The sequence below is a fragment of the Polyodon spathula genome, chromosome 3 (genome assembly GCF_017654505.1).
Source record: "Polyodon spathula isolate WHYD16114869_AA chromosome 3, ASM1765450v1, whole genome shotgun sequence".
In the NCBI taxonomy this organism is placed as follows: Eukaryota; Metazoa; Chordata; class Actinopteri; order Acipenseriformes; family Polyodontidae; genus Polyodon; species Polyodon spathula.
Window position 1 is genome coordinate 78314964 of NC_054536.1, and position 132340 is coordinate 78447303.

Below are 132340 nucleotides of genomic sequence, written 5' to 3' on the forward strand. Positions count from 1 at the left end.
CTCATTGATGAAGGAAAAAGCCCTTTTTGGATAATGCATACTTTGTGTTTATCTGTATGTGTGTTGTCATGCACAAAGTGTGGTTTATGTAGCACAGGTGATTTTAAATGTATATTTGTATTTAGTCATGGGGGATTGCGTGCCGGGATTCAAGTGAATGATTAATTATCAATTGAGTCCTGGCACAGCTGTATATATATAGAGAGGCATGAATCATTCTGGGTTGAGAGAGAGAGAGAGAGAGAGAGAGAGAGAGAGAGAGAGAGAGAGAGAGAGAGAGAGTGCAGAGAGAGGTGCAGTTTCGTAAAGCAAGCTCTGATTAGCAGACGAGTGAAGGCAGGGTAATTGCCACTGTGAGTGTCCAGGCAGGGGTTATGGCTCCTCCAGGATCCAGTGAAGATTGAGAAGTTCCTTAGGGGAGAGAGAGACCTAGAAAATAACAACTGCTACTTGTGTTCTAGTTAGACTACATTTAGTTACATGTCTGGTTGTTTTGGCCATCGTGCCATTTGTTTTGTGTACGAGTGTCTTTTGAGGAAAGATTTCATTTATAATTAAACTGCACCAAAGCTTTCACTTACCCCAGTGCTATCTGTGTGTGCTACTCACTCCTGGCATCAAGCCAGCATGTTCACAGTCCTTTATAAATCTCAATGTAACTTTTTGTTTTATTTAAAGACAAAATGTTCTCACTTTAGGAAGTCCTGGTGCATTCCACCTTCCCAGCAGCTGTTCTGGCCTGTATATTCACCCCCCTAGACTACAAGACTTTGAGGATAGGTGGTGTGAGAGTGAAATTAGTAAATTCCAGACACACTTGAATATTAATGTACATAATATGCTTTTTAACAATTAGCTTGAAATTAAAAATAGGCTTATCCATTTGTCATTCTTAATGCTGTATTAATAAACAGAAGATGGTTTGCAGTTTTCTTCATTGATGCCTGCTTGTTTCCTTTATATTATATAATGTTTGTACAGCAATACAGACTTAATCAAAGCAGAACTTTATTTTTTAATATGTATTTACTTATTTTCAGGAATTTACTTTTGAAGTAGGTGCTGTGCAGCTGGGGGAGCTAAACAGTATTGTGCTATCCATTAGCAGTAAAAAGAGTAAGCATCTGAATTTTATTTTCAGCATTCTTAAAAGACCTAGAAACAGCAAGGAATATTGGTTATATCCTATGGGGCCCACATAATTGACCATTGCTCATAATATTGCTGTGTATATATATATATATATATATATATATATATATATATATATATATATATATATATATATTTCAAAACTGATCTAAATAGCACATAGCTTTCAAATAAACAAATCACCCTATATAATGTTCAGTATTTTTATATCAGTGTATATTCTGTGCTGGTTAACTAGTGATTGTTTTTGTTTGTTAAGGTCTTTCAGTAAATATAAAAGAAGTACAGCTGAGGGAAGCAACAAAAACAAAGCATGTCTATGTTTTTAAAGTGAATGAGTAAGTATCTATTGTAATGTTTATGGTGAGTGCATGGTTTTACTTCAACATGAAAGGTTTGCTTACTGTGGAATACAAAAGTGGGCGATATTTTAAGAAATATATCTCATTAAGTTTTTTAATCTTTTTTTTTTTTTACTGTTTCTAGCACTACTGAAAGCAATCTTATTACTGACAAATATTACTGGAAGTATATGGAGTTCATGCAAGTATAGGATTTGAAGGATAGTACATTTCAAGTATTGCTTATTTCCCTTACATAAGCTATGAAGTTATAAAGTTCTAGTAGCAATTTTGTTAAAAATAGTGAGTTCATTTTGACAGCTTCCTGTTGTGGTGTAACTTATCATTCCTTGTTCAGTAATATATTAGATCTTAGGCTGGATTTCAGTGCAGAGATCATTCAATTGCTGAATGAATATTGGGGTACCATAATCTGTAAATTAGTGATTTTGTTTAAAAAGTGGTCTCATTTTTATTGAGGTGTCCAAAAATGAGGCTTCAAGCAATATAACTGGCTTTAATTTGTTGTTAGAGCATATGTATAATGACAGTAGCTCTGTTGGTGGTAGATTATGCTTGTATTTCCAATAATTAACATCCAATCACATTTCCAATTGGAAACTCACCAGTAAGAGTGACACATCAGATAATCCTAGCCCAAGTCTTTATTGGAGAAGAGAACATTGAAAACTTTTTAAAACAATGTATAGAAACAGTACAAAATGGAAATGTCATAAACAGGTCATATTTAAAGCCTGACATTGTAATCATAAAATATTAATATGCTATAATGATATGTGGTGAAGAAAATTCAGCAATGCAAATGACTTCCTTAACTCATCGACTATGCATCCAAAGGGATGCTCCATTTGTGTACCCGTCGGCAGTGTATCACAGTATTAAAAAGTATTAAAAAATGTGCTGAACCCAATGCAGCTGTCCAATAAGTGTCCAGTTTCTAAACGAACACTTAGCATCACAGCAGGAAAAGGAGCAAAACCAATCTAATAACCAACGCAAAGGGTTTTGATGAGAAGCAATCCTATCTGGTTGATGTTTCATATATTGCTGTCCCTGTATCTCAGGGACTATATTTTTGTATTGACTTGAAACTATAACAACGCTACAAAATGTGTTGAGTAACCTTGACTTTAACCTCATCAATTGCACCGAAACCACTCAGTGAATTTGTTTAATTTGTATTGAGTTGGCTGGTTAGATTCTGATCTGATCAAATATGACTGGTGGCCATATTTGGCTTCAAATTTTGCAGTTGGGATTTTGAAATGTCCAGTTTCTATGAACATCACTTACAGCCTTTTAATTTTTGATATTTCTGCAAAGCAGCACATTCTTAAGACTTTTTATGTAGGAAAGGGAAAGGGTGGTGTTTTCAAGCAGTTTGAAATGGAAGGCTAGAAATTCAAAGAAGGCTAGAATTCTAGACCAAATTCAAAGAAGGCTAGAATTCTAGACCAACAAAAGCTTCTGTGTATATAAAAATAAAGATGTTTTCAGAAATAAATCAGATGTTACTTGACTGACAACTGTGCCCACAGCATACTGTATCTATTAGTCACTACCAAGAGAGCCTAGACAGCTTCAAAGATGTGTAATGACTAACCCTTAGTAAGTAATCACACTAACTATTGTAGGGCAAACCTTCAATGTTCCATCCTCCTTCCTTTTCTTTTCAAATTAGTTCTTGTTTGTTTTAAAAACCCAAGCACATTCACATTTAAAAAGAAACTAACCTACTGTAATATTAACTTATAGTAGCTTATATACGAGATACAGAAAGAGAAAATAGTAAGAAAACTGCTTCTCTGAAACTTTTTCTTTTTCTTTTAAGGGAGTTTTATATTGATGCTAACAAACTACCATTAACAAAAGAAGTTCCATTATCCACTGTTGTTAACATGAGTGAGAAGGAGCAACCCAAAGGAACCCTGGTGGAGAACCGTTCAGACAACTACACACATGACAGGGAAGATTGGACTAAACTGTTAGTCAGGGTTTACACAGGAAATGTGCAGAGAGCTGGGACAGATGCCAATGTTCATATCATATTGTTTGGTGACAAAGGTGTCTCAGAATCAGTTGCACTGACTAAACCACTAGAGAGGCAGAATCCTTTTGAAAAAGGCCAGGTAATGTCAATGTCTTTATACACTTTTGTGTTCCACATACATCTTTTATATTTTATTTTAATCAAGGATACATTGTTCATTTTACACAACAATTAGGAACATGTGTGCTGAAGACTACATTAAATGCACAAAGAGAGAAAATGACTAGTCCTGTGTTTATGTACATTTTAAGACATTAGCTCTTCAGTTTGTACAGTATGTGACTTTACTCTAAAGGGCATTTCTTTACAAAGATGCACTTACATATTATGGTAAAAATGTGTTTCATTTTCTTTTTTTCAAGCTATTAATGAATTTGTCAATCACTTCTTTAAAATATTTCTAATATTTCTAATCATGTTTATTATAGATGAGTTTTGATGCTGTTATATGTACAAGACAGTTGATAATCATGTTTATTCATAATTGTCCTGTATTTGTTTTTAATTTCATATTTTTGACCTACAGACTGATACTTTTAAAATTAAAACAAGATCAGTCGGACGGCTGTACAAAATTGAGATTGGCCATGATGGAAAAAGACTTGGTCAGTATGTTAAAATTCTTAATATTATGAAGTACTGTAAATCCCTGGCATACACACCTTCAAGAAACAGCTAAGAAAGAGTTCAGATAATGATTACAGATATCCCAGTGTACAATTCAATTGAGCTGATGGTGTTTCCCCATGCAAGTCATGGTGTTGTGTTATGCATTTACAATATTTGGCCACAGATTTGACCATTCTTTACTATAATATACCTCTTTTATTTCACTGTGCTTCCTACCCTTAGATATGCGTTTATCATGGTAAACCATGGTAAACATTTGTATGGATAGGGCAGGGGACAATGTGTGCGTTCGGATAAAGAATGATGTCTCGGCTGCTAATTCCCTGCTTTAACCACTAGGCTGCACTGCCGCCACACACTGTACATATATTTGCAGTCACATGCTACTGGACTATAGAGTGTTTATCTTTTGCTTTTTTATGCTAATCACCCTCAGGAGTAGGAACTGCAGGCTAATGAAATCACTGTACTGTATATACAAGCATATTGCTGAACGTCTTCAGAACAAAAAGGATAAGGTGACCATGTGTGAAAGCAAAAATAAATAAATAAATAAAAATGAATACTGTAAACTAGCTGCTTAAATGCAAGCCACATACAGTATTTGCCTAATGTACCATCGCAGGGTTGTCTTTCTTATTGCAAATTGACTATGTGATATATTATTCTGCACAGGAAGTGGATGGTTTCTGGAAAAGGTTGAAATCACACCAACATCCTCAGAGACAACCTATGTTTTCCCATGCAGCAGGTATGCAAAGCTCATTTTACACGCTGGGTTAAAAAAAAGTAGTTAAAAAATGGATATGGGCATGTTTATGTTTAATATGTTTATTCTGTTATCCTGTGGGATACCCTTCATACAATAATAGTGTACCAGTGGCATTAGAAAGACAGTAAAGCAATGGAACAAGTTTTGTCTCAGTATGACAACTGAATAGTGACACATACAATACTGTAAATCCTGCACTCATCCTTAAAGAATAACATCAAATAGGTTTTTGATGTACTTCACCAGGAGCCCTCTTATGCATTGAAGGCTCCCATGGCGAACAAACAACTTTATCTTGACAATCCCGGAGGGGTTCAGATAATATAACAGCGCGGCTCCCGGCAAATTGTTTGAGTAGTAATAAGTGTGTCTTATTGTGAGGTTTCTGTGATTGGAACTACTGCAAAAAAGCTGCAGGCTTTATTTTCTTCTGAGTTGTGCTTTCTGGTGTTGTTTTTCAACAAATGTTGGCATTCCTAGAACACCTTGTCCTGGTGGACATGCTGTTCAATGCAGCCACTGCTTTGAGGGACGATCCCATGGCACATAGTGCCTGATATCCTCCTGTTTTCACTATTGTTGCTAAAAAAAAAAAAAAAAAAAAGTTGTACACAGCTCAGTTTATATTGGTGCTGTGGATCACATGATTACTACATAAATAACTGGACACATATATACATTTCAAACTAGGATATTTCACATTTTTGCCTACATTTTGCCACATTGTTGGCCAGTCATTGTACTGTATATGTCATTATTTCCAAAATAAGCAAGTTATTTTTTTCTGCTGCTTTGATCAACATAAATGAAAGAACAATTATTTTCAAAATAACAAACAAGTTATAAGGATAAGGAAAGCTGTCATGCACGCTTGCACACATCTGTCTCATCTTTTATGTAAATGCAGTATTTCAAATCCCCAATCATTTTATTTTACAAAATAATATTTTAAATATACACTCCCACAATATAATTTAAATGATATGTAAAGAAAGAGTTATTTTATAATCCTAATGTGGTCTATAATTCTTGCTACAATTGGTACGTTGGATTTCAGACTAATCAACAACCTTATATAATAAAGAACAACAAGAGAAATGGAAGACAAATGTTTTACCTTTGAGTTCCACTGTTGTTGAAAAGCTGCAGTATATAATAAACCTTTAAGCTATAAACATAGATGAGTCCTATCATCCCCCTGTATTTTTTTCACTAGACATGAGTATTTTGTCTCCTTTTGAAAATAGGTTTTCAGTGCATCAGATAGAATTGAGGGCTTCATTAATTTAAATATTTTTAATCAATGCATAGTTTCCAAAGTAGTAAAACAATATAATGCTACTTGAAAACCAGCTTGTAAGACTTTTGGGGAAATGCATTTCAGCTGATTTTCTTATCTATGTTTTTGCAAACACTCTCACTCTCTCTATCTCTCTCTCATATATATATATATATATATATATATATATATATATATATATATATATATATATATATATATATATATATATATATATATTATTTAGTATTCACCGAAAGACACCTACCCCTGTTCCTTTAGTCACATGTCTAAGTCTTTACCTCCAGAAATTTTTTTGTAAAACAGTACATGAAAAATGATTATAAGAGTAACAGTAGACGGACCTGTTGTAATTCCGGTTTTTTTTTTTTTTCCTTTTTTTTTTTTACAGAAACCCTTATGGGAAACTCAACAGACAGCGGGTAAAAAGCAGAGTTGGAAAAGTGTGCATCACCCAAATCTCAGGATAAAAGCTGCTGTTAGTAATAATAATCGTGTTCTGCTTATTGTAATGGTATAACAGTTGTGATGAAAGGTTAAAGTGTTTTTTTTTTCTTTCTATTTTGTACTTTGATAAGAATTTTAATTTGTATTTTTAAATAACTAACATTGTTTTGCTCATGGGATAGAGGATATTGATTCAACAAAGGGCTTATAAACTTTTTTTTTTCTCTGAGAATGTACTGCAGGTCCAATCTAGTGGTTGTGTGAATCTAATTTAAATGATGATGTTCCTGTGTTTTGATAATGTGATTACAGTTTGAGTCAGAATCATGAACCATTGTATAGTATGATCTGGTAAGTCTTTTTGTAAGAAAGAAATACAATTCCTTTTCGTGAAAACTTTTAAAACTATGATTTAATAAACTGATAAAGTATTTTTTTACATTTTATTTGAATTAAAAATGTTGCTGATATGTGAATTGCATATTGCATTTGAGAATGATATACAGTCGAAGAGGGACTGTATGGTACTCTGTACAAAATCACATAAGTGCACCTCATCACAGGGGAGAGGTCACATCCTTACAGGGAGATCGCAGCGTTGAAGACAATACACTGCATTGACTTATATAGCTGTCAATAACCATATGGGGTGAACAAAGAGGTACAGTGGCTTGCGAAAGTATTGACCCCCTTGGCATTTTTCCTATTTGCCTTACAACATGGAATTAAAATGGATTTTTTGGGGGTTTGTATCATTTGATTTACACAACATGCCTACCACTTTAAAGATGCAAAATATTTTATATTGTGAAACAAACAAGAAACAAGACAAAAAAACAGAAAACTTCAGCATGCATAACTATTCACCCCCCCCCCCCCCCCCCCCAAAGTCAACACTTTGTAGAGCCACCTTTTGCAGCAATTACAGCTTCAAGTCTCTTGGGGTATGTATCTATAAGCTTGGCACATCTAGCCACTGGGATTTTTACCCATTCTTCAAGGCAAAACTGCTCCAGCTCCTTCAAGTTGGATGGGTTCCGCTGGTGTACAGCAATCTTTAAGTCATACCACAGATTCTCAATTGGATTGAGGTCTGGGCTTTGACTAGGCGATTCCAAGACATTTAAATGTTTCCCCTTAAACCACTCGAGTGTTGCTTTAGCAGTATGCTTAGGGTCATTGTCCTGCTGGAAGGTGAACCTCCGTCCCAGTCTCAAATCTCTGGAAGACTGAAACAGGTTTCCCTCAAGAATTTCCCTGTATTTAGCACCATCCATCATTTCTTCAATTCTGACCAGTTTCCCAGTCCCTGCCAATTAAAAACATCCCCACAACATGATGCTGCCACCACCATGCTTCACTGTGGGGATGGTGTTCTCGGGGCGATGAGAGGTGTTGGGTTTGCACCAGACATAGCGTTTTCTTTGATGGCCAAAAAGCTCAATTTTAGTCTCATCTGACCAGAGTACCTTCTTCCATATGTTTGGGGAGTCTCCAACATGCCTTTTGGCAAACACCAAACGAGTTTGCTTATTTTTTTCTTTAAGCAATGGCTTTTTTCTGGCCACTCTTCCATAAAGCCCAGCTCAGTGGAGTGTACGGCTTAAAGTGGTCCTATGGACAGATACTCCAATCTCTGCTGTGGAGCTTTGCAGCTCCTTTAGGGTTATCTTTGGTCTCTTTGTTGCCTCTCTGATTAATGCCCTCCTTGCCTGGTACATGAGTTTTAGTGGGTGTCCCTCTCTTGCCAGGTTTGTTGTGGTGCCATATTCTTTCCATTTTGTAATAATGGCTTTAATGGTGCTCTGTAGGATGGTCAAAGTTTTGGATATTTTTTTTATAACCCAACTCTGATCTATACTTCTCCACAACTTTGTCCCTGACCTGTTTGGAGAGCACCTTGGTCTTCATGGTGAAGCTTGCTTGGTGGTGCCCCTTGCTTAGTGGTGTTGCAGACTCTGGGGCCTTTCAGAACAGGTGTATATATACTAAGATCATGTGACAGATCATGTGACACTTAGATTGCACACAGGTGGACTTTATTTAATTATGTGACTTCTGAAGGTATCTTATTTAGATCTTATTTAGCGGCTTAATAGCAAAGGGGGTGAATACATATGCACGCACCACTTTTCTGTTATTTATTTTTTAGAATTTTTTGTAACAAGTTATTTTTTTCATTTCACTTCACCAATTTGGACTATTTTGTGTATGTCCATTACATGAAATCCAAATAAAAATCCATTTTAATTCCAGGTTGTAAGGCAACAAAATAGGAAAAATGCCAAGGGGGGTCAATACGTTCGCAAGCCGCTGTACCTATGATCATAATGGAACCCACACAGAATGCCTTGTTACATTCACTTCAACCCCTCCCCAAACTGTTGCAACAAAAATAGGATACCACATAGAAATAATAGCTGTTCATTGCAAACACCAGTTTAAAATAATACCCCATTGCTTTATATAGTTGTCAATAACCATAAGTAAAACATTTGGTTATAAAGTTAGTGATACCAAAAAGTAAACATTTTTTTAGCCACCTATATGTTACTATTATATATATATATATATATATATATATAATATATATATATATAATATCGCGAAAAAATTTTTATACAAAAGTTCAGCAAAGCACTGTACAGTCCATAGCAAAGAAAAAACAACAAACCGCAATACATTTGTATAGCATGTCACAAGTACAACTGCCACAGTCGGACCATTTAAATAACAGTATACACATAACAATACAAAAGCAGCAATTTTAAACTTACATTAAAATCCACTAAGATAAGAAAGCCATTTTATAAAAGTGTGTTTTTAGGCTTGACTTGAAAACTGTAATGGTCCCAGCTTCCCTGACAAATGAAGGCAGAGCATTCCATAATTTGCTGACCCTAGGAATAACCAGCAGCTCTGCATCCTCTGATCTCAGAGTTCGGTTTGGAAGGTACAGAGTCATTAGCTTGTGCAAATAACTATGTGCTAATCCATTCAGGGCCTTGTAGGTTAAAAGAAAAGTTTTAAAATCAATTCTATACTGCACAGGGAGCCTGTGTAAAGAGGTCAAGACTGGAAATATGTTCACTTTTCCTGGTTTTAGTCAGAATTCTAGCAGTGGTATTCTGAACAAGCTACAAGCGGGACACCACATATTTTGTGGCACCAGAAAAAAGTGCATTACAATAATCTATCCTAGATAAAACAAAGGCATGCATTAGTCTCTCGGTATCAGATACAGAAATAATTGGTCTAAGTTTTTGGCTGTATTTCAGAAATGGTAAAAAGATATGTCAGTAACTTCCCTAATATGAGTATCAAATGATAGATCAGGATCAAAGATGACCCCCAAACTCTTTATTTCTAGACTGCAGGGGTTGAGCTCATGTAATCCCACACTTGCTTTTAGTTGGTTCTGTGATCCCACTAGCATAACCTCTGCTTTATCTGAATTCAACATTACAACATTCTGTGACATCCGATGCTTGATGTCTGTAAGTCAAGTAGCTAATAACACCCGGCAGAAGAAATTCTTGGCTTTAGGGACAAATATAGCTGGGTATCATCAGCATAGAAATGGAAGTTCACTCCATATCTGCGGAAAATGTCACCTAACGGTAACATACATAACGAAAACAGTAAGGGACCTAGAATGGAGCTCTGTTGAACACCACAGACATCTTCCGACAATCCGATTTTACCTCCCCAATAGAGATGATCAGAAAGATAAGATTTGAACCAGGATAGGACCAGGCCAGACAGTCCTACTGTGCTTTCAAGATGACTCAGTAGGATGGAATGGTCTACAATATCAAAGGCAGCACTTGGATCAAGAAGAATTAATACTGATGGAAAGCCTGAGTTAGAGCTTATCAGCAAATCATTCACAACTCTGACAAGGGTTGTTTCGTGCTATGTGCAGCATGAAAAACAGACTGAAACTTCTCGAATGTGCCAGTAAGAGTTCGAATTTTTTGTAATTGAATTGCAACAACTCTGTCTAGAACCTTATCTAAGAATGGTAGGTTGGAGATTGGCCTATAGTTATTGAGGGTCCAAATTGTGTTTCTTAAGCATAGGCTTTACCACAGCTACCTTAACTGCTGAGGAAACTATACTGGAGGAAAGTGAACCACTTATAATGTTTTTAATGTGGGTATTAATAACACCAAGAACATATTTTAATTGTTATGTAGGAATAGGATCAAGAGAGCATGTAGTAGCTCTCATGTCGAATTAGCTCTGTCAGTGCCTGTAAGGTAATCAAAGAAAGCGCTCCCCTAGTAGCCTTAATACATGTATTTGGTAAAATTCTGCTGGCGTCCTCCTTAATAGAAGGTGTCTCTGGATTTTCATTTCTGATGTCTAGTATTTAATTTTTTTTAAGAAATGTAAGAAGTGATTGCAGCTGTGAGAGGAGCCAGTGTCATGGGTAGGACTATTAGGGGAAGGATTAGTTCATTTATCTAGGGAAGCAAAAAGAAATCTAGGATTATTTTTATTTGTTTCAATTAAATTAGAATAATATGATGATCTAGACAATGCCAGAGCCTACCTATATTTAACCAGGCGGCCCTTCCATGCGATGTAATGAACGTGCAGTTTAGATTCGCACCATCTCTGTTCTATTTTACGACCCTCATATTTCATCTTACAAGTTGTATTATTGAACCACGGTGAGCTTTTTTTAAAAGACACTCAGGCCAAAAATAAGTTAAATTGTTCTTCTGAGAGATGGAAAAATTGCAAACATGTCTTAATTTGTATTTTGTTTCTGACGGATCAAAAGAAAAAATGCAATTGTAAGTATTTTAGAAAGAAGCACACAGTGGTGGACAACTGGTGTAGATCGAATTATCAATGTTAAACTGAGACATGTTGTCCCTGTTAGAAAAGAAGTTCAAGGCAGAAAAATAACAATTTCTCCTCATGAAAAAAATTATTGTAGTTGTTGTGATTAAAACCTGTCCGGTACTGTCCGATACACATTTTTAATCCCGTCCAATGCACTTTTAGTCCTGTCCGGTACACATACGAAACATATTAATAATAATAGCAGATATATATATATATATATATATATATATATATATATATATATATATATATATATATATATATATATATATATATATATATATATATATATATATATAATAGATTATTTATTTTATTTTGCATAGCCTAGTTTTTGCAGTGGCAGAACTCGATGTAGGAACGTTGTGAACAGGAGCTGTTCAAGATTCTGAATGAGAGTAGATGAACCTACTTATCTGTAACCCTAACCCTAACCCTAACCTAGGCTAAAACCTAATAGTATTAGTAATAGTCAGTAGTCTCCCGCTATAAACACAGTTATGCTGGTGTCACAATGTATGTCCGCAATAACCTCCAATTAATTGTGACGCTAGGTCACAAAGAAACACACACACACACACACACACACACACACACACACGCACACACACACACACAAATGTAGTTATACTGACAGCAAAGACAGGAATAGAATAAATGGAAGAACAGGTACAATGAAATACGGGATTAAAAGAGGCATAGAAACTTATACCCTAGTCTCTACAGAGTTTAAACGAGATCAATCAGTCAAAAAGGGATGAGAAGCTTTCAGACATATTAATGGACTCCAGTGGGTCGAAACGCAAGATGTGGACATAATTCTGAATCTGAAGTTTTTAATTGCATTTGCAAAGAAAGTCTTACTTATATCTCTTACTCATACCAACAGAAAATAAAAATAGCAGTAGGTTACAAACACTGTCACATTTATCGGGACTTAAGGTGTACGGTACCGGGAAGGACAATAGGTGTATTGGACAATATCAGACAGGACTAAAAGTGCATCAGACAGTATCGGGCAGGACTAAAAGTGTATCGAACAGGACTAAAAGTGCATCAGACAGGACTAAAAGTGTATCGAACAGGACTAAAAGTGCATCAGACAGGACTAAAAGTGTATCGAACAGGACTAAAAGTGTATCAGACAGTATCGGGCGGGACTAAAAGTTATCAGACGGTATCGGACGGGAATAAAAGTGTATCGAACAGGACTAAAAGTGTACCAGATGGTTTCGGACGGGATTGAAAGTGTATCGGACAGTACCAGACAGTATCAGACGCTACCGGACAGGTTTTAGTCACACCAATTGGGGTAAATGTGCATTCACATAGATGTAGCTATAAATATATCACAACATATTTTGCCTTATGTATTTTTTCCAATATATTCAATGCGGGGTATTTAACACGCCAGAGTGCTGTATATTTTTGTGTTTTGTTGTGTTTTGCAAAGGAGGATTAAGAAACGGGATCTGCCACCACAGAGCCAGCACTAAAGCCATCAGAGCACTACCCTCACTTCACTGCCTAGACGCACAACACAGCCCCGGGTTTTGAGATCAGTTTTGTGCACCGGGACTGTTAATTGCTAATTGTGGAATTGTTACCTGTCCCCCCCCCCCCCCCCCCCCCCCCCCCCCCGATATCATCGCTGGTACAGGGGAGGCTTTCAAAATTGTTCAAATCCTGATATCTGTACAGTAGGAAAGAAAAATGTAATTATATTAAAACATTAAAACAACAAACATTTGGCCAGTGCTTTCTTTGTGTTGTGGCACTGTGTATTTAGATTTCCCTTGAATTGTTTGATTCAATTTGAATTGTGGTGAACTTAAATCACCACACTGTTCTGCATACTGACTAGGTTTTATGCCAATGAAACTAACAGGTACTGCATGTTTTAAGTCACCTGTCCCATTTTGTTTTGTTTTATTATGCAATTCTATTCCATAAGATAAATGTAGATCATAATTACTTTTTTTCTTCATGGGTACTGGAATCTATTTAATAATATTTAATGTTTAACAACATTAATATTACAATACAAACATTAATACCATTAAAATCACTATAGATCAGATCTTATTTCTCTCCGTGTTTTTTTTTTTTTTTTTTTTTTTTTTTGGTATTATTATATTTACTTTGACATTCATAATTTCAATTATAAATATTATTCCCAAATAAAACATTTTTAATTTGTGTTTTTAAACTAATTCATGTAAAATCCAGTGTCTACATGTATTATTTTTTTCCACTTCTATATGGAATTAACATGCTTTCCTATTTATTTATTTTAGTTTGTTTTGGGTGTTTGGGAGAGGGGGGTATAAGGTGTCTACTGCTCCACGGTCCACAACTCCAAAGAGCACGCATAACTCCAATAAATCATTGAACAGTAACGCAATTATATAATGATTTCAATGTGCGCCCTGGTAGAACATATGTTTGTACCCGCTGCTGAGAGGAAGTGTTGCTTTGTTGTGAGCAGGCGGCGCTGCAGCTGGCGGAAGAGGAGGTCGCCTAGTCCAGTTTCTATGCACTGGTACAGAGACAGAAAGATAAATGAGCTGGAGGAGAGAAAAGAAGAAGGAAAAAGACGGTGTCAGTCAGATAACGGGAGGGTTACTATAATGGCCGCTAAGTCGGATGGAGTGTTAAAGATGAAGAAAAGCGACGTGGCTTTTACTCCCTTGCAAAACTCTGACCATTCAGGCTCGGTGCAGGGATTAGCCCAAGGATCTCAGCCGGATTCGGGAACCGGGGAGGTGGACTACGTGGATGTGGAGTCCCACTGTTGTGGCTCCTCTTCCCTGTGCCTTCGTCTGGGCAGGGAGCAACAGAACTACTCGGTGTGGGACTGTCTCTGGATTCTCGCCGCGGTGACCGTTTATTTTGCCGACGTGGGCACAGATGTTTGGCTCTCCGTAGACTATTACCTCCGCGGCCAGTACTGGTGGTTCGGACTCACTCTGTTTTTCGTGGTGCTCGGTTCGTTTTCTGTGCAGGTCTTCAGCTTTAGGTGGTTCGTACATGATTTCAGCACCGAGGAGAGCGCAGAAACTGCTGGTGCTGCCAATGACTCTCATGTGGATGGGAAGCTGGTCAGCGGCTCTGCCGCACATGGAGACATGGATGCCCGTCTTTCAACACCACAAAGACAGGCTTCTACAGCCAGCAAGAGCAACGCCACAACTAACAGCAGCAACAGCAGCACCACAACTAGCAAGACTAGAACTGCATCTTGTTCCCTTTGCATCTGGCTCTTGCAGTCAGTCATCCACATCCTGCAACTGGGGCAAATCTGGAGGTAAGGGGGCTAAAGAACTAAGCCTATATCCAAGGTGGATGCAAGATGTATTTACTGGGGGTTCAGTTTCAGGAGGTGCTGGTATGGCACAGTTCCTTTGCAGTCACTGTTAGATTGAATTGTTGTGTTGTAGGGACGTTTTTTTTTTTTTTTAATAATGATGGTTGATCCGCAGTGTCAGTTACATAGAATTGCTCGCAGATATCAAGCCACTGATTCATAAAATCGAAATTGAAATATATTACAGCGTATTCATGCAATACGTATCGTTTTATTTATTAATAATGTTATTTTTTTTTTATTTTTCACACATTCCACATGTATTCCTGTGCGTTAGTAATATACAAACTATACACTAGTGTATGCTGTATCCAAGTTGGTCATCACAGACAAAATACAAGAGCCAATAATGTAAGTTTATTGCATCACCTGAAAGGGGATTTGGAACAGGTATCTCGACATCTTACCGTTCACAGTATTTCAGCCTCTAAACTATTTCCCATTTTTAAAATTGTTATTAAATGATCGTTTCCGTCAACAGATTTGCTTAATAAGTTACATTACTTATCTTTTAAATATAATGTTGTTTTGAAAACAACAATATGTATTATTTAAGGTTCTCGTTTAGTAGTATATGGTATCATTCCTGCCGGATAAAACAAAGAAACACGCACAAGAGCAGAATACATTGAATAACATATAGGACCACTGACGGTTTGTTCAGTTTGCTGTGAAACTGGGACTTTTCTTACACAACCGAACCTTGTATTAGGGTTGGTGCTCAGGTGGTGATGCAATGCTTTCTGTGTTTGTTTGGTTGTTGTTGTTGTTTTTTAGACCAGCTAGATCAGACCTATTAAGGTTCACAGTAAACCCAAAGTTTACAAATAAAACATACACATTGTGCAACATATTTTAAACATATTTTAGAAATTATATAATACATTGTATAATACAAGTGTTTTTGTGCATATTGACTATATCCTCAAATACTAAAATGTATTTAAAATCTCAAATTCTCTCTCTCTCTCTCTCTCTCTCTCTCTCTCTCTCTCTCTCTCTCTCTCTCTCTCTCTCTCTCCTCTCTCTCTCTCTCTCTCTCTCTCTCTCTCTCTCTCTCTCTGTGTGTAACTAAAATAATTTATACAATTTGTGAAAAATAACCAATTCAAGAAAAATGCCCTATGGCTTAAGACCTGTTCACAACTTACACTTTAAATGTATGTAAATTATTTTTAAAAACCCATAATATGAATAATCAACATTGTAAATGCACAATTTTTTATTTTATTTTCAAGTGGTATGTATTTTTTACCATGTTATTGAATTGCCTTGCCCTCATATTTCCCTAATAAGCTCTTTGTGGAATTACACTTGACACTGAGTTTGCAATTCAATTAGTTATTTTTGTATTAATGCTCCATTTGTGTCAAAGAGTTTTTCTTTTCTGGCTGCTGATTGTACAAGGCATCACAGTACGACATAGGGCATGGAGGATCATTTAGAATGAAACATGTTTTATTTTAACAGCATTACACATTTTGCAAGAGTTGCAACTTTGTTTTTATCTGGTTTAAAAAAAAAAAAAAAAAAAAAAAAAAACAATGAATTATCCATGAAGTTGAATGGCTTAGTTTTGTTTAACTTTGGCTAAATCTACATCAGTCTGCTTTATATACAGTACAACATAGCATGATACTGTGATAGTTATTTATCATAGTCACTCAAGGGAACCTTTACTGCAGTGTGAAGATACTGTCTCAATGGGTGAGCTATAAAACCACCTCACTCTTTCTCCACACACACACACACACACACACACACACACACACACACACTTACTTAGGTAAACCATTATAACCTGGTCTACTTTTGCTGTAGATTACATCCTGGATAACTTGTGCAAATCTTAATACAGAGAGATTCACTAAACCAAAACTTAATTTCTTGAGTGATTTAATTGTTTTATGATACTGTTTATTTGAGAGACACAATGGGCCCTATATTCAAAGAGGCCCATTTACCTGTCTAAGTACCTGAAATAAGCGCACAGTTTTCCAATTACTATATTCAACCAAGTCCAATTCACAACATAATTAGACATGTTTCTTCCTTTCCTAAGTACCAAAACGCCCAAATTGTTATCTTTTAAAAGTGCACATATGGGTCCTGTTGATATGTAGTATTGAAATGAGGATTATGCATTTCCATTACATGACATATGGTATATACATTTTTTTATTGTAGTGGTAGTACTGTTCTTTGACTGACATAAGTCACAGAGACTCCTCAAAAATATTTAGTCACACTGTAGTTTAAGAATGTATTTGTAAAACAGTACTTGGATGAACATCAACTTTTCTTGTATGAATATTCTAATAATGTATATTTAAAATGAGTTGTTCAATTTGGAAAGAAATATTGGGTTTCACCAAATCAGCTACAGATATTCAATTCTATAAGAGTTTTACACACACTCACCATCGCAACCTGTTTAAAGGCACCTGCAGGGAACTCAGATGTAGGTAGTTAAAAGCTATATTGATTATAATATGGAGACCTCATTATAATGTGTTTCTGAATAACAATAGAATGACCAATCTGTACATTTTAAGTTTCTGAATAGACTCACGATAGCCTTAGTTAGCATTGAATTGAATAGTTTTAAAACTCATTTTCAATGGATGGCTTTTAACTACCTTTGATCACAATGGGACAGTGTTAGTACAGTCTTCACGATGAAGAGCTTTTTAAAAGTTGATTTTAATGTACAAGACTAATGTCACAATTGTGTGTGATGGGACTGACACGGATATGAACCTGAGGAGAGCAGGACAAGTTATTACACTGTGTGCTTTGTCTGGGGGTTTAAAAGAACATTTTTAGAGGGTGATCTTTCACTTTGCTTTCAACTACCAGAAATTTGTATAACACATTTTAAAGTACACTTTTCATGTTGTAAAGATATATACCAGTATTAACAATTGTATAATGAAGAAAGAGAACAACCATCACATCTTCATATCGAATACTTACATTCAAATTAGAATTCAAATCAGAAAAACCTAAAAGGTTATTCTAAAGTTTAGAGCATTCAGTGGGGTAGATGTTAGGATATATGCAGAGTTTGTTTGGGATGCCGGAGGATATGATGCTAAAGCGCTGTCGTCTTACTCCACTGGTCATCCTAGACCTAATAGCTGAACTGAGGGATGAGCTAGACCCCAGCATCAATCTAAGGACAGCCATGCCTGCACATGTGAAAGTGCGGTGTTCTCTGCACTACTTAGCCTCTAGTTCCTTTCAGACCACAGTTGGAATGTCTGGAGGGATGGCCCAATCCACCTTTTCTATAGTGTTAGGCACATTTCTGGATGTTATGCTGAAAAGGGCAGGTCAGTAAATATAAGGATACTAACATAACAGATGTTGGCTGAGGCTTTTCCAAACAACGTTTCATGCTGAGTGACCTCAGCAGTAAGTACTCTCAGTTCCTTGTCAGAAAACTTTTCTTTTCTCTGTGCCAAGAGGGCTTTGCTGCCCTTTTTGTGACACTTATTTGTTTGGTTTGTATTTTCTCCTATTGATCGCTCTACTCCTAACTCTGTCACCTCTGGGCTGCAAGTGCAAATACATCTGTATCGAATTGGCAACTAAATAAAATAAGTTGATATAATGTAATGTCTTGTTTTAACTTTGTCAGAACCCAAATCACAAATGTGTTCATGGTGTGCTCTCTACCTTGGCTGATGTCCACGTTACAAAGGATCAAATGTCCTTCAAGAGTGTTTCATGGTATCCAGTAGTTTTATAACATTGTTTTCAAGGCATTCCATTGAGCTCTGGTTCAGACCGTAAATATCACATAAAACCTTTGGCGCAGCAGACAGCACAGATGAGACTTGTGGGTTTATAGGTTCTGGGTAAAATATCTCTCAAAACCCTGATTTTAATAAAAGTACTAGCACAGTTATAGCTTGCTTCAATGTGCCTATTGAAAGCATTATAAATATTAACAGTGTGCAAACAACCTAATTATCTTGTCTAAAGCAATTTCCCCTTTAAGGTTACTGTTAACCTTTAATTCCATTTAGGAATTATACAGAGTGCTTAGGCAAATACTGGAAATGTGCCAATTACTTTAAAAAAGAACTGTAATGCATCATTAAATGATCAAAATCCAAATGTTTGCACACAATTACTGGTGATTTTAAAATACTGTATGTTCTCCCCCCTCCTTATCAGCAAATTTCAAACTTTTTCAACTCTGATTATCTGTTGGAGATGCATTCATGGCACACTTCGCAATTATACATCTAGAATGCTAATCCATTTGAAATAAAAATGTGCATGTTTCCTAGGAATATATTTAAATGTTGCTGCTATCCTTATAGTAGATTTAAAAATAATAATAATAATTGAGGGATGTAATGTGGTTGGTTAATGTTCTAGACCAGGGCTAGTTGTATGAGGAATTGATGTTCAGGTTATCAAGAAGTATATTGCTTGAGGGGGGTCTCAGGAAGAACATTTGGGTCGGTACTTATCATCTTCTTTTGAGAATCTTTATTGTCCACAGCCCAGATGGTACCTTAAATTAATATCACATCAGAAGCTTGGAAGCAGCATGAAGCAGCCTGCACACTTTGGGCCTCATTTACGAAAGGGCTCTAAACGTTATAGTCCACCATAATTGCAATTAGTGTGCACGTTCATGATTTCCATATTTACTATTGCAATTGTATTCATTATCACACAAACATAATGGGCATACTATGGCAAAATAAATATGTGACTTGTATGGAAATGCATGATAATGTATTTAAATGAGGCATCTGCTCTGAATAATGAGATGAGCTTTATACACACTGTGTTTGCTAAGGGTGATACTACTGTTACTATTTTTATTTTAATATAGCGCCTTTCATAGTGGACCACCAACAGAGGTAGGCTGTGAACTGTGCGTTATATGCAGAGTCACTTCAATAGGACATTGATTTAACATCTCATCCTCAGGATGGAGCACAAGGAGATTAAGTGACTTTCTAGAGGTGGGATTTGATTTCTGCCCTGGAGTTTAACCACTGGCCCACACTGCCTCCTGACTGGATAATCATAGCGTGAATCTTAAAGTGAGCGATAATTAGTTAGTTTGGAAACCAGCCTTTAAGTACTGATAGCCGCACTATTTAAACATATTTTTGTGGGCTGAAATCTATCTGGCATCATGGAGACATTACGTGGATTAAAGTTTTCATATAGAGCAGTGAAAATTACCTATAAATAACAGGTTATATTAAACGTGAATTAATGTTATAATTTCTTTGATTTTATTTTATAGTTCATTACATTGGTACAAATAATAGAGTAGTTAAACAAAACACTGGACCAAGCAAGATATTATAATTTAAAACAGCCTCCTGCACTAGAATTTCTAACTCCTCTGCGTGCAGTTGTAGTTTGCATCGGAGGACTGCATCTGTTGATTGATCTTTTTGGTCAATGTAAACCACCTCCACCTTTCACAATAAGCTACTGACCAAAAGATATGCCTGGACTGTTGGGGCTGTTTATATCACGGTGGTCACGGGTAAGGGTTGGACATTATCGTGCTCATTACATTATCACTTACAATGCATGTAGTGTGCACACTATGGTATGTAAATTAGCCAAATAGTGTGAACGTAAATTTATACGCTCTCTGTTAGTAAATGGGGCAGTAAATTTAGATTTATGATACACGTTATTACTTAATGTGCACATTACAGCTACATTTAGTGCCCTTTCGTAAATGAGGCCCTTTGCATGTTCATAAATTAATCTTGGATGTGCGATCAAGTGTAAAAAAATCTAAATGGCAAAAAAATATCCCCTTTAGGTCTTATCCCAGATATAAAGGGTTACTACTGTTTAAAAATAGAGTTTCTTATGAAGATATGTCATCTGTTTGTCTTAACAAAAGCTTTTTCTGTTGGCATTATAATGGGTGCCCGACATGTAACTGTTTATTACTGTATGTAGCTGGTTCTTTGGTCATGTCTGATAGTTACATGGCTTCCAGAGCTTTGTTAATGTCTGCTGCTCCTCATCCCAACTTAAAAACCATTTTCTCGAAAAAAAAATTATAATTTATGAATTGGTAAATATATATGGCATGTAAAGTCTCAACAAAACCTGTTCTAAAGACGTTCATTATTGAGGTTACCCACGGGCAGAGCCTGATTAAAAGGACTTGGGGCAATACACTAAGCCATATTTTGGGGTCCCCATACATAGTGTGGCGAATGGTGTTATTGGTTAATCTGACCCTGTGTTGGGGACCTATGTCAAGCCATATTTTGGGGGCCACCTACAAACTCATTCTTCTACAACCAGGGTACTCAAGGTATGAGGCCTGCTAAATTAGTCATGTCTTTATTGCCTTGTGCTATATGACAGAAATCGCATGCAAATCATAATAATTAAATCTCATGGTTGCTAATTCTAATTCTAATTTACATTCAAACATCTGTGGGAACGCAGAACACAACATGATGCAATATGGATCACAGACAAAAAAAAAAAAAAAGCTTCAGCCCCAGGCAGTAACATACAAAAACATTAGCAAGTGCATAATATAACATCCACTGAGGTTAACAGGTCAGTGGTTTTGTTCCTTTAACAGAAAGTCCAGCAGCTATTATATATACATTAGCAGCTGATTATTATACAGAAAATTATACAGTCGCAGATAAAAGTATTTGCACAGTTTAAAAAAATGAGAAAAACCACAAAGAAAGTGATTTCTATAATTTGTAATTGTTCGAGTGAAAGATATAAGTTACAGATTCAGCTTTAGAATAAAACAACAAATTATTACATAATATGCATAAAATGAAAAATCACACACAAAACTAATTTCTGTGAATAAGAACGTATGAATTGATACAATATTACATGTAACCCACTTGGCTATGTATAATGGTTGCACCAGAGGATGAGGCATTTGTTTTAGAAAGCAAGTGAGACTGTCCGGCAGCTTCAAGCACAGAGATGAGGGAGACAATGAGTTACAAATTAACTTGAATGCAAGAAAAGGTAGACAACTGGATTATATTTATCTTACTATAATGTGGGTCATGTGTTAGGGACTAGATTTTAAAACTCAATTTCAAAATTATATTTATATACCCTGTAGACAATAAATGGGGCAGTAAACATTTTGTAACAAAAGCAAGCATATGCATCCAGACAAGTTCTCTGACTGGGGATGTTTAAATATTTCAGTTTTTTTTTTTTTAACTAGCATAATCAGTTGTTAGAAGGAACATAAAAAAAGATTTTATGCAAAGCACACTTAGGACTTAATTTATGAAAGGGCACTAAATTCAGAGTTAGCGCACACATAAAGTATTGAGCCTAATGCAGGCGTTAAATCTAAATTTAGTGCCCCATTTACTAACAGAGAACGCTTTAATTACGTGTACAGTATTTGGCTAATTTAAATACCATACCATGCACACTACATGTATTGTGAGTATACATGCTTAGTGAGTACAATAAATAGCACAGGTCGTGTAACCCTGTCCTCTGTGTGGGGGATGTTATGTAATTCCCTGTAAGCTTTAGCAGGGCTTTTTAAAATGTATTTATTTTTTTGGTGTAAATTTCAGTTTATTAAATAGGTTGCAGTTAAAGCTGAATGGCATAGTTTAAAATAAATAGTTAATGCTCTAAAGCAAGGGTGTGAAACATACGGCCCGTGGGGCAATTTTTGGCGGCCTGCCCATTAGTTTCTAAAATTGCATTGATGTACTATATGGTTTTGGAATTCTTCTTTAAATCAACCCGCCTCTGTAATATAACATGAGTATTCAACATGTGCAGTCTGTATTGTATGAGTGACATTCCCATTAAGCCAGTCACAGCTTATATATATGACTGGATAAAAGAGTGGACAAAATTAAAGAAAGAAGTACAGAAGTACCAATTTTCTTACACTGAACTCTGCATCAAAGGCATTATGTGGAAAATCTGCAGAATTAGAACGTGTAATGAGCATTGTTATCAAGTGTCCAGACAGAAGTCATATAAAGGTCAAAAAGGCATGTGGGAGACTCTGAAAAGATGTGGCAAAATATTCTGTGGTCCGATGAAACAAAAATGGAACTATTTGGCCTAAATGCAAAGTGTTATGTTTGTCACAAACCCAACACAGCACATCACCCAGGTAACACCATCAATACTGTGAAGCATGGTGGTGGCAGCATCATGATATGGGGGTGCTTTTCATCGGCAGGGACTGGGAAGCTTGTCAGGGTAGAGGGCAAAATAGATGGAGCTAATTTAGGCAAATCCTTGAGGAAAACCTGCTTCAGTCTGCAAAAGACCTAAGACTGGGATGGAGATTCACCTTTCAGAAGGACAGTGACCCCAAGCACACAGCCAAAGCCACACTGGAGTGGCTTAAAAACAAGAGAGTGAATGTCCAAGACTTGAAGATTGCTGTCCACCAACGATCCTCAGAGCTTGAACAATTTTGCCAAGAAGAATGGGCGAATATTGCACGATCCATATGTGCAAACCTGGTGGAGACTTACCCCAAAAGACTCATAGCTGTAATTGCTGCCAAAGTCCAAGGGGGAGGGGAGGGGTTGGTGTGAAGACTTGCTATAGGCACTGTATATATACCGGTAGTGTGTGTGTGTGTGTGTGTGTGTGTGTGTGTGTATATATATATATATATATATATATATATATATATATATATATATATATATATATATATATATATATATATATCTCCTGTGGTGAACTTGGTCACTGTGACCTATTTTTGCAGGAGTTCTGGGCTTTGACCTACTTTTGCTGGTTTGCTGAGCTACTGAAGCAAATGTCTTGGGACCAGCTCACCAGGACTTGATGATATTCTGTTTGGAACATTTTATTATATTTACATTTTAATAGGGATTACTGATGATTACCGTATACACTAATTAATGATGTACCAGTGCCTCGTTACCTTCAGAATTGCAACATAAGTTGTGACATCAGTTTTATTAAAAGTTCTGTAGAAATGCCTTTATAGGCTTGCCAGACAAAAAAAGATATTTCATAGATTTATGCTTCAACAGCACATCTATGGCCAAAAGTTTTGCTTCATAAAGGTGAATAAAATCTGATTAATAATGTTACGTTAACATATTGAATTACATACCAATTTGTAGTTTTCCATATATTTAAAGAAAAACTGAAAACATACAAAAAAATGACATGTTGAAATCTAACATGAAATACAGTATTACTATCATGACTTGCAGTAAACGTTTGCAGTATCATTTTGTCATTTCTTTGATTACATGATGTTAAATAAAAGATCAAATTATGGTCATGTAGTTTTTTTTTTTTTAATGATGTCTTAATCCTAAAATTATAGGTAATGTTAAACTTTTGGCCATAGCTGTATACTTAAGCTATTGTGTACTTTAGCTAGTGCCTAGAGCTGTACCACTTATTAAGAACATAAGAACATAAGAACATAAGAAAGTTTACAAACGAGAGGAGGCCATTCGGCCCATCTTGCTCGTTTGGTTGTTAGTAGCTTATTGATCCCAAAATCTCATCAAGCAGCTTCTTGAAGGATCCCAGGGTGTCAGCTTCAACAACATTACTGGGGAGTTGATTCCAGACCCTCACAATTCTCTGTGTAAAAAAGTGTCTCCTATTTTCTGTTCTGAATGCCCCTTTTTCTAAACTCCATTTGTGACCCCTGGTTCTTGTTTCTTTTTTCAGGTCAAAAAAGTCCCTTGGGTCGACACTGTCAATACCTTTTAGAATTTTGAATGCTTGAATTAGGTCGCCACATAGTCTTCTTTATTCAAGACTGAACAGATTCAATTCTTTTAGCCTGTCTGCATATGACATGCCTTTTAAGCCTGGAATAATTCTGGTCGCTCTTCTTTGCACTCTTTCTAGAGCAGCAATATCTTTTTTATAGCGAGGTGACCAGAACTGCACACAATATTCAAGATGAGGTCTTACAAGTGCATTGTACAGTTTTAACATTACTTCCCTTGATTTAAATTCAACACTTTTCACAATGTATCCGAGTATCTTGTTAGCCTTTTTTATAGCTTCCCCACATTGTCTAGTTGAAGACATTTCTGAGTCAACAAAAACTCCTAGGTCTTTTTCATAGCTTCCTTCTCCAATTTCAATATCTCCCATATGATATTTATAATGTACATTTTTATTTCCTGCGTGCAGTACCTTACACTTTTCTCTATTAAATGTCATTTGCCATGTGTCTGCCCAGTTCTGAATCTTGTCTAGATCATTTTGAATGACCTTTGCTGCTGCAACAGTGTTTGCCACTCCTCCTACTTTTGTGTCGTCTGCAAATTTAACAAGTTTGCTTACTATACCAGAATCTAAATCATTAATGTAGATTAGGAATAGCAGAGGACCTAATACTGATCCCTGTGGTACACCGCTGGTTACCACACTCCATTCTGAGGTTTTTCCTCTAATCAGTACTTTCTGTTTTCTACATGTTAACCACTCCCTAATCCATGTACATGTGTTTCCTTGAATCCCAACTGCGTTCAGTTTGAGAATTAATCTTTTGTGCGGGACTTTGTCAAAAGCTTTCTGGAAATCTAAATAAACCATGTCATATGCTTTGCAATTATCCATTATCGATGTTGCATCCTCAAAAAAATCAAGCAAGTTAGTTAGACACGATCTCCCTTTCCTAAAACCATGTTGACTGTCTCCCAGTACCCTGTTACCATATAGGTAATTTTCCATTTTGGATCTTATTATAGTTTCCATAAGTTTGCATATAATAGAAGTCAGGCTTACTGGTCTGTAGTTACCTGGTTCAGTTTTGTTTCCCTTTTTGTGGATCGGTATTACGTTTGCAATTTTCCAGTCTGTCGGTACCACCCCTGTGTCAAGAGACTGCTGCATGATCTTGGTTAGCGGTTTGTAAATTACTTCTTTCATTTCTTTGAGTACTACTGGGAGGATCTCGTCCGGCCCAGGGGATTTGTTTATTTTAAGAGCTCCTAGTCCCTTTAACACTTCTGCCTCAGTTATGCTAAAGTTATTTAAAACTGGATAGGAACTGGATGACATGTGGGGCATGTTGTCAGTATCTTCCTTTGTAAAAACTTGTGAAAAGTAATCATTTAACATATTTGCTATTTTTTTTTCTTCCTCTACGATTTTGCCATTTGTATCTCTTAAACATTTAATCTCCTCTTTGAATGTTCTCTTGCTGTTGTAATTTTGGAATTGGTTTTAGCTCCCTTAGCAATGTTTATTTCTATTTCTCTCTTGGCCTTTCTAACTTCCTTTTTGACTTGCGTTTGCAGTTCCATGTACTCTTTCTGCGTACTTTCTTTTTGGTCCTTTTTTAATGCTCTGTAAAGTGCCTTTTTTCGCTGAATATTTTTTTTAATTGATCTATTAAACCATTTTGGCAATTTAGTTTTACATTTAGATTTGTCTACTTTAGGGATGTAATTGTTTTGCGCCTCTAGTACTACATTTTTGAAGAACAACCATCCTTCTTCTGTGGGTGTTTTCTCTATTTTACTCCAATCTACTTCTGTTAGTCCCTGTTTCATACCTTCATAGTTTGCTTTTCTAAAATTGTAAACCTTAACTTTAGTCTTTACTTTTGGGGATTTAAAAAACACTTCAAATGAGACCATGTTATGGTCTGAGTTTGCCAGTGGTTCTCTGACCTCTGTTTTAGTTATTCTATCTTCATTATTTGAAAAGACTAAATCAAGGCATGCCTCCCCTCTAGTGGGTGCCTTCACAAATTGTGTTAGGAAGCAGTCATTTGTCATTTCCACCATTTCTATTTCATCCTTCGTGCTACCCACCGGGTTTTCCCATTTTATTTGGGGGAAGTTGAAATCCCCCATTAGTATGGCGTCTCCTTTGCTACACACATTTCTAATGTCATTGTATAACAGATTATTGTGCTCACCGTCTGAATCTGGCGGTCTATAGCATGCTCCTATTATTATGCCTTTTGAATTTTTGTCTGTTATTCTGACCCATATTGATTCGGTTTTATTTTCTTTGTCCAGGTTTAACACCTGGGCTTCAAGACTGTTTCTTATGTATAGCGCTACCCCTCCTCCTCTTCTGTCCTGCCTGTCTTTCCTATACAGTGTATACCCACAAATATTATATTCGTCCCCATCACTCTCAGACAACCAAGTTTCTGTAACACCTATCACATCATAGTTACCTGTTAGTGCAGTAGCTTCAAGTTCTAGAATTTTGTTTCTGATACTTCTAGCATTTAGATAAATACATTTAATGGTTGTCTTACCTGAGTTGTTGTTCTTGTTTTGATGCGGTCTCCCTTCTGTTTTTTTGTTGATTTCTCCCCCCTTCCTTTCTAGTTTAAATGCTTCCGAACCTGCTCGAGGATCTTTTCTCCGAGTAGACTGGTTCCCTTGTTATTTAAATGCAGTCCATCCCGTCTATACAGATAGTCCTCGTTGTAGAATGTGGTCCAATGATCAAGATAGGTGAAGCCTTCCCGTGTGCACCACGTCTTCAGCCATGCGTTTTGATTAATTATTTCCAGCTGTCCATATGGTCCTTTGCAAGGTGCGGGTAGTATACCAGAAAATACCACAGTTTTGGTTTTCTCTTTTAATTTCCTTCCTAGCTCTCTGAATTTATTTTGCAGGGATTTTGGTCTGTCTCTTCCAATGTTGTTTGTACCGATGTGGACGACTACTACCGGGTCGTCTCCTGTTCGTTCTAGGAGCCTGTCCACGTTTTCAGTGATGTGCTTGACCGAGGCTCCCGGAAGGCAGCACACTGTTGTAGTAAGGGGGTCCAAACTGCGAACTGAACTTGCTGTGTTTCTCAATATGGAGTCCCCAACAATCATGACCTCCCTTCTTTTTGCTGTCTGGTCACCACTGTCAATGGGGTCCTGGATGTTGTTCCTTTCATTCTCTTGTTGTTGGTTCTGCTCATCAAAATTCTGAAGTGACTCAAATCTGTTGGTTGTTTTGATTTCTGGTGGTGGTGTTTGACGAAGTTTCTTTTTTTCCCTGCTTCTGCCTACCTGAACCCAGCTGTTCTGACCTTCTATCTCCCTGGTGGCTTTCAGTCTGTTAGGGGTGATGCAGACTTCCATGAATTGTGGGTGTGCCAGTTCCTCAAGATCCTGTTGCTGTCTCACTTCCTCCAGCTCCATTTCTAGCATACTTACTAGTTTATGCAAATCCTGGATCGCGCGGCACTTTACGCACACTTGGTTTAGCTCCGCTGGGTTTTCTCGGATTTCCCACATCAAGCAGGTGTCACAGATTACAGGCTTGAAGACCATGTTGAGGTTTTTTTTTTTTGAAGTTTAGTTTCTTCTGCAACTGTCAACCTGCTTTCAAACTGCTTCGAAACTGCTCTGTACTTTTCCACGCCTGTACTTCTCCCACTCGCTGTCGCTTCCACTCGCTGTCGCTGGGAAGACTGCCTCGTTTAACTGCGTTGTTCTGCTGTGCTGTCGGCTCCTCCCCTCGCCCGTGTCTCAAAACGACGCTGAATTTGAATCAGCTGCTCCGAGTTTCAGCTTGTTTGTTATCAGAAAAACACACGCGGCTGTTTGACTTTGAGCTGCTGCTGTGTTTCCCCAATGTCCTCTGTTTTCTGATTAAAGCAATTCAAGATGCAATTTCTCCTTTCTGCTTCGAAACTGCTCTGTACTTTTCCACGCCTGTACTTCTCCCACTCGCTGTCGCTTCCACTCGCTGTCGCAGCTTAGAATAAGCTGGAACAGTATTGCCTGGAATGTAATTATATACTCTATCTAACATACAAAGACAGCTGAAGCACACTAGCAGCATCTCTTTGGAAAGCACTGAGCTTGTGTGCAGTACCTGCATTGTGGATAATTATACCTCACAAAGTCCAAATAGCTGTGCTGTTATCTTGAGGCAAATATTCTATTTGATTTCAACCAAGGTGCCAGAAGAAAAATGCATTATTTTTGTTTGTTTTTTAAATAATATTAGCAAATGAAACCTTGCATTTTGACCTTTTAATGCATGACAAGTGAAATCTCTCTTCCATTTACTTTAACTGGGATTTAAAATCCTGTTATCCTGTGATTGCATAAGAACATAAGAACATAAGAAAGTTTACAAACGAGAGGAGGCCATTCGGCCCATCTTGCTCGTTTGGTTGTTAGTAGCTTATTGATCCCAGAATCTCATCCAGCAACTTTTTGAAGGATCCCAGGGTGTCAGCTTCAACAACATTACTGGGGAGTTGATTCCAGAACCTCACTATTCTCTGTGTAAAAAAGTACCTACTATTTTCTGTTCTGAATGCCCCTTTGTCTAATCTCCATTTGTGACCCCTGGTCCTTGTTTCTTTTTTCAGGTCAAAAAAGTCCCTTGGGTCGACATTGTCAGTACCTTTTGGAATTCTGAATGCTTGAATTAGGTCGCCGCGTAGTCTTCTTTGTTCAAGACTGAACAGATTCAATTCTTTAGCCTGTCTGCATATGACATGCCTTTTAAGCCCGGAATAATTCTGGTCGCTCTTCATAACACAGTATGGTAAAAGCAAGCATAACAAACTGCAGCCAGCAGTCTTAATATATTTCCATATTCTGATACCTTGTGCTAAAGTATGTCCCAAACAAGCAAAATCATAGTGTGACATAGGGACATTGAGGCAAACATATAAACACAGAGCCTTCATAAGCCTGCAGATTATTTTACTCTTAGTAACTGCTAGTAATGGCTAAAGAATGTTCTTCTCAAGTTTCATCCACATTTAACAAGGAATCCTTTAGATATATGCAAAAACTTAAACTGAAAGATAGTCAACAGACAAACAGCCTCCTACACCTCCCAGATTTACATTATATTCTATAACTTGTGCTTAAGAAGGTTCTTCACAAGTACAGTCACAAGATGTCAAAATATCTATATAAAACCCCTGCCTCATTCAACAGGGGATAACAGTACGGTAGTAGTAGTAATAATAATAATAATTTTACAATTTACTTTCAACCACATTCATATTTTGCCTCATGACACGTTATTTCAAACACAGACGTTGGCGTCACCTTGGCATGTCTCTGTATTCCTTTTTTCTTCTGCTAAATTGACACCCCGGTCCGTGTAACCTGAAAGACCTCACTTCAGCTTTACTGTTCTTCTCCACACCGACATTCTTTTTGAATCACTGCTCTTTGGGGTCAGCCTTCAGCTTTACACACAGAAGAAAACCCTGATAAGTGCTTTGATCAGGCACATTCTTGTTTGCCTTTTGATATTTTGGCTCTTCCAGATATTTTACATTTCTAATTTAGTGTTTTTTTTTTTTTTTTTTTTTTTTAGTTTTTTTAATATCAGATTGTGACAGGGTAGCTGGAGCGGTGAAGTCAGGCCAGCAATAGATACCATACACACACACACACACACAGGTACAAAATATTTAAACAAAAAACACTGCTCACACAGCAAAATAAAAAGGCTGTACCAAAACAAATCTCAAACACATAAACCACACCATGCTTTAAGGTTGCTTTTATGTGCTTTCCATTATTTTTCCATGTTTTTCAATGTATGTCTAAGCACAGATGCTCCCTATACTTTACTACACTTTACTGTGCCTTTACCAACCATGCTCTAATCTTAGCATTTCTCAGGGCATTAGAAAATATTTTGTTGGGGGCTGGAGATCAGAAAGAAGTAGCTATAATAAATACAAGGGATATCAGAATATTCTTTGTGATTCTGAATTTTTTTTTTTTTTTAATTCACAGAAAAATTACAAGTTAGTAAAGGGGAAGATATAGTATGAGGATATGAAGGTATCTTTGATGGAGAAAAAAAAAACTAAAACAAAACCGATTTGAAATATGTCTGATACTCTTCTGTTTGTGGGTTATTACTGGCTGTAGGACTGTGCCCAGCAGCAGCATTGGAAGTGACCTAGGCTCCAGCTTGTCAGAGTGTCTCAGGATCCAGAGTAGCAAGAAATGGGAGAGTTTACAGCCCCTTTCACGCTGGCATGATCTACTCGGGTCAGAACCTACCCGAGCAGGACCCAGTGTCATGTGGATCGGGTATGTCATTTCACACTGCTTTTGATAAAGCAGGGTTGACCTGGGGTAACAGATGCAAGTAAACAATACGCCTAATGCAGGAGTGTGACCTGGTTAGCCAGGACCGGGGTTCTGACCCGCAAAGGAGTGCAGTGTGAAAGGGGCTTAAGTGACCTGGTGCAAATCCTTCAGTGATTTCCTCAGAATAGAAAGGTTTGCAATAACTGTTTAGCTCACCAGAGAGACAGTATCAGCCTTTTTTTCCAAAGCATATGCAATTTTTGTAATCCTTGTGAAAAAGAAATACAGAGTCTGAGATATTTATGTATTTTTAACATAAATGTTGTGTTCATAACAAACTTGCTTCATCAGTCACAGAAAATAGATGTGTTTGTTGTATATTAGCCATTTCTAGGAGACGTAAATAAAGATACTGTTCTGTGTCTAACCACACTGTTTAAAAAGTAGCATGAGTGTTGCAATAACAATTGATATGCCACAATAATATCTCAAAAGGAAGATGTATTAAGGGACTTCTAATTGAAAACTGTCTGCTAATGATTATGTAAATGTGTTCCTGTTTTTAAATTATTATCTTTTATCGTTTAAAAGATTTTTCTTTTGACTTTAAGATTACATTATTGTCTTAGTAGGACCTACGACTATTAAACATATTTTAGTAAATAATGTTTCCTCATAAGCATTCCAGTGGATGCTGTACTGTAGACCAGAAAGTCAGATGAACTGTGTGACTCCAGACTGTTTGCTTTAAAGAGAGCATGGAATCAGCAGTCAGTCAAGGCTTGATCTCTTCTGTTTGGGCAGTTTTCCAGGAAGTTGGTATTGAAAAAAAGCATTACCTTGTCTAAGATAATTAGACCATGTAGTTTGTGATAACTGTGCACAGGAATGTCAGAAGAAGAAAATCTCTCACTAGTGAGATGGGAAAGTTCAATTTTATGTCATAAGGGAAGCAATTTCAGAAAACAGTCAGCTGTGTTTTTGCTTAACTTTTCTAAAAGCTTCTCTAAACACTATGTTAAAATATAATTAGACAAGGAAAGCCGTGGTTCAAAAGTGTAAAATTGCAGCATTGCCTTCATAAACAGTTTGTAGGCACGTTTAAGCAAATAACGCAAATATGCCTGCAGTACTCATTTCACAGTTGTAAAAGCAACTTTGTATCATATGTTTAACAGCCAAACTCCATGACTCCGATGTTTCCCACATTTGGCTGCCCTTCTCTTTCTTGTAGTATGGCATCTAAGCTGTTCAAACAGAAATGTGTCATTAAAACTTCACAGAACACTGTATAGTGTTAAGGGCAAACCCATAACGAGCCCTGCTGTCTGGTGCACAATGTTTTTTTTTTCATGTTCGAGATCATCGAGTGCAGTGGAATACAATACCACACTCATTCTAAAAATATTGGCAGGAGCTTTCAAAAATGACATGACTGGGAATAACCCAGGGCTGGTGTCAGGGGGGATGCAAGGGACTCAACTGCACCCAGGCCTAGGCTTTGTAGAGGGCCCAGCCCTGACCCTATTCCTTTATTGTTCTGAGCCCACTTTAATGACTAAATCCAAATTTATAAATATATAGGCACCATCTAATATAAGGGATTAGAAAAATAAAACTTAGCAAGGTAGTATTGGCAGACTTTGTAACGTTATCCGACTGGATAACGTTACAAAGAACAGAAATAAAAACTGCATTCAAATCAACCAGCTAAACAAAGCAGATGACAAGTTATAAAAAATATTTCACATAAAAAATGGTTCATACTAACTTAGTCAATGTAAACCCATTTACCAACTTCTGAAAATAGCATCCTATTACTAGCATACTATTACAATTAGCAACCAATTCATGTAAATGGCCTGTTTCACAAATACTGTTATCAATCAATCAATGTTATTTTTATATAGTGTCTTTCCTATTAAACATCTCAAGGTGCTGTACATAGCTTTACATTAAAATTACATAAAATAAAATAAAATAACAAAAAAACACATTGCAGAACATTCAACTCTAAGATTTTATGTGTCCTGGACAGGTGTCAACCATCCTTACAGTAGCCCACATCCATGCTGCTGCAGGATTTCTTAGAAGATATGCTCAGCATTGTTGTCATGGGGATATGAAGTTTAGCTGAAAATCTGTTTTTCCCAGCTTCTGAAAATAATATGTACATGTTCAGCTACGTTCCCTAGTAACAAAATATAATACAGAATATAATGTTTCAGCTTTTTTTCTGTAATATTAGTACCATTTTTTGTAGATTACAATTGACTTTTTTCGAATGGGGGATATATTATTTTGTTTGTTTATGTTTTATCTGTGAATCGGTTGTCAACCACAATGTTCACCCTAAGCCTAGAAGGATGTTGATTGTACTTTCAGTTGTAGTTCTAGTTGTTACAGTATGTGGTTTATTGGTATGGTATGGAAAAGCTGAATGAGAAAATGCAAAAAAGTATTAATACAGGTTTTAAACATTAAAGAATAAGATTTTAATATTGTGATTTCTAGGCCTTTTTAGTCTAGTACAAATGTTTGCCTGTGCTGTTGAAACACAAATATATATTTCCCTTTAAATGCTGCAGTGGGATTTATGTAGACTGGAATGGAACTTACAGCAATTTAGAAAACGATTCAGTAACGTCAGCCAATCAGCTTTCAGCTATAGTAAGCTTCTCCCACATAGGATCTCAAAGTTGTAGGTCTGCATAAGAATTTGTTTCTTTTTGTTGTGATATTTTCAGAATACTGGCTATACCATCAAATGAGAGGAAGTCTGTTAAACTGTAAATATGTATTTCAGTTATTATTTAGAGGCACTTTTCTAAATTGTACAAACATGTTTTATTAAAAAAATAATAATAAATCAGTTATTTAATGCTGTTGTTTTAGTTAAAATACAGAAAATGAACAGATGAACACATTTGGTATTAAACTGCATTTAACTACTAACTACTTGAGGTAAAAAATGCATTTAGTAGTCAAGGCACACCTTACTTGTAATGGTGCTGAATTGGTATCGCTAGATCAGGGCTGACCAACAGTATTTCTGTCCTGAGACAAATACATTAAATGCTCTGGTTTCCATTACTCCAAACTGTTGTCAAACATGTTATTTTAAAACAAGTTTGAGTCTGCCATTTGTGAATACTGTGCACTTGTTAGGATGGGAGAGGTGCGGATAATGTAATGTAAAACCCTGTTTTTTTAATTAAACAAAGCACTCCCCTCTACCAGCAATGTTACTGGGGAATTAACAGTGGGCTTGAGGTCCCAAAAACAATAAACAATAAACAATAAGTAGAGATCAGGATGCAGTGCCCATGCGAAGTGGGGCTGTATCATGTTGAGGTGGGGTGGTAGGGCAGGTGCTCCAGATGGTAATGTTGGCTCTATAGCTTCAGCTCCCATGGTGTCCGTCTGCACAAAAAATACAAAAAACAACAACAACGCTTTTACTGTTTCAGCATAAGGGCCATACTCATGCAGCTAGGTCCCCTTTGTACTGTTAAACTCCTCCGTCAGTTCGGTACCACGCTCTGTCCAATTGGTGCACGCAACACCGTTAAGCACAATAGAGTCGTTCAGCAGTTTTACAGCTACGCCCTTTTACCAAGACGGCCAACTTCCGGTTCGGTCCTACCATCGCGTCAGCCCATGCCTGTGAAGGCGTACCACCAAACTTACTTAGCGCCCTTCCAGGCCGGTAGGTAGATTTACAGTTCAGATTCATTCTCTCCTGTTCACAAACATATACATTTGATTTTGTGCTTTTATATACAAGCCAACAGTCCCTATATGGATGGGACAGTCTCAATTTCCAAGCAAATGTCCTGTTTCCTGATGCATAAGAAATAGGTAGATATAGATATAGGTAGGTAATAGATGCAGCTCTAGGACGTTCACTTTTGTGCCCGCAGTGTGCTCTTTTTTTTCTCTCTCTGCCTTTAACGGCTGCTGACCCTTGTGCATTGCATTGTCTTGCAGGGATTGTGTTCATATCCAGTCATATTGGAGAATTATATTGTTTCCTGTCTGCTGCTGCAATATGATTTGATGTGTATGATTTAGAGTAAAATGTGGGAGCCAATGGAACGTGAGGAAATTGAGTTAACTACAAAATCTTTTTGTTAATGTTTGTCACAGCACAGCATACATATTAATCCCTAACTCTATAGGCTGCTGACTTTAACCTGGAGGACCTGTCGACTCTGACTCTGTCACTCTTTAACCACCCCTCCTTCAAACTCCTTTTTCACTGTGGTACTGATTCCATAAATGAATAATCAATTTTAGTTGCCCAAAATAAAATCCAAACCAAAAAAGTATAAGACATGTATCTCGGATATTGAAGTGCTATTCCTGATTAATCATCGCTTACAAACTGTACACTAATTCTTAAAGAAAAAAAGATTCAGGGGATGTGGCTAGATTGCAACATGGGTTCCATTTGTAGGTAGAAAATCTTTTAAATTATTTGAACACGTTTATATTACTGTTGTCTGCATTGAAATCGAACCTATTTTATCATATGTTTTAACAAAGCATTCTGGGAAAGCATGACCTCTTATAGTGTGAGAATCTAGATCCTCCTTTTTTATTGACCACAGAGCATTAGGAGGTTTACTTAGAGATGTGTGAACCGGTTCCTGCTTTGGAACCAACGAAGGATCCAATTCCATTGAGTACTATTATGTTTTAAATGATCAAATACTTTCATTTTCTCTCAAAAATACATTGATAACAATAATTGACACGTTCACACCTAGAAAGAAAATTTTTAGAAAAAGACTAGACTATATATTTGCATTTTGTTGTCTTTGTTTTGGACTACTGGCTGATCACGGCTGTGATGAGTTTAGTTTGACTTTGCTCTGTGATTGTTGTGGTCTTTCTTATGGTTTTTACGCTGACGTAGCACTGCAGGACTAGTGCTTGTTTATATGTATATATAAGATGCCCCACCCCCTTTTTGCTCACACATTGACATACAGACATGTTTATCTAAATAGTTTGGGAACTGACAGATACCCAGTTCGATCCTGATTCCAAACATCTCCTCAAAATGCACATCTTCAGGTTTACGCTGCACAGTCAGTAATACTTTATACTTTCTTGGCTAGCCTCCTGTAAAAAGAGCAGTGTTCAGAAAATTAATTCATGCTGGGCAGAACATCTTTGTTTATTCTCCTGGCACAACTTCAATCATGAGGCTAAAACCATGCTCCTTTCTTTGTTGGCTAACATGTATTTTGCATTTTTCTTCATAAATCAATTACTAGGTGTTTAAACTATTTAACAGACATGGGTTTTAGCTATTTGAATCCTTAAAGTTGTTCATCAACAGTCCCTCACAATGTCTTGTGCCGTTTATTAAAGTATTCTGATAGTTGGCATTAAGTCAAATTTCTAATTAAGCTAATTTATCTCTTGTAGTATTTGCATACATACTATATATAGTCCACAGATTATAAGTTGATCTGTAAAAATAAAATCTTATGTAACTGCATGTTATAATTGTTTTGTTTTCTTTAATTGTATTATGTCATTCTGTTTAAGAATCCACTGTTATGTTGTCTTTGACTTATTTTATCATTCCCAGGAGTATTATGGTATACAATTGTATTTACTATTTCAAAATTGTATGTACTGACACCAACTGGGGCCAATGCTAAACCACAGTATACCATTAATATAAACCTTTGCATTTTAGAAATGTAATTGACATCACTGTGTCTGAGCCACATACTATACTGTAACTACAGTGAAATGTATACTGTTTATTAGCACCCTATTTTTTTTTACATGTTGGTCTGGTAAAGTTATTTTAAAAAATATAAAGAAAACAGAGGATTCTATTAAACTGGTCTCAACAACACAGATAAAAATGCCACTGTACATAACCACTGCTTTGTTATATACACAACTTAGAACGCTTTATTGTGCATTTATTTTGCAATAGAGATCATACCATTATAGCAAATCCTACTATGCTTGCGTGCAGCAAAGTCTCAACAGGCAGACAGCCAGTGCGTCAGTGTTTGTATGTTTCCATAGATACTACTGCACTGAAATGGGCGTTGGTGCCTATTGCCTAAATGTGAAATATCAAACGGTAGGCTAACAATATGAGTCGCAAAAGAGGTTTAGGTAGATATTACATCAAATAAAGATACAAGTTATGTTAAGTTATTCTGGACATCACCACACTAGGAAAACAACCTCAGTTTTTAAACTGTACACTTTTCACAAATCAAAGCATTTTGACCTTGTTATATTTGGCAAGGTTAAAGACAGGGATACTGAGTTCTCACCACTTCTGTTTATGTCTTCATTTAGCAGTGTTGATGATTCTCACAGCCTTAATGTGGGAATATAGTTTAAATATAGTCTAATAAATTAAATGCCATGGGGTTAGAGTCTCTCCTATTTAACCAGTTTAAATTTATGCTGTCCTGGATGTCAGTTATTGGTGCTGCCTATCAGCCTATCTCTGTTTATATCTAGACAGATATCTTGTTTATCAATCAGTATCGAATGTGTGAAGCTTTTAGCTTAGCAATATCCATTACCTATTGTTTTATATGTTGTTCCAATGCTACCCTGGCAATACAGGCTAATTCTGGATAATTGTCATTAAAGTAGAGTCTGATTAAGCTGCACAGGCAATTTACAGGCTGGGATGTTGTTTCCAATTATTTTTCACAATTACATCTAGTGTTATTTATTGTTTTCCTAATATTTCACATTAAAGCATACTTTTTTAATGAAATGGGAATTTGAAGCATTGTATAAGAACACTTCTAACTTGTTTCTATTGGGGCATTTCAATAATTTCAATGTTCAACGGTCCTATTAGTTTACGTAATGCATTTTTAATATGCAGAATCAGTTGCAGAAATATTATATTTGTCTCTGAGAGTCCTTAATGAAGAGAAAGAACCATCACTAAATAAGTCTCCTACTGTATTAATTCCAGCAATTTTCCAATTGTATTTATTTATAATTTGTTTTTATGGTGTAAAATGTTTAGGTTATTCCAATTTTCTGAAGATTTGTATATGATTTTCCAGTTATTAGTTAAATTAAATGAGTATTGTAAAGTAATAAATGTTCTTTGCTTGCAATGAGTGGACCATGTAGAGAGATTTTCAGGATCAGAAATGACCTGTTCAAATAGTTTCCAACAAGGTGTTTGATCTTTATAGTCTACTAACCAATTTTTAAAGAATTTACTTTGATATGCTAGGAAATATATTCAGCCGTCCATGTTTATTTGAATCAAATAATGTATTTATTTGAATTCTTGGCATTTTGAAACACCAAAGGAATTCTGTAAACATTTTATATGCACTTTTAAAATATAAAGGGAGTTTTAAAGATAAAGGGAGTTTTTTTCCATATTTCTAGTTTCATTTTAAGTTTCTGTGTTAATGGGTGGAGGTTAATATGAATCATATGTTTAAACTCACTGTGGACTAAAATACCTAGATATCTATGACCATTTGTATCCATTTAAAATTATAATGTTTTAATTCTGATTTAAAGCAATTTTTTTATTGCTTCTGATTAATGCCAATTTCTTTTTAAACCTGAAATTGTACTACATTTGTCAATTATATTCATTAGATAGGGAATGGATGTGGTTGGGTTTTTAAGAGTTAGTAAAATATCATCCACGTATAAATTAATTTTTTGATTAAACAACTTTCTTTTAATCTCTTGAATGTCTCTTAATTCTTCCTGTCGAATGGCTGTGGCGAGAGGTTCTAGAGCTATAATAAAAAGAAGAGGAGATAAAGGACATGCTTGTCTAATTTCTCTAGTAACCGAGAAGGACTGAGAAACTTTAAAACCAGTATACAGAAGAGATAGGTCTTTTTTTATTGAATTTGAATCCAAGACTGGAATGAACTGCCAAACCCCATCTCTTCCAATGTACTAAGTAAATAGGACCTGTGGCAATGTTGCCCCGCCCCTGTGTGTATTTCAGTGTTGTATGTTGCGTGTGGTGTGTTAATGTTGGTGTATAGTCATTGGTACACGGGATGTAATATGGTTTACGAACACGAGTGGTTTAAAATGTATATTTGTATTTAGGCACGAGGATTGCACAGCACTTCAAGTGCAGGTAAAATGTAATAATATGTGAGCATGGGGAAATGCACTTTATTAATTCATGTGCAGTTGTACCGAGACTCCAAGTGAATGATTGATTAGCAATCGAGTCTCGGTACAGCTGCATAAAAGCAGTATGTTTTCACTCACTCGGGGTTGTGGGTTCGGTGAGTGGAGAACGGGATTGGAGACGGAAGTAACAGTAAAATAATAGTTATAATAATACCAGCTCACGTGTTTGTCTGTGTAGTCTGTTTTGTTTGCCTCTTTGTTTTGGCTACGAGTGCCGTGTCCTGTGTTTTGTTTGTCTTTCAACCTTTTATTTTCTGTTTGTTTAATCATTAATTGCCTAGCGCAAGCAAGCGCTCAGCTTCACCAAAACTCCATGTCTCTCTGGCTGTTCTGTGTTAGTTTCTGTTTCTGGTCTGACATCACCCACTACAGCCGTCTTTGTAAAAGGCCATTCTAATGTATCAAATGCTTTTTCTGCATCCAGGGATAATGCAACAGATGGATCTTGTTTTGCCAATAGCATTACATTGATAAGTTTTCTAATGTAGTCTGAGGAGTGTTTACCTTTAAGAAAGCCAGTCTGATCTGGGTGGATAATTTTATGAATAACTTAAGCCAATATATTTGTTAAAATTTTGCACTATTTAGTAAAGAAACTGGACGAAAATTTGAACATTCTAATGAATCTTTGTTAGGTTTTGGGAATAGTATATGTGCATTATATAGTGATCTTGGTAACTGTTTAGATTTAAATGTGTAGTTATACATGTCCAGTAAAACAGGAGCTAAGGTATCTCTATTTATTTAGTATAAAATGTTCACTGGGAAACCCATCTTCTCCTGGTGATTTATCGTTGGGTAAATTCTATGTTAATTCAAAATTAAATTTAATCCTATATATATATATATATATATATATATATATATATATATATATATATATATATATATATATATATATATATATATATATATATATATATATAGGATTATATATATATATTAGATACCCTAAATTAAACAAATCAAATTAAAAAGGAAAATGTTGAAAAAAACCCTTAGAAGGTAATTAAAACTATCTTTATGATGTCTCATTTATGACTGAGGGGTTTAATGATACTGTCCCATCTTTTGATTTAATTGCTGAAATAATTGACTTTTCTTGTAATTTTTTTTATATATAAGCCAATATTTTTCCTGGTCTCTCACCCAATTCAAGGTGTTTTCTTCTTGTTTGTATCAATTTAAACTGTTCTATAGCAGTTAAAAGATTATTTAGTTTAAATTTAAATTTAATCAGAGAGGTATAATGTTTTTGAGACGTATCATTTTGAAAATCCCTTTCAGCCCTTTTAAGTTCAATCTCTGAATCCTGTATATCTTTAAGTTGCTTTCTCTTCCTTGATGTGCTATAAGAAATAATACATCCCCTAATAAAGGCTTTCAGAGCATCCCTTAACACATTTGGGGAGATAACTGGATTTCTGTTAGTAACCAATAATTATTTAATTTCTTTATCTATAAATTCCTTAATCTCTCTCAGGAACTTCTCAAACTCATGTCCTCCCGCCACTGTGTATCACATGACCCCTACAGCATGGCATCAAGATCAGTACAGGTAGAACAGCTTAGCTTGATTCAACTTTAATTGTAGGAGCTGTCTAAATGACCATTTTCAGTGGTAGGACCCGCTCTCTGTTTGTAAAGCTTTGCTGTTGCCACGGAGCCAGAGAACCAAGACCCGCAGTGGAATTCAATGATTGACTGCTTGTGAATACGCATAGAGTTCCATGCTGCACTGTTACCCTCAGGGACTTGCCTGGGGTGTCTTCTTCTAATTTCCAACATGCTGTCTTCAGAAGTGATTTAAAAACAGCAGTTGCTTCTTTTTTTATGGATATGGACACAGACATTCAGGAAATGTGGAAATCTATTTAGTGAGACATTGATCTAATTTGAAAATGCAAGAATGTATAGCATACCTGAATGTAGGCTATCCAAGATTGTCCTCCTTGGTTTATACTTTGAAAAGCCTGATGTGTTTTACCTTTTGTAAGGAAATGAGCCACCACACATTTTGCTGACAGAATGCTGCATTACCAAGATACTACCTAAATACCTTGTGTTGAGTGAAAAAAAAGAAAAGCTGAATTACAAAAACAAAACAGGCCGCTGCATATCCAGGCTAAATATGCATTATACATTTATTTTGCATTGTCCAAATCTTATATAAAACTTAAATCCTATATGACCACTCAAACCCGTTTTCAAATGTGCACTCATGATTCAGTCTAAATTGCTTACACTTTTTGCTGAATTATAAAATTGAATATTTTTTTGAACTGCTGAAGGAAGAGTACTGTGTAGAACACAGGATAATTATCAGATTTACAACTCATTTCATCTTTAGAGCTCATCACTAGATAATTCTGAGTACACTAAGATGGCCATCATTATTTCAGTAAGGGGAATGAAATGCACTGAAAATGAAGTTTTAAAAACAATTAATGGGTTGGCATGATTATTTAGTCTTTGCTGTGCAGTAATATGTTTCACTACAGGATATATATCAGACGCCCTTATGCTTGTATTAAAAATGAAATCTAACTGTGGTAAAACTGATATTGCCTTCTCAGCATGTAAGCCATAGAAAGTACTGCAAATTTAAAGCCTGGAGTGTAAACCTTGTTGTGCTTTTAATTATTATTTGCTGTATAAACTGTTATGTTTTCTCATTTGTTTATATCCCCACCCCATATGACCCTGATGTTGTATCTCAAATATCTAGCTTGTATACATATTTAAAATAAATACCTTCCAATCCAGTTCACAAGTAAGTAACATTATTCAGCAATAATTAATACTCAACCTTACATGTATGCCTTTTATAGTGAAAGTCAAACAGCTTATTCCTTAGTCTTTCCCAGATCGCTTGAGCAGGCAGGGAGAAAGCTCCTGTTAAACCCACTGGAAATGACTTTCCAACATTCAGTTGGGCATACCCTTCTTGAAACTAATTGAGCAGGGTGTTCTTTTTTTTGAAGAACTAGTGCAGCATACAATCATATATATTATTCACACCCTCAGTTCTTCAGTTCTCATGAATTCCGGTGTGCTCACTCGCTGTCATGTTTGCAAGCATGTCGGTCTGCCAATAATAGCAAAGTAAGTCAGGAGGAAACTATTTAGCCCCATTTCCCTAAAGGTCTGTAGTGAACTTGACAAGATGGCGGTTCCTAGCACAAAGCTGTTTGTTGAAACGATGCCTAGAGGGGAGACTGTGAGATGTGTGAACCAATCATATTGTGAAAGGAACAGATGATGCTCAGCAGGTTGATGCTTTTTTAAATCTTCGTGTCAGATGGACCCATCACTGTTGATTTTTACTTGTAGCGTAAATGAACTGGAAAGAGCAAAAACGTGTATTGTGTAGCCTTTTACTGAGGTAGCGGAAGCACTGCTGCAGTTTCATTGGGAGTGTGGGGATCCCAAGACTGGGTTGTATCACTCAGGCGTATTTGGCAGTGTAAGTGGTACAGGTATTGAAAAAAACAGCAACAAAGTTTACAAAAATGTTATTGGAACTTATATCAAATGGTTAATGTATAATGTTTTAATGTTAAATAAAAGGTTGGTTCGTAAGCCTCTACAGCAAACAGATACTGTTCCAGAACATTAATTAGTTTAGATCGAGAGGAGGCCATTCAAACCATCAGTGCTTGTCCAGTTCTTAATGGCTGGTTGATCCCAGAACTTCATTTAGACAAGTTTAGCCTGGCTAATAACAACATATTAGAAGGTAAATGTACCAGTATTTCCTGCACTAAAGCAGGAGGTGATTAGGAATGAGTCAGCTGACCAAGCAGTGTTGTTCTCGCTTGTTTGATACGTCGCAAGATATTTTTGTTATGTCTGCTTGGTGATATTAAAATGTTTATGAACGAGGTGAAACAAATTTTTTTATATCATGTAAGGGTTTATATCATGTAAGTGGATAATAGTTTGAGAGGTAAATCAGAAGTGTGGAATTCTTTTGGAATCATAGCGAATGAAAATAATGAACATGTGACTAGATTCGTTGCTGTAAAACCTGTCATTTTGTTTTTGTGAACGACAGCCACAAAACTGGTCATCTCTGCAAAAGCACGGGTGTAGCTGCCTTACAACCAGTGGTATGAAAGGAAGAGACTGGTATTTTAGTGTAAAATAAGTAGAGATACTTAATACAATGTTAAAATATATGCAGACCACTAGAGAAAGCTACCACGCTCTATAGCCTATTGTGTAAACTCAATCCGTGGAGAATGTGAGAGCGTGAGAGAGTCAGTTGATGCAGGCAGTAGGTAAACGACAAACACTTGTGGGTTCTGGTCAGGTCCTGTAGTAGTGGGTCCAGGTCGAAAGCGGGTCATATAAGTTGGACCCGCGCAGGATTCCAGCTCCCGGCACCTGCTGACAACAGCTGTCCCTTTGTAAACAGGAAAATTGTTTTATGGTACTCTTGATTGAGTAACTAGAACATCTGTATTAAACTTCACTTATTATGCTAATATATTAGGAAATTAGTTTATTCTCATTCTCGGAGTACTGTTTAACCTTATAAAATATTTACACTCCTTAAAACAACAATTTTTTTAACCAGACTTAAAATGTTGCAGGCAAAATGTGACCGTAACTAGACCTCTGAAACAATATTTCTGAAATATTTGCTGCTCCATCTATTCTGCATCGATTAGTAGCCTAAATCAGACCCAAGATACTATAAACACTACTCAGAGGAGTTTGATACTTTGACACACATAACATATCAAACAGCTTAATGCTTACCATTTAAGCCACCTACAACACATAACACTAAAGAAAACATTGAACTGCTTGCTTTCAGTTAATTACTGTACTTAGTAGACAAATGATGTTATGTCTGTTGCCTGATTGTATGGTCTAAAAAAAAAAGTGGGGGGGTGAGGTCATACACAAAAAACACTCTATCATATAATAATAGATGTGTGCCCTCAACTCAACACTGCACAACCAGCATGACAGTAAACATAGACACAATGAAGCGTTCTTATCTTTGTATACCGCACAAAGAGCACAGTGTGTGGTTTTCACTAACTCTACCGTGCAGAATAAAGGATTTTTTTTCTATGTGTAAATTTCGGGACTTTTTTTCTATGTATCCCAGCACAGGACATTTGCTAGGAAATCAGGACTGTCCCGACCATATAGGGACTGTTGATATGTATGCTGTAATGCAGAAGAAACTATGCAGGTCTATTTTATGTGCTATACAGTAATCTCACATGGCGTCAGAGGCACTGGAATCAATTCCTTTAATTTTCCGACTTCAGAACGGGGGGGGGGGGGGGGGGGGTTGTGTAAAGGGGGCTGACCTATGATACCTATAGCCTATGATATTACATTTTTTGAAACATTTTGCTGTTTTCTTGCATAATTGAGAATTTGTTTGGAATTATATACTGTATTGCTTGCACAGTATACTTTGTCCACTAGGTTGCTGTGAAAACATGTATCAACTTGTCTGACTAGCAAAAAAAAAAACAAAGGCATGGTTTACAGCTAATTGATATTTTGAGACAAATACAGTCGTGCTTTATGTACACACCAGGCAACTCAAACATAATTCATATTTCACCATTGTCCAGTGTAATTATATGTGCTTACTTTGTATTAAAATAAACCTATTATGTGTCTATTTAAAGCATATCAGTGAATACTAGATTTCATATAACAGTAATAAGAAATTCAAGTTCAATAATAGTTATGAGGCTTTTTGATTGATCAGAATTGAACAAAACTTTGTTTCAGTAATGTTAAATAGTGTATCCAGAAACTGATAAATGTTATCATATTCTCACATACTTATGTGTTAAAAGGTGTTCATACAGTATTGTAACAAAGTGCCCGCCCCTGTGTATATTATCTGTTATGTGTTGCGTGTGGTGTGTTTAAATGTTGGTGTATAGACATTGGTACACGGGATATAAACGGGTCTGTGTAACACGAGTGTTTAAAAATGTATATGTGTATTTAGGCACGAGGATTGCACAGCACTTCACGTGCAAGTAAAATGTAGTAATATGTGAGCACGGGGAATTGCACTTTATTAATTCACGTGCTGGGATTCAAGTGAATAATTAATTGGTAATTGAATCCCAGCACAATAGTATATATAGATGCACGTTGTCACATACTGGGGTTGGGTGTTCGGTGAGCGGAGAACGGGATTGGAGACGGAGGAAATAAGTAAGTAGTAATAATAATAATAATAATAATAATAAGAGAAGTATCCGCTCACCGTGTTCGTCAGTGTCTGTCCGTGCACCGTTTTGTTAAGTTTAGTCTGTTTTTGTTTGTCTATTTATTTTGGCATAGAGTGCCGTGTCCTGTGTTTTTCGTGTTTGTTAAACCTTTTATTTTGTATTAAACCGGCGCCAACAGGCGTCTTCATCATTTCATTTCATCCGTCCTGTGTTTTGTGTATTTCATTACTTTTCCTGGTTCTGACGCCGCCCACTTCGGCCGTCTCTGTGACACGTGGTGTCCTGCGTGGGATAACAGCGCCTCCAAGCGTCAGACCAGGAGGGGTGTTTTGTCAAAAAAAAAAAAAAAAAAACAAAAAAAAAACAAAAAAAAAAACCACAGCAACAACAAAAAAAAAAAAAAACATGGAAGGCTGGGACTGGAGAGATGGCTGCCAGGACCTGGAGGAGTTCCTCGGTGGTCTGGAGGACCAGGGCTGGTGCCTTGCCTGTGGGGAGTTTGGGCACCCGGTGGTGCGCTGCCCCTACCAGGAAGGAGAGGAGGAACTGCCGCAGGAGAGGAAGGTGAGGAGGTGGCAGAGAAGGGGAAAGGGGAAGAGGAAGGCAGAGGTCCCACCGCTGTCTCCACAGCCGCACCAGTCTCCTGCAAGGGAGGAAGAGCCGCACCAGTCCCCTGCAAGTGAGGGAGAGCCGCACCAGTCCCCTGTAACAAGGGGAGACTACACACCGCTCCCACCTCCACCACCAGGAGACTACACGCCGCTCCTACCTCCATGGGCAGGAGCAGAGCAGCAGGAGCTGCCTCTGCCTCCGCCACCTCCACCGGCAGGGGGAGAGCAGCAGGAGCTGCCTCTGCCTCCGCCACCTCCACCGGCAGGGGGAGAGCAGCAGGAGCTGCCTCTGCCTCCGCCACCTCCACCGGCAGGGGGAGAGCAGCAGGAGCTGCCTCTGCCTCCGCCACCTCCACCGGCAGGGGGAGAGCAGCAGGAGCTGCCTCTGCCTCCGCCACCTCCACCGGCAGGGGGAGAGCAGCAGGAGCTGCCTCTGCCTCCGCCACCTCCACCGGCAGGAGCAGAGCAGCAGGAGCTGCCTCTGCCTCCGCCACCTCCACCGGCAGGAGCAGAGCAGCAGGAGCTGCCTCTGCCTCCGCCACCTCCACCGGCAGGAGCAGAGCAGCAGGAGCTGCCTCTGCCTCCGCCACCTCCACCGGCAGGAGCAGAGCAGCAGGAGCTGCCTCTGCCTCCGCCACCTCCACCGGCAGGAGCAGAGCAGCAGGAGCTGCCTCTGCCTCCGCCACCTCCACCGGCAGGAGCAGAGCAGCAGGAGCTGCCTCTGCCTCCGCCACCTCCACCGGCAGGAGCAGAGCAGCAGGAGCTGCCTCTGCCTCCTCCACCGGCAGGCGCAGAGCAGCAGGAGCTGCCTCTGCCTCCTCCACCGGCAGGCGCAGAGCAGCAGGAGCTGCCTCTGCCTCCTCCACCGGCAGGCGCAGAGCAGCAGGAGCTGCCTCTGCCTCCGCCTCACCAGCAGAGGGTGAATGCCTGCTGGATCCCCGTCCCCCAGCAGAGGGTGAATGCCTGCTGGGTCCCCGTCCACCAGCAGAGGGTGAATGCCTGCTGGGTCCCTGTCCACCAGCAGAGGGTGAATGCCTGCTGGTATCACTTCCCCCACCAGCAGAGGGTGAATGCCTGCTGGTATCACTTCCCCCACCAGCAGAGGGTGAATGCCTGCTGGTATCACTTCCCCCACCAGCAGAGGGTGAATGCCTGCTGGTATCACTTCCCCCACCATCACGAGGAGAGGAGCTGGAGCTGCCTCTGCCTCCACCTCCATCAGGGGGAGAGGAGCAGGAGCTGCCTCTCCCTTCACCAGAAGGACCAGGACTAGATGCTGGCGGTCCTCAGCAGCCCTTGCATAGGCTGCTGAGGGAAGCACGGGGAAGAACCTCCCGGCTGCAGTGGCCGAAAAGAGGGCCAACACCCGCACCCCAGCTTGTCCTGACTGCCAGCCTCGCTTCGCCCAAGGATGCCAGCCTCGCTTCGCCCAAGGATGCCAGCCTCGCTTCGCCCAAGGATGCCAGCCTCGCTTCGCCCAAGGATGCCTCTGCTCGCCTGGGGTTGCCCGCCGCTCTGCATCGCCTGGGGTTGCCCGCCGCTCTGCATCGCCTGGGGTTGCCCGCCGCTCTGCATCGCCTGGGGTTGCCCGCCGCTCTGCATCGCCTGGGGTTGCCCGCCGCTCCGCATCACAGCCGGAAGTACTGTGGCCGGAACCCCACGAAGGGGAGCTGCCGGCCACGAAGAAGGGGGAGGAGGTCTGGAGACCGCCAACCCCAGCAGCAGTTTCGCCGCCGGAGATCGTGGGGGAGGTCCGGAGACCTGCTCCCTCTGCAGTTTCTTCCCTGCAGGAAGAACGGTGGTTGAAGCCCCACCAAGGGGAGCTGCCGGCGCCGAAGAAGGGGGAAGGTCAGGAGACCACACCCCAAGCAGCCTTTCCGCTGCTAGGACTACCCTGGCAGGAGAATGCTACCCTGCTGACAGCATTACGACCTGTGGGCCCCTGGAAGCCTCTGGTCCTGGCCAAGGACTTTGGGCGGGACTTTTGGGCTTTTAAGGGGGGAGGTGGCCATTGAGGCCATGTGTGCTTTGCACAGGAGGGGGTATATGTAACAAAGTGCCCGCCCCTGTGTATATTATCTGTTATGTGTTGCGTGTGGTGTGTTTAAATGTTGGTGTATAGACATTGGTACACGGGATATAAACGGGTCTGTGTAACACGAGTGTTTAAAAATGTATATGTGTATTTAGGCACGAGGATTGCACAGCACTTCACGTGCAAGTAAAATGTAGTAATATGTGAGCACGGGGAATTGCACTTTATTAATTCACGTGCTGGGATTCAAGTGAATAATTAATTGGTAATTGAATCCCAGCACAATAGTATATATAGATGCACGTTGTCACATACTGGGGTTGGGTGTTCGGTGAGCGGAGAACGGGATTGGAGACGGAGGAAATTAGTATAGTAGTAATAATAATAATAATAATAATAATAATAAGAGAAAGTATCCGCTCACCGTGTTTGTCAGTGTCTGTCCGTGCACCGTTTTGTTAAGTTTAGTCTGTTTTTGTTTGTCTATTTATTTTGGCATAGAGTGCCGTGTCCTGTGTTTTTTGTGTTTGTTAAACCTTTTATTTTGTATTAAACCGGCGCCAACAGGCGTCTTCATCATTTCATTTCATCCGTCCTGTGTTTTGTGTATTGCATTACTTTTCCTGGTTCTGACGCCGCCCACTTCGGCCGTCTCTGTGACACGTGGTGTCCTGCGTGGGATAACAGCGCCTCCAAGCGTCAGACCAGGAGGGGTGTTTTGTCAAAAAAAAAAAAAAAATAACAACAAAAAAACAAAAAAAAAAAACAACAGCAACAACAAAAAAAAAATAAAACATGGAAGGCTGGGACTGGAGAGATGGCTGCCAGGACCTGGAGGAGTTCCTCGGTGGTCTGGAGGACCAGAGCTGGTGCCTTGCCTGTGGGGAGTTTGGGCACCCGGTGGTGCGCTGCCCCTACCAGGAAGGAGAGGAGGAACTGCCGCAGGAGAGGAAGGTGAGGAGGTGGCAGAGAAGGGGAAAGGGGAAGAGGAAGGCAGAGGTCCCACCGCTGTCTCCACAGCCGCACCAGTCTCCTGCAAAGGAGGAAGAGCCGCACCAGTCCCCTGCAAGTGAGGGAGAGCCGCACCAGTCCCCTGTATCAAGGGGAGACTACACACCGCTCCCACCTCCACCACCAGGAGACTACACGCCGCTCCTACCTCCATGGGCAGGAGCAGAGCAGCAGGAGCTGCCTCTGCCTCCGCCACCTCCTCCGGCAGGGGGAGAGCAGCAGGAGTCTGTTTTTGTTTGTCTATTTATTTTGGCGTAGAGTGCCGTGTCCTGTGTTTTTCGTGTTTGTTAAACCTTTTATTTTGTATTAAACCGGCGCCAACAGGCGTCTTCATCATTTCATTTCATCCGTCCTGTGTTTTGTGTATTGCATTACTTTTCCTGGTTCTGACGCCGCCCACTTCGGCCGTCTCTGTGACAAGTATTTAAAAAATATATCATATACCTATTTTTTAATGCATATTAAATTGCTATTAATTGCTACTACGTAGTTAATTAATAAATGTTTTACTCTTTACACTGTATATAAGGTCGATTCTTTTGTTTTCCTCTCCCGTGGTTCATGATCTTTACCACAGGTGTCAAGGGAGTTGATTGGTTGCCATGGCAATGGCTTTGATTACATAATTGTATGCTTTGGATTGAAAGTGCTTCAATTTCCAGCAGATGAGGCACATTACACAAGGCTCTTACACAACAAAAAGAAGGATTTGGGACATATAGTGTAATAATTCAATACACTTGCTTTTACAAAAGTCATTGTGTTATAAAAACTGGATGTATTTGTCAGTTCCAAGTGAATACAGGCAATGCTTTGTTTACTATATTCCACTACTCAGCTACATTATATACAAACTGGCTAAACACTCAGTCCTGAGTATAAGCCTATACATGGATAGTGATTCATTTAACCCATCACTATTACAATTTGTTGAATGCCCAAGAGGAAAAGCTGTCATTGAATGTACAGTGATTTATGTAGGTTATCAAAATCATAATTATGTAGTTGTATCTGCTCAAGGTGGTAAATGGTAGACAGTTACAGTAGACCTACTTACTGTATTGAACAACAGAAGCAATTCGTGAAGATGGTATAAGAGCTACTGTGACCAACTGTTTCAGTTGTTCCTCCAAAAAAAGAGACATGAATCTTAAACTATAACTCATTAAACCCCAAGAAATGTATATGTTTTAAGATGAGAGCTGTGCAAACAAGTTTGTGGAGCATGTGTTTTGAGTTGGCGAACAATCTCTGTTGCTGTTAAGGGATGAAGACTGTTTGATGCATTGCCTTTACATACTCTTACCCATACCGGTGAGATAAGGTTATAGAACTGCTTGTTTAAACAAGCCTGCAATGGTTAAATACCTCTCTAGTGGTATGCGTAGTTGCTGGTCGGCACTCAGCATCCTCCCTGTTACACTTCTATAAGCATTGTACCATGAATGGAATGTATAAAAGGAATGCTCAATACTTTTGTTTATGAAGAGCATGAGTAGTGTTCTTGTTAAGTCTGACCAAGAAGTTGTACTTACTTACTCTGTTTGGAGTCAGGCTCTTGAACTTGAGAACAGAGCCATCATGTTGCTTTACCTTTTCAGGTAACAGGTCCTGAGCTGGCTAAAGATTAGGAGGGAATACACCCCCCCACCTCCCCCCAAGAGTAATGAATAGAAAATGTCATTAGAAACTGGAAACCCATTGAATTATGTGTTGACAATCCCCTATGTTCTGTTCTATCTCTTATATTACTGTATCAAGAGAAGTACTCTACTCAGCTCAGTCCAGACGGTTGTCATGCTGATGCGCTAGGGAGGCCGCACTGTGGTTGATTGGTAGCCGTGGTGTGTGCTGATGCGCCAGGGAGTCAAAATAGGCTGATCCCTGGAGCCAGCATTACATTTCATCCATCAGCACCAGGCAGAAGGATATCTACATCATCAGATGGAAGGAAACGCAGATGGATCTCATTAGTTTACAGTAAAAGAAGCTATATTTTAGTTGGTGCTTTACTTGGCGAGAGCCGAGTCCAATATCAACATGAGGTTTTAACACCTACTCTCATGTGATGGCAATCAAATCTGTATCTACTAATACAATTTAAGTTGAAGCCAGTAGGTAAGTTATTAAGCATCCCCATGCTTGTATGACATAGATTATGTTACTTAGAATGTGAAGATAACGGTACTGTCAAAGGTACTGTTACTGAAGTATATACCCTTTTAATACAGTGTGCTTGATTTGGGTTTGCTTTTGGGTCTGATGTTTCGTCTTTTGGACATCAAGACAAAAACTGTGACTTGTGATTGATATATGGTGTCAACACTAATTAACATAAGACTAAATGCATTTATTGAATGGGTTATCACACAGTTTTGTACCAAGGTCAAACAAGAACAAATTGGTAATGTTAGACAAGTACTGCTTTTGAAGAGCCTGTCACAGGCAGAATTTGTTTAAACTGCAGTTTCTTGCATCAGTTTCGATCACCATAGACGGAAGTCCAGGAAAGATCTTTAGAAGATACAGTAATATGAATCATGGTGCAATGGAAGTTCAAAGTCAACACGGAATGACCTTTGGGTTCCTAGCTGCTAATTTATGGTTGAATTAATAAATGTTAAAGAACACAAATATTATCAAAAAAATTGCCATAATCAGTATTACCTTAATCTTACTAAAATGCAATTGCAGTTAATTGGAGACTGCTTGGGGACAGCTTGTTGATCTAATAGATGGATAGGGAGAATGTGACATCACTTCCCAAAGTGATATAGCACTGGGAGATAGATCTTTCCTCTGGCTGAGGCACACTGCTTGGCTTCTTACCAGGAAGCTCATAGTTTCTGTACTGTAGGGAGCTATGGATATAGCTGGAGATTATGTTCACAATATCCAGTCAGAACAACACGAGTGGACTGTAATTGCTCTAAAGAGGCATCTTTTGCTGTATGTAATTAAAGGAGACTGAGAGGACAAGGCTCTTCATCTTCAAACTTAAGCCAGGTGGACATTAACCAAGCAGAAAACATGCACTGACAGGCCTAGAAAGCCCACTTGTCAATATCACTATGTAAGGAAGGAAAAGAAATCAATGGCTCCTGTCATCAATATGGAAAGTTTGGTAAGAGGAATCAGAAGATCTGACACATAGCAGTGCTGCTCTTCTTTTGTCTCTTCTCTCAAACAGTATTACATATTGGTAGTGTTGTGTCTGTGGCATTCGCAATCACTGAGGACCAAGCAAATGGTATAAATATGCAGTTCAACCCTTTTGTTTTCTACTTTAGATGCAGTTTCCAAGATAGAATTCCTTTGTAAGTACAATCTACCAGAAAATACACCTTTTCAGCCATACAAGCTTCCTTCCTCCTATAGTACTGTTCTGTCATTTTGACTGATAATAAAACATTACTTTTTGTTGTTCTTCTACATAGCTTATTTTTGTTCTTCCTCTTCTCCTTGTTAAAGAAGCATAACAGTACATATGGTGAACCTGTTGGGATTGAGATGCATTTATTTGGGATCTGAACTCTATAGGAAATTATTAATTTAATTTTAACCAATAATTGGGTTACAGGCTTCCCTGTGCCTGGGGCTTGGGATACGATATACGGTATATGCCCGGTTACATTGAAATGAGGGAATGTGAGCGGTCAGCTGTCTTCAACTTCCTTTCCCTCAATAGACTGAACCTTCCCCTAAATGTTCACCATTATCATTATTTTGCTTCCATTCCAGGTCAACATTCCTGCCCCAGAACTCGGTATATTGAGCAGGGCTACAGTAGCTTGTGCACTGGGGGTCTCAGTAACCCCTCCCCAACGGTCACATTAAATTCCAATCCCCCTCCCCTGCTGTTTTAATAGACAACTTTTCCAGCTTGCAGCGGGAAAATTCTACCAAAAGAATCTTTTGCTGCTGGTCTTATGGTAGATTAATACTACTTTCTCAATAATTTTTTGTTTAAAGTATGGCCAGTCTTGACCCACAATTACCGGATATCGTAACTTTTCCACAACAGCCACAATTACACAGCCTTTCCGACTTCTAACAGTCAAATACATTTACATGATGGGATATCTCTTAGTTTCCCCATGGATACAGGAGAGAGCCACAGTTCCCTGTGCCTCCCAAGACACTTCACTGACCCCTATATCAACAATGCAAGATCCCTCCCAACCATTTCCCGGAGATTTACCTGTATCGGGAGGCCATACTGCAATGACTGCGGGGTAGTTCCTGGCGATGTGGCCAGCCTCATGGCACTGCTAGCAGATTGGGACGAAGGGCGCCAGTAGAACCTGCATGTCCAGTTCAACTACATCATTGCCAGTTTGTTGGGTGGAGCAGAGCCACCGAATCAGCTGGTCCTGGAGATGTTGCCCCACCACACTGGGCCTGACCAGAGGGGAACTGGTGCTCCCTGAACCGGCACCGATACGTCTCTCCTGAGATATTCAGACATTGGAGAATTGCTTGCTTGACCAGGTTGTAGTCCAAGGCGGCCTCATCCACTGAATGAGGAAACCAATTTGCAAATGACTGATTTTGTTGCCTACCTTGTTCCACTCATCATAACGTACACATATTTTAGTTAAAGGGAGCTGTGATTGTAGAACTTGTCTTTATAATTAACAATGTTCTTGTACTTTCATGCATGACAGTGTTGTTTCAGCTTATCATTTGGAGAGTACCAGTATAGAAATTTATAACTTTTCCACTTTAAACTGGCTACTATAAAAGTGATCTAAACAGCAGTGAATCTAATTACCACTGTCATTTAAATCACTATACGACTGAAATTCACTTGAAGTGGGTGTGATTCTCTGCTTTATTTTTGTCATTTAATACAATAACAGGTTTGTTCCTATTTTTTCCACTTCGATGTAGAGCTGCAGTATAACTTGGTAGAGGGCATTACTTTGTCACTGCGGAGTGGTTACAATGCCAGCTGTGAGATTGTGCATGATTTTCATATGAAGTAACTTTTGGCCATGTAAAATAATCTGATTTATTGTAAATATTCTATATATTTTTAAAAACAAATACCTTACTGTAATAAGTTACTTAAAAAAGCAATCTTACAAGTAATGCATTACTGCAACTGTAATTGACCATGAATGAAAAGCAGCTCAAATATGTCAATTTCATTTAGTGTTTTTGCAATGTGAGACCAAAATAAGTGCAAATTTGATTCTGTAGAATAGTAATTCTGTCATGATGTTGTGTACATTGATGTGCAATGGCAGAGTGATTTGACAAAGAGATTACTGTAGAAAGATTGATTAAAACATAAATAAAGTAAACATCTTCAGCCATGCTTAACAGTGTACAGTATTCACATATATCCTGGCCTTATTTGGAACCTATATTTTTACAAATTGTGCTGCTGCATTGAAATGTGTTGGTGAAAAAGGAAAAACAAAACTTCAGCTTTTGTCAACTAGGCTGACATTTCATTAAAGATTAATAAAAGTGCTGCTGGAGATCAGCATCTGTATATTGGAGTGAGAAAAACTGATAAGCTGCTGTCATAAACTCAGGTGTCTATCAGAAAACTGAGGCTGGTGCAAGCTTTACTGTCAGTCTGTCAGAAAGTGTCTCAGAGGAGGTTTTGTTCAGAATCACCGTTTTTATCAGCATCAGTTTGAGTCCTTCCAATTACAGTACCCACAAAAAGCGAGTTGATTATATTAAACTACACTGCAGGTTTTTAACCTCAACTGGGTCATTTTGGAATTGTGATTTTTATGAAACAATCAGTTAGCCATTTTTCTTTTTTTCCCACCAATTCAGCAGGTGTTGCAACTTGTGTATACTATATTTGACACAAACTCTCCATTCAGTTATATTGATAATGTGCTACCACAATTGTTTAAGTGTGAAAAACAAGTTACAATATAAATATTCCAGTCATAGATAAGGGATATCTAGAGTCAGTGCCGGGGAAGTTACTTTTCAGAAGTAATCTGTTACAGTTACTTGAGCAAAATTGTAACCAGTTACAGTAACTTATTACTAAGAAAAAAAGGTAACTACCATAAAAACCATTGTATAAGTCGATTTATACATTTTTGCCATCCACCCTGCGTGACGAAGGGGGAGGAGCCGCTGCCATCTCCAGAGCCACAGGGAGAGGCCCTGTGTCTCCGTCAGAAGAGCTGCCACTACCTCCACCACTAGACGGAGAGGAGCTGCGTCTGCTTCTACCACCACCAGAAGAGCGAGAGCTACCCGCAGCGCCTGGGGCTCCCAAGCCTGCAATGTCTGGGGCTCCCAAGCCTGCAATGCCTGGGGCTCCCAAGCCTGCAACGTCTAAGGCTGCCAAGCCTGCAAGGCCTGACAATACCAAGCCTGCAGCGCCTGGTAATGCCAGTGTGGCCAATTGATGAGGACCTTGCACTGCTGTCAGCGTGGTCACTGGAGGAGGGACTCACACTGTGGCCACCTGGTGGCCCATTAGGAGCTCCATTCAGGTGGCAGGACCCTGACCGAGACTTTTGGGCCTTTAAGGGGGAGGTGGCCTTTAAGGTCATGTGTGCTTTTGCACAGGTGGGGAGATGTGTGCCCCTGTGCGTATTGTGTATTTGTTGTGTTATAATGTATGTATTTGTGTACTGTTGTTTTAGGTCGGCAGGGAAGGGTTAATTGCCTTTTGTGCTAAATCACTTGACATGTAGAATATACCTGAGCCCGATTTGATTGATTAACAAGCAATCAAGCTCAGGCACAGCTGTTTAAAAGTCAGGAACCTCTAAGTCTTGATTAGGTTGTTCAGAGGAGAAACGTAAGTAAAAAAATCTAAGAAAGTTAAAAGAAATACAAACATTTGCTACTCATGCTGGATTTGGACCAGCACAATACTTGTTTGTTCACAGTCTTTGTTTTCTGTTTAAATCTTTTATTTAATTAAAAAAAACATGTATCAGCTCTACACCTCGCAGTACTGAGCCTGTGTATTTCTTTCTGGTCTGATGTCACCACCAAGCTATCCTAACCATGGCAAGGATGTATAACTTGATTTTACGCTCTGTTAATTATTACTATTTAAATCCATTTATCAGTGGTTTACACTGTTACTACTGGAATTTACAATACTGTAGTAGTATTATATCTATATTTTGATGTATTTTGACATTGCACTTAAATTTATTTGGACCAGTTGTTTTGAAATTTTGAAAAACTGAATAGTTTCTACCATTTTAACTAAAAACTAAAAACAACACTGTAAAGTTAAGAATTAAATGTTGCAAACAAGGGTTATTTCAAAACTAAGCCTGTGTATTTTTTTTTTATTTCTCGGTGTTGAGCATGTGGGAAAAAAAGTATTTTAAACACAAAAAAGGTGTTTTCCTAACATTGAAGTCTCAAAAAGGAGGGAGCGAGCTATACAATGATTTTTAGGGTAGTTGCATGTTACAGTTACAAATAATTACTTCTCAGGCACAGTTTCCATTTTACAGAGATGGTTTGGTCAGACTGGAGCTAGAAATATTATTTGAAGATCTAGCTATCAAACACACTTGTTCCCTCCTCTGACACCATCTTCTAATGTGACATGTAAGGTTTTAAAGTTAGCAGTGTAGCTATGACATACACATTGAATCTAAATGCTAAGGACATTCTATTTGTTTTCCATTTTATTTGAATTAGGGTTAGTGAAACATAACAGGGAGATGCCTATTTTAATGATATTATCAGGAACTGTACTTCACTAGAAGCTGATTGTAGCTGGGCGGTAGGAAAGCCCTGCTTAAATGTATTTTGTTTGTTTATTTTTAGAACAGGGTCTCTGCCCCTGTGTTATTTGTGTATTATGATTTATTTATTTATATATAGATGATGGCGAAACGCGGTGTGGTTTGTTTTGTAAAATGGGTGTTATTGTTTCTGTCTGTTTTCATTTAAAACCTTGTGCAGAAGAAGATGGCCATCTCCCGAATTAAATGATTCATTTGTTGCTAATTGGGAGATGGTCACCTGCATAAATACCTGCAGCTCTCTACACTCGAGAGGCGGAACGAGAGCAGAGAGAGAGCGAAGAGAGATTAATTTAAAAAAAGACCAAGGAAGAGTGAAGGCACTTGCGCAGCCTGACCTTGGGTTTTGTTATTATTGTGTTTGAGATTTATTTTGTTTAATTATTTATTTTTCGCTCTGTGAGCAGTGTCTTCTGTTTAAACATTTTATTTATTTTTTGTTGTTATTTAGTAAATGGCGCACGCTGCGTCTTTTTTTTTTGTTGTTCAAACTGCAGATACCTTTGTTGTTCTTTGTCCTTTTGGTCTGACTTCACCTCAAAGCCATTTCCTGCCACACTGATCTTAAAAAAAACAAACAAAGTCTAAGGGAAGTTGTTTTTAAAAATATGACAGTGTATTTGTAAGAAAAGAAAAAAAAAAAGAAAAAAAAGCCTATTTTTCCTATTGTGTTAGCGTTACGTTTCCAGGATAGAAAATATAAAATGATGGCCCTGGCACCATTGCCAGCATGGTCCCTGGAGGAGGGATTCACGCTGTGGCCGCCTGCGGGTCAATTAGGAGCTCCGTTCAGGTGGCAGGACCCTGACCGAGACTCAATATGTTTCTCTTAATATTTCACAGATTTGAAATAGGTTAAAGGGGTCAATCAAACACATGTGGTTTATATCATTATAACAGTTCGCATCCAGGCTGTGCAAAGAGGCTGAACTTTGCTGGGGACCCCAAGGTGGGTGTCACATTGGTTAAGACGCTTCCAGGGTGGGTGATGGGAAACTGACAGAGATTGCCTCTCCTCATCGCACAACAGAGAACCCTAACGGCCAGACACCGAGCACATTCAGAGTGGATAAGAGGCAGGGCTGATCCCTGTCCTCCTGGAACGGTAGCCCGCCCACCTCTTCTCTGGTTTGCTCAGGGTAAAAGCGATTCTGGTTTTAGCAATTCTGATAGCGATTTAAAAGCGATTTTGGTTTTAGGTTTGTGAGATCGGAGGATGCTCACACGCCCTCAGAACGTCTGTGCTGTGTGGGGACTCGCTGCAGTGAGGAGAAAAAACATAATTGAACATTCCAAATTGCCGGAAAATAAGTAAATATAAAAATTGGTCACTCTAAATTAAAAAAAAAAAAAAATAATAATAATAATAATAATAATAATAAAATAATAAAAAGTAAATAAAAAGAAATGCATAATTACCTGCATAGACTACAACATAATGTTATCCAGAAACCAAATCATATTTTACCATGTATTTTTATTTAAGTAGAAAACTGTAAACAAACTGCTTCATATCATTCTGCCTATGGGCTATGTTTAAAGTTAGCTAATCAAAATACACCAATGCAGAAAACCATTTAGGCTACATACAGATGTATGGTACAAATGTCCGAATATTCAAAACAAATATTTTTTGACATGTATTCCAATACAAAATCAGATCCTCGTATTCGCTAGAAACTACAAAGATACCTTGCACTTATTTACCGCTTCACCAAAAGTTGCATGAAAGTTTAAAAAATGGCAAATGAAAAAGAGCTCTGTGTGATATGTGAGATTATAGATAGATAGATAGATAGATAGATAGATAGATAGATAGATAGATAGATAGATAGATAGATAGATAGATAGATAGATAGATAAACACAGGATTAACACAGCAGCTCTTGAGCAACTATTTAAAAGTTTTAGGCAGCAGAAAGTAAACTAACCAGATTGTGCATGCACACGCGTAGTGATCACTATGGAAGGCCATCTGGATCAAAAATGCATTGTGTTGCTTTAGAGCGAGTCAGAATCTCATGGGACAGAAAAAAGGCGAGCACGTCATTCTGAAATGCCTTAATGCCCAACTTGCTGGAAATGTTGTGTGGTGATTTTTATATAGATTTTATATATTTATATATATATATATATATATATTTGTTGGAACTTTCTATTGTGTGGAATGTAATTAACAAGAACCAAACCAGTTGCTTGTAGTCTTTAATTCGAAATTTCTGTAAATATTAACATTTTATATATTTAGTGACAATAGCAATAAGATTATTGCATTTATATTGCTTTGCTATGACAACCTGTTGTGCCTGTGGGTACAGCCATGCACCATCATCAATACCACTACTTAGGGTAGCTTGGAATGGATTTTCTTTAATTTATCCAGTTTTAGGTCCCTCCACAATGCTTTAGAGGGTAGCTTGAAATGTGTTTAATCTTTATTGCAGCTTTAGCAGTGTGGTCCTGTGCTTAGTGGTGTTTAATCAGTAATGATTAATTGCATGGTAGTGTATGGATTTGCTAAAAGACATTGGCCTTTACTCCTCACACTTGTCTTTCGTGATGAGTTGATAGAAAATACATTGTGTATAATGTATTAATTAATGTTTGTCTCAGCCTAGACAATAGCAGACAGCATTTATTGTAAAGCCACTGTTGTACTGTCATTGACCATCGTAGAAGAGACATTGGGCCCGATCTTCGATCTTCGCGCAATCCCCTCGCTAAATTTGTGCCTCGCAAGAAAATTGTGCTATGGCACAACATGAGAGATATTCCAAAATGGCACAAAGCAGTTGTGAGACATTGGAATATAGCATTTTTTTGAGCAATTCGCAAATCTGTTTGTGCCTCGCAAAACCGTCTGCGCATCCACTACCAATATAGCAACTACACACAACAGCCAAGCGAGAATGCAGAATGATGGACAGTCACTATTAGTAATGCGACAAGCTGCTATCATTGGTGTTGCCACAGTATGTACCGATATGACAGCAGACGAGACCACACAATATATTGTGCACGCATACATACGAACCATTCAAATACACAATTGGCTCCATAGCTAGGCGTCGAGTTTTCAAATTAATGTATTGATAATGCCACTATTTTATTGAATACGGACAGTATTGTATCACAAGGAAATACTATATAGATTTCTTTAAAGGCCAGCTGATCCGACATAGCTGTATGTTTTTGAAGTAAAATAAATTTTAAAAAAAGGCTTTGGATACCGTCTTTTTTTCTGAATGATTTTTTTTTTTTTATATAAGTCGTGCCGTTACAAAGTCTACTGTGGTAGCACACTCTCTGATTTGTATGTAACGAGTTCATTCACCTGCAAAGTAAACATCAGTCAAGCATTTTTATATACACAATACACAGAAATGTGTTATGTTATTAGGCACGTGGAAGTCAGTCTTATGGACCGATGAGTCAAATTTTGAAATATTTGGGTCCAAACGCTGAGTATTTGTAAGACGCAGAGAGGGTGAGCGCATGAGTGCTGCATGTGTGGTTCCCACTGTCAAGCATGGAGGAGGCAGTTGCTTTGCTGGTGACAGAGTTGGTGATCTTTACCAAGTCCATGGCAAGCTCAACCAGTATAGCTATCATAGCATACTTCAGAGGCATGCCATTCCATCAAGATTATGGCTAGTTGGACAGTTCTTCATTCTTCAGCAAGATAATGACCCGAAACACAGCTCAAAGTTGTGCAAGAACTATCTGGCGAATGAGGAAAGTGAAGGACAACTCAATCTAATGACCTGGCCTGCCCAGTCTCCAGACCTCAATCCCATAGAACTTGTATGGGACGAACTGGACAGAAAAGTCAAAGCAAAGCTACCCTCAAGTGCCTCTACTAAAAAATAGGAAGATATTGCACAGTCAGCAACCAGTTTGGGGTCATACAAGTACTAATATATTTGTGCACAGTTTTTGCAAAGGCTTTATTGGGCACACAAGTCAACATCTTATATATTATAGATTTTAAAACGACGACTCGTGTGTCTAGAAAAAAAAGTTTTTCTGAATAAGGAGTCTAGAAGGGCTAGTATTTCGGCTAGTATTCGGTATCACGTTTTCGGAATACTGGTATCCAGAATACGAACGGATTCATTCGGAATACCCTGTTTACATGGCATGGAATAGCTATTCAAATTTCCCAGTATTCCAAATACAACTGGAATCCTGATAGAACAGGACAACTGGAGCAGGTGCCGGATAGCAATATGGGTGCAGTCAATTGTACCTACTACGCGTGGCAGGCAGGACACGGCTGACTGGGTGATTCTCACTGTATCACCTGCTACCTTCTGGAAAGTCCTGGTAGCCAGGATACACATACAGACAGACAATTGTTCAGACAAGGCATGACTGTGCAGGTTTGTACTGGCCAGGTCATCATGCAGCATGTGGCATAGATGAGTCGAGATGATACCTGGACACGATTTGCTCATTGCTGAGCTCCTCATGTGTGCCGAGGCCGGTGCACCCTTTCAGCATATCTTTGCCTATGTCGGGGTTGCTGTTGCTGGGTGTGCCTTGCATTACTCACATCCACATGTCGACGGACACGCTGCATGCTACCCACGTTTCCCATTGTTGCCTGTTTGTAGCCAGTGCTGGAATGGTAGTGTGCGCGAAGTTAACACAGTCCTTTTACAATCCTTATTCTGCGCGTCACAAACCTGGTTTTGTGCTTGGCGCATACCTTTGAATATACCAGGATCACGCATATAGTCGGCCACTCCCCCCGTATTGTGCGATGCATACATTTTATTTCTGTACAGCGCAGAATGGATTGTGACGTGCAAAAGGCCGTTTTGAATATGGCAACTTGGCACAATTTTGGCATAACGGCCATTTGCGACGTGCAAATCCCTCTGCACGGTGTACAAACCTTTCGAAGATCGGGCCAATTGTGGATCCAGGAATAGTACAAAATGTTCTCACACATTTGGAATTGTGCAATACCTATTACTTCATGGGAATCTTTAGCACAACATTTCTCAAATTGGATGGCATGCACTTACATTTTTACATTTATCTAGAGAACCACATATCCAGTTGTGATAAAACAAAATCATTTTTCAGTATAAGTTATTGAGTATCAGAATCTGGGGGATACAGTATATGGAGGTATCTGACACAGTGTATTATATGTTTCCTACAGAAGTCAGGACTGACTTAATTTATGGAGAAATTACAGTACCAAGAAGTGCTCAACACCTGATAAAGTATTTCAGTAGCACTCTATTTCACTATTCAGTAGTTTTATTGTTATCAAATGGCAATACTAAAAGGGAGCAGAATTTTGGAAATAATGAATGAAATGTTCCCTAGTAGTTTTTTTTTTTTTTTTTTTTTGTAGAACATGCTGGTGCTATACATCTGCCTTGCTTCTGTTTTCTCTTGAATATTCCATTGTGAAGAGGATCGTTTATATTTATATTCACTTTAATTAAAACTACAGGGTAATTACATTTGCAATACAAGAACATTTTAAGGAGTCACAACCGTAATTAAATTATTTATTTGTTTGCCTACCAAACCAATGTTTCTTATTGTAGACCTCGCAGATGGCAGTCCTAGTTGTACTGTATTCCTCCTAACTGTCTTGTATTTCTGAAAAAAAAGTGCCCTTAGAGAAATTACTCAAGACTTGAACTGAAGTTAATTTTGTGACAGTTTATAGTCAGTCTAATTCCAGCCAGTTAGCTAGCGGAGAAAGTAGACTTCACTCTGCTCATCTGTAAGATGTACTTGGCAGCTGTTTTATTCCCAATTGATTAATCTGCAGTAAAGAACAAGGGTCTCCACAGTGTTTAATTGTAGCTGCACCCAGAATGCAATGCAAGCCTGTGCATCTCTAGTTGCTGAGAAGGGGATAAATACAATAACTTTGATAAGGAGACTGTGACACATGACTGAACATTGATTAATATGAGACCTGGTTTTGAACCTGTGGACATCAACATATGGTTTATGCCCCCTTTGCATTTGAGTGCTTGCTAGAACATTTTGATGAGGTTATTCCCAGCCATCTTCTGTAGTTCCTGTTACCGTTTGTTTATTAATATACCTGCATAGTAATTTTAACTTTTCAAATTGTAAATAGATTTTAAATGCTTGTCAATATCATGTGTATACCAATCATCTAGTTATTGCATAAATATCCATTTCATGTATCTACTGTATTGTTGTAAACCGTGCAAAGTTAATCATTAAATAGGGCCCAGGCATAGTCTGCACGTGAGCTGTTTGGCAGGGAAGACAATAATCCCTTACCTACCGACCTTGAACACCTGTGCACAAATACATATATTTAAATTAGAAAAGACGACATAAATACAAAGCAAACAAAATACGTACAGGTGCGGGGTGTACCCCGCCACAATACTCTACTCAAAAAAATTAAAGGAGCAACATTTCAAACTTAAATTTTTCCAAAATACAATTAACAACAAGAATCATGTTTGAGTATTTCAAAGAGCACTCTTTACACAGTGAAATTAACTGATAAATGCATTCCATCATGTGTGTAATAATAGTGACATGCATTTTTTTTTATATTTGCTCCTTTCATTTTTTTGGAGTAGTTTATTAACCCTTGTAGAAAATGACTACAGGTGTTTCTGACCCTCTATCTAGCTAAAACATATTCTCAAAGTGAAACTTCTTGTAAAAGCAGAGATACACATTATCCAGGTTATGTAGATGTAAAGAAGCATCCTAGCATAACTTGTTCAGACATCCAGTTGGTAAATGCTCTCTTCAACAAAAAACAAAAAAAAGCAAAACTTTTATTGGGAAACAACAACCAAGTTTTCTTTAAAATAACTGGAAACATTGCCTAGTTCTCTTTAAAATTGAAGGTAGATCATAGTCATCAGTTAGATTGAATAAATATCAGTTGTTGACCGGGGCTTATATTTAAGTAATGAAGGTCTCTGAGTTATACTATGACCTTGACTGCTTGAAGAAGTCAAAGCCTGCTAGTATAAAACTACAGTAGTTCAGTCTAAATGTAAAGTATCAGATTAATCAAAAATCGGGCAAGCTTTATCTGGGAACCATACGTGATATTCATAATATTCCTGCAAAAATGAATCTAGCCTTATATTCTGTATTCCTAAAAAATGCTAACTAATAATTAGGAGCTCATGTCCCCGCCCCTTCCAACAACAGTAGCAGGTTTTTTTTAGCAGTCCAATATCATGCTGACAGTTTTGTAAAAGATTAATACCTGCAGTGGTGACTCGTGGTTTGAAAAACTGGAGGGCAGCATCCCCCCCCCCCCCCCCCCCCCCCCCCCCCCCACCCCCCCCCCCACAGCATCCCCCCCCCCCCCCCCCCCCCCCCCAAAAAAAAAAACAAAAAAAACAACAAGAAGTGAAACCACGCTTGAAGTGTATTGAAGTGTATTGAGGCCACCAAAAAAAATAATCTTTTCAGCACTTTTTTTTCCCCTGTAACGTAATGGCTAAGCCACTGTCTGGCAGAAATCTGGGGGGGCACGTGACCAGGTGTGCCCCGCCTACGCGTCGCCACTGAGTACCATTAATAAGTAGCAGAAGTGGGAGAGACTGGGGTGTAAATGTAGTACTTTGGGCTTGCTAGCCCAGCTCTTAACCAATGTACAAAAGAAACAGTTTTGCTTGGATGAGTAGTTGTAGAAATGAATAATTCTTTACACCAAGGGGTCAGGCTCTTTTCAACACTTGCTGTTCATACATTAGGAAATGGCTGGCAGTTCCATGATGCCTTAGCAGGTTAGCACTCTATGGTAAAAGGAAACTGCAGCTGCCAGTCTCAGCTCTAACTGAGGAATTCAAGTGTGTTAAGTTTCGGCTGAAAATGACACTGATGGAATTGCGTTACGAGTGTGTAAGGGAGTTAACACTCATAGTGAGGGCTGGGAGAAAGTGGGCAGCAAAGGGCACGGTGGAAAGGCTGCTCTTCGTATCAGTGATATCATGAGTCAAGTACAACAGGGAAGAGGAGGCACAAAGCAGATCCAGCTGAAATGAGGAAGTTGTTAGTTACTGACATGCAAAAGCAGGAGTGGAGGATGAAGTTTCTCAAGGTAGTGTTCCAGGATAAACAAGGAGAATGGATGAGATGGGAGAATGTGGAACAGTATAAGACTGGTTGGCAGGGCCTGTGGACAATGGAACAGAGGAGGATCAGCTTCCTAATCAGGTCCACATATGATTCTTTCATCACCGTAGAACCTGAATGTGTGGGTAGAAGAGAACCTTGCATGTCCTTTGTGCTCATCACCAACTACCCTGATGTGCGTTCTTACAGGACATAAGGTAGCTCTGAGCCAGGGTCATTTCACTTGGTGTCATGACCAGGTGTTGCAGTGCTTGGTATTAGCACTAGAAGAATGGCATAATAAGATCAACAGCTTGCCACCAATATCAGCAATAGCACACAGAGAACTAAATTCCTTTGACCAGGAGAGCAATCAACACGAAAGGTTATTAGAAATAAGATTCAACTGGGACAATTGGAGGCTGCTAGAGCTTGAAGAATGCAAGCAGATGTTGGCCAGCGCCTTTTTTTCCAACCCGAGACTGTGGTCAGTCTCTGCATGGTTTGTTCTCCTGGTGGAGTTAACAGTGCCATGGGAGGATTCAAGAGGAAGAAACTCCAGTATCCTGACTTAGCCGCTGAGGTGGAACAGGTCCGGGTTTATCCAGTAAGTAGAGGTGGGTTGTCATGGATTCGTCATGCACTCCATCTCCCGGCTGCTCAGAGATATTGGTTTCAGTGGACAGGAATTGCAGCGTAGAGTGAAGGCTCTAACCGAGGAGGCAGAGAGTAGCAACTGGCTCTCGATGAGGAGGAAAGAGGACGATTGGGGATCTCAAAAGAGAGGTGACAGGTGAAAATGAAAAAAATGGTTGTCAAATGATAGAGGAAGGTAACAGCAATAAAAATGAACGAATGGCTAAGGTAAGGAAACAGGGCTGGGTTTGGTGGGGGATGGAGTGGAGTGGTGCTGGGATGCCAGCATCACTGTTGAGCCTTCCTGAGGTGTCGTGAGCTAGTTGTCAAAACACAGAAGACGGGAGGTGCCCATTTGATTCTTGAGAAGTGAGCCCATCCAGCCCATTCCAGACAATCTTGAGATGCTAGTGGTGACACATTTTGGTTGATCCCTTGTGTCAGCCTTGCCACAGTTGTGTGTACTGATGTGCTAGGGAGGTTGCAATTAGGCTAATCCCTAGAGCCAGCATTACGCTTCAGCCATCAACTTGAGCCAATAGGAATTCCACATTACCTGCTGGAGCAAAAACACTGAAGGCTAATATATTACATGAAGCTATGTCTTGATTGGCCCCCACCACTACTATCTCATTATCTATCATCTTGGTGAAAGCCAAGTCCAATAGTAGCATGAAGTAAATAAAAGCGACTTTATTGTAATACAAAGCAGGCTTTTCTTTAGTGAATAACTAACTGTACTCTGAAAAATCTGCATTTTTAAGTAATTTGAAATAGCACAGGGTTATCAAGAAACATCAGGGTACCTGTAATTAGTTCCAAATGTCCCTCATTCAAAATTTCACAGATGGCTCACCGCCTACAGAAATCCAGCCTTTTGAACAATTATGATTAAATGCACTGAGTGACAAAATTCTGAGATGAATGTGCATGACTGCACAAAAGTAGAGAAAATGTCTGTAGTAATGTTCCATTTAACACCGCAGCTATTGTTCATAATGGAAATCAAAAGGAAACCACCAGAGGCATTAATTTATAAGGATCCTGCTATTATCCAAAATTAGTGTGCCCTCATTGCTTTTACTTCAGTTTCTTTTTTTTCTTTTATAAAGAATTTCTATATAATCCTGCAAGAGGTGGAAACATGTGTTGCCATGGATTTGAGTATCTAACAGAGCAGATAGAGCCTTTATCCAATACAGCTGTGTTTTCTTATGTGTCAGCTAATATGAATTCAAAGACAAGCACACTTAATTGTAAGGACTGCCTAAAGCACCATTGGCGTCATGTCCATAGAAATGTTTTAATAGTCCTGCATCCATGTCTAAATAGTTGAGTGAATGTGTTCCAAAGATTAGTGTATATTAACCAGAGTTGTTTGTTAACCAATGAGTTGAATCATGTCAATAACAAAGGACACTTAATGAGTGGAAATGCAATACATTAACATCCTATTTCTTCTTCTCTTCTTCTTCTTCTTCTCTTCTTCTTTACTGTTTGGAGATGATCTCTTATTTCTTATCGCTCTTTCTGCTATAGTGGGTAATTTAGCAATGGTCCCTTATGCAACGGTCCCTTTGTATTTGCCACGGTTACAGCTCAATTACAGTGATACTGTTTTACACAGTTAATTATTTATTTCTCTCCTTTCAACATGTTTCTTTCTGAATATATTCCGATGTATTTGTAAGTGTAATTATGTTTATCAAGTGTATACTTTTTAAAAAATACAAAAGCAGCGTAAACTACACTTGACTAACAGTGTTTGTTTTCTTTTTGGCTTGTAGAGCTTGGACTTTATAAACCTTATATGCTGTTAACACAAGGAAACTGTGGCACTACAAGTACAAATACAAGAGGAATAGAAAACAAGAAAAGTGTCTAAAAGACTGGATCACATGTGGCAAAATGAAACTGCTTTAGTTCAAAGGATACAATTTGCATCAAATTCTATTTTGCAACCCTGGATCTATGCATTGAACACATCACTGAGGTTTAGCACTGAAGCATTGCCTTCACTTAAGCACATAAATAGCCTAACACCTCCTTCGGCTGAAAGAATCTGTAAACTGAGGCAGCTTAAAATTTACTATATAGGAGATGTACATCGCCAGATGGCAGAACAGGAATATAAACATCTCATCCACACACTTGAGAGAAAGTAATAGCCGCCTACTACACTAAAAGATATCCAATCTGTTTCTAAGCAAGAGTAACTTTCTGGATGCGTACAGCCAACTTGTAAAGCTACACCAGATAGTCCTGACACTTCCTGTGACATCACGTAGTAGTGAGAGAAGCTTTTCAGCTCTAAAGTTTGTGAAAAATCATCTAAGAACAACCAGGACACAAGATTACTTAAATTACCTAATGGTAATTTCAGGTGAAGCAGAGAGAACTAAGTCAGTAGACCTGGAGTGTGTTTGACATGCCTTCTGCAATTTAATTGATAGATACTAGGAAGTAATTCATTCATACTATACATCAAACATGTGCTGTGTGAATATATCTTAAACGTTAAACATCTGTAAGTGACAATACTGTAATATCTTCTTGCTAAATACAGACTTCATTATTCCAAGTGCCCATTGCAGCGGTGACATTTTAGGCCTGTGTATGTAGTTTCCTCTCCCTTTACCTTCTCCATCCTATTTTGGATTTTTTCTCTACCCTCCCCATCTCCTCATTTGCAGTGAAGTCACTTTCTGGTTGATAGTCCACCACCTGGTGTTGGAGACTTCTTTGACAGCCCTGGAGGGATTGTGGTTCTCAGCAGGCTGGAAGTCAGCAGTTCATCTTTTTTTAACATATTTAGACAAAAAGGCAACATTCAAGCAGTATCAGTATTTGGTGTGAGCTCGAATATCCGAGTATCCTAACCAAAATTACTACTCCAATACTTTGATTAAGTTTTGATACTCGTTTAATTCTAAACAAATGGAAAAATGCGCTAACCTGGAAAAACTTGGCACAGTATTTTTGAGAGAGGAGGAAGTTAAAACTACAATTGTCACCTCACTGGTAATTGACAGGGAGGCGGGTGCACTTCATTACCTAGCTTTGCTATTGGCTAAGGGAGTATATGAGTAGTGAAAATGGCATTTAAAAAAAAAAAGTAACGTGTGGAAGTATTTAGAAAAAAATGAAACAAGACCACTGTGCAATATAATCTCTGAAGCACAAGCATTTCGTATTGTAAATCAACAAGTTAAATGCTCAATCATCTAAAATTCAAGCACCCATCTGCTACTTTGGAAGAAAACACAGAATGTGGCAAAAAACAAGCATTGTTGCATCTTTTACTGTGTGCAGTTGTCGCGATGTGATACGTCGGGATGAAAAGAAAATGGCTTGATTTCGTAATCAGACTTTTTTTTTAAATGATTATTATATTATAGAGTTAGCAAGGACAGGTACAGTGCATCTCGTTTGCATGTTATATATTATAGCATAGATGCTATTGAGCAAACTTATTTTGTTGTGGTTTGTAAGTAAGCAGTTGTATTGCATGTTTTATATGAGTTGTCAAAGGGTGTTTGTGATAGAAAGACAGTGATTCTTGGTGGTAAATCTTCCTCCTGACCTGTGAGGGCGCTAAGTAATGGGAACAGAGTACTCTGGACAGCTTGGTCTGACACTTCGTTCCGAGGGTTAAAAGGAATTCGGCCATGTCGAAAAGAGACAGAGCTTTGGTACACTAATTCATTGACCTGGAAGGGAAATGATGTGGCAGCCGTGGATTACAGGAGTGGCTGCAGTCGTTTACCAAGGGGTCATGAGCGACTGTATAAATAGGGGTCGAAGCTATGTATCTGTTCCTTCTTTTGGTTTAAAGCATTTGAACTGTAAGTACGGTGAGAGACCCCATGAGAAATAAAAACTTTTGTGAGTGTTTTGTTTTGTTTGTCTGTAATTGACTTGTGTTGTATATTACTAGACGGCCAAACACGATTCTGGACCTGTTGCAAGAGGCGAGGCCAAACCCGAAACAGCACTGCACTGTAACACAATAAACTGTGTGTGCACCACTAGCACTAATTCATGCACTAGCAGACTTGTGTGTGTTTTGTGTTTTGTGTGGCTGTATAACAAAAACGGGACTATTATTTGTAGGGCAAACCCGGGGATTATAATTGAAGTAATACACGCTGCTGTATTACTTAACATCATTATCGTTTACTGTTTGTTTTGCCATCAGGCACTGGACACAAAAAAAGATCATTAAACAAACTTATAATTTGCTGTCTGTTCATTGATTACCTGCACCTGCACACTATCACCTGCTTTGCCACAGTGTTAAAATGCAGTTGAATGCTTTGAAGGTCCTTTTTATAAAGTTCTGCGTTTTATAGTTAAAACCACTCTGCTGTGTGTTCTTATTTCTCACTTCTAGTTTAAATCATTTTTTACTTTGAATACATTAGATGTCTTAGATGTTTCTTCGCTGTTACTGTTGATGTATTTATCTATGCATCCCTATGTGTGATTGCTACTAATATGTTCTGAGGATATTTCACTGTTATGAGTAATTAGATGTAATTCTTGGTATATTTGAAATATCTTATTATTTGAAATTCCCGTCCCTAAACGGTATTTTTTTTTAATTTAGTCATCACCAATGTTTTTTCATTACCTCGGTTTTCTCCCCAATTTGGAATGCCCAATTGTTATTTGTATCCCGGCTCACCGCTGCAACTCCCTGGCGACTCGGGAAATGGAGGCTGGAACACACATCCTCCGAAACGTGCTCCTATGAGGCCACAATACCTATAGTGTCGGAGGACAACACAAATCTGATGGCTCCACAGCAGAACCGCAGGCGCCCTATCGTCCACAGGGGTCACTGGTGCACAGTGAACCGTGGATTCCCCTGCCGACCTAAGTGCCCCCCACCAGAGGGGAGCTCTGCCAGTTGTTCACCACCCCCTAGGAACCCTCAGTCACGGTCAGCAGTGACATAGCCTGGATTCAAACCTGCAATCTCCGGGCTATAGGGCTCACCCTGCACGTCACGCTGGAGAGCCATCGGGAGCCCAGCAAATCAATATTTGAATACTCTACGGCATTGCTCACATAAGGTCAATTAGTTAACAGTCCACCTCCAGTGACATAACATCACAATATCAATGGCAGCAGCCTAACTAACCTCACAAATGTCAGTCAGCCACAGATGTGCCCAAGAAGGGGGCCACAGGCATTGCCAAATTTACAGAGATGTTTGCCTCGGCAATCCTGAAAAATATATATTTTGGTGCTGTATAGTGCATAACTTGTTACTTTTTGTTTAGGTATTGAAGAACTAAGTATTCTTTAGAACATAGCAGGCTGACAGCAGTGGAGAATGTGCTTTATACACAAGGGAGGAAAGATTAAGGCTGCCTGCCAATGTTTCTCCTCCCACTCCCTAGCTTGTCCTTGGTTATGCCAGCTAAATACCAGCAGTTCATTGGAATGCCAGCAGAGTTGCTAATTAGTGGCACAAGCTATGCATGCTTTGTAATGTAGACGCCTGTCGATTGACAACTGGGCAGAGACCACCTGTACAGCCATTAAATGGAAGCAATTCTGGTAACCACTTTTTGGAGGATGAACTAAAATAAGTGACCAGAAGGTGTTAAGGTGCATATGGATTCTCAAATAAAAAGGAGCAAAATGTAGACAAATCCTATTAACATATACTGTATGAATAAGCAGGCATTTAATTGAGATTTGCCTAAGCAGTTTATGTAGGTCAAGTATTAGAGGAAAAGGCTGCAATAAGGTTATTCACTGTTGGGTTTCAGAAAATGTACAAAAAACAGTAGCAGTACTTTGTGTAGTGAATTACATTAAAGGTCCAAACATACAAGAAGAAAAGGTGGAGGTTGCCCTCTTTGAAAATTAAACCGTACAAGAAACCTAGCAATGAAGGTCAACACCATTATAATGAGATTAAGTGACAGCAGCTATTGCCCAAGGCTGTGGGAAAACTACAGCAGCTGGCAGGTTTCTGACACACTTCTAGTAGTACAATGAGAGATGCTGTTATGGAGGTCATGATTCAGAGTTAATGATAATGAAATAAGGGTTAGCTACTTTGGAAATGGTAAGTATCCTATTCCTGAAGTTACCATCGCATCAACAGCCATGTGTCAACCTGCAAGTCAATTAAGTCAATAAACCATACATTTAACAATAGTAACATGCTACAATGCAAATATCAGGGGTAAAGTTGGGATGGGTTAATAAGCATAACGTGCAATTCATTTTTAGATGGTAAATCTCATTGTACATTTACAGTTTAATCATCCTGCATAATGAATTGGAATTTTACTGTAATGCTGTTATATTTAGGCTTTTCATTTGCTTCAACTTGTAAAGATCCAATTTAGCTGTATTGTTTAAAACCCTTAAAAAAATAAACTTAACATATCACTTAAAAACAACATCCTAAGAAAACTAATTAATAAGGAAATTTACAGTACGACCGTCCATAAACTATGGAGATAAATTAATGAGTTGTCTATCCTCTGTGACTAACAGGCTCTCCAGTGTAACATATCATTTACCTCTGTACAATGAAAGCAATGTTTTGTAATACATTGCGTAACCTCCACTTAAAACTTAGATAGGCATGTGTGGCAAAGTGCCCGCCCCTGTGTGTATTTTGTGTTGTGTGTTAATGTTGGTGTATAGGCATTGGTACACGGGATATAAACGGGTCTGTGTAACACAAGTGTTTAAAATGTATATTTGTATTTAGGCACGAGGATTGCACAGCACTTCACATGCAAGTAAAAAGTAATAATATGTGAGCACGTGGAATTGCACTTTATTAATTCATGTGCAGTTGTACCACGACTCCAATTGAATGATTGATTAGCAGTCGAGTCTCGATACAGCTGAATAAAAGCAGCATGTTTTCACTCACTCGGTTGTGTGTTCAGTGAGTGGAGAACAGGATTGGAGACGGAGGTAAAAATAATAAGAACAATGGTAATCGTTAAATAGAAGCTCCATGTGTTTGGTCTGTATAGTCAGTTTTGTTTGTCTTTTTGTTTTGGCGACGAGTGCCATGTCCTGTGTTTTTTTGTTTGTTACAACCTTTTTATTTTCTGTTCTGCTAATTCATTAAATGCTGAGCGAGACCAATCTCTCAGCTCCACCCAACTCCACCTCTTTTTGTTTATTTACTGGTTCCTGTTTCTGGTCTGACATCCCCCCCACTCCGACCATCTTTGTGACAGCATGTAATACACAATAGGAGAACAGGAAAAATATGTACCTTACAGGTTGACTTTGATCAAACAATATCATGCTGGTAATTGTACAGCACTGGGGAATCACCCTAGATTTTATCAACCACCCATCCAAGGTTATCCTGGCAGAGGTTCATGCAATCCAGTGGATTTCATGTTACTGTAACATGATCTGAAATGAATAGAGCCATGACTTATCCATGGCAGGGTATAGGTTGATCAGATCCCCTTGGATGAGGCACATGACCTGGCGAGTTTATCCTCAACACCATATGCCTAGATCACAGGAAAGGGCCGCTTTGTTAGGAAGAAGCACCACTGGGATCAGCTTTAGTTTGGGTTTCTTGGTTTCTGCAGCAGAGCACACGGGTGGCAGCATGAGCCCACAAAGTCTGAGAAGGCTCTGCAGCTGTGCAGCTGGGGGGAATAGTGTGAGATATCCAAGTCATGACCATCTGATCACAAACCAGGAGCTGCATTTCATCCTGCAATTGCTAAGTGTGGCCACATTGGTAGAGAAAGATGACCCAGGCAGTATTTTACCCTGATGAAGCAGCTGGATAAGGGAAGAATTTCAACCAGAATGATGCATTAGGACAACAGTATAGTCACAACCACTGTGTTGTATGTCATTCTATTTGAGCAAAGCACAGCATTATTCTGGAGACCCAGCTGTCATTGCCTTAACATTTGTTGTAGTGTTTTAATCCCGAGGCATGTTTTCTTCTTGTGGATCGCATCACTATTTGTATTTCAGTGACCTTGGTCGAAAGCATGAATTGCTTGATTGACATAATTTATAAATGGCTGGTTATAGGGAAGTACAAAAAAAGGATATGGCTAAAATATCCTTTAAACATAATGGCTTTTTAACATAGCAAACACAGACACCCATTTAATAAAGGTTGCATACACACCCCTTTTATTGTATACAGTACTGTTTACGGCACCCTCTTATACCACCATGATTTTTCTGTACCTTATAACTGCTCTTATCTGTAATGTAATATTTTATAATGTGATATTTTGTAATGTGATACTTTGTACTGTGATATTTTGTAACATTTGTAAGTCACCCTGGATAAGGGCGTCTGCTAAGAAAATAATAATAATAATAATAATAATAATAATAATAATAATAATAATAATAATAATAATAATAATAAATAAAATAATAATAATCAAGCCCCATAGAGAAGCACCTGTAGATTTTGTCTGTGCTAGATTAAACACTGAGCTTGCACTGATTTTGGTTTCGATAAATTCACAGCTATAGTAATAGTCAAGATCTGCTGTAAGATAATGTATTACACATTAAATGTTGTACTTGGGTGCAAATGACACATAGCCCCAAGCTACAGAAACACTAACTCGGCTCCTACAACTTTAATATTGGAAGGCTGCCTGAACACATTCTTCTTCAATAATGTGGAATCCCTTTAACACTTTATACAGAGGTACTGGTTTCTCAGTTAGCCTGAAGTTAGATGGATTGTGACAGGGAGAGCCCTGTCGTTGGTTCTTGCGCGGATGTGTGCAGCTAGGACGCAGAAAGGGAGATGCGTTACTAGGCAACCAATTGAGCAGTTAGGCTCACCTGGTGCTGAGCTGATCGGGCAGTCCGGATTGGCTGGGGTCATGCCTGGGGAGGCTGCGCTGAGCTCAAAAGGCATCTGTGCCACAGCTTGAGGTGATAACACAACTACACAGAGGGGCACTTTGTTGACATCAAGTAGGAGAGCGTCCTCTCCACAGGATTAACTACACAAAACCCTTCCACTCCAAGACGGTGCTCGTGAAGGCATTGCCCAGCCAAGGTCATTTGAAAAGATGTTTAAAGAGGGTTTGCATTGTGTAGTAGGTTCCTGGAGCATAATGTTCCTTTCAGTGAGACTAGCGTTCGCCACTTGGCAAACATTTATTTTTAGCTTTGTTTTGTTTTCTTTTCTTTATTAAATCTGACATTAAGGCTACGATTGCTGGTACCCTAGTGACAGCCTATGTGTGTTAATTAAATCTGCGCGCCTGTGTGGCATGTCAACACCCGGTGCTCTGTGTCTGTCTCAGTGTTATTCAGTGATGACCCACGTATGTAACAGCCCCTTGCATTGCAAAGTGGCTGCTTATTGTGTACAAGTGATCGGTGATGTAGTGCAGGAATAATCACATGGAGGCAATTGTAATCCAGTTAGAAAGACTTTATTTTGAAATTCCCGGTCTGGTGACCAAAACAATAAAGTTCTTGCAATACACACCTATGCATAAAGCACGGAGGGTATTTACAGAAGTGGTTCTGCACAACCAAAATAATAACACTGTATTTATCCGCCCCACAATAATACAAGACACAGTCACCAGTCCGGGTGCATGCTATAGTGCTCGTGGTGGGTGAAAATTTATTAAAGACAGTGAGTGTAAAGTGCAGTGATGATCCGGTTTAGTGCTGGCCCAAGGCGACAGCTCCGGATTCGTGCTTAGCTGTCTCGTGATTACAAAAAGACACAGACAGTTACTAAACACACAAACAAACAAAACAATCACAAACTCTTTTCTTATTTCAAGGGACAATCTCACGGTCCTTCCTGTTCCTCATATTTTAAACCAAACGAAGGAAAAGATAAGCATTTCTCTGGCCCCTTTTATGCTATCCCGCATGATCCCTTGGTAAACGACTATAGCTGTGTCTATTGCTTGCAGCTGCTAACTCGTTTACCTTCCAGGTCAATATGTTCCTGCAACAGAGTCTCGCTTCCTTCCAGGCTGACCAACTTCCCGACCTCAGAAACAAACTGTCAGGCCAGCCCATCCAGAGACTTCTCCTTTCGCTATTAAGCGCCCTCACAGGTCGAGAGGGAGCTTTACAACCAGAACTCATTGTAATTCTGTCACACCTTGTTACAGGGATACTTTCTGGGGTGTATCTGGGCTGCATCCCAGCAAGCCAGCAATTTATATCCCTGTGTGCGGTCTTGGCCTTTCAATGATGTAACTCTTTAATTAGCCTCATTTCTTTTCCAAATAGCTTGTCACTCCCTGGACAATAAGGTATACATTAATAATGGAAATGTAGCTTTTGAATTATTTTGAATTTGTGTAATTGTAGTTCAGATGAAGTGTAAATATAAATGAGGACAAATAGTCAGAAATAGCTTGCAGCTTGAACTTATACTGTTATATTCTGGAACAATTGTTGATTTTTAGGATTTGTTTTGCCTCTGCACCATTGCTACAGTTACGTAATGCCAATGAAAGGTATTTTTCGAAATGAAAGACATTCAGCCTCAAACAGCTACAGTAGGCCTAAACCAGCCCACCAAGGGGAGCCTCTCTCATCCTAATTCATTCATCCTTCTTGGGTATCTTGTGATACTGACAGTATAAGCCTGTTTCAGACTATTTAATACTAATTAATCCTGTTTCCTGGTTTGATCTTATATTCCCAAAAGACTGTCAGAACTAAAATGAGCATTCCACTAACTGATTCAATGGTAAACAATCCCTCATGTACTGTATATCCTCACATGTCATTATTTTAGACTTTGTTTTATGCATTTTCTTGCTTTAATCCAGATCAAATTTTATATGAATGAATAAACCATTTTACACCTGAAAATTGTTCTATAGTGGTTCTAAAGATGTCACTATAAAATAGCATGTAATTATATTTCATGCAGTGCGTATTAACAAAGCTAGAAAAAAAATTGCTCAAACAATTTGCGTCACTCATTTACATACCAAAAATATGCTTTCTTTGAGATGAATAAAGATAAGATAAAATACTGCATATGGTAGTGTACTCCCCTCAAGAAAACAGAAATAATAAAGCATTTGAAGAATCCACCTTGCTCTCAGCTACACCCCAGCTATTTAATAAAAAAAGAGAAACCAGTGTCTGACCATATACATTTAGAGTAATGGGTTTTCTGATGATGATCATCCTTAAGGTATTCTGTCACACTAAACCAAGTTGCTTCAGATGGAGGTCACTGTCATCTTAGTCATCTGAGAATGATGTCACTATTTCACTGTTCATAATTGCATCATATTGTTTTTATATTTTACTGATTCTGCATTCCCAGATCATGCCACATGGGTTCCTTACAGTCAAATTGGACTTTCCCTATATGCAGGGAAATACTCATATGATTACACTTGAGTGGTAGAACTACCCAAACTGAAAATTATGTTATTGTAATTAGAAAATGCTTTATGTTATCATAAGGAAAACATACATCTAGCAGTCTTGTTGCATCATTTCAAAGAGTAAAGCTATCACAGATTTATTTTTAAGATCAGAGGGAAGCTGTAACTGCAGTGATATTGGTAGATAAGATGGGGAGCGAGTCAAATAAATCAGTATTATTAGTAAAACAAAGGAGCAATGTAGTGTTCTCTTTCAATTTGAAAATAGCCATCAACCAATGGGTATCGCCATCAGGTGATAGGATTATGCTGAGCTTAATATAAAAGCTGCTTTTAGGCCTCTGTAGCTCTGATGTCAGCACCCCGCCCCTCGGGTGCTGAATAACTATGCAGAGTGTAAGAAGCTCAGTCTCTTTTGCTTTCTGGATCGAACGTAAATATATTGTTGTTTTTACAACACTCTTAAATAAAATAATTCAGTGTTTGTACTCTCCGTCGCCTTAATTGAGCACTGGAAGCTGGCGGCTGCCCCTTCCCCGGTTTTATCTCACTGAAATTCCAGTTTATGTTCGCTGAGCGTGGGCCGTAATATCACCGGGCTCTGTTGGTTTTTGCGCCCGCTTTTACCTCTGTATTTGGTATGCCGGCTGGCACTGCCTCGTAACACTCAGCCGAGTTGCTACTATTAATCACTACTCGTTCTATTCTTATTATTTGAGAGCCTTTATTGTTAATACATTGTTAACTAACACTTTTGTTTTTCTTTCTCAGAAAGAAACCCACGAGGTGTGTGTGTTGGCCCTGGGCACACCCGTGCCCCATGCACATCTATACCCTGTGCACATCTGTGCACCCCGTGCACACCCGTGCACACCCATGCCCGTGCACTCATCTATGCACCCGTCTGCTTGTGCACTCACCCGTGCACATCGGTGCCTCATGCACCTATGGACTTACGTGCCTCGTGCCCCGTACACCCATGCACATATGTGCCCCATGCACCCCTGTGCACTCCGTGCACCATCTGCGCCCCGTGCACACCTGTCCGTCCCTGCGCCCCGTGCACACCTGTCCGTCCACCATGCAACACGAGCACGTGCACTGCCATGCATACTATGCCAGGCTTTCATGAGTGCGGCTCTGTGGCAAAGTGCCCGTCCCTATGTGTATTATATGTTGTGTGTTAATGTTGGTGTATAGTCATTGGTGCACAGGATATAAACGGATCTGTGTAACACGAGTGTTTAAAATGTATGTTTGTATTTAGGCACAAGGATTGTACAGCACTTCACGTGCAAGTAAAACTTAATAATATGTGAGCACGGGGAATTGCACTTTATTAATTCACGTGCAGTTGTACCGCGACTCCAATTGAATGATTGAGTAGCAATTGAGTCTCGGTAGAGCTGCATAAAAGCTGCATGTTTTCACTCACTCGGGTTTGTGTGTTCAGTGAGTGGAGAACGGGATTGGAGACGGAGGTAATCGTAAGCATAATAAAACAATAACGTAAAGTAAAATATCACCATTTGCTCAGCTCCACCAAACTCCACCTCTCTGTTGTTTATTGCCTGGTTCCTGTTGTTGGTTTGCCGTCCCCCATTCCGGCCGTCTTTCTAACAGGCTCTTGCAGCTGAAACATGCCTCCAGAGGACCCGCATGACTTTTGTGTCTCGGCCTTGACCGACAGAACGTTCTGCACCATATGTGGGAAGTTCAAGAGCTGGGTCCTCAAGGCTAGAGCCAACAGGGCAGTGGGTCTGGGATCTCCTTCCAGCAGGGGATCACAGTCTGAGTCTGTTCCCCCTTCAGGTAGGACAGTACCATCTCCCGGCACCCTCCCTGTCTCCCGAGCAACCAGGAGGGTTCTGATGATGAGAAGTTCGTACAGGAGGGACGTTTTTGCAACTCGCTGGACAAGCTGCAGCAGGAACGGGAGGCATCTCCAGGGCCTATGTTTGAGACTCTGGTTGAGCAAGAAGCTCAACGCCTAGGGGTGGAATGGCCCAGGAACAAGGAGCCCCAGGGCTCCGCCGGCTATGCCGGTGCGTAACAGGACACTAGCGATTTTCCCAGACTTTGTCAGGGAAATCCAGTCTACCTGGTCCAATCCGTCTTCAGCACTTAGTACAGTTGCTGAAGCATGGGTTTTCATTAACATGCAGGGAGCAGAAGGTGTCGGCTTGGCAGCCTTCCCCCCGGAGGACCACCATTGCAGCCCTCGTACAGGCGCTGGGCATTGGGCCAGCTAAGGACATACAATGTCCGAATAGGCAATGTAGGACAACAGAGACGCACCTCAAGAAAGTTTGTGCCACTTGCTACCAAGCAGCTAGGCTTTCTAACATTTCGAGCTTGCTCTATCTATCAGGTGATCCTTATCAAGGAGCTCCCTGACATGATTATGGCGGCTCAGAGACGAGAGCTAAACCAGGTCTCCGAGGCAGTCACCAGACTGGTCCTACTCACGGCTACAGAGGAGGGCCGATGCCTCGCAGTGCTGGTGGTCACCAGTCGGTAACTCTGGCTTTCCCAGACTACAGTTAAGGAGCAGGACATCCTGTCTCCTGGATGCCCTTATCACTCCTGGCCATACTTTTGGTCCCGCAGTGGAGGAGATGCTCCAGAGATATCTGACGACCAGGGAGGCGTAAGGCAGTATGCCCAGCTGCTCCCACAGAAGCCTGGCTTGCCCGCTAAGGGTCCCCCCCTGTGGGGGCGACAGCCTCCACCCAGGCCCGCTTGTGCCCCTAAGGCATGCCCGGCAGCACCTGCTTCGCAGCACGGTCAGCCTGCAAAGAGGGGCAACTGATGTCCAAGGTTCCCGCGACCTAAGGCTCAGCATCCCTGAAGGGCCACAGCAGCCTTCAACCCCTTTCTCCCAGTTACTTTACTGGCAAATCAGCACCAACGACAGTTGGGTGCTCAAGCTATGTGGGCTGGTTACGGCCTTCAGTTCCAGTTAAAACCATTATCGCATGGTCTCCCTGGTGACTGCTTTGGTACACAGTACCTATTAGTTGATGGCTATTTTCAAATTGAAAGAGAATGTAAGGTTGCAGATGCAACCCCGGTTCTCTGAAAGAGAAAAAAGCCATCAAGCAGCGAGGTCACTTCAGTAGCCCTTGCGGCCTGAAGCAAAAGAGACTGAGCTTCCTGCTCTCAGCATAGTTATTCAGCACCCAAGGGGCGGGGCGCTGATGTCAGAGCTACGGCAGCCTAAAGGCAGCTTTTATATTAAGCTCAGCATAATCCTATCACCTGATGGTGATACCCGTTAGTTGATGGCTATTTTCTCTTTCAGAGAACCGAGGTTGCATCCACAACCTCAGCCTCTGTTTTCTACTTTGGTGTTCATTGCCAGCCATTGATCTGAAACCAAATCAATGGTTTATAACTTCTAAAAACTAAACTTAAACCTAAATGGCAGTATTGATTGGTATGTATGTGAAATATTAGATTTGTCCTAACTAAAGTTTCGTTTGTTGCTTCCATTCACTTTGTATTATTTTTAGTCTCATGTGTCTCATCCTAGTGACTTTAAAATTCATGTTATTTAATTTGTCAATACCACTAATGTATATTGCTAATTTAAATACCTATCCAGCACACAAAGTATAAAAACAGCATTGCTTCATCACAATACTTGCACAATCGTGTCAGTAAAATATAGTAAATCATTAAACAGGGAGCCCGAGCCCACCTGTTAGGTCTTCTTATGTTGCATCGATTCAGATGTATGTAACAACTACACAGCGAATAGCCTTCTGTTACTTTTCAGGGAGGTTCTACATCGGTCTGATTGTATACAACGGGGGCTTACAGTTCCCATGTGCCTCTCAGAGCTGTATTGAGGATACAAGAGTGATTGAAACTTCTGAGATCAAAAGAGTCATATGGGATGTGATTAATAAAACATTGATATGCATTTTATCTAAACAAGAAGAATCCATTCATTGGGATAATTCTGGTGTGTCGTGCTTTTGTTTGTATTATTTAATAGTGAACTAAATGCATTCATTCTAATGGGTATTGTAAGATATTGAAATTGTTTCTAAGCTTCTAGGGCCTGTTCATTATGAATTATTGTGTTGACTAGAAAACCTTTGTTAATAACTCTGGGGACCTGCTGCACTTGATTGTAAAATGCCTGATACAGAAAGTTACATACTTGAAAAAAAACAAATGTTAATTAAAACAAGTTGCCATTTTTAACCCTGATAGGCTGAGCACTGCAGTTATTTGTTTGGGGATTTTGAGACTACCACACACAAGTTAAAACTTTAAGTAGCAGGATACTTGTTTAGCTTTTAATTATTTGTTCCAATTCAGGAGCCAGAGCAGCTTACATTTCAAACCAAGCTTCCATGACGGCTTGATGCCACAGAAACTCCCTCTTATCTTGGAATGGCGCTGAAAATGTATATTTAGCATATTTATTCATAAATATGCAAGGGTTGCATGACAGTGGGGGGGATTGTGGCAAATAGGCCACTGGTTTATACTACACATAGATATAATGAGATATATTCATGTATATTTTATAATGCAGTACTACCAGATAAAATGTTACTATCCACTGCATAGCAAATGTTCTTACTATTTGTGTTCCTACAAATAGATTTAATGAAATTCCTTAAATAAATGATGGTTTTCAAGAAAGATCGTCCTGTTTTAATTATCTTTACAATAACTTGTGTTGTCCAACCCTGGTTTGATTTATTTAAACAGGGTTTCCCTGGCGTTGTAATAATTTTACTGACACTGGTGCTGCAGTGGTACGGGCTCTGGAGTTCTCAGGAGTTTCTGCATAGCATACAGTCCTATTTAAAGCCCGTTTGACGGGACTACACCAGCTGTCCAAAGACAGCTGGAAAGAAATTCAAATTAACAACCTTGGGGGTGCTAAAAAGGACGGATCTTAACTAATTAAACAGAAACCGGTTGAAAAAGGACTGTAAATTAAATATTCAAAGAAAACGCGGAGGTGGTACAGAGCACGCCCCCTAGAGTCCACTGGTCGACAAACGATGCCATGTCGCCAGCAGACTCCGCGTAGGCGTGCTCTAAATTAACCCGAGAACGGACGAGGGCCCTGAACATGGCACCGCAGTCAAAGAGACCTTCCCCGCTCATCTTACGCTTCCTGGTCTTGTAAATGGCCAGTTTAGCAAGAGCCAGGAGCAGATTGACGAGGAGGTCTCTCTTTTTGTTGGAGCCACGAACAGGGTGCCCGAAGATGAGGAGGGTGGGGGAGAAATGCAGCCAGAACTGCAGCAGAAGGTTCTTCAAAAGCAGGAAGAACGGCTGCAGCCTGGCGCAAAGAAAATAAATGTGAGCCACCGACTCGGACCGACCGCAGAAAGGGCATGCGGTGTCCGAGTCGGTAAAGTGACGCAGGATCTCTCCCGACGCGAGCGCTCCGTGCAGGACCCTCTATCCCAGGTCCCCAGCTCCCCTGGAGACCAGCGGGGAACACAGGGTGCGTAGCATTCAGTAGAAGGTAGTGCAACATTTTACTTGCGATGGAAGGTACAACAGAGCATTAACTCTCTAGGTGGCAGCAGATTTGCAGCGACCCCCTTAATTGCTTTGGGTCTAGAGTATAACAAGCAGTCGATATTATCATCAAGGTCGCATTGGGGTCTGTTAATATAGGCTAATAGGACTGTCAAGGCCAAGCTAAGCACCATTATTTAATATTAAGTTACTTTGTGCAGATACATATTGGAGCCATGGTAAATTCAGAAACCACTGTCAAGACAAAGTTATTAAATCTTTGTGTGAGAAGCTTTATGTCTGTTGAATAGAGTTGGATGCACAAGCACAACATAACAAGTTTCATGGTAATTTTTTTTAGATATTTTTTCATGTCAAAGTCTCCAGGCTACAAATTGGGTTAAAATTGAAATATGAGAAGAATGTGTGTTATACAATATTATTGTAAAACATGGCTGAAATCACTGTGGGTAAAACATTGTGAGAGGATGCAACAAGCTGGTTAATATCGTGGCAGAGACTAACTGTCTGCCTTCTGTGGTACAATAAGGTGCTGTTCTGTTACCCTTGTGCTTTCATATTCACATGATGTATAGTATCAAACTGAACATCATTTAAAACTTGTTTTGTTTGTAGGTATTTCCACACCATATACCTTGGCATAAGAAGCCGTCGGAGTGGAGAGAATGACAGGTGGCGCTTTTATTGGAGAATGGTGTATGAGTATGCAGACGTGAGTATGCTGCATTTGCTAGCTACCTTTCTGGAGAGCGCTCCGCAACTTGTCCTGCAGCTCTGCATTATAATTCAGACCCACCACTTACAGGCTCTCCAAGGTAAGGATTTTATCTTCAAAGTTTACTTTTCAGACATGTCCCACTGAATAAGAGTTGGTTCTGACTTACCTAAGCCCCTTATTACATAAGTTTTTGCCCCCTTATTGAATTGGCATTTCTGAAGCATTAAGTTATATAAGCTTAGATTCAACAGCAGTTAATGGTTATGGAATTCAGTTAGATAAGTATGTTGCTGACCCTTATGATCTTTTAACAGGGAGATATGTTTAAAAAAAAAAAAAAAAAAAAAAAAAAAAAAATTTTTTTGCTAACAGTTAATGTTTAATATAAGATACTGGCTCATCATTTTGTAACTTCAGCCCTGTTTATACAGATCTCTTCCATAAACCTTTTGTGTCAGTGCATACTTACTCTGAACAAAAATATAAACGCAACATGCAACAATTTCAAAGATTTTATTGAGTTACAGTTCACATAAGGAAATCAGTCAATTGAAATAAAATCATTAGGCCCTAATCTATGGATTTCACATGACTTGGAATACAGATATGCATCTGTTGGTCACAGATACCTTAAAAACAGGTAGGGGCATGGATCAGAAAACCAGTCAGTATCTAATGTAACCACCATTTGCCTTATGCAGCACGACACATCTCCTTTGCATAGAGTTGATCAGGCTGTTGATTGTGGCCTGTGGAATGTTGTCCCACTCCTCTTCAATGGCTGTTCGAAGTTGCTGGATATTGGCGGGAACTGGAACACGCTGTCGTACACGTCGATCCAGAGCATCCCAAACATGCTCAATGGGTGACATGTCTGGTGAGTATGCAGGCCATGGAAGGTACAGTTGAAACTGGGATTCATCCATGAAGAGCACACTTCTCCAGCGTGCCAGTGGCCATCGAAGGTGAGCATTTGCCCATTGAAGTAGTTTACGACGCCGAACTGCAGTCAGGTCAAGACCCTGGTGAGGACGACAAGCATGCAGATGAGCTTCCCTGAGACGGTTTCTGACAGTTTGTGCAGAAATTCTTTGGTTGTGCAAACCCACATTTTCATCAACTGTCCGGGTGGCTGGTCTAAGACGATCCCGCAGGTGAAGAAGCCGGATGTGGAGGTCCTGGGCTGACGTGGTTACACGTGGTCTGCTGTTGTGAGGTTGTTGCCGGTTGGACGTACTGCCAAATTCTCTAAAACGACGTTGGAGGCGGCTTATGGTAGAGAAATGAACATTCAATTCTCTGGCAACAGCTCTGGTGGACATTCCTACAGTCAGTCTGCCAATTGCATGCTCCCTCACAACTTGAGACATCTGTGGCATTGTGTTGTGTGACAAAACTACACATTTTAAAGTGGCCTTTTATTGTCCCCAGCACAAGGTGCACCTGTGTAATGATCATGCTGTTTAATCAGCTTCTTGATATGCCACACCTGTCAGGCGGATGTATTATCTTGGCAAAGGAGAAATGCTCACTAACAGGAATGTAAGCAAATTTGTGCACAAAATATGAGAGAAATAAGCTTTTTGTGTGTATGGAAAATTTCTGGGATCTTTTATTTCAGCTCATGAAACATGGGAACAACACTTTACATGTTGCGTTTATATTTATATATTTTTTTTTTTTTTTTTTTTTTTCCAGCAAAGTGCGCTAAAGAGCTTTTAGGAATTTAATAGACTGTGCACTGTTGTTCATTAACAAGATGATTTCTGCTTTGGATTTGTTTAATACTCCCCTCCCTGTCTAGGGTACTGTATTAACTAACTAACTATAAAAAGACTTTCCTCTATCCATATTAAGAGCTATTTGAAATGTGGTAGATCAATCTGCTACTTTAATAGCTTGTTTGATTGGTAGGTCTATATGTTTTTTTGTAATGAATTTCCAACAATCTACTGTAAACTTTATATATGTTAATCAGCTCCCAGATAGCCGCCTGCCACTTTGATGGTCAAAGCCTAAATTGCAAACCAGGGAATTGGGTCCAAAAAAATTGTTTATTACAGATCAGTTAAAGGAGCTATCCTGTTTCTTTTTTGCAGCCAATATTACTTACTAATTTATGTGAAAAAAAAGTGATAGATTTAAAGTGTAAGTAGCAGGGTTCTCAAAAATACACCGTTATATGTCCCCACGTGTTGCTACAACTGTTTAAATAACAAACCTGTGATTTTCCTTTTCATTGCTAACATCCTGATCACTTTTTACACTTATAACTTACAAGTCTGTTTCAAAGCTCTTTTCAAAACGTCCGCTGTAGTACACTGAGGATTGAAATATGTCCTCTACATCACTGCAGGAAGCAGTGATTTAAAAAAATAAAAATAAAAACATAATAAATTGTGAACATGTGCGCTGTGGTACATGTAGGGGTGATGCAGGTGCCTCAGACAATGACAGACATAAAGTTATGATCCAAACAGTTCTTTAATTCAGCCTCCTCCTTTGTTTGAGACCGTCAAATAAGAAGGCTGGCTCTACCCAACAATAGGTATTGCCAGCATATAACAAAAGGGATTTGCAATCCCAAAATATGAAGACAAAACACGTCTCCAGAGTCTGTGTGCTCTTAGTGCAGGTGCGGGGCTTTCAGCTGTGCTGGTATATTACAAGCACATGTCCGGGCTTAGCGCTGGCTCCATGCTGCCGCGTCCGAGTTCGTATTAGCCATCTGACAAAGACAAATAACCACAGGTTACAAATTAACAAAACACTCCACTCACGTTTCCCCAGTCCTTCTTTCCTCTCATTAACCACAACAAAGGAACCGATTACGGCACCACGCCCCCAAAGTACCCTCAGCCCCGCCCCCTCCGCTAGCTAGTTCAATCATGTCTCCTCCAATTCATGACTGAAACTTTGTTCACCATACCAGGGCAATGACTCGGTACCGTGACGCCGCCCCCTTTCTGAATGGTCAGCTTCCGACTGCCCCTGGAATGAAATGCCCAACCTTTGAGTACGAGGCACACAGTTCCTGTTGTACAGTGCCCTCACAGGTCAAGAGGGAGATTGTTAATTCGGATTAATTCGCTCTCTGTCACACAAATGCTCTGGCTCTTCAGTTCCATACCGCATCATGGATTGTTACTGCTGTATTACTTGTTTGACAATGTGGGCAATAATCCTTACACGATCGGTGCACTAGAACAGGCATTTTGAAAAGAGACGTGAAACAGCCTTTAAAGTTTAAAAAGGTAAAAAGTTGTCAGGATGTTAACAATGACAAGAAAAATTACAGGTACATTATTTAAACAGTTGTAGAAACACGTAGGGATGTGTAACGTTGTATTTTCCGGAATTCCGCTACTTAACCTGTGGTTCAGACTCTATAAGTAGTGAAACACTTGAAAGCTTCTCAATTGCCCAGGACATCAATCACAATTAGCCAATCTATTAATATACATTACTACTTAAAAAAAAAAAAAAGCTAAAATACCCTTCCCAAATAAACCACTTTACCACTTTATACATATATACTTAGAGTGAAGTCCTCATGTTTTATTTGTGTAAGAAATCATCCATTGTTTTGCAGTAACAACCCATTAAAGATGCATCTGACAATGTATATGCTGCTGTCCATATTTTAAGCCTAACTTGGGAGGCTTTGTGGTCCAATGGTTAAAGAAAAAGGCTTGATCCTGGCTCAACCATTGACTCACTGTGTGTGACCCTGAGCAAATCCTTGTGCTCCGTCTATCAGATGAAAACGAGGTTCTATTGTAAGTGACTGTGCAACAGCAGTTGTGATGCATAGTTCCACCCCCAAGTCTCTAAGTCGCTTTGGATAAAAGCATCTGTTAAATGACTGTAATGTAATTAGTAAATTAATGTAAAGGAAAACCTACAATTATACTATGCAGTTCTACTTTTAGAAGGGAAACGCTTTAGAATGTTAAAGTGCAATTTGTTTTCTTAAAGTTCTATCAATTCTAAAGTTCTCAAGTTTCTTTTCTCCATTTAGCCCTATCCTGGGGACTGTGAATTTTGATGCTTTTTATAATGGCCCATATTTTACATGAAAAAGGAACACACTTAACAAAAGGTATCTCAGTCTTGGAAGTCATAATTTAGTCCAACCATATATACTTTATTATTGTAGTGTGAGTTCCAGCTGCACTGGCCTTGTTTTCTTATTTGGTTTCCTGATATCGGAAGGCAAAGGCAGGGCAGGTTTGTTCACTGTGACAAGGACTAATTGTCATCCTGTAATTGCTTTTGATTTAAAGTGCATTGGCGGCCAGATCCCAAGCTTTTTGCTGATTTGTCCATAGCTGCACCGTTTCCTACAAGCACTGGAGTAAAACAAGGTCATCTGTCAGTTCCCCAACAATCTTGAGTAGGGATTAAAGATGCCTTTTAAAGGGCATGCTTTGTGATCAAGTGGTGCCGTGGACCCTGTTTACTGAATTGAAGTCACTACAATTTAATATCAGTCAGACCTGGAAAGACCATCTGTCTACAACAATCACTATAGAAAAAAAAAAAAAAGCCTAACTGTATTTTTTTTAAACATTGATTGAGTTATTTGTTAGACACATAGTGTCACTAGAGCATTATTGGACATAACTTCAAAATACAGATATACTGTATTAACTGCATGTAGTTACATTCTAGTTTGCATTTTTAAAATGACTGCTAGTTTGGCATTTTTGTGATTGAGAGGATAACCAAGAATTGAAGAAATAAAGTACATACTGTACATTAACAAGTTGTTTTCCATTGCACGAGAAACCATTGAGATTCAGACATGTGTAGGTACTGTACATGGCCTGTTGCATATATAACTGTATGATAACGTATTTAGGGTGTAAGATGACTACACCGTAATATACAGGGTCAACTTTACTATTATAACTTATTATAAATCGTGTTTTAATTAAAAGAAGAACATATACATATATTTGGTTTCAAATGTAAAGTGCTATAAGATACCACTCTCACCCGTCCCTCCGTGACTATGCGCAGATGTAATGTACAATGTAATAAAAAGGTTGCTTTATTATACTACTGATTTAATAGAGTTTGTATTTTCACATTTAAGTGGTAAAAAGCACTTGGTAAAACCGAGTCTGACACTAAAATTATAACAGTATTATAGTTTTTAACAATAAAAAAGCTTCTTTATTTTTTTTGACATTGTGAAAAGGTGGAATCAATCTTTGTATATTTTGCCCGCTGAATCGTTGAATTAAGCAATAGCGGAAGTCAATTATTTTTCTGCTGCAAATGAATTGTTGAAAACACCAGATCCCTTTAACTGGTTTCACCTTAAGTAGGATAGATTCAATTCCCTGTATCTGTGACAAGGTGATGCATTGTAGTTATCTTCTGTCAGGAGAATGTGGGACTGTGACCCAGATGGCTGATTGGTGACGTCAGACTAGAAAATGCAGGACACAGTATTTTGGTTGAATGTGCTGGTGTGCAGATTTATTAAATAAACAAATAAAATGTTTGAACAAAAAACAAAACACTTTTATAAAACAAAACTGCACGTTGGCCAAAACAGACAATAAACGCACACAGGGAATAAACAAGTATTGTGCTGGTTTTAAAGCAGCATGAGTAGCAATTGTTATGGTATTTCTCTAGTTCTCTTTACCTCACATTCCGCCTCTGAATATCCCAACCTCATTCAGCCAAAGCTCCTTGTTTTTATACATGTGACCTTCTCCAGATCAGCAATAAATTAATCATTCTGGAGATGTTCACATTTCACACAAGTTTAGCACGGATGGGGCATTTTAACTCCAAGCATGCTGTAAAATTAAAAAAAAGTGTTTTTAAATATCAAACCATACATTTTAAATAAATGCAGTACAAATTACACACAGGGGTGGGGTGTACCGCATCGCAGGGAGCTATTTGGATGCATGGAAAACTGACGTCAGTCTGACACTTGTTTATCACGCCTGTTTTTCTAAGCATATGAGGAAACTTTGGAAACTGTCCGGAACATAACTATTCTAATCATCAGTTTGTATTATTAGATGCACGATATGTAGCGTTCTTCTCACAGCTTTTGTTAACACCCTGTGGCAAAGTGGATTAGAGTGAGCAGGAGTAGTGGTGATGCAGTGCTCAGGAATGATAGACACAAGACAGTTCATGGTAAAAAAGCTCTTTACTTGGCTGGGTTGCTGGTGTTTGCAACATTTAAATAATAATCGCAGGCTCTACAAAGCAGTGTGTATCGCTCTGTGCACAAAAGGGGTTCATTCCCGAAATAATAATGGAATGGACACACACTTTTAAACATACACGATCACAAGTCCAACAATGAGTGCTTCAAGTGCAAGCGGTGATTTAATACAATTATTAGTGACAACAATGGTGTAGAGTGGTCTGGGGTGGGTGCTGGCTTAGAGCGACAGCTCCCACATTCGTTAGCCATCTACAAACGACAAATAGCACAGGTTACTAGACAGGCAAATAACACACAAAAACTCATGGTTTTCAACACAGTACTTCTTGTAGGTCGATGCGTAACCATAACTGATTGCTTGGCCACATCCCCGGATATACCTTCAGTTACGCCCCTCTTTGGTAGCAAGTGCAATCACATCTCTTCCAATCCATGACTGACACATCGCCTACCACATTAGGACAATGACTTCTGGTATTGTGGCTCCGCCCCCTTTCTGGATGGCCAACTTCCAATTAACTGGAATGAACTGCCAAACCATCCAGTATGGGGCACTCTGTTCCTGTTATACAGCACACTCGCGGGTCCGGAGGGATATTGTTGACTCGGATTCATTCTCTCTCTGTCACTTTTCCTGTTGCTGCGTACAATGTATTGTTGCAAATGTATTTTTAAATATTGGCAACTGCTCCCAAACTAATTTCAAGGTGCCCTACACTTGTACTATTTTCTGACAACCACTCCATTTTGTCTATAGCAGAATGATTCATTTTAGCACAAAAAAAGTTTGTGAAATTGAATATTGAGTAACTAGGTGTTTAAATTAAGAAAAACAATATGACTTTTACACAGATTACCTTGTGCCTTACTAAGAATATTCCTCTAGGTAAAGCTACTATTGAATAATGGTGTGTATTGAATAGAGAAGATCATGCCTTCTCTGTTGTCACTTTGTATAGACTTTTGAGAACAAAAATACTACAAACACAAGTAAAAATATAACCTGTTTATTTCAGCCTCTACAGTGTTCTTTTTTTAAAATATATAATACATACATTTATCTATAATTTATTCTATAAGGTTTTGCATTCACTGTGTTCTACCTCTATGTCAGTTTCTGCTTGTGAAAGACCCGGACTGAGAGACTCCACAGAGCTGCTCTGACCACCAGTTGTTTTGTTATTGTTTCTTTGGCACAGCCTTGGGGTTACGGAACGCCCTTCTGGATTCCATTGTGTCTCCAGGTTTAAAACTACTATTCAGAGTCATCTGCGTTGAGGTGAACTTGTTATAGTTGTAATGTAATTTAAATATAAATATCTGTAGCTTTTAATATATTTATGTATTGTATGTATACGCGTGAGTATATGTGTGTTTTTATTGATATGGCTTGGATCTATAATTGTTGTACTGTTTATATATATATATATATATATATATATACATATAGCTCTGGAAAAAATTAAGAGACCACTGCAAAATTATTAGTTTCTCTGGTTTTACTATTTATAGGTATGTGTTTGGGTAAAATTAACATTTTTGTTTTATTCTATAAACAAATTCCAAATAAAAATATTGTCATAGAGCATTTATTTGCAGAAAATGACAACTGCTCAAAATAACAAAAAAGATGCATTGTTGTCAGACCTCGAATAATGCAAAGAAAATAAGTTCAGATTCTTTTTAAACAACACAATACTAATGTTTTAACTTAGGAAGAGTTCAGAAATCAATATTTGGTGGAATAACCCTGATTTTCAAGCACAGCTTTCATGCGTCTTGGCATGCTCTCCACCAGTCTTTCACATTGATGTTGGGTGACTTTATGCCACTCCTGGCACAAAAATTCAAGCAGCTCGGCTTTGTTTGATGGCTTGTGACCATTCATCTCCCTCTTGATCACATTCCAGAGGTTTTCAATGGGGTTTAGGTCTGGAGATTGGGCTGGCCATGACAGGGTCTTGATCTGGTGGTCCTCCATCCACACCTTGATTGACCTGGCTGTGTGGCATGGAGCATTGTCCTGCTGGAAAAACCAATCCTCAGAGTTGGGGAACATTGTCAGAGCAGAAGGAAGCAAGTTTTCTTCCAGGACAACCTTGTACTTGGCTTGATTCATGCGCCCTTCACAAAGACAAATCTGCCCGATTCCAGCCTTGCTGAAGCTCCCCCAGATGAGTCCAATTTTCAGCTTTGCCCAACATCTGGTCATCTAATGGTTAGACGGAGACCTGAAGAGGCCTACAAGCCACAGTATCATGCACCCACTGTGAAATGTGGTGGAGGATCGGTGATGATCTGGGGGTGCTTCAGCAAGGCTGGAATCGGGTAGATTTGTCTTTGTGAAGGATGTATGAATCAAGCCAAGTACAAGGTTGTCCTGGAAGAAAACTTGCTTCCTTCTGCTCTGACAATGTTCCCCAACTCTGAGGATTGGTTTTTCCAGCAGGACAATGCTCCATGCCACACAGCCAGGTCAATCAAGGTGTGGATGGAGAACCACCAGATCAAGACCCTGTCATGGCCAGCCCAATCTCCAGACCTGAACCACATTGAGAACCTCTGGAATGTGATCAAGAAGAAGATGGATGGTCACAAGCCATCAAACAAAGCCGAGCTGCTTGAATTTTTGCGCCAGGAGTGGCATAAAGTCACCCAACATCAATGTGAAAGACTGGTGGAGAGTATGCCAAGACGCATGAAAGCTGTGCTTGAAAATCGGGGTTATTCCACCAAATATTGATTTCTGAACTCTTCCTAAGTTAAAACATTAGTATTGTGTTGTTTAAAAATGAATATGAACTTATTTTCTTTGCATTGTTCGAGGTCTGAAAACACTGCATCTTTTTTGTTATTTTGACCAGTTGTCATTTTCTGCAAATAAATGCTCTAAATGACAATATTTTTATTTGGAATTTGGGAGAAATGTTGTCAGTAGTTTATAGAATAAAACAAAAATGTTCATTTTACCCAAACACATACCTATAAATAGTAAAACCAGAGAAATCAATAATTTTGCAGTGGTCTCTTAATTTTTTCCAGAGCTGTGTGTGTGTGTGTGTATATATATATATATATATATATATATATATATATATATATATAGATAGATAGATAGATAGATAGATAGATAGATATATATATATATACAGTACTGTGCAAAAGTTTTAGGCAGGTGTGAAAAAATGCTGTAAAGTAAGAATGCTTTCAAAAATAGACATGTTAATTGTTTATATTTATCAGTCAACAAAATGCAAAGTGAGTGAACAGAAGAAAAATCTACATCAAATCAATATTTAGTGTGACCATGCTTTGCCTTCAAAACAGCATCAATTCTTCTAGGTACACTTGCACACAGTTTTTGAAGGAACTCTGCAGGTAGGTTGGCCCAAACATCTTGCAGAACTAACCACAGTTCTTCTGTGGATTTAGGCAGCCTCAGTTGCTTCTCTCTCTTCATGTAATCCCAGACAGACTCGATGATGTTGAGATCAGGGCTCTGTGGGGACCATACCATCACTTCCAGGACTCCTTGTTCTTCTTTATGCTGAAGATAGTTCTTAATGACTTTCGCTGTATGTTTGGGGTCGTTGTCATGCTGCAGAATAAATTTGGGGCCAATCAGATGCCTCCATGATGGTATTGCATGAGGGATAAGTATCTGCCTGTACTTCTCAGCATTGAGGAGAACATTAATTCTGACCAAATCCCCAACTCCATTTGCAGAAATGCAGCCCCAAACTTGCAAGGAACCTCCACCATGCTTCACTGTTGCCTGCAGACACTCATTCGTGTACCGCTCTCCAGCCCTTTGGCGAACAAACTGCCTTCTGCTACAGCCAAATATTTCAAATTTTGATTCATCAGTCCAGAGCACCTGCTGCCATTTTTCTGCACCCCAGTTCCTGTGTTTTCGTGCATAGTTGAGTCGCTTGGCCTTGTTTCCACATCGGAGGTATGGCTTTTTGGCCGCAAGTCTTCCATGAAGGCCACTTCTGACCAGACTTCTCCGGACAGTAGATGGGTGTACCAGGGTCCCACTGTTTTCTGCCAATTCTGAGCTGATGGCATTACTGGACATCTTCCGATTGCAAAGGGAAGTAAGCATGATGTGTCTTTCATCTGCTGCAGTAAGTTTCCTTGGCCGACCACTGCGTCTACGGTCCTCAGCGTTGCCCATTTCTTTGTGCTTTTTCAAAAGAGCTTGGACAGCACATCTGGAACCCCCTGTCTGCCTTCAAATTTCTGCCTGGGAGAGACCTTGCTGATGCAGTATAACTACCTTGTGTCTTGTTGCTGTGCTCGGTCTTGCCATGGTATATGACTTTTGACAGTAAACTGTCTTCAGCAACCTTACCTTGTTACCTGAGTTTAGCTGTTCCTCACCCAGTTTTATTCTTTTCTGTTTCAGTTAATGATAGTGTTTCAACCTACATATTGAATTGATGATCATTAGCACCTGTTTGGTATAGTTGTTTAATAATACACCTGACTATATGCCTACAAAATCCCTGACTTTGTGCAAGTGTACCTAGAAGAATTGATGCTGTTTTGACGGCAAAGGGTGGTCACACCAAATATGGATTTGATGTAGATTTTTCTTCTGTTCACCCACTTTGCATTTAGTTAATTATTAAATATAATCTATTAACATGTCTATTTTTGAAATTATTTTTCAAATAACTTTACAATATATACATTACGGATTTCTAAACTATATCTCTTGCTAGACTCTGATGATTTTATTGGGGATTTAATAAACATAAATATTTTATTTAAGAAAAAAAAGGTCATTAATTGTTTCATTTTTGTAGCTACAGTAATATTTCAGCTTTTAGATGGATAGGCCCTATTGGGATTGTTTTAACGTGATGTAATTTTCAGATATGCTTTTGCACGTTCCAGTGCCCCACCATGCTCTTTTAAAGCCAGTCAATGAATGTTAATCACCCTTAATTAATTCTGCAAACAGCATAATCAAATGTGCAAGAGATTCTAGGGAGTGACATTTGCACATGAGATTGTGGGCTGTATTCAGAAAGTTTAACTCTCATGTTATTTGATGGATTAAATACAGTTTTGTATGCATGAATGCATCCCTTAAAAGCATTTTACTTCAAATTGTTATTTGCTAAAAACGGAGGACATGGAAATGAAGACCCAGTCTATGTTTACATGCTTGTAATTGAATTACAGTACTACTTTTTAAATGACTTCATTCAAGGGAGTCCATCGAACTGATCATCTGGTTATTTGTAGGATTACAAACAAGCAAGATTATTTGATACAATCCTGCCATGTCATAAATTTACTGTTCATTGCTTGTTCACTGTGTTGGTAAAAAACAAAATCATGATGTGCTCTTCTCACACATGTGTCCTCATCTGACATTTTATGGGAAAGCAGCAAATAAACAATCAAAATACTGTTTTCTTATTCCATTTTTTCAATTGACGATGAAATTGATGATGATTGAAAGTGATGATGAAATTTATTTTGTTACTGAAAAACAAAAAAGTAGTTATTGCTGTTTAAACGAGTATCAAGAAACTATGTCTCCCAGAATGCCATAGCTATTCCAGAACACTGATTGACTGGCAAACAGTTAAACTAATACACCTGGTAACAATTTAACAAGAGAGGCAGTATAAAAGGACAGGTTTCAAAGACAATAGCTGTCTGTGGGAAGGTAAGGAACTGCGTATAGACTTGAATGTGGTGTACATTAAAGCAAAGCATTGTAGCGTGCACAGGGGCAGGGTCATGGCTGGTGGGTGACGCAATCTAAACATGAAGACATAAGCCTGATATCTGCTCCTGCAAAGGAGCCTGGCTCTTTTGTATAGTGGTATAGGCGCTATGCTTCAAAGCGGGAGGTCCCAGGTTCACGCCTGACCTCCGCATGTGAGAAACCCCTGCTTGCAGGAACAGAGCTTCGACACACTCTGAATGTCAAAGTGAAGAAATTCAATGAAGCACGGGTTAATGGCAGGAGTAACTATGTCACAATCTCCCTTTATCAGAGTACGTGTTCATGATATGTGAGGAGAAACTGGCAAAGATAACCAGTGTTACGGAACACTGTTAACAAACATAGGAACACAATTCTGGAGTACAGAAGACCAGTGGAAGACAACACCTGATGTCGTGCCACGTACCAAAGTGCAAGGCAGTCAAAGAGACACCGATCCCAACCAAGTGGGAGTGTGTGGCATGTAAGATGCACTTTGATACCTGGACTGGCTTATCCCAGCATAAGCAGCCCTCGTAACTCTGAGAGAAGTAGGACGTGAACCCAGGACCTTCGGCTTTGAAGCATAGCACCACTACCACTGTACAGAAGAGGCGGGCTCCTTTGCAGGAGCAGGTATTGGCTGTTGTCTTCATGTTTAGATTGTGTCACCTACCAGCCATGACCCCTACCTCTGTGCACGCTACAGCATATTAAATCTGTGATTTGTGCTGATTTAAAGTCAGTAAACCAGATTAGAGTTGCCCGAGCCTCCCTGTGCTAGACCTAGTGCCCAGGTCGGTGCACCACCATGCATAGTTGCCTGGTCTCCTACTCGGCTCCCCCAGAAACTCCAGACATCACTGCATGGTCCGCATTCCCCCTGCCTTCTGCTACATTCACACTGGCGAATCACAAGTCGAGTGATGTGCACACGCAGCAGTTCTCGGCTGCTTTTTGCAATCATTTACTAATTTGTTTTGACAGGACGGCATGATTTCTTTGTGATGTATATAATCAGTTATAGTTTGTTTTCATTAAAAACGTCTTTGACACGCGCAGCTAAAATAATCTTTAAATAATTAATGCTTAATGTATTGTAGCGATCTAAGTTAACCTAGGCAGGTGCATTACACAGGGCGAGACAATCCATACACAGGCGGTGGGCGGGCACGGTGAGCCGGCTCCTTTTCAAGGAGCATATATCGGTGCTATGCATTAGTGCGAGAGGTCCTGGGTTTGCGCCCGCCCTCTGCCTACGTGTGGATTGCCTTGCCCTGTGTGAGGTGCCTGTCTGCGGGAACTGAGATCACTACATTGGTGTAAGAAGTGGACGCAGGTACCCTGGCATGCACTCGTCGGACTGTAGCCTGGTGAGCAAGTAAGGGGTGGACTTGAGGCTGGCAGGGGAAAGTGTAGTTTGCACGGGGGAAGGCAGCAGCTGGGGTGGTAGGTGACATAATCACATACAAAGACATAAGCCCAATACACGCTCCTTGCAAAGGAGACGGCTGTTTTGTACAGCGGTATCGGCGCTATGCTTTAGTGCGAGAGGTCCCCGGTTCATGCCTGTGTGTGGATTGCCTCGCCCTGTGTGATGCGCCTGCCTGTGGGAACAGGGATTGCTACAGTATTAATTATACGACCTACCTATTTATAAACAATTTCAAAGCAACCTATTCTTTATATATTTTTGGATTTCAAAACTTGAAAGTTGAAAGTAAATGATCACAAAAGTTTTCACGAATGTTGTTGCTCTGTGGTTTGTGCCATTATGTCTGGAATAAACACGAGTCATGTAAATTATATATTACATATAACGTTATTGTTTACAGATATTTGTTTATATATTTATTTTATATACAGTACACACAAGATTGGTATTGACAGTATGAAACACAGGGGATACCAAATTAGACAGCTGACAATATCTTAGTCTATGCTTTCTGTTTACTGATGTTTTAATATTCTGCTATTTTAATGTTATTCTATCATGTTCATTCTCTTTATAGAAAACAACTTATTAAAATACTGCATTATTTAAAAAGATAATTGCTTGAGGGTAAACACTGTTCCATGTTGCATGGGAAAGAGAATTTAAAAGATCAGATGACATGTTCAAAGGCTCTGGTTTATTACATGACAATATATACAGTCCACATGTTGATTTGATTGTTGTGTTGTTTAGTATTATAACTTCTCATTAAAGCCTCTTTGGGATTTGGCTTTGTATTTATTATTTTATTTATTTATTTTTTTTACTGTAGTGCTTTTTTAAAAGTTAATGCTATAAGTCTTAGGAATATGCAGTGTTTTATTGCAGTATGCAGTGTTTTATTGCAGTATGCAGTGTTTTATTGCTGTATGTAGCGTTTTATTGCAGTAAGCAGTGTTTTATTGCTGTATGCAGTGTTTTATTGCAGTATGCAGTGTTTTATTGCTGTATGCAGTGTTTTATTGCAGTATGTAGTGTTTTATTGCTGTATGTAGCGTTTTATTGCGGTATGCAGTGTTTTATTGCAGTATGCAGTGTTTTATTGCTGTATGCAGTGTTTTATTGCAGTATGTAGTGTTTTATTGCTGTATGCGGTGTTTTATTGCTGTATGCAGTGTTTCCTTTATTTCACTAGTTCTAATCTTTTTAAAACCGGCAGAAAAAAAAAGTTTGCTGGCCCAGTGTTTGTGTGATGGACCAGTCACATACCGGTCCACTCTCTGTACCGGACTTCCATAGATTTGGATCGGACCACTCACGGAACCTGGTCTGGTCTGTATCCCTATATATATATATATATATATATATATATATATATATATATATAATATATATATAGTTATATATGTACCTGAGATTTAGAGTTGTGACAGGAAAATGTCAATCCAATCAGTATTTCTATTAGATGGCAACTTCGGCATTAATAGCTAATAATCGGCTATCACTTGTCGGCATTTTTTACACCTCACAAGCTTCAATGAGTAATGGAGGAAGCTGCTGCTTCATAACATGTAAAGGGAAGTAGGGGGTCCGTAACAGGGACAGGATAAAAATACGCCTACTTGGGGACTTGGAAGGTACTGTATGTTGGTTGCTACGCAGCATTGTTTTGTCGCAGTTTGTGTGTTTATATTTGTACCGTGCCCATAATTAAACATAACCTTGAGATTGTTTCCACATTAGTTAATTACTTTCTTCTTCTTACATTTATAATAATGTATATGTTATTTGAGCCTCAGGTTTTCTGCATATTTGAACTACTAAGCTGTACATTACTGCTCACAAAACCACCTCCTCTGTTTTGGTAAACAATTGTAAAGCGTTTTTTTTTTTTTGCCCCTTGTGACGGAAATAGAATGACGTTTGGTGGTCTCCCTCCTGACCTGTGAGGGTGCTAAGTAACGGGAACAGATTACCCTGGACTCTTTGGCCTCACACTTCATTCCCATGTTTAAAAGGAAGTCGGTTATCTAGAAAGGGGGCGGAGCTTCGGTGCACTAACTCATCGACCCGGAAGGGAAATGATGTGTGGATTAGAGGAGCGGCTACAATCATTTACAAAGCGGTCATGTGTGACGGTACAAATAGGGGATGAAGCGACGTAATCTGTTCCTTCGTTTTGGTTAGAAAACAACCTGGAAGAACCTGTGATTTGTGCGAGAAAAACGTATCATGAGTGTTTGTTTTGTTTGTCTGTAATTGTTGTTTGTCATTATTTGTAGATAACAACACATTCCGGAGCTGTCGCCAAGGGCCAGCACTAACCCAGACCACCACAAAGTCACAAATTCATTGTACCTACACCATGTGCACTAAAACATGCACCCAGGACTGGTGACTGTGTTTTGTATTGTATTTCAGACTGTAACCTGTTTTGTTAGCAGTGCAATACCCATTTAGGGTGACCAGACAGCAATAGTGAGAAACTGGGACACTCTGTTGGTGAGGGGAGGAAAGAAACTTTGTGAACTACTGAACAACGCAAGCGACACAAACTACATGTCTTTCTTTTGTAGATAGACTTTTTTATTTATTCACATTCCTTTGTCCGTTGCACTAATGCAAAAACAAAAACGTAGAGAAATACAATTTAAAAAAAAAAAACTTCAAAACGGTTAACTTTCTTGTTTACTGTTCAGATGACAACGATGTTTTAATCAGCCTATCAGTGCATTTGTACTGACTTTTCTGTGACCTGCTGTACGTAGCAGGTGGGACAAAGTCAGTGCTGCATTGTTTTGATTTAGGTTGCTAAAATCTAGTTTTCAGCATTAGATATAAAATACCAAAAATGGACAACAAAGCAAAACAAGCAACGTATATTTCGGCTGAGGATCGTGTCAAGACAATTCCCAAATAAACTGCACCTGCAGATGGTGGTAATTGTTTTGAATCACACTTCAAAATCACACATTAAACAAAAGGCTACTGCAGAGGCTGCTGAACAGAACATAAAACTAACAACAGCTTTTAGAAAACAAAGTGGAAAGTCAGCACAGACAAAAAAAAGTATTCTGTGTTGATTGTACCCAAGTTAAATCAGCACTACAGGTACAGTCAAGCACAGCTAACTCGGTTCAAACAACCTGCTGTTTACTTTTTTAAAGCAGTTAGAATTTTACATCCGAATAGGCACATTTTCTTTGTTTTGACTCGGTACTGATCAAATAAATTCTTAGATGGGACAAATAACATGACAATGAACGTGCTGCTTATATTGCCTTTATTAAAGAATGCCAGACACCATTGGGTAATCGAGTTTTGGGATTGTTTCTAATTGATGTCCACAATTGTAACTTCGCAAAGCTTTGCCTTACTCTTCCAACCTATTCGTGGATGCAGATGTGCAGTCTCAATGTATGGGTAAATCCACACCAGACAGAGAATGTAGGCAGCAACTGTTGGGAGATGTTGCATGCTTGCCTTTTAACAAGTGACAGCGCTCTGTTTTAGTAAGGAAGCAAGCACCACTATTTTTAGTTTTTTATAGTGCTATGAGATATTATCTAGGTGTATTTAATGTTTAAACAGGTCCGTAAAATGTCAGTGAAATCCTAATTATAACCCTAATTCTAACTGACTTGACCTTGGGTATATGACTGAATCCATTTTTTCCCCACAGTGTTCGATACTTGCACCGTCTTTTTTGTTTTTCAGTGACAGGCTCATCAACAACACCAGCCATCACGACGCTTCACCAGTAAAACTGGACGCACAGGGGCACGCACCAAGAAAAACACGATGCATATCGCATCATATTACTGCAGGTTAATGTGACTGGATACATGCAATGCAAATAACTCATTCAAACAACACACCCTAAACCAGTAGAGTATGCTGTTGCACTCGAGACAGTACTGCAGCCACATATCCGAAATTTCCTAACGAGAAAATACAAATTTCACATTTTACGTCTGGATTTTCACCGTTTACTCTAAGAATCAGGATAAATGGCATCAATACCTCAATCGGGACGCGGTACAAAGCCCCTAATATCAGGCTTCTTTTAGCCCTCATTCTCCAGCCTGGTAGCTGTGTGCCTAGACAAGTAATTAGCACAATGAGTTATTTTTAAGATAGTATTTCACCACTTAGAGAAATCCTGTCGAGTTCCTAAGCTATGTGACATTTCTATGTTTACACTAAAAAGACCAGGAGGCTTGAAGATTTACACATGGGACCTGAGCCGCTCACTCCAGATTGCAAACAGGCTAAATGTAAAACATTCTTTAAAAAATTATCATTCTGAATGAGTCCTTCTCCCTCATTTAAAACCTGCCTGTGCCTGACTAAACTGCAAATGATTTTCTGCCATCGTTGATGAGAGCATAACGCAAAATCATTTTGTCTTTTCTGATGTCCTAGGATGGCTTTGAAGTGAATTTAGAACGTAAGTAAAGTGCATAATGTTCACATGTTTAAGTCTGATAACAATGTAATTGACAGTAATGGTCCCCAGTGTTAAAGGACAGGAATATGTGACTAAAACCAACATTACCCTGGGTACTATATTGACTTTTTAAATCTTGTATTCAGCATGATTTGTTAGCCAATAAATACAAACCCGTATAATGGAAATGGCTAAAAGAAATATCATGAATGTTGTATCCGACTCCCGAATTATATATTTTACTACCAAAAAATCAACCCATAGTAAGGCTTTTGGTTTCCTAAATCCAGGAATATGTAAGAGATTTTTTTTTTTACAATCCACATGACTTCTGTGTTTAGAGGAGTGTTAACATGGCTTATCTAATTAGAAATAAGCAGAGTTGTTTTGCAACCAACACTTTTGAGGAATGCTCAATAAAATCTAAGTTGAATATCTTCTCAATTTAAGGAAAATTATTTTGCTTAACCATTGCTGGTGAACAAAAGGTGTTTCCAGTGAACCTAAGGAAGTATATATTTTTTAAGTCAGGCAGATATATTGTTGATTAACGAATCCACAGCTTGTGCTACGAATGCAGGGAATACTGTTGAACGAAATCACAGTCAGAACAATTCAAAAGCGAATACCATTTTATTAAGCGAGTCATTTCAACAATTAGTTGACGATAGTATTACACGTTTCAAACTTAACACTTAGAAAAGGGCTTGCAATTTCAGTTTATCATTTCATATTGTTTGCTAAAAGTAATACAATTATACATTATAATGTAAAAAAAGTTTTCACAATTACAAATTAATTTCTACTTAAAGCACTTTCATCAAATTAACAATCAATCGAATCTCATTATCGACATGTATCAATTAAGAAGACGTGTTTTAAGTGGCATAAACAACCTGAAGCGTTGAATCGGAAAGATAATAATCCACAGTGAGTTACTTTTTACAGACTCAACACTTATCATTGTTTATGTCATACTTATTTCCACACCAGGACATTTTCATTTATAGCCAAATTAAATATTTATGATCATTTCACATCTCCAGTTGCCTCTATTAATAAAATAGAAAGAGATTCTCAGTTTATAATGGAACTTGGCAGAAAAATTATGTGGACAATTATAAACCCAGGAAAAAGCTTATTTCTCCTGAGGAATTTCAGGTTACATTTTGTTTAGTCACAGCTTCTCTGAGTGCTTGCAACTATAAATTGACTGAAAATAAGCAAACAAACAAACATACAAAAACCTTTAAACATTCACAAATGAAAGTGGACTAGGAAAAAAAAAAACATCAAACATCTACCAAATGAGCTGTAGTAATTTAGAATGAGAGAACAATGTTAAATTTTGTAATGCCCAGTATTCTTTCAAGGTCTTCAAATTCAATGGTCGTTCTGTGCCAGTTCTGGGAAATATGGATGGTTTCTATGATGATAGCTCTCTGGGGTTGTGCTCTGTATTGATTTAAAAAATACCGCAGCGGAACAGAACATAAAGGAAAATTAGATCAGTTGTTCCTAATCTATGTCCCCAGGGACTGCTCACAGCACAGTTCAGCCTGGTCCTGATAAAAGTATTTGTGATGAATAAATGTGCCTGATAAATCATTAGACTTTGGGCACCAACAGAATGTATAAATACAATGTATATGTTACACTGATAGTCAGGATTCAGTCAATGACCGACAAAAATAACCATTTCGCGATTTGAGCATTGATAATTTATCAAAGAATACAATGAAAGGTTATTTCAGTGTTTGAGCAAATTTTTTTACTCAAATTGCGAAACAGAAAATATCAAACAAGCAAAGAATGGAAACACAAAACAAGAGGCAGCTTTTTCAGTCTGCTAGAGGATCTCTGGAGCACCTAGGAATGAATTTCAATTGTCCGATAGTTCATTCCTAATTTGAACGAAGTACCCAAACGAACTTTCTCTTCGCACAGCAGCAGCAGCTGATTCTAGGGCTGTGCAAGGCTTCATTTTTTCTCAAGCAAAGAAGCGATTCTGTGTGCGTAAGGGAGTTCAGTGCAATTCTAAATGCCACAGCAGCAAGCCTTGCAAAAACACATCCGGTGATTTGAATATTAAAAAATAAAACCTTTAGAAGGCTTTTTTTTTTGTTGTTGTCAAAATGCAGTCTCCCTCTTTATTACACAGGTGTGCTATTGTCTATTGCTGATTCGGTCTCCAAAACCTGTTTTCTAAAAAGTGGTAGTTAGCCCCTATGGAAGCGCTTTGCTGCCATTCATAAAAATAAATAAATAAATAAATAATAATATAAAATTATAACAAATAGTTATCTAATTATCACGTAATTGTGATAACAAATTATCACGTAATTACGTGATGGTTAGATATATCAACATGTGATGAAAATAAACTGAACAAGAATTCTTATAAAATTTGCATTTATAACAGACAAAACAACTATGTTAGATGTTATGGATTTTGTATGGATGTACTTTAGGTTAGGATTTAGCCATGGAGAAATGTTACAGTGTTTGGCTTATTTACACAAGACCATAATAAGCATGAGGACACTTAGACGTAGCCTTAAAAAAGAAAGACTCTTTGACAGAAAATGCCACTCAGATTTATTGAATGTGGCACTGTATCTCTAAAAGGGATCTGAGCGTTAGGGGCAGTTGCATGGGTATAAGTTAATACACTTGCCATGCATTCAAGGGGATTTTTTGCAGATCAGAATTCAGTTAGACTGCTGGTTAACATAATTGACCGTCTAGGCATTAAAAATAGACAAAAAGGTCGTCTAAGACGACGAATGTACCTAAACCCCGGATCTGATTTTTTTATGGCATGTTGATTCATATGACAAATTAAAGCCTTACGGAATTTGTATCAATAGATGGATTTTCAAAGTATATGATTTGGTTAGAATCCTACACAACCAATAGCAACCCTGCAATAATTGCAAGTTGTTTTATGGATGCAGTTCAAATGAGAATGCGATATCCCAAATGAATACGGGCCAATTTGGGGACAGAAAACGGACACATGGAAAACATGCAGAAGTTTTTGAGATACAACGATGCTTTGTCATATGATTCTTGCATATGATACTTGTTTCTTCTTATTTGTATACTCTTAGTAAGTTCATGTACAACCAAAAATATTTTTAAAGCAAAAAGCATTTATATAATTTAACAACAGGTTTATAGAATAGCATAAACATCATGCATGGACAAATGTGATGACAAAGTTACTTTTTGCAAATCCGGTAAAGAATTTACTCATGAGTAAGGACAGTACATGTGCTTATTAGAGTTACTGTATCATACTTACAGCTTATCTACTCAAACAACATGGTTGTAAAAAGACCCCATACATTTTCATAATTTGAAAACAAAGAAAAAGTTTAATTAAAACTGCTGGTCTTACTCAGGAGTAAATGTTTTACCGACTTTGGTAAATCTGGCTCATAGTTTACAAACAATGGTTAAATAATTAAGGAATAAATCTTGTTCCGGGGGTACAGGTAACGTTTTAGCTGAAGTCAAACCTTTAGGGAGAGCTTAGCTGTACGGTATACAGAGGGGTGTATATGTATTTTTTTTTTTAGGACAGATGCTGTTCACCTATGCAGTGCTTTAAAACATGCCATGCATGAGATAACTTTTCCATGTAATTTTGTTTACTTTTATTGTTATGTTGCTTAACTATTTAATACAAGTATGATTTTGAACTTTAATAAAATGTATATTTTTGTTTGCTTTTGTTTTGAAAATGGAGAACAATTTACACTCATGTATCAATTAAAAAAAAAAGTTTTGGGAGGTACGGTAAGTTTTTAGCATGTTAATTTGTCAAAAATATTTTGTACATTAACTTCTTTCATTTGTAGTAATAACTTTTCAGTGTCTGCACTTGGTGATGTGTTTAGCACTGAATTGTCAGAGAAAAGTTATAGTCACAATGTACACAATGTACAACTCGAAAGACATTTGTTTAAATATGTGAGCAACATGAAACAATTGAATCAGCTGGTCGCTTTAAAGTGTGGCGAGTGAATTTTATAGCTAAAATCGTTATAATTCAAAATCTTGCATTTGACTTTGAAGGAAAGGTCAAACTCTGAGTTTCTTTTTGGTTTTTTGGGGGTTTTTTTTATAGAACATATGTGGTTTTGTATATGTGTTCCGTAGTAACCATAACACTATCTGCACTCTCTAAGGAGTTATAAGCCGCCAAAAATCTGTGCCACAGTGCATGCAGGTGCAAGATGAAGTGGGAAGTACTTATGATCTGCATACCCCATTACTAAGATTCTGCCTACCGACTTCCATTCCTCTTCCTGCCACATAGGAATGATTGCTGGAACCCTTGCTTCTTCCCCTTCTGCTACACATTAAAAAAATTCTGACCAAAACACAGTGTAAGCATCTCTGGAAACACAGCTGCATCAGCTCCTACTTCATCTACAAAAGTAAATCTTAATAAAAGAATAACTGAATCAGGATTCTTAAACTGATCAATCATCTCTTACAGAAGATGAACTCTGTGTAACCTAATGGTGGCATTCATAGGCTAGTCTTCAGGGAGAGGGGAGGGTCCTCTTGAAGACAGCACAGAACCGTCTCTGGAGAAGGGCAACATACATTCTCAGTCGACTGGCTCAAAAGTTGGTTAGATTCTTCAAGTGGTAGAGCGTCTCCTAGTTGAGATGGTTGGGGTCTCCAAACAATAGCCCAAACTGGATTTCTGATACTAAACTTTGGTTAATCTCTTCCAAACTGGTCACAAAATATTCCTGGTTAAGATTATTAGGTGGTGCTGATATACTCTGCTTTCCAGCTGTAGTATTTTCAATGATAATTTGTACAGGAATCATGCCAGAACTGTCTTTGGAATATATTTCTATGTATCCTACAGGTATGTCTTCCTCTGTAAGTACATCTATATTAGTCTCTTCTGGTCTTTCACTACTACAAAAATGTATGTGAACATCAGCCCTTTTCTGTATTACACATGACTCTTTATTGCCTTTCTATTTACTGAGTGTACCTTCACCTCTCAGAGACAGATCTGAGTTTTGGGTTTTGCTGTTTGAATTTGGCATACTTTGTCCTGGAACCTCATCCATGCTAAGGTAAAATCTCACAGTTTCCATTTTTAGTAATGTGTAGATTTTTTCCACTGTAACACCTTCATCTAGGTCTGTTTTCTGAAAATCTAAGATGTCATGAGTGATATATTCCCACTTCCCTTTTTTTGATTTTCCATGTGGCAAAAACAGATCCTTGACAATAAGTAAAATGTCCTGTTTCTCTGCTTTCTTGGGTACATCAACCATTCGTGTCCCACCTCCACCTCTTTTCCTAACTTGCTTTCCTCCATGCAGCCACCCTAATTCAATTTTACGAGTTGTTTTTTCAGCAAGTCTGTTTCCCACAAAATCAGGTCTTTTCTTTTTTTTCTCCACAAAGACTTCTTATGGATCCTCACCATCCTTCCCACTGGCTAGCCTCATCTTCTTTTTAAGCTTATCCAGCAGAGAATGTTTATTTGCATCTTTTTTCGGTTGACTGGGGATTAATCTGACTGCAGTAATGCCTTACAGCAAGCATGTCTCCAAAGATGGGGACATACTTTGTTAAACTGTCATCATCCATTAGTCCAATTATGTTAGCGTCAATCTGTAAAACAAAAAGCATACAAACATAAAAAGACTGCTAAAGACTGTTAATTTTCCAAACAGATTAGATTAGTCAAAGATTATTAAAAAATATTTTGGGGTATTATATTATAAAAGCAAGGAGTTCCTTCAGTGGTGTTGTTACTTTTAATATAAAGTATATATATTAGTCTTTTACATGGTGGAAGGGTTGGAGAATTGTATTTATCATGAACAAACATAGTGAATTAGCAAATGACAATTGAAAACCATCTGAGGGTTATTAAAAGATAACCATTCTCAATAACCACATGTTAAATTACAAGAAGTCGCCTATTTTTCAGCTTCTTTTCACAGTATTAGCGAGTTCTCAATATTTGATTATCAGTTATACTATGATAACTCGTGTTTGGCCAGCCTACTCTCTTAGCTTGTCCTGCATCAGACAAACCGCAGCCTTTAAGGAAATGCCAAACACCATCTGCTCCTACACCATTGTGCTACTTGAGAATACTAAGAAATAAGAAGTAAAAACTGTGTGTTACCTTTTTTGGCTGCGGTGGTGTGTGTGTGTGTGTGTGTGTGTGTGTGTGTGTGTGTGTGTGTGTGTGTGTGTGTGTGTGTGTGTGTGTGCGTGCGTGTGTGTGTGTGTGTGTGCGTGTGTGTGTGTGTGTGTGTGTGTGTGTGTGTGTGTGTATGTGTGTGTGTGTGTGTGTGGTGGGGGTGTGTGACAGAGACAGAATGATTCTTGGTGATAAATCTCCCTCTCGACCTGTGAGGACGCACAGAGTGCCCTGCATTGGGCGGCCTGACAAGTCATTCCTAGGGTTAGGTGGAAGTCAGCCATCTAAAATGGTGGCACAGCTGTGGTACATTAAGTCATCACTCCAGACGGAAAGACAGAATGGGATTTTGAATTTTCCCAAAACTGAAAGAAATGAACGTGTTAATTAACTACTGCACCTTTGCTCAAATGAATAATTGTGCTTAATTGGTGTGCGCAGCCAGTATAATGAATAAAATACTTATTTTTATTTGCATCTTTATTGTTTAAAATAAAATAAAAAATCGCTATTTATTTTCAGTTCCTTAATATTAATATGAATCAAATCAGTAACGTTGCTCAGATGTTCAGTGGTTAGGTCTGATTGGAGGCAGTGAACAGCTGATCGGTATTACTTGTTTGCTGTACAACAATTCAGCAACATTATTATTAATCTTAGCAAAGGTGTAGCTAATTTGCACATTCCTTTCTTCCTTTCTGTTCAGGGGCAAGTTCAAAATCCTGTTCTTTCTCAGTGTCCCAAGATTGTGGGGCCTGGTGGTCACCCTAAAAATGTTTGGTGTCTTAATAATCCACATAGAAGCGCCGACAACAGATTTGTTTGAGAAAAGAAGCCTAAAAGGAGACAAATATTGAAGTTCATTTTATTATGATTTAACCGATAGAATTGAGAAATTCTGATAAGCTAATTATGTTCAAAGATGTGACAAATTAAATCACAAAACCAAATCTGTTAAATTTGGAAACAAATAAATGCCACTCCATAAACAAAATCACTAACACTTTGCAATTTCATTCATTCTACATTGTCACACTAATATATTCACTTACCTTATTTAAAAAATGTATACTTTTTAGGATTGACTTGCTGTTAAGGATTGCCAACAGGTCTAGTGAAAGCTTCCATGTAGCCCAGCGTTGCAGTACCATGTGTTAAGAATTATCACTTGATTAGAAATGATCACATAATGCTATCACAAAATTATGTGATAATTGACATGTATCTTATAAATATAATTTACTGATATTATGTTCATTCAATAAAAAAATATTGTATTAAAATGTTTGTATTTCAATGTCCATTTTTAACACAGTGCAATTAATTGCTATTCACAGATTGAGCAGCATATTTAAATTCTGTTTGGGGATTGTGCATTTGCTCAAAGCAAATTTCACAATTTGATTATGTCGCTTTACTCAAAGAAGGAAGAAGCTGTCTCTTTCTTGTATTTCATTCTTTGCTTGTTTGATATTTTCCATTTTGCAATTTGCACAAACACTGAAATAGCCTTTAATTTTGTTCTTTGATAATTTGTCAGTGCTCAGATCATGAAATGGTTATTTTTGTCAGTCATTGACCAAATCCTGACTATGAATGTAAGATATACATACTATGGGTAAAGCTCAATGATGTCTTACATCGCATATGTCACAAAGACAATTTGCTATGTCTTATAAAGGACTATCTGGAAATTATAAATTTATTTTCCACTAGAAAAAACTAACAAGAAAAAACATGTTGTATAGACAATATATTAAATGGTCAGAGATGGGATAATACAATGTATTGCAGTAAGGTGTTGTATTATACATCACATAGAATACAAACCATAAATATAGTAGCTGCACTATTTAAAAAAAAAAAAAAATGCTGAAAAATCTGGGAGTATCCTATGCCTCAACTAGTAATCTTTTATTCTGGTTCATTAGATATAGAGATCGTAAATAATTTAGCAGGATACAGAACTCTGTATAACAAGGGAAACAAGAAACAAAATAATCAGCCACATGTGTCTAGTAACCTAGAAGAAAGAAAAATATTTTAATCTGAGTTTTTCTGTCAAAAATCATTTAGGAGTTTTACTGTAGACACCATTGATAAACAGGGCTACAATACATGACTCATTTTAAAGTTTTAAATCTCTAATAGATTCATTTTAGGAAAACTGTAGATGGGATGCATTAAACTCCTAAAACAGAGCAATTTTCTAGTCTTGGCCTTGTGCTTATAAGGCTGAGATTATATTTCACGGGTGGATCCTCGAGAATTGTTTTTTTTTCTCTCCTTTGTTGCTGCACTTCCAAGACCCATAATTAACAGCCTTCATTTGATTCCAAATATTGTAGTCCTTGTCCATAATATGAGAATAAGGAAGTGCGTGATCCCAGAATGGATCTCTTTTTGGTTAGCGACTAAAATAATCTGAACTGGACGGCTGCTTGATCCTCAGATCTACCCTTTAGTAGCACCCCTTACTAGAAGTTCCTTACACCATTCCCTACATTGGCTCCTTGCTGAACACTTACTGTGTAGGCTCTGCTACAGTTTTCGTTAAATTATTTATGGTCCTCTGCTTAGGTGTGCAGATGATGGTCTACAAGATCAACCATCTTTAATTTTACTTCCCAGAGGGAACTGTCAGAATGCGGAAGATCAGTGGTATAAAGATTAATGGCTAGTTATTCACAAAGGCTCATTATTCATGAGAAACCAGGCCAGGCTATCTTGGGGTCAAAGGGAAAATAGCACTCGTTTTAGATGTGCTCAGGAGGCCCTCTGCATGAGGATCACGTAAAAGGACTTTTTTCTGCTTTTACATTTAAAGCAGCAACCATATTTATTAAAGCTGAAAAAATACTATTGTCATATAAAAAATTGGTCATTGAGTTTTACGCAACAGTATTGAAAATGCTTGCATGAAAACCAGTTGAATTGTAGAATGTTTCATATTTTTCATGTCCACCATCAGTGATTTGTCAAACAAAGTAAAAACCTGAATAAATGTAAAACAAAACAAAAAAGCAGAGCAGCGATCTTTAGCAGAAATATTTGATGCAGCTGGGATCTTTTATGTTAAAGACATTTGAAAGAAAATGTGCAGCTCTGTGCAGTGTGTTTAATCATTTACCAGAAGCAAACTAAAATACAGTGTAGCTGGTAGTGCGTCAATAAGGCAAACGTTTTCTATATTTATTTTTAAGTGATATAAAATATGTATATTTACACTACTCTTTCAGAAATTTGAATTTTCACGGAAACTACATATTACACAGCAATGGGTACATTTCGCAGAAATCGTTAAATCCATGATTACGATGAAAAAAAAAAATACAGCCTTACCAATGAGAGTTCATTTTAAAGATGAGTGAGAACTTTACAATATAAAGTCGGATTATGGCACTGGTTTATTATTTTCAAAGCTCTTTTTTTTTTTTTATTTGTTGTCATCAATAGTTATTGATTTACTGTCAGAAAACTGCTCAGCAGGCAGTAAAATCTCACACCAGCAGCAGCACACTGATAACAAACATCTCGAACACTACAGGCTTTTTTGTTCAAGAAAGTATATAACTTTAAATATTGACTCACCTTCAAGGCGGCAGGAGATGAGATATCAGTGCATTACAAAACATTGCTACATATGAGATCGGAGCTTAAAGCTTGGTAAGAAAAGGTTAAAGATATTAAGAAATGTTTCCTGGTTTTTAATTCTGCTGCATTTTTCCTTAACATTAACATTAATACATGTCATTATGAATTATACAGGAAGACATATGAACTAAAAGCTTTGTGTCCTTAATACAGCAAGTGTTGGATGTGGCTGACACTTTGTCATGTTTACCATGGCAGTACAGTTTTGTATGTATGCACTGGAAGAAGCTGTGAAACAGTAAACGGCACCACTTTGTCAGGACCCTTCTTTTCTCGCACACTTGATAATAATGCTGTACATGTTCTAATTCTGCAACTTTTCCACATAATGCCTGTTGATGCAGAATTCAGTGTAGTTTTGTTTTTTCCGATGTAATTCTGCCCTTTCCATGGCTTCTTGAAGTTAAAAAATTTCCTTTCATTGAAATTTCCAGTAAACTCAAAATATGTTGGCTTTGTCCAGCGTATCATAGTGATATTGTATGGTATACCCTTTCATAACTGCAACAGTTTGCACTGCAAGTCAAACATATTGCCTTCTCGTCAAAAATATTCAGTGAATAAATAATCATCTGGCTAATGATTTGGGAATCTTCTGTGTTCCTCCTCTACCTTTCTTTTCCATGACATTTCCAATTACTTTTTCGGTACTGATTTTTTACACATTGTAAAATAAATAGTTTAAACAAGCCTTTGCTTTGCTATCCTAATCAAAATTATATGCGTGAGGAAATGGATCCTGGGTGCTATTTCATTGGCTATTTTACTACCTCTGTGAGCTGTGATTGTCTTAATGGGAATGTCACTCATACACTGCAGATGTTGAATCTCCGTGTTATATTAAAGAGGCCGGTTGTTTTATTTAATTCCAAAATGATACAGTACATCGATGCAATTTTATAAAGTAATGGGAGGGATGGCAAAAATTGACCCGCAGGCCGTATGTTTGACGCTCCTGCTTTAGAGTATTAACTATTTGTTTTAAACTTTGTCATTCAGCTTTAACTGCAACCTATTTAATCAACTGTGATTTGCACCAAAAAAAAAGCCCTGCTAAAGCTCACACGGAATTATGTTAAATTTCCCACTCAGAGGGCAGGTTTACAGGATATGTGCTATTGAGTGTGCTCACATAGCACTGTCACCACAATCCATAGAGCCTGCACTGCAAGGTGGCAATACCAACAAAGAAGAAAATTGAAGTCTCATCAATCTCTCTTTCTCAAGTAAGCAGAACAAAAAGAAAAATGAACAACTGTAGCTAGTCATGAAAAGAAAATACTGTCTGCTTTTGCTACTTTTGTTAGGGAGGTCAATCGTAATTTGAGATTTTAATAAAATAAGAGGGAAAGCCCTCAGACCCTCTTCCCCACCTCTCCGTGTCATTGTCATGACTGACAAGCAGATCTTACGCGGCTGCTGCTCTCGTCCTGCAGTACCACACATGCACCAGACAGTCAGCACAAATCTCCCTGTTACATGCCCTTTCATAAATTAGGCCCTAAGCCTTGTCTTTTTAGAAGCCAGCATTTAAAATGTTTTTTTTTTTTTTTTTTTGCTTCAAATAGTTATTCATTTTAATTAATATTTTTAGGACTTCAGGGGAATTTTCCAGGATTAAGGTCAGGAAACAGTTTAACCATGGCCAGCTATTCCTGTGCCAGTGAATAATGCATTATAAACTGTGTCATCATTTACAGATGTGTGAAGAGCTACAGCACTGTGTGGCAGTACATTTTTCACATTCTCAGTCCCTTAGAAGTCCTGAACTGAGGGTATTAATGGATACTTTGTATCTGTGTGAACCAGTTACTTTGTTTCAGAAACTCAAAGCTAACAGTTTTCAGTTTAACCTTTAAATCCTCTTACCCATGCCATTTATTCCAACTGTTTTGAAGCCATTTGTTTACAAAGGCTCTACCTGAGGTGTAAAATTGTTGGTTGATGGTTTGCTATCTAAGCACCCACTGTTACATGTCAGTCACTGGGTAAATGACCACTGTCTGTCACTCAGACTGATCTTTGATGCTTACAGTAGTTTTGAAGCTGATTGGCTTCCATGGTGCAGCTGGCCAGTCAAGTTAGCAGAACAGGCCCATAGTTTAGGTGCTGCAAGCTGCTTTAACCTTTTTTCAAAACAATTGTACACATTTACTGGTAAAGGTATGTTCATTGGCCTGTATCACACTATTGTCTTGTCAGCCAGTCAGAGGATAAAGATTCAGTGCAGAATTCTTACTCATAGACAAGTTATTAACTATTGATGGCCCCTGCAAATGTTTTATGAAGGAACATCCGTGGTCCCTACAAATGTGAATGTTAGGGCAAGGGTAAAGCTTTGCATGTCGGGAAGTCCAGGCAAAGGATGCTTTTCTGTAAGCAGAGGGCCTCTTGAGGGCATTGTATGCACTAGGGAGGGAATTGTCTGAAAAATGAAAACAAATGGTAATGAAAAAAAATAGCTTCAGTGAAAAAGATGCCCACTCAACAAAACATTAGTAGACTGTTATATTTGTTTGTTTTAAATATTGTTTTAAATAAGCCCAACATGGACAAGTCTTTCTTTTCAAAGCAAAGACATTACATCTGAAAAGCCATTTGCATTTACAGCACACAAAGGTTTAGCCAGTTGTTTTTTCAGAAAGAAAAAATTAAATCCAATAAAGTTGTTTCTTTTTAGAATTGGAATTGGTGTGTTTTCTCTTCAGAATACAATTGTACTATTTACTATGTAAAATGCTTTGAAAATCCATCCCAAAGTTTTAACAAATTTGTGTCACACATTAATTATACACTGAGGTAAGTGTGCAGTATCGAGGGTTTTTTGTTTACACAATGCTTCCAAATAATGCATAAAACTCATAGTGAATAACAGTGAATATTTAAAGAGCAAGTAGCTTCAAATTACATTCTCTTAGTTCTTTGACTGTTGCCTTTCCTTTTTGTGATGATTGCAATCATTCAGAGGGGTTCTTGGTTCAACTCAGAGTTCAGGAACTGCTCTTCAGTTCTGGTTGCCCGTCATTTACATATGTATTGTAGGGATCAGCCAGTGTTGTTACGTTAGTAAGCAACAGCCCCCTCTAGTGCACAGCAGTGTATTGCCAGAATAACAAAAGGCAACTTGATCCAAAGAGACAGACTGCTAGAAGACACTAAAGCACTTTGGCAAGCAACTGGAACTGGAAAGCAGCTAATGAAATCATGTCTATACCTACTATGTTTTATTTTCTCCACTGTTTTAGTGAACCTTTTTTTACCTTTATCCCTTCCTTCTTGTACCCAGGTCTCACAGCAGCAGCATCCTTGGTGTCCCTGGCCTGGGCTCTGGCCTCCTATCAAAAGGCTCTCCGGGACTCTCGTGATGACAAGAAGCCCATCAGCTACCTAGCCGTCATCATTCAGTTCTGCTGGCACTTCTTCACCATTGCCGCCCGGGTAATCACCTTCGCACTCTTCGCCTCTGTGTTCCAGCTCTACTTCGGTATCTTCATTGTCCTGCACTGGTGCATCATGACATTCTGGATCGTCCACTGCGAGACCGAGTTCTGCATCACCAAGTGGGAGGAGATTGTCTTCAACATGGTAGTGGGGATCATCTACATCTTCAGCTGGTTCAACGTCAAGGAAGGACAGACCCGCTGCCGTTTGTTCATCTATTACTTTGTAATCCTTTTGGAGAACACAGCCTTGAGCGCCCTCTGGTACTTGTACCGGGCTCCGCAGATCACTGACGCCTTTGCCATCCCTGCTCTCTGTGTCGTCTTCAGCAGCTTTCTGACTGGAATAGTCTTCATGCTCATGTACTATGCCTTCTTTCACCCCAATGGACCCAGGTTTGGCCACTCACCGAGCTGCATACTTGTGGACCCTGCGACCACCTTTACACTACCCCCCGAGGTTGCGACCAACACCCTGAGGGCAGTTTCACAAAATCGGGTGCCTGTGGCGGCACTAGATAGGGATCCGAAATACACAGAGAGGGACGGCTGCGTGCCTGTGTTTCAGGTGAGGCCCACCGCCCCTTCCACCCCATCCTCTCGTACTCCGCGGATAGAGGAAACTGTGATTAAAATAGACCTGTTGAGGAACAGGTATCCTGCCTGGGAGAGGCATGTGCTGGACAGAGGTATACGCAAGGCCATCCTAACACTTGAGTGTTCACCCTCTCCCCCCCGGCTGCAGTATAAAGATGATGCTCTCATTCAAGAGCGCTTGGAATATGAGACCACACTGTAGCCTTTGGGGATGTCTTCTTAAAAAAACTGCTAGAGGATCAACTTAAGGGTGAACAGCAGGATTGTGGCAATAAGTTCCTAGCTCTCTCTATACATAGCATCAATCCATGATGTTGATTGTCATGGATTGAAAATAAGCACGATTTCTATTTCATTTGAAGGATGTATTGTTGTTGTTTTTGTACGTTTTTTTTAAGTGTACCTGACAGGGAATACATATACCAATAAGAGGGCATCACATCCAAGAATCTACACACCGCAACCCAAATTATTTGCAGTTTTTCTTTCTCTGACTCAAAAAAGGGAATTGGCCACTTGAACAAACACCATGTACAGATAACAAGCCATAGCTCAAAAGCAAGAACTTCAGCTGTCTTCTATTTACAATACCTTGTAGCTGCTTGTTGTTCTGCCTTCCCATATTGAGATTACTTAAGCTCATTTCCAGGCTCAGCAGCCCATTTAATTAAACTATAACATAATCATATTGAAAAAGTACACATTTTTTTAACCTAGTGGAGGAGCAGAAATTATATTTACTATATACAGTACCCATGGGAACATTAACTCACTAGATCCTTAATTCAAGACTCATTATGCTGGCCACTGTGTGTGTTATTAAGACGCCATGCTCTTATTGTGCCAAAAGCTCTATAACTACTGGACTTTATAGACTCAAGGCATTTTTGCAGAGAGAAACTGGGCAGCAGGAATCAGCAATCATAAGCATGTACTTGAATTTGCATCTTAGTTGTCAGAGATGCTAGTCAAATAATACGCACCCTTAAACAGGCTCAAGGGCAGACTAAATTATGATATTTACAAAGGAAGAGATAAACAGACAGTTGAGACCCATTGGCAGCTGAATATATATCCTCATTTTCAAGTTGCAGGCTTGATGGACTGCAGGATAAGCACACATGTGCTGAAAAAAAGAAGATGCTTTGTAACAGGACTCTAAAGCCAAACCACACATGCAGCAAATAATTGCAACTGTAATATTAAAGATGCAACATTCCTTTTTACTGGTTGTGGTATTAAAGTCACTCAGCTGTAGACAGTGGAAGCATTGTTTAAAACCAGGCACAGCGGAGTTCAGGCCTAATGATGGTCATTCCTTTTTAAGCTACAACAAAAAACAAATAACCTTGATATCCTTTTCAGAGCACCTGTGTGCATCCTGCTGCTCTGCTCAATGCTAAAACAAGTATAGGGCTGAAACCACTTCTGTCATTGTGACTGTCAATAGACATTGCTTTAAACCAAGTGACTTCATGATGGCTGCCAAGGCATGTTAATCACCTCAGAAACTTGTTAAGCCATTATTTTGTTGTGCATATTGGTAATCAATGGAATAAAAAAGGAAGCTGCATCTTTAAGAATTCTAGAGAAGCTGTGTGGGGTTTAGCTGCCCCATCAGCTTTAGCTCCAAAACTTCTGTTTCACCAAGATAAAACAAAAACAAAGGCTAAATGAAAGAAAGAAAAACAAACACAACACGTGTTGGCAACAGGAATCACAACACTCCAACTGCTATATTTAGAGTGTAATTGCAGTTAGTGTGGGAGGGGAGGTAGGATTAACAAAAGGCCATTTAATGTCACTAACTGGTAGTTGTTAGGCTAGCGTGTAGTTATTAGGCTAACTTGTTTTATTTTCTAACAGGAAATAACACAAGAGAGGTGGTGGACTCCTTTAATACACCAATAATAAGTATATTTAACTGTCAGAATTAACCGATCTAATATACAGTGTACAAGTACTTGACATATAAAGAGGCAAAAAATAAATTCCAATCCACACGCACACGCACACGCACACGCACACACACACACACACAGTAGGGAGTCAATTATCCAAACTAATTGGGACCAATACTAGTTTGCATGATCAATTTGTATGGCTAATCAAATAGGTATTAATAACAATTACTGTACCTTTAATAATGTTTAGAATAATGTTAACATACACAAGTACAGAATTAAGTGCACAAGTACCTACTGATGATATTCAGCTAATAACCTATTCTGTCACATTAAGCATTCAAAATTCCAAAGCTTTATAAATCATTAAATTAATGCAATTCAGTAAAACTTTAACACCTACAGTTAAAGTAATGAAATACTGTAATTATTTTCATACCATATACCAAACTTTGAAAATCATCAAAGAACAGAATTCAGTACAACTTTAACGCATTACAGAACTTTAGGAATCATTAATCTTCACAAATCTAGTAAAATCTAGTAAGGTATTGTTATAAAGTGCAATTGAAATGAATAAAATAAAAGTTCTTAGCTGCTCATTAACAGACAGGATCTCCAAACCTTACTGGCAAAATAGAAAAAAAAATTCAAGAACGAGGTGACTTTCAATTTGCTTAACTGCAACAATTTAAAGCACACAATGCTCCATCTGAGGTTTTGGTGGTCTGAATAATTCTGCAACATTCAATTTGCCAGAGTGTGCTGGTGTTTATTTTGGCAGCTAAATCTTGTAGCTGTTTTATATGTAGCCCTTATTTTGGATGTTAGGAGGAAGAGCTGTCACAGTAACAAGTCTTTAATTCCTGGTAAAGGGCACCTGAGTCTCATCCATTTATAGCAACCTGGGATTCCCAAATTGATTTATCTCAGGGGCTATCTAACAATATAAAGAATGATCTACTGTAGTAGCGATCTGTAGTCTTCATGTAACTGTCTTGGCAAAATTAATACCTGCTGTTCTCGATACTAGAGGTTCAGCAACACATTTTTTGCTTGATAAAATTGTTAAGAGTTAAACAATTCAGTACTGTATGTTCATTAGGTTCATCCAGCACAGTTAACAATCACTTTGTTACAAATGGACGCATTGAGCTTTTATGTTTCCAGAACTGTATGTGGTTTACATTATTTGACATGAATGGTGGATATTTGTTTCCCAAACTGCAGGCATGATTGTTTCAGCCTATCATGAGAGGCCTTGGGGAGATGTACCTTATTAATGAAAAGAGAAGGTTGTCAGTGTTGTAAACCATTGTCTATTTAAAGTCTCTTTTTCCTTTAAGCATATACTTCAGTGTTATCTGTCCCCACGGCTCAATTAAGAGCTAGCCCTATTGTATCATGTCGACAATTGCCAAGTGAGAGAATGATGAATCTGAGACGAGCAGAGCCCTGCATCTCAATTACCTGAGAGACGACAGTCAGACCACCGTGGTGTAATGGTGCTTCAGATATTCCCAAGCCTTACCTAATGTGAAGAGAGACATGTTCTTTATTGAGGAATTTAAAAGGTGCAGCCAATCACTTTAAAAACCCTTTCCTTATTAGAAGTTTAGTGGGCAGAACTGGGTTGCTTTATGAAGTTGTCCGAGTACTGTAGTAAATATAAGTTTGATATATTGGTTGCCAGTGACCACATAGGCCAAAAATATCTGAGTTGGTCTAAATTACTACCCTTTAAATTATTTACTTTTATTTATATATTCAGTCGATGCCGCCTAATCGGGATCCTGATAATCAGGATTTCTGCTTCAATGGGATACAGCTCTGGGAGGTGGTTCTTCCCAATGCTATATATGTTGTTTAATTGGGACGTCACTTTGTTTAATTGTGATACAGCATTTTCAAATGATGAACATAGATTGCATAACACAGTGCAGTGAGGACGTGACTACGCTGTGACTTGCATAAACTATGTTGAACTCTTGAAGACAGATGAGTCTCTTGTGGTTTCTGTTGCAAAAAAAGTTGGCATGTCAACATGTAGAAATAAAAATCAGCAATTCATTTTGTTGAGGAATAAAAAATAAAAAAACATTGACTCAGTGTGACGAAGGTTGTCTCAACTGCCTCGCGTTTAATTGGGGCAGCTGCTTGTTCAGGATATTTTTCCTTCTCTGGAGGCGTGCCGATAAAGTGGCATCGACTGTACCAGATAATAATATTGTGGTTTTATTGCTGAAGGGAAAGGGTTGATAATCCTAAAATGAATATCAATAAAGACCCACTGCAACAGCTATCCTTTTTGGTACTTTAAGTAAAACTAGGGGCCCTCCAGAATAATTCAGTTTGTTTGTTTATAATGGTTGTAAAACATAGAACGACTATTCTGTTATACAGCTCAGGCACCAAGTCACTACACTGAGAGCTGCAGTACTTCAGGGTGTGACAGCTCCTAGCTTTGTGATCGGCGAAAGACACTGTAGCAACAATAGAGAAGGCCATTGCAGAAACAAAGCTGATAGGAAAAACCAACTCAAACCCTTTTAACAATTAAACCCAAAACACAGAACACTGGTAATTTATTACTAGCTCTAATTAAATCCAGTCTATGTATTCCAAAGAATTCGAACGTTAGACACAGTACGATAGGAGCAGGAAAATGTATACTAATCATAACCTGACCTAATAATAATCTGAACCTACACATACTAAATGTATGTGGTTTAAACCAGAACGGGGTCAAGCTGCTATTCAGAAAGCATAGCTATTACTGAAAGTGGTAGACCACCCTATATATGAAATCTGCATGACACTCTTACAATAATGTTGTATAGTATCTGCCAAAGGTTGAATGCAAAATAGCAAATTATAGGTAATTTAACAACATCTGTAGGCTTTTATCCAAAAAAAAAAACATAGGCTTTATGTTAAATGATCTGCAATTTCTCTTACATGGTGTTCAATGATTTATAGTCAGTAGACACTTAACGTAACAGACAATTTAGGGACACATCCTCTCTTAGCAGTTGTTGTGAAACCTCTGTAGACAGCAGACCTTTTGTGTTTTTACAATATCCATAAAGATAACTATGTTTTCAAGATTGCATAGTCATTTAGTGTGTGAAAGTAATCATTATTAAGCTGTTTTGGCATCATCAATTCTCTTGGAGTGAGGCAGCTTTGATGTAAAATAATAGAATCTGTGCAGTGAATTAATGAAATGTCATTAACAAGGGTATTACTTCATGACAGATGCCTTTATATAAATGTGTATCTATATTTAGGTACCTTCATCGCTGTTTCATGTTTAATAGTTCCCACATTTATGAAGACATATTCACTTTACTCATTGGGAACTGGTTTATGAAGGCATATTCACTTTACTCATTGGGAACTGGTGCTAAAAAATTTTTTAAAAGTTCCTCATACTAAGAAGACAGAAAGATATTGGACAAAGACCTACTAAAACAGCAAATAATTACAACGGAACACTACATTAGTTTTTTTTTTTTCTTTGTGCGCCTGCCATTATGCTTTTTTAAGCACATTAATTCAGGACTGCAGTAACTTGTACGTTTTACTTTTCTATTTTTTTTTAAATTTAAGACTGATAGCTAAATATATTTTAGTCAACCATACTTCTTATTCTTGGTTTCACACCTCACCACTGTAATATTTTGGCTTTTAGTCTCTTTTTTTTTACAGGATATGTTTTGTTCATAACTGATGTACTTTTAATATATATATTTTTTTGTTTCACCTAAAGCTGAAACATAGTCTAGCAGCATACCTTTAATAGACTGTCAGCTACACTGTCAGTCATTCATTACCTGTGTTTTTATTTAAATTAAATCCATGACCAGGGAAGAGGTACCGAACTGCATCATAAAGTCAAACATCTACTGGATTAAAACTGCAGTAACAACCGTAAAGGATAATGAGATAGAATAATAAATCAGCAGGCTTCGTTTCATCTGCAGGCCTGCCTTCAAAGATTTGACTCTGTGGGCCGTACAATTAAACCTACTTGTTTACAAACCTAAATACTTTCTAATGCAGAGGCACTAGGAGGTGCAGTGTGGAGGCCTCACAAGCAGTGCTGATTTAATTTTGTTTCTCATCAACGTACAAATTGTTTAAATACTTTTTAATTGTATAATTCCTTTGTGCCCAGTTCTTTTTAATGCAGCAAACTTGTGTGTGTGTATATATATATATATATATATATATATATATATATATATATATATATATATATATATATATATATATAACGATGATGAAACCTGGACCCTCAATGCAAAAGTGACTCAAAAATTACAAGTGACTCAATAGAGTATGGAAAGGTGCATGCTGGGAATAACAAAGAAGAGACAAGAAAAGGAAGGAATGGATAAGAGCGCAAACAAAAGTATGCAATGTTATTATAAGAGTGAAAAAACTGAAATGGCAGTAGGCCAGAGATATAGCAAGAAGAACAGACCATCGCTGGAGATGCTAGACTGGATCCCAAGTGATATAAAGTGACCAAGAAGAAGACCTCTAAGAAGATGGCAAGATGAAGTTAGGAAACACGTCGGAGCAACATAGACGAGGGAAGCAGCAGACAGGCTTTTATGGAAGAATCTTGGAGAGACCTTCGTCCATCAGTGGACTGAAAAAGGCTGATGATGATGATATATATATATATATATATATATATATATATATATATATATATATATATATACACACACACACACACAAACTACCTTAAAGACTGCTTTGCATACTAAGAATGGACCATGACTTTTAGGTTCCTTTACATTTTTCAACATGCTGTACATAGATTGGTTCTAATATGACCTTTTCAAAATTTTCTAGACTGTGTTTGGAAATATTAGTTCTAACAACAAATCTGGTTGACGTTTAGGCCTCAAATTGGGGAAAAAAAAAAAAAAAAAAAAAAAAAGAAGTTTATACACACTGTGCCACAGGGACAGGTACATAATATTAGTCATAATATATAAAAGTTCCAAAATGTGCAGCTGGAGTGAACATTCATGTCATGTTCAAGTTTTAACAGCTTGGTTTGGGTATTTTAATATGCTGTACCAGTCCGTACTGAAGCCTGTTCTGTCCCGGCAGTATATACACAGTTGGTTCTAAAATAAAGAAGACTGTGGTTTGCAGCTGTTAATGCAAGAGTCAAAAGCAGCTTCTAAAACAGTGACATCTGCCTAATCATACAAAATACTAGCACTGTTCTGAAAAAATATTATTCAAATCTTGTGGTCACTTTTTTATTTTTGACAAAGTATGGAACTAGATGTGTACACATTCTAAGTTTCTTAGGGCTAATTGAGCAGTTTGCAGATTTAAATAAAAATTTGATGTATGGCCAAAAGTTTTGTATCACCTAGAATTTTAGGATTGAGACATAATAAAAAAAAGAACTACATGAACATAATTTAGATATTAACATGTAATCAAAGAAACTACACGTTGATATAGCAAAAGTCACTGGAAGCCACAATAGTAGTATGGTGTTTCTTGTTAGTTTTTGAAATGTCACATCTTATATTTGTTGTCAGTTTTTTGTTAAGTATGTGGAAAACTACAAAGCGGTATGTAGCTTAATATGTTAACATTATTCAATAGGTTTCATTTGACTTTATGAAGCAAAATTATTTAATTCTATAATGTGATGCAAACCTTTGGCCAGAGCTGTACTAAAGCATTTCACTTGTAATTGACATGTACTGAAGGGTTTGAGTTACACTTCCTGCAATGGTTTCAATTTTGTGGTGAAGATGTAAACAGGTAGATTTAGTGAAGGTTATCCTATAATCCTGTGTCATTCCACATATGAGAGCTGTTGCAAAGGCATTTTTGAGATGGCTATGGCAAGCAATAGCAACTTGCAGTGCCAATATAAAAAATGGATAAAGGTCAGTTTTACTTGTAGAATAGAACGATTATTCTACAATTTTCATAAAGAATCCTACATAACAAGCCATCCTTAGTCCTAAAATATAATATAGTCTGGCAACTTCACTTAAACTATAACATCTTAATTTTGTTTTAAATAAGCAACTTTTATTTAAGGCCTTTTTTTTCTTTTTCTTTTTTTTTTTTTTTTTACCACAGCCAAACATTATGAAAAACAACTAATTGAAAAACAACTAATTGAAATTACATTTTCATTTGAATTGAATTGAAATGGATTAGGGCTTCTTTTGAAAGTTTTCTACAGTACCTAACAAGTTCTAAATGGCAGAGCAGAATTAAATTGAAACAACAACATATTCATTTCACAGCACCAAGTCAAATTAAAACCCAGGCCTTTAGACCACAAATAACAATATATTACCTACAGCACCATGCGTTTTGTTATGTGATTTAAATGACGTGTTCCCATCTCTACTCCCACACACACATTTGTATATGTATATATAAACAAGACATTGTCTAGGCATGGTAATTGCTGGTTAATTAAGTGAATTAAATAAATAAAAAGCAGGCTTGTATCTAATGCTGATATAAATAATGCATTAGATATTTCACATGTTGGATGTGCTTTTAATATGAAATGCTTCGTCACATAGTCACTGCATGACATAAATAAACAAAGCTGAAACGAATTATTTATCTTTTTACAGCTCATTAATTCATATTTATAGGCATATGTCAAAAAGACTCACTGTGTTATCATTAACAGTCCCTGATCCTGCAAAACCAATTCAGTGTTTCCAAAAAGTAGGTCATTTTGGTTTTATTATGGAACAACTGTATGTTTTTTAATTGCTGTCCATGAAAATTGTAAAAAATAGCAAGTACCAGCAGCTGTGGTTCCGGTGATATGCACACCACCAGCGATCCTTAAGAAATCTCTGATTATTAAAAAAAAAAAAAAAAAAAAACATTAGAACTAATCCAAGAACTCTTTTTCCACAAGCTGAATTTTGAAGTACAATAAATAGAAGCCTAGATGGTATATAGGCACTGTTATTGATCTCTTCAGTAGTCATTCAGAATTGAACCAACACAACAGTTTGTTTAAGGCTTTGGTGATTTATTTATTCCCTTTACTATTTACAGTATGCAAAAAGGCATAAAAAAAAAAAAAAAAATTAAAAATCAATAGTATAAACAAGCCAGGTTTATTTAGTTGTCTTTGGAGCCGATCCTAAAACTGTTGTCAGTTTAAAGGATTTGTTTTAATGCTGATGATAGATAATTGGATCCTTTTAAATTTGAATCACGCTGTTATTTTAAAAAAAAAAAAGCTCAGATTGAAGAGTTGCCAGTAAGAGCAATTGAAGTCCAGCTCCAGATTCTAGCCAGACACAATTCTGATTTCCATTGGTCACATTAGCATTTTCTTTAAAAAATATGGGTTTGATGGCTGGTTGGGATATAATGGTCAGGTAAGATTGTAGTCAGGCTACCTACAAAAATCTATATTTAAATGTAATAAAAACTTTATTCAGAAAGACCTGATAGGTGTACCTCGTGTTCTATAAAAAAAAAAAGAAACGCAACTACCGGCATGTTCAGTAGTGTTTAAGATAAGAGCGTGGATTGATTTCTAAACCACTGCACAATGACATTATATTTTCTTTGTTCATACATTCTTAGCAGGCTTTTTTTTCCCCCCAAACCCAGTATATTAAAATGAATTCACTTTTGAATAGTGTTGTGGAAAACATTAACTATATATTGTCGGAAGGAATGCAACAAAGACATTCATGTGGCTTTGGAAATATTTAATACAGCTCAGTAAAAAAGGATCCCTTTGTACAACAGTATATCGTTGGTACAGCTACCATGGTTACTATCTATGTTTTTTTTTTCTTCTGAAACGATGCTGTCTACAGTAGCAACTATAATGTGGGTGAGGGGCTTAAATCAAACAACAACTGAACAGGTAAGACAAACACATCTCCGTTCATGGTAATAACATACAGTGTGTTGTGAGGGGAAAAAAAATCTATTTTGTAATCACTCACACAGTAAAGTACATAAAAGAATTGTGTTACAAATTGATTCTAAAGTATAAGTCACCTCTCCTGAGACCTGCATTTCGCACTGTTGTGAAAGACGGATGTGAATATATGAAGGGGCAATCCTGTCTTAAGACCAAACAACAGTCACTCATATTAAAGGATGCAAAAAGCAGACTGTACAACAAGTGATACTAGACAACATAAGTTCTCTTCTGTTAAATGTTAAATGTGATAAAGGTGCTCATGTCTCATGCTTCATTTATTTTCTTCATATACTTACAGCATTTTTAAAGATAAAGTTTATTATGTTGTACATTTAACTACCTCAGCTCAGTTTGTACTTACAAAATATCCTTCACCCTACTTAAAAAGCTCTGAGCTAAAGTAATATTTGTGTAGATTGTGTCAGTCAATTGTGAACACGTCTGTTAAAAGTGTGCTAAATTTTGACATTATTATACAGACTGCAGTTCAAATGTTACATTACAGAAAAGGTGGGGTGTGTCGTGTTCAGTGCTGTTATAGTGCATCCAAAAACAAATAAAAAAACCCAGGAAACCTGCATTTTTTTTCCTTGTTAACAAACAAACAAAATAAGTGTATTGGTTTGAAAGAATCAAAATAAGCTGCTTAAATATATTTAATTTGCCTTAAAAACAAACTTCTATGCTCCTGTTTCTCACCTGTCTTGCAAATACGTTCATTGCTGGAGTATCCTTGAAACAAAGAGAGTTGATACATTTTTCAGTTATTCTAGCGTAAAACTGTACAATGATATTGATTGTGTTCCAGGGTGGTTACTGTGTTTTTACTATGGTCACCCCTTTACAACTTGTTGAAAAAGTCAGCATTTGCTTTGATTTAAAGGGTCAGGAAACTATGGGATACTACATGGTTCTTGGCAGTAATATAGCGCAGCATTTATTCACCTTCCCCTTCAACTGGCTAAAACTAAAGAAAGAATTTAGCACTGACACCCTCGCACTACCATGACTGGCTGTTAACGAAAAGCAGGCCTTTGCTAATGATGAAAATGCTGGTCTGTATTATGCATCTCTGTTCAGCTAGTGGCACACAATTATTAATGAGCTGCGTTTCCATGGTTCCTGTCATGAGGGCCTTGAGGAAGTAGGTGTCCAACCCTTGCCTTTTTAACCCTTGTCCATATGAAAAGGAAAATACTGAAGTTCTGCCAAAAATCCTTCTATAATCATATATCTGTTTTGCTGTAATTCAATACTGTATAGACAGTGCACATTTCAGTAGTATATTTGCAAACTACCCTATTGTCCAAATAGTTGTCTTGATGTATTGCAAGTTTCCAAAGAAATGACATTTTGCTCAGGGGAGGAAAAGCCTGGATACAGGATGTCCCTCAGAGGAATCTTCCTTTCTTTGGTGTGAAATATATGGCAGTTTTTTTTTGTATAGAAGTAGAATTCACCCCAGCTAGTGTGATGACTAGTAGATATACGTTGTCTGAGGTAGTACAAGCACAGTAACTTACACAAATGTGAACGATGGCAGTAATTTGTACTTGGAGTATAAACAAAATGTACAAATGTACTTGGTACTTTTATTTGCAATGGAAGATTACAAATAGTTATTTGACAAATGTTTTAACTGTATATAAATGTATGCAAATTTCCGTGTTGAAAACATTCCTTTCAGAGTGCTGATTGTAAAGGATGTCTTTATAGGCTAGAGGTTGCTGCCACAATGAGACGGCAGATACATATGATATAGTAAAGATCAAATTAGTGTGGTGTATGTGATGTATTTAAAAATACCATGGTTATTTTTGGTCTGTTGATTAAGTTGCATTTTGTGATGAAAGTGAAGTTGTGTTTTAAAAATAACACATTTTATTGGTTAAACTTACTTTTATTGTAAAATTAAACTTTAAAAAATGAACATTGAGATTTTGTATATCTTGGATTTTTTGTACTTTTTTTTATTTTACTGCAACACAAGGTTAAATAAAGTACACTGTGGTCATTTTATCAGCCTCTTCTGCTTAGTTAATTCAAGTCACGGTTGTATCTCCAGCATGCTTATGATCATAAATAAATCATAGACAGGCATACAGTTTTTTTGTCTATGGACATGAAAAAGACAATGTTTTCAATTAACTAGAAAGTTTATCAAAATAATAAAATAAACAAAGTGAGATCTAACAGTAATTTCAATATATATATATATATATATATATATATATATATATATATATATATATATATATATTATATTTTTTTTTTACATGTGCCTTTACTTGTCTTTGTGCTTATACAGATAATCTGGAATTAATACTTGGTGTGAATGTATATAATCACTGGGGTCACATTGACAAATAACCTGAAAAGTGAAACATATTTGCAAAATAAAATTACTGATCATTTTAAATAACCCCAATCCCAGTCCTAACCCTAATTTTTTCAGAGCCACATTGGAATCCATTCTTGCATTTACCGAAATATAACAATGTAACAGAATGACTAAGTGAATCTCACTTGCTGTTCACAATGTTGCCTCATTGCAAAACAGACACAGAGCTTTATTTTAAGGAAAGCAATTCTTCAAATTCAACTGTTTAATTTGTCATTTTCAATACTTTGAAAGAGTTAAATACAGGTAAACAGATTACATGTACAGAGTGCTGTATTTATTTCCTCATCAGAAGAGTCACTGTTGATTCATCTATCATAACTTGTGAAAAAAAAAAAAAAAAATGTTGATTAACCTTAGCCCAACCCAAACTCAAACCAACAACTATAATCTCACAATATTTTCCTCAAATATTATATTCTTTGGTTCTTTACCTGTGTGTGGCGTCTGCTTTTAGAAAATGCAGATCAGCCAGAATTGCTTACATTGCCAGAGGAATCACGACTATCAAAAACCTCAACACTAAAATAAACATGGTAAGTAACAACAAATGTTTTTTTTTTTAAGACAGTAAAGAGATTTAGAAAGACTTCTAGTTGAAATGTTTGCCTTGTTTATAAGTTTCTTTTTTTTTTTTCTAACATTTCCCTGAGGTAGTCACAGGACACATTTGTTGAAAATTGCACAAATCCCAGGACTCCAACCAGGTGACAAAAATAACAAGTAGGTCAGTAACATACATCCCAAGCAAGCTTAATAATGTTCCTACCAAGTTTCACACAATTCAGAAACAGTTCCCCAGATGGAAAAACGTGTGTAGTGTGACAACAGACTTTGTTTATTTGCTTATATTACTTCTTAGTGGATTCCATTTAGTCTTATTTTAAATATAATTCATACAGTACTAACAATGTCAAAAGGATTAAATCTTTTTTTATGCAATGAAGGGACGTCATTTCAGAAAAAATCGGGGAGAGGGGGTTAAAGTTGGGTTAGCATTGTCCCAAACAGCATCACAAATGAGAAAAAAAAAAAAAAAAAAAAACATGCTGTACATGGGCCTTTCAATGAGATAGTTAGTCAACATTGTTCTTACTCTTAAAATTAGTTCTAACAAATTACAAGAATCTAAAATCAAAATAGATGTATACAGTGGCGCTGGAACAAATTTTAAAGTGGCGTGCTGAAAGCCACTTAACAAAACTGTAACTCCTGTATATGATGGAACCACGCATTCGGTTGCTACTGTGTTAAAAATGTTAATAAAATTAAGCAGCACCAACACTTGTTTATCTATTGAAGTAAAAATCTTTAACCACAGTCCTTGCTACAGTGTTTACGATATGGTTACCAGAAAACATGTAGAGCAAACAGAGCAAAAAGTAACACAAAATCCACTTAAATACTGCAATTTATTAAGGTTTACTTGTAAAAACAGGTTGAACAGTTCTATACAGTCATTGAAGATAAGGATGGTCAGAAAGCATCAAAGGTTGGTTTGTGCTCCGGTGCCATGCTTATGAGTTTTTCATTAGAGAATGGCCATCTGGCGCATCCAGAATGCCACTGTGTTGATTTAGTACTGCTCTACAAAGGAGCACCGCAGCAAAGCTGATTTTAGCAGGTGGTGCCGCTGAAGATATTTTGGGGGCATTTTCAATAAGCGTTGTACTGTACACACTTGCTTATAACGCGTTCCAACTACTAATCAACTCTCACAATATTGCCAGTATCCAGCCACTATTGTGGCAGTCAGCGCTGACTGGTCTATTATCGTTTGTGTTCCAAAGCAATGTGAAAAGGGTGCAGTGCACATCCACAGCTCAAAGATTCACAAAACTAGCATTGCACCTGCACCCCTGTACTTCAAGCTAGAGTTGAAGTTAGAGTTGAGGTTCTGCCACACCACTTTCATTTCTCCCGTTTTTCAACTGTTGTGGCAAACATATCCGAAATTTTCCTTAGACTCATCATGACATCAATAATATTCTATTATTATAGAAACAAGAAATGTAATGTAATCCTGTGATTTGATATAAACCACTGGACAATGATGAACTATCAATAAAAAATGAATGAATGCCCGCTAACACCTTGAGATATCGAGAAATTAAATGTAGCATGTAGCAACCGCTGCTGACTTCCGGGATCCGGGTTAAATTTGAAAAGAATTAGGTTTGAAAAACGTATTGTATTCGTTTGTGACGAAAACTTTGATTATCTTATATGCGATTATATTATATTCCGGGGGAGGCAAAAAGTGGAAAACATAATGGAGGAGGGGTGGGGCGGAAGGGGACGATGACGATGACAACACACAACTGCTCCCCCTGCTCCACAGCAAATGTCGCCTCTGATGCTATATATTAGAATTTCTAGAGCCGTAGGGCCGGTTGGTTTGCTGTTAACCCCCTCTGTCCAACAAAGTATGAGTTAAACTTTTTGTTTGCTAGTATTATGATCATTTTTTCAGGTTTATGTATTGAAAACTGTCCTGTGAGAAAGTGACATTGTTTCTTTGACAGACACACAGATTAAGACATTTTAGAGCGCATAAAGATATTTGGTAAAGAATTCAAACGATAGGCTGGGCAGGTAACAGCGAATCATAATACTTTTAATTACGGCCTAGAGTACTGTGCAGGTGTATGTATTCCTCTGGGTGTTTGTAATGTCCTGCTTTAACCCATGACAGGAAAGCCAACGTCACATTTGTCATTTTCTCACATTCTTAAGCCTTATCTCACACACATATGACTTGATCGAACTCAAAGCTTCAAATGTATAGCAGAGCAGTTATAAAAAAGGCAATGTTAGTGTATCTGCTCTGCTCTCTTCTTATGCTAATTGTGGAATTCCAGGTATGTGAGAAACACAACCCATAATGGACACGGGGAGCTGAGATATAAGGAATAGCGTACACCCGACTGTACATAATGAAGCTGTAAATCCTTCAAGGGATTTTGGTGACCTATAAACCAAAACTAGAAATGCAATTACAGTCTTATATGTACAGTAGGGTGTACTTTATTTGTTAAATTAGTTGTACATAATAAGTCTGTAAATATTAAGTGCCAATTCAAAGGTTGTAAAGTTCTTGGACTGTGTTTCCAACCTTATCTCAAACACCTACTCAGTTACAGATTCTATAGATGTGTGCTCAACAAAACAAACCCTTAAAGCTCACATATTATACAACCAGTCTTCCGCTAAAACAGGCATCTGTTTGAGATCATAGTTACCCAAATATTAATACTGTATAATCATGCAAGTGGGATTACTGTATATGCCAATTCCTGTGACAATTCAGTTACTCCTTTGGTTTCATATACAGTACTAGATATAGAATAAAACCTTTCCCAGGGCTGAAGGTAAGTGCGATCAGAAAACCGATAAAAAAGATCAGCTTTAGTTTTATTTTTTCTTTCTCTTCAACTCCTTAAAAAAAATACTGTAGTCCTGCATACAAGCAGACGTGCTTAACTTTCATATAGGCGGTTATGCCTATTTGCAAGACTATACGGTACTTGATTGTCACTACATGTTGTTATAATAATTTCCCAAAATGCATAAAAAAAAGGTTAATTCTATCTCCATGGGTATGCTGAGGTAATTTGATATATTTATATATATATATATATATATAATATATGTGTATATATATATATATATATATATATATATAATAATTTTAAATGTGTTTTTCCCCACGTTTGCATATATATATATATATATATATATATATATATATATATATATATATATATATATATATGTGTGTGTGTGTGTGTGTGTGTGTGTGTGTGTGTGTTGTGTTTCTATGTTTGTTGTAGCATTTTTAAAATTGTAATTTTTAGCACAGCATTTGCATAATTTTTATTTACATTAAAAATAAAATATACATAAACATCTCAGTAAATCAATAAGGTAAAGTTACTAAAAACAAAGAAAAAGGCTCTAACTCTACCTAAGGTCTTCCTAACCACCCAACCACTTCCTAAGACCTAACAAAGGACATCATTGCTAGCTAGGTTCTTTCTATTGAACATTGCTTTTGAACCTCGCAATCCACAAACCTGTCCTGTTTTTGTGAGTCGTGCACACAATGTCAGTATAGGTGTAAACAATATGCAACACAGAATCTGGAAAACTATAAAATAAAAAAACACCCTGGGAAAGGTAGGGGGTTTACTTGGGGATTAAAACTGTATTTTATGGGTGATTTGATCACTTTTGTGTTATTTTTGGTGGGCAGTGGTCGGCTGAGTTCGACTGCTAGATATCTTTGTAACCATAGACACCACAGCTTCAGATGCAACAAGCACAACTTTAATTTGGCATGGACCTGCATTCGTTGAAGAATGCAGAATGTTATATGAATGTTGTCCACTGATAAACATCCTTTAAAAAAAAAAACAAACAAACAAAAAAACCCATTGTATTTGCTGAGGTTCTGTAGCCATACAAACAAGGATTTATCATTGTTGTTCAGGGAGTAGCTAATGTTTGACAGATACCACTGAATTCACTTTTCTATCTCATACATGCACTGATGCAATTATATCACTACAAAGTGAATTTTAGCTGCAGATGGCAGGATGCTCTGAGTTTTCTCCAATCAGCCTGAAGAAATCCCTACAGTACCTGTAACTGGCTATTTCAACAGAACCTCAAAATATGAAGACAGTTTAGTTTACAAAAACAAACAAACAACAATAACAAGACAGGCCAAGGAAGTAGACACAGAAAGTAATATGTTCATTTATAAAATAAACTATATTCTGTAATGCTTTAATACACTTACAGCTTTGCCAGATTATAAAGAGGGATATTGCCTTTTATGTGTGAAAGAAAATGTAGTAAGCTAGTTCAGTTTGGATGACTTGCTCTCAGTTTGGCAGTGTGCTGGTGATGTTAGAGAAAAGTTCTGGTAGTCAGGAGACCCACTGATTAAATGAAAGCACCGATAAATCCTGTGCAATGTAACTTTATTCATCCATGTATGCGTTTTTGTATGCTCTATATGTTAGCCCAACCAGTTTTAAAATGGTCACCAACAACCTGCGCTGTATAAAATATGTGGAGTCTCACTTAAGGCATCTGCTAAAACATGGTTGCAACATACACAGGGTGGCCACTTCATTAGGAACACACCCTAGTATTTTGTGGAAT

The 132340-nt window shown here is 38.2% G+C and overlaps 1 protein-coding gene across 1 annotated transcript; it reads left to right on the top strand.

The window, feature by feature from the left end:
* Nucleotides 1-14014: 14014 nt before the first annotated feature.
* xkr4 (XK related 4) lies at nt 14015-117180 on the top strand. The gene is made up of 3 exons (XM_041245968.1): nt 14015-14880; nt 83072-83271; nt 114135-117180. Exons 1-3 carry the CDS (start codon nt 14015-14017, stop codon nt 115085-115087), a joined length of 2019 nt encoding a protein of 672 aa, XP_041101902.1. The 3' UTR covers nt 115088-117180.
* Nucleotides 117181-132340: the final 15160 nt, after the last annotated feature.

What these genes read in the sequence shown, in the direction of transcription:
- xkr4 (XM_041245968.1), top strand. Translation starts at nt 14,015, where the DNA reads ATGTTTGTACCCGCTGCTGAGAGGAAGTGTTGCTTTGTTGTGAGCAGG. An exon ending in CAACTGGGGCAAATCTGGAG is followed by an intron (nt 14,881 to 83,071) that starts GTAAGGGGGCTA and finishes TTTTGTTTGTAG; the next exon opens with GTATTTCCACACCATATACC. An exon ending in CCACTTACAGGCTCTCCAAG is followed by an intron (nt 83,272 to 114,134) that starts GTAAGGATTTTA and finishes TCTTGTACCCAG; the next exon opens with GTCTCACAGCAGCAGCATCC.